Source organism: Primulina tabacum, chromosome 2 (assembly GCF_025594145.1).
Source record: "Primulina tabacum isolate GXHZ01 chromosome 2, ASM2559414v2, whole genome shotgun sequence".
Lineage (NCBI taxonomy): Eukaryota > Viridiplantae > Streptophyta > Magnoliopsida > Lamiales > Gesneriaceae > Primulina > Primulina tabacum.
The window spans coordinates 140,865-285,043 of NC_134551.1; the positions used below are offsets into that span (position 1 = coordinate 140,865).

At 35.1% G+C, this 144,179-nt stretch overlaps 8 protein-coding genes and 2 pseudogenes across 12 annotated transcripts; 2 read left to right on the top strand and 8 right to left on the bottom strand.

Moving 5' to 3' along the window:
* Window positions 1–19,806: 19,806 nt before the first annotated feature.
* Window positions 19,807–22,646, bottom strand: LOC142537192 (protein RETICULATA-RELATED 4, chloroplastic-like). The gene is made up of 8 exons (XM_075642746.1): window positions 22,000–22,646; window positions 21,358–21,426; window positions 20,997–21,128; window positions 20,871–20,924; window positions 20,748–20,792; window positions 20,501–20,640; window positions 20,278–20,403; window positions 19,807–20,190 (listed from the first exon to the last, which is right to left on the bottom strand). The coding sequence occupies exons 1-8, from the start codon at window positions 22,588–22,590 to the stop codon at window positions 20,148–20,150; spliced, it is 1,200 nt and encodes a 399-aa protein (XP_075498861.1). The 5' UTR covers window positions 22,591–22,646; the 3' UTR covers window positions 19,807–20,147.
* Window positions 22,647–56,832: 34,186 nt separating this feature from the next.
* On the top strand, window positions 56,833–58,325 carry LOC142537118 (uncharacterized). The gene is made up of 3 exons (XM_075642688.1): window positions 56,833–57,204; window positions 57,323–57,374; window positions 57,676–58,325. Exons 1-3 carry the CDS (start codon window positions 56,833–56,835, stop codon window positions 58,323–58,325), a joined length of 1,074 nt encoding a protein of 357 aa, XP_075498803.1.
* A 23,351-nt stretch (window positions 58,326–81,676) lies between these two features.
* LOC142537193 (sulfite reductase 1 [ferredoxin], chloroplastic-like) lies at window positions 81,677–83,788 on the bottom strand (annotated as a pseudogene).
* Window positions 83,789–85,107: 1,319 nt separating this feature from the next.
* Window positions 85,108–85,946, bottom strand: LOC142521864 (uncharacterized). Its single transcript, XM_075625040.1, has one exon. It carries the CDS (start codon window positions 85,915–85,917, stop codon window positions 85,309–85,311), a length of 609 nt encoding a protein of 202 aa, XP_075481155.1. The 5' UTR covers window positions 85,918–85,946; the 3' UTR covers window positions 85,108–85,308.
* A 723-nt stretch (window positions 85,947–86,669) lies between these two features.
* Window positions 86,670–89,569, bottom strand: LOC142521871 (uncharacterized). Its single transcript, XM_075625045.1, has 4 exons — window positions 89,548–89,569; window positions 88,389–88,501; window positions 87,644–87,772; window positions 86,670–87,482 (listed from the first exon to the last, which is right to left on the bottom strand). The coding sequence occupies exons 2-4, from the start codon at window positions 88,476–88,478 to the stop codon at window positions 87,018–87,020; spliced, it is 684 nt and encodes a 227-aa protein (XP_075481160.1). The 5' UTR covers window positions 88,479–88,501; window positions 89,548–89,569; the 3' UTR covers window positions 86,670–87,017.
* Window positions 89,570–96,980: 7,411 nt separating this feature from the next.
* LOC142521877 (uncharacterized) lies at window positions 96,981–99,697 on the bottom strand. Of its 3 annotated transcripts, none has more exons than XM_075625058.1 (4): window positions 99,606–99,697; window positions 98,955–99,046; window positions 98,279–98,813; window positions 96,981–97,483 (listed from the first exon to the last, which is right to left on the bottom strand). In XM_075625058.1, exons 1-4 carry the CDS (start codon window positions 99,617–99,619, stop codon window positions 97,168–97,170), a joined length of 957 nt encoding a protein of 318 aa, XP_075481173.1. In that variant the 5' UTR covers window positions 99,620–99,697; the 3' UTR covers window positions 96,981–97,167. The 3 variants fall into 3 exon arrangements, with proteins under 3 accessions (XP_075481173.1, XP_075481170.1, XP_075481167.1); XM_075625055.1 differs by having other exon boundaries at window positions 98,279–98,846; XM_075625052.1 differs by having other exon boundaries at window positions 98,279–99,046.
* Window positions 99,698–109,324: 9,627 nt separating this feature from the next.
* On the bottom strand, window positions 109,325–114,340 carry LOC142521886 (uncharacterized). Of its 3 annotated transcripts, none has more exons than XR_012814382.1 (8): window positions 113,744–114,339; window positions 112,233–112,952; window positions 111,937–112,032; window positions 111,774–111,857; window positions 111,197–111,431; window positions 111,026–111,101; window positions 109,793–110,071; window positions 109,325–109,716 (listed from the first exon to the last, which is right to left on the bottom strand). XR_012814382.1 is itself a non-coding variant. In XM_075625064.1 (8 exons), exons 1-8 carry the CDS (start codon window positions 114,116–114,118, stop codon window positions 109,663–109,665), a joined length of 2,004 nt encoding a protein of 667 aa, XP_075481179.1. In that variant the 5' UTR covers window positions 114,119–114,318; the 3' UTR covers window positions 109,325–109,662. The 3 variants fall into 3 exon arrangements, 2 of the variants coding, with proteins under 2 accessions (XP_075481179.1, XP_075481185.1); XM_075625064.1 differs by having other exon boundaries at window positions 110,941–111,101; window positions 113,744–114,318; XM_075625070.1 differs by lacking the exon at window positions 109,325–109,716 and having other exon boundaries at window positions 109,799–110,071; window positions 111,045–111,101; window positions 113,744–114,340.
* Window positions 114,341–114,604: 264 nt separating this feature from the next.
* LOC142521898 (protein DETOXIFICATION 42-like) lies at window positions 114,605–117,413 on the bottom strand (annotated as a pseudogene).
* Window positions 117,414–122,013: 4,600 nt separating this feature from the next.
* On the bottom strand, window positions 122,014–123,457 carry LOC142537194 (transcription factor MYB57-like). The gene is made up of 2 exons (XM_075642747.1): window positions 123,043–123,457; window positions 122,014–122,729 (listed from the first exon to the last, which is right to left on the bottom strand). The coding sequence occupies exons 1-2, from the start codon at window positions 123,312–123,314 to the stop codon at window positions 122,108–122,110; spliced, it is 894 nt and encodes a 297-aa protein (XP_075498862.1). The 5' UTR covers window positions 123,315–123,457; the 3' UTR covers window positions 122,014–122,107.
* Window positions 123,458–124,429: 972 nt separating this feature from the next.
* On the top strand, window positions 124,430–139,569 carry LOC142537119 (uncharacterized). The gene is made up of 7 exons (XM_075642689.1): window positions 124,430–124,474; window positions 124,576–124,662; window positions 124,876–124,964; window positions 125,190–125,339; window positions 125,439–125,597; window positions 135,969–136,204; window positions 139,319–139,569. Exons 1-7 carry the CDS (start codon window positions 124,430–124,432, stop codon window positions 139,567–139,569), a joined length of 1,017 nt encoding a protein of 338 aa, XP_075498804.1.
* Window positions 139,570–144,179: the final 4,610 nt, after the last annotated feature.

Below are 144,179 nucleotides of genomic sequence, written 5' to 3' on the forward strand. Positions count from 1 at the left end.
TCTTGAATAAGAGGTCATCACAAAAAATAAAAAATGCATAGAATTTGTGGAAAATAGATAAATAAATTGGAGACACAACTGAATTAATAATTAAAGTAAACTTTATAAAATTGCAAGAATTGTTAGAACTTTTGCGAGAAGTCGTATTCCAGTAGCTAACAATTCCAGCATAACTAATGAAATCAGCAAATCATTTTAGCATGGTCAAGTTCAGCGGCCAAGATTCAGCAGATGGAATTCAACAGCCAAAGTTCAGCATCTAGGAATTCAGAAGTCGAGGAATTCAGTGCGAGATTCCAGAAGACCACTCAACATTCACTATTGATTCTTATCCAAACTCCTAACTGAAGCATTAAACTTGAAATCATGACAGATAACTATCATTAATTGGGAGGTTAACGGTCAGATTTTTACTTAAAAATATCACATTAACATCTGAGTTGGTGTTACCCAAAAATCTACATCGTAACACATAAAATCTGAGTAAGGAGCAGCTGTAATTTCGAGCAGAAATTAGTAGCGAGGAAAGATTATATTTCAGAATTCCACCGAAACGTTTTTAGCAATTTACTGTGAGTGTGCTTTCTGTTTTAACTTTTTATTTTTGATTTAAACTGACCAACATGTATTTTATGTGTTTACAGTATGATTCTTGAAAACTGTATATTTGAAGCACTGAAAATATGAACAAGTGGTATGAATTAAGCAATTTACAAGTGTGTGATTGCCGCTAAATTAAGCAAAATCTTCCTTCATTAACAATAAATAAAAGTCAATATTTAAAAATAGTGAATTGTCTTTTAAATCTTTCATTAATTAATAAATTTTAATTAATTATTAATATTAACTCAAGAATATATAATCTATTTATTTCTATTACATATATATTAATGTAGTTTAATTAATTCAATAATATATATATAAAAAATAAATCTAATCTATATTTATATATCTTGTTGGGACCGGGAAAGAGTTTAGAGGGGGTGTGAAAGAACTCTTTCAAATTTTTGTCTTTTAAAATCTGTTTTTCAACTGTTTTGAGGCGGTTAAAAATTCTTCTCAAACTGTTAGAAATGTGAACCACTGTTAAGTGCAGAAAAATGTTCACTTTTCCAATGATAGCTTAAAACTGTTGGCAAGTTTATCAACAAAATATAGCTAGAAAAGTAAGTGCTTGCGAAAAAATAAAAAACACAAGGTTTTTTATGGATGTTCGGAGATTGAATACTCTTACGTCACCCCTTCTTCCTCTTTAGGAAGGATTCCACTAAAAAACTTTGGCTTTACAAAACTCTTTGCAATAGCCCACTCCAATCAGGACTTATCACACTGTCTTTTTAGAACTCTTAGTGATCACTTTACACTTCTGGATTTTAAGAACATTTAGTTCACCAGACACCACGACTTAATCAAATAACCAAAAGGTTACTGATGTAAATAAACAATTTGACGTAGGTAGCACCAAAATGATCATTGAATGATCGAGTATTGAAGGGAAATATTATTTCCGATTTTAATTGATATATCTTATTGATTTAAATTATTTTCCTAATATTATGTTTCTTTGTTGATCTAATTGAGTTTAATATTTAATATGATTTTGCCTTTCTTAGATAATGAGATAATCTTCAAATATATTTAGAGATATGTTATCTATTGATGATATATGATATTGTTGTTTAAAAAGAGTTTATTCATAATAAAACTCTTATTTTCCATTGTGGTATAGGTTTCATTATGGAGGTAAAACTCTAATTCTATAAATAAGGGATCAAGGACATTGGTAAAGAGCTCTCTTGAATATCAATCATACATACACGGAGTGAAGATTTTTCAGAGAAAAATAATTCCCGAAGCCGTTGCTGTTTGAAGAGTTGTGGGGACCCGGACGCAAATTCATTCCTTAATCGTCTTTAGGAATAATTCAAATAATTATAATAAACATGGTCTAAATTTTTTTTTTTAAATACAAAGCGGAAACGTAATGTAATTCAATTCAAATTACATATTAAACATAAACATACAAATCTTGTATTATCTACAAGAATTCAACTAGGTTCAACTATATATCAGTGCTGAATCCTAAGTTGCTTCGAAGCCCGGATCTCCACACTATCTAGTCCAGCCTCGTTCTCTTCTTGACCCTGATCCTATCCCACCTGTTTCCATGCACACATACAAACAAGACAACAGCCGGATAACTCCGTTGAGAATTACATTCTCAGTATAAATCATGTATACATGCAATCATAAAAACAATATAAAATTATGTAACAGATATGTCTAACATGTATTCAAATCAGAATATAAATCAATATCAAGAATAAATCCTATTCTAAACATGTACCATCGTCAGGAACATAACTCATCATGTACCATATTCAGGAACATAATCAACATAACTCAATATAAATTGTCAATTAGACTCATGATTCCACATTTAAGACTAGACTCAATCCTAGTCTAGGGATCCCGGTTTCCAGAAGTTAGCATTCCCATATCGACCAACAGTAATAGAAAAGACTCCAGTTCTATTCACGTCGATAGGGTATCGATCACCAGTAATAGAAGAAGCTCTGATTCTATCCACATCGATATAGTATCGATCACCAGTAATACAAGAAACTCCGATTCTATCCACATCGATATAATATCGATCATCAGTAATAGAAGAGTTACAATTCTATCCACAACGATACAATACTGATCACCAGTAATAGAAGAAGCCACATTTATATCCACATCGATAGCCAATCATCCGGTGACAGACTTTGGCACTATCGCCAATACACTATCTTGTGACATCGTGCAATGTGCCCGTGGCGATCCCACCACTATCAGGCACTTCTGTCACAAGATTACTCGTCTAATACCTGCTGTCTATAAATCAAGAGAACAAGTACATCAATCAAATCAATACAATAAGGTAAAGTATGTGATTTAGGGAAACTCGAGCCAAACCTCACTCGAGTTGTGCAATCACAACTCAACATTAATTTATACCTTTATCTTCTCGGTCCGACGAAGACGAAGTATCGAAGTCAACTTTGTCCATACCCAATCTGATAATAACAATCGAATAGATACAATATCAGTACATAACTCAGTTCAAAACCTGTTCTGATCAATACTCAAATCAAAACATAATCAGATCAATGCCAATCGACATACGATACCACAATACAATCTCAACCAATCCCGAATCTTATCAATATCAATTTACGGATGTTTCGACGGCATAACAGTACAGTCTCGATAACCCCGTCAATTCCAACACCACAGATATAATACCAGAACTCATAATCAATATCGGTGCAACTCATAATTTCAATAACAATATAAATCTGAGATCGAATCTCAATTAATCAATTCCAAAAATCATAACAATTACATAACCAGTCTGTTCTTTAATCTGACTTCGATTATACGATTTCCACTGTATCAGAAACACCATATATGATTCCTATTCAATTCTGACAATATCATAATTTCAAATCATATCTAAATGTAACAAAACTTACGTCTTGTAGAAGCCTGCGTCGATAGGAACACAGTACTGAAGTCGGATTCAAAATCAGACGGGCGGATTTCTCACAAATCGAATTAAACTCTTTCGAAGGACTTTAACCCTATCTTGGCCCTCCGTTTCTTTCTTTCTTCGGAAGGTTGAGGAGAGAAGCTTGTTATATATATCCCATGCATGTATAGAAACGTGGCATGATTCTTCAAGCAACACGTCTCGCGCTCGGGCGGTCATAAATTTCCGCCCGGGCGCTTGTTCGGCGCTCGGACGGTTAAAACTTACCGCTCGGGCGCGGCAGTCTCTGTCGAGATACTCAGCCGATCATCTCCAGGCGCTCGGGCGGTAATATTCTACCGCTCGGGCGCCAAACATTCTGTCCAAACTCATGGTGCATTGGCGCTCGGGTGGTTCTTTTCTACCGCTCAGGCGCGAGATGTTCGGTCCAACCTCTTGGCTTATAATGTAACGATGCCCTGCTTCTTCATTTGAGTTCCTATAACCTCAGTTCTGTCAATTAATCAACGTCTGATTACAGCAATTAAATCTCGGGCATTACATTTCTCCCCCCCCCCCTTAGATATGATTTCGTCCCCGAAATCACAGGCAATCAAATCAGATAAAGAAAGAAATGTATAATAGAATCAGTCATAACTCCTTTCAGTGTAATAACTCTGAACATCGCTACCTCATATCAGGCTCAGTCTTCCAGGTAGCCTCTTCGTTGCCCTGATGATTGTACTGTACTTCCAAACGCGGAATATTCTTCAACCGGAAATATCTTTCTTTCACGAATCTCTGATTTCAATTTGAAGAAGAATTCAAGAAGTATAATATCATCATACTACTTAAGATCATTCTGATAAAATCAATTGCAAATACTGGCTATACAACATCCGTATATAACAATCAATAGTTCCTAACAACTCAATCTCGGTCTCAAATACCAACAGTCATCGCCTGACGTTGGCATATTTCATATCAACTTCCGAGCTGCCTTCCTTTGCTCCTGAATCAGTTTCATTTTCTTTATCAGATCTTTGATCCCGTCAAATTCAATCTCAGGCATCACCGCAGTATTATCCCCATACGAAGGAAATCCGCAGTTCTTACTGTACAATACCTCGACTAAAACTATTTCGATATCCATCTAATAGCTATTAGTGTACAATAATTCATAAAGTGACAAGACATCAGGTAGCTAGTGCTAAAATCCAGCACTACAATTCCTGGATATCCTCCAGTATCTAGATAGTTCGCTCCGACTATCCGTCAATCTATAAACCATAGATAAAAATCATGCTATACATTCTGTTAAAGGTACGAAATCAACCAAAAATCACGGTATGATATAATCAACTCTAGCATTCAATACAATCTGACCCCTTTTCTGACATACCTCTCAGTCGTCTTGTCATATCTGTATGTCATCCTGTACAATATAACATATATAGAATTGAACAATCGTTTAATCATAACCACATTCCTGGTACATTCTTGGCAAGATTTCGGTAAATCTATCACAAGATCCATAGAATTGTACTCCTATTTTCATTCAGGAATCGATAATCTGTATAACCAATCTCCTGGTTTCTATCTTCCTGTCTTCATCTGTCAGCGATTTAGACATTTCAATACAAATTCCGACAAAACTGATTTCATTTGTTTACATCAAAACTGTCCGTTCGAATTATCACATATTTCCTGTTACCAGAATAGTACTGAATCTACTACTGTGTGCCTCTGACAATACCTGTCATTTCAAATTCGAAATATCTGGGACAAACAAATCAGCTAGTTATATAAACTAAAATATTACCTACCTGGTATTCTAATCGACGCACTGTTCTGACTATCGAAATCAAGTTCTGAACAGTCTGATCAAACTTCTGAACTGCTGTAATTCTCAAAATCAACTCTGAGTCGGCTTGAACTGTATATAATCTCAACGGTTCATAACAATCGGCATCAAATACGGATTCAGAATAACAGCAATATCGGATCGGATTCAAAATACCAATCATTTATACTAATATAGTAAACACATAAAACGCAATTTCTGACATTTCTGACATTTCAATTCTTTCAATTCAATCAATATCATTCTGTACAGAAGTCTAAAATGAAATTCATACATGTTATCAAATCAAGGCTGAAGTCGCTTTCCCTGATATAAGACAAACCCGGAATTTCATCTGGAACGACTATAGCAACTCTCCTGCTACTGACAAATCATTCCCAGATAGGCTCAACTTCAGTAATCAACTGAATACATAAAGAATTACTCTATTCTTTTCGATAATCATCGAATTATACATAATACGGATATAAAGGAATTCAAAATCGAGAATCCTTACCGTATATCATTCTTTCATCGGCCATTTCAGGTCCGAATCTTACTATCTCCTGGCAAGCATCTATAATAGTTCTGTACTTGTTAGCATATTAATATCAATGATGTAGTCAGAATCAGATAACACAAGTACAACACAATCTAATTCAATCTCCTGGTTGTCGACAAACATGACAACTACCCAGTACACCTCGGCATTGTTCTGTGGGATGCCTTCCTCCATAGGTTCTACAATAAACTCCGGTGTAACTCGGGCTAGAACCACTGGAGCTAGATGAACCGCTCCCTAACTTCTTGAACTGTTTCTTTCGAGCTTTCAGCAAATCTTGCTTCCCACTCGTATTGCCACTATCTAATCGGAGAGGGAATTGTTGTGTCTGGGCTTGCATTGCATACAACCTTTCTTGTTGTCTAATTAGACTCGCCTCAGCTCTTTTTGCTTTATTCAAAGTATCAGTAAAATGGTAAGGTCGCTGCATATTTATCAATGCAACTATCTCTGAATTCAATCCTTTGATGAACTGCTCAGTTACAGCTTCATCATTCCCAGCTATCTGAGGAACAAAACTCAGTAGAGTAGAGAATTTAGCAACATATTCTTCAATATTCAGTTGGCCTTGTCTCAAATTCTCAAACTCTGATCTCTTGTCCTCTCGGTACGATCCTGAGAAGAATCTTCGATAAAATTCAGCTTTAAAGACTTCCCACGTAATCACCGTACCCCGCTGTTCTAATACTCTTTTTGTTGTAATCCACCAACTCCTAGCGACCTCGTGTAACTGATTGGGCACCAGTTTAATTCTCCGTTCATTTGGATAATCAAGTGAATCAAACTGTATCTCTATGTCATCTAACCAATTCTCACAATCTTCAGACGTCTCAACACCCCTCAGAATCGGCGGCTGAAATGACTGAAACTGTTTCAACTGTGTTTCCATCGGAGTTTCTGATATATCTATCTGATCAGTCGAAGTACTACCCCTTTCCGGAATTCTTCGAGGAGGTATATCTGATTACCACAAGGGTTAGTATCACATGAGATAAATCAATCTCAGTCCTTTTCTGATCAGCTTACCTTCTGATCAAGAATTGGTTCTGATTCAATTTCAAATCAAACATATTACCAAATCAACTCAGCTACTCAGGTAACATGTATTTAAAAGCAGTAAACATAATATCATGCTAGCATACACAATGTAATTCCACATTATAAGTAAATCACATGCTAGCACTCCCATGCAGGAAGAAAAACTCAATCTACCCCGCTCACTCTCTTCTATCTCAATCTCAAGAACCTACAGTTCTAGAACCTACTGTTCTGGAATCTAATGCTCTGATACCACCTGTTGTGGGGACCCGGACGCTAATTTATTCCTTAATCGTCTTTAGGAATAATTCAAATAATTATAATAAACATGGTCTAAATTTTTTTTTAAATACAAAGCGGAAACGTAATGTAATTCAATTCAAATTACATATTAAACATAAACATACAAATATTGTATTATCTACAAGAATTCAACTAGGTTAAACTATATATCAGTGCTGAATCCTAAGTTGCTTCGAAGCCCGGATCTCCACGCTATCTAGTCCAGCCTCGTTCTCTTCTTGACCCTGATCCTATCCCACCTGTTGTCATGCACACATACAAACAAGACAACAGCCGGATAACTCAGGTGAGAATTACATTCTCAGTATAAATCATGTATACATGCAATCATAAAAACAATATAAAATCATATAACAGATATGTCTAACATGTATTCAAATCAGAATATAAATCCATATCAAGAATAAATCCTATTCTAAACATGTACCATCGTCAGGAACATAACTCATCATGTACCATATTCAGGAACATAATCAACATAACTCAATATAAATTGTCAATTAGACTCATGATTCCACATTTAAGACTAGACTCAATCCTAGTCTAGGGATCCCGGTTTCCAGAAGTTAGCATTCCCATATCGACCAACAGTAATAGAAAAGACTCCAGTTCTATTCACGTCGATAGGGTATCGATCACCAGTAATAGAAGAAGCTCTGATTCTATCCACATCGATATAGTATCGATCACCAGTAATACAAGAAACTCCGATTCTATCCACATCGATATAATATCGATCATCAGTAATAGAAGAGTTACAATTCTATCCACATCGATACAGTACTGATCACCAGTAATAGAAGAAGCCACATTTCTATCCACATCGATAGCCAATCATCCGGTGACAGACTTTGGCACTATCGCCAATACACTATCTTGTGACATCGTGCAATGTGCCCGTGGCGATCCCACCACTATCAGGCACTTCTGTCACAAGATTACTCGTCTAATACCTGCTGTCTATAAATCAAGAGAACAAGTACATCAATCAAATCAATACAATAAGGTAAAGTATGTGATTTAGGGAAACTCGAGCCAAACCTCACTCGAGTTGTGCAATCCCAACTCAACATTAATTTATACCTTTATCTTCTCGGTCCAACGAAGACGAAGTATCGAAGTCAACTTTGTCCATACCCAATCTGATAATAACAATCGAATAGATACAATATCAGTACATAACTCAGTTCAAAACCTGTTCTGATCAATACTCAAATCAAAACATAATCAGATCAATGCCAATCGACATACGATACCACAATACAATCTCAACCAATCCCGAATCTTATCAATATCAATTTACGGATGTTTCGACGGCATAACAATACAGTCTCGATAACCCTGTCAATTCCAACACCACAGATATAATACCAGAACTCATAATCAATATCGGTGCAACTCATAATTTCAATAACAATATAAATCTGATATCGAATCTCAATTAATCAATTCCAAAAATCATAACAATTACATAACCAGTCTGTTCTTTAATCTGACTTCGATTATACGATGTCCACTGTATCAGAAACACCATATATGATTCCTATTCAATTCTGACAATATCATAATTTCAAATCATATCTAAACGTAACAAAACTTACGTCATGTAGAAGCCTGCGTCGATAGGAACACAGTACTGAAGTCGGATTCAAAATCAGACGGGCGGATTTCTCACAAATCGAATTAAACTCTTTCGAAGGACTTTAACCCTATCTTGGCCCTCCGTTTCTTTCTTTCTTCGGAAGGTTGAGGAGAGAAGCTTGTTATATATATCCCATGCATGTATAGAAACGTGGCATGATTCTTCAAGCAACACGTCTCGCGCTCAGGCGGTCATGAATTTCTGCCCGGGCACTTGTTCGGCGCTCGGGCGGTTAAAACTTACCGCTCGGGCGCGGCAGCCTCTGTCGAGATACTCAGCCGATCATCTCCTGGCGCTCGGGCGGTAATATTCTACCGCTCGGGCGCCAAACATTCTGTCCAAACTCATGGTGCATTGGCGCTCGGGCGGTTCTTTTCTACCACTCAGGCGCGAGATGTTCGGTCCAACATCTTGAGATGTTCGGTCCAACATCTTGAGATGTTCGGTCCAACCTCTTGGCTTATAATATAACGATGCCCTGCTTCTTCATTTGAGTTCCTATAACCTCAATTTGTCAATTAATCAACGTCTGATTACAGCAATTAAATCTCGGGCATTACAAGAGTGGTGATCACCGTGTTGCTCTGAATGTTGCCAACATCTACAGACAATATCCGTAACGATGTTGACTGAAGATTGCATCTAATTGATCGTGCTATTCGGGATCAATTTTTTGCTTTCTTAAATTACAGTTTATTATTTTTGGTTGTTTTAGAAAGCTTTTATTTTCTCAAAGTGTTGAGAAAATTGATTTTTGTAATAATCACTAGTGATAGGTTTTTGTAAACGATTTGGTTTTCTAGTGATTAATTTTTGTCATAAGACACCGCACAAATATTTATACTTGTGCAAATTTAATCTCGTCTATTTGTTTATGTTAAGTGAATTTGTGTTACAAAATATAATATTCCGCTGCATGTTGTCCGAGATGTTGTAACATCTGGAACAACATTTAATTCTGACAAAACACAAATTCTCTGTTTTACATCATATACTGATATTTTTATTATTTGTGGTATCTGTCGCACAATACAGTTCTTACAAGTATCTTTCTGTTTTGAGCGTGCTAAATGAGAGATGAAGTATATAGACTTTGATATCGCTCTAAATATGTGGATTATGCAAGCTTTAAAAATTTCACTTCAGTGAGTTGAATAGTTTTTTCGCGTTATTGATCTGATGTGTTGCATATTATCTTCTCTATTAATATAAACGTTCTTCTCAACAGTCAGTATGAGTAACGTTAATCTGCAATGGAGGTAAGTTGTGTCACTATCAGCTGCAGCCGCAATAAATGTTCTTCAGATGAGCATTTAATGTTCTTTTTGCTAGTGAGGCCTTGAATCTCGTTGCTTGATGAATTGCTTCAGAGTTACCGTTTGTAGCATCTGTTTTTACCTACAGATTCTTGTAAGGTATAAATGATCTTTCCTTTTCTAGGGTGGTAATAAATGCATACCATTCTCGGGACTGATGCAAAAGCTAGTTAATTTTGAATCGGTGCAAACCATTAAATGTGTAGAGCCGATCAGAGAATGTCTTGTATTAAGTGAACAATAATTAGCTCTCTTAAAGATGTCTTTGAATCAGCCGGATCTTCTTTTACAATAAACGGTTGATCGCTCATTTATTGCAAACCGGTTGAGGTTAGACTCTCTATGCTTTAGCCGGTTGAGAAGTAGATTTGTTGTTTGAACAATGTGGTTGAACTGATACTTGTTACACAGATAATGTGCAGCTGTTTCCTAAAACAGTGAAGTGATGTTTTGATTTTGTCACTAACCAAAATTCTTGGGTAATAATAATTTCTTAACATATCTTTATCTTTTAATTAATTCGATAATATATATATATATATATACACACACACACACATACATATTCATTAATTAATGAACTTTAATTAATTCAATAATATATAAATATAAATATAAGTCAAATCTAAATTTATGTAATCATACATAAATATAATTTCATGTAATTCTCTTCATTAAATTAAATAATAAAATTATATATATATTTAGTTTAGTTTTTATTTTCTTTATTAATCAATAGATTTTTGTAAAGTCTCGAAAATTTGAGGGTCTACGTGAACCACGTGCATGCTATGTATTTTAATTAAATAGTTTTTATTAAATGAATTAAAAATGGTGTTCATGTTTACATATTTAAAATGTATCTTTCTACATGAATGCGTAAAACGGTGTTTTAAAATGTTATTCGATACGCGATCGAGGAACGGAGACCGGGGACCATATGGGAGAAAATATTTTATTAAATTATTATTTTTAATGGTTTAATGTGTGGTTTATTTTAAATGAAATTTTCGAAAATGAGGTGCTTTGAAGTGTTTTTACACGTCGAGTCGTATTTTTAAACGTTATTCAATTTTTACGAAAATATGAAATTTTCGAGAACTCGGCTAATATTTTCACAAATTTTCATAAAAAAATATTTTAAATATTAACTGATGGGTTTAATGGGCCTAATATACTAGGTTAATGAGCCTAAGCTTGCATCATGTGTTTTATATCAAACTTAAAGCCAACAAACCCTCACAATACACACACAACTCACGCTCACATCATACAAACACACACTAGGACTCTTCATCAGCTAAGACACATACACATCACACGATTTTTGGAGAGAAAATCACGTGGAAGTCGAAGGAATTCAGCAAGGGTCCCTTTCCGCCAACGTTCCTCGCATCGTCAATTTGTTTTCAAGCGTAATACACGCAAAGGCACGTCTTAATCTCTTTTTCTCATCTTCTAGGAGACCTAAAAGGGGCTGTATGGTGGTTCAAGAGGGGCTGCACGATGCTAGGTGTGAAGAGATGATGGCTCGAACCAAAAACGTTGGTTATGCATGTGTTAGGGTTCGGCTAGGGGGCGGCTTGCTTGCTAGGTGCATGAGCTGCTGTTAGGGGCACGTTCAAGGGTCCTAAGAGAGGCTAGTCCAGGTCCTTGGCTATCACATGGGGGCTGGAGTGAAGGCTAGGGAGGAACCGCGCATGATGAGGAGGCGCGCTTGGCTTGCAGTTGTGAGTTTGGGGGCTGGCTTTGTATGGGCTGTAGAGGCTGGTCCAGTAGGGTCATAAAGGGTTCATTCTAGGTCATAGGAGGGTTGATCATGGTCTGTTCCACTCGGTTAGGTCTAGGTTCGAAGGATTTGAGGATAGCTTGGGCTAGGGTTTGATCAACATAGGGCAGAATTTTTCAGTAGCTTACTAGGTTTGATCAAGGGTCCTAATTGGCTTGGTTTGGGTTGAATATGATTTATTTAGGTGTTATTAAGCTTTGGTTCAAGTTTGGTTAAGTTTCGAATCAGTACGAGTCAAAACCGGGATATACGTCTAAGTTAAAAAAAACGAATCGAGGAAATTATCGAAAAGCTAAATTTTAAGCCTAAAGAATATTTAAGGGAGTAGTTTTAAGGTAATAGGTTAAGTTTGGAGTGATGTGGGACGTCGTTTTGAGGTCTAGGGATAAATATGGAAAGTTATGCTTCTAGGGGTAAAACGATCATTTTACACCTAAAATTGTTAGACGTCCTGACAGTACCCTAAATTCTGTAATATATGCTAAAATGTTTATTTTAAATGTTTATGAAATTATATGATGAAACAGTTAATGCTAAAATTACACATAGATAAATTCATCGATTCACAGCTGATACGAAATTCACAATTAACGATCCGAGTTCAATAAAAGGAAAATGTATACGTATATGATGAAAGGAAAATTACTTAAGTTTATGTATGTTAATGAAAAGCTAATTTAAGTAAAAATATTTTTACTGTTGCATGTGGATGTATATGTATTACTTGTTATCATTGTTAAGGTTTGCTGAGTCAATAGACTCACTAGGTGTGATTGATGCAAGTGAGCATGATGTTGATGTTAATGAGGGACTTTGTTGGTTAATCTTACTGAACTGAAGGTGCACACAACACGAGGACCAGCGTTAGTTTTTCCGCACTTACGTTTATGACTTATGCTAAATGATTTGAGTTATTTTTAACATTTTATTACTTATGTTGATTTTGAGAGGATGATAGAGTTAAGTTAGTTTTGAAAATGTTAAAATTAGGTTTGATTGACGATTTACGATTTTATGCTTTGAGTTTATTTCTTTTGAATTTTTCAAATAATAGTTGATTGATTTATTTGAGCCTCCTTTATAGCATGTCTCAGTAAATCGAAAGTGCAGTTCATATTCCTTTCCATTGACTCTGATTTCTTTCATTTCATTTATTTTGTTCGGATCTTCCTCTTTTTTCCGGAAAAAAAGAAAGAATGGTGTCAAAAATATGTATATATGTATAGATATGTTACGGCCGAATAGTATAGAAAGGAAAAAAAATTATAGTACTAATTCAAGAATATATAATTATAAGTAAAAATTTAATCTAAATCTATATAAATATATATAATAATCAATTTATTTTTATTACTTATATATTAATGGGCTGTAATTAATTCAATAATATATATATATATATATATATATATATATATATATATAAAAGAGTCGATGTTTGAAAATTGTACATTGTCTTTTTCATCTCATTCTCTTCATTAAATTAAATAATAAAATAATATATTTTTGTTAATTTTAGATTGTATTGTCTGTATTAATTAATTATTGAATTTTAATTATTAATTCAAGAATATATAATTGTGTTGGAACATTTCATGTTCGCAATCCTGATTTTGATGTTAACAAAACTTGTTATTGTGTTTCTAATATATTTACTCAAGTGTGAAGTTATTAGCACAAAAAGGAAATTGAAACTGAGTTTAGCAAAACTGAATTTCTGACGAGTTTCGGTGTATTGATGATATTTCTCAACTAGATGATTTAAATGACAATCCGCCAACTACACCGATCAGAAAACTCAATTTGAAACAAGTCGTATTTCACGTCAGTTGGGCAAAATCGAATAGTATATAGGTCAAACCGGTTGCTGAATGACCAAAATGATTGCACGAAAACATTAATTAGTTGGGTATGAGCAGTTGCGGTATTTTTGGCCATATCTCTCGGCTCGGTTATTTAAATAAAGCGATTCAGTATGTGTTGGAAAGATAAGATGATGATCTACAAATCATCTTCAGAAGTCAAGTCTGAATCGAAACTTAAGATACTGATAAATGACGATGAAGCTACTGGTTTTGCACAATCTGATCAGTTTTCAACCGCTGAACAGTTTCAACTGCTGAACGACCAGTTTTAAGCTCTGGAAAATGTCCAGCAAGGCAAATTTGACTGTTGCAATTTCATAAATAGTACAAAAAAATTTCAAACGATCATATTCTTGTGTCTAACGTATATGTCATTGTTGGGGCTTATAAATATATCATCTTAAAGATCAAACAAGAGTTTTTGAAGGGGACTCAAAGCATGGGCAGAAATATGCTATTTGAGATGACAAGCCCTTGTGTGATGATACATTTGAGATGTACACTTTAAATGATAAATTCCACATACACAATCACTCACACATATACAAGAGAGTTGAAATTCAAAGTTTAGTTGAGTGAACTTTCACACAAAGACATTAAAGATTGTGTTTGTAGTCTTGGCTTAAAATACGTTTAGAGTATGCTAGGAGTTTCAATTAGGCAAAAGAGATAAGTTCTAAGTTGAAATGAGTTTGTACAAGGTATTGTATAAATCAAAGTCTTCTAGTGGATCTTTCCCAAGAGGAAGAAGGGGTGACGAAGGAGTTGTTAATCTCCGAACATCCATAAACAAATTTGTGTCTATTTATTTATTGTATTTATTTATCATTTCCATTTCTTTTAAAGATGCATAGTTAAAGCATTTTATGTGTTATTCAAATACCAAAATATTGCATACCAAGTGTTTGATAAAATGCTTCAACCAAAATATTTTCACTCGTTCAACTTGTATATATCTTAAATGCTTTACAAAAATGTTTAATCGGTTTCGACGAAAGATTATTTTGAGTGTCTTCCGCTTGGTTTGAAACCAAACTCGATTTAATTTATCTGTGTTCAATATTTCAAGAATAGAGCTATCATAGCTCAACGATGATCCCCCTAATCAATCGTAACAAATTATACATATAAATTACATGAATGTAGTTATATTTATTATTTATATGTATATCCATATATTTATTATATGGAGTTGAGTAAATTAATGGTGATTAGTGCCGTGAATGACACTCAAGAGTCATCAAACAATATTTAATTCATGCCTATTGAAGAATAGTATAATAAAATTCTAATATTGTATTATGTATTGTTTTCTAACTAATATTTTATATTTTATTTTATATTATATTTCAATTTATTGTATTTAATTATTGCATTCAATATTTTATTCACTTCGTGTAAGTTTTGCAAATAAATTTAAGAAAAAGACACAATTGTATACATGATTATCTTTTTTTTTTTTTAGTTTAGTTTGTATTCTTTATCAATTACTTAATGGATTTTAATTATTCTTCATTAATTAATAATGAATTTTAATTATTAATTCGAGAATCTATAATTATAAATATAAATCTAATCTAAATCTATATATAAATATAATAATCTATTTATTTTTCTTACCTATATATATATATATATATATATATATATATATATATATATATATAAAAGAGTCAATGTTTGAAAATTGTGAATTATGTTTTCATGTTATTCTCTTCATTAAAATAAATAATAAAATAATACACTTTTGTTTAGTTTAGTTTGTATATTCTTTATTAATTAATTAATTCAAGAATATATAATTATAAATATAAATAAAAATAAAAAATCTAATCTAAATCTATATAAATCTATATATATATATATATATATATATATATATATACATGAATGTTGTTGCATTTATTATTTATATGTATATTAGTATATGTATTCTATGGAGTTGAGTAAATGAATGGTGATTATTGAGGTTCATAACACCTGAGAGTCAGTCAAATAATATTTAATTTAGGCCTATCGAATAAGAATATAATTGAATAATAAATTGTCTGCCCAATTATTAGCTTTGGATGTTATTTGAATGAAATATGTTTTTAATTTTTTTCTTTCTAATTTTAGCTTATAGTTAGGTTGTTCTTAGGGATGTAAACGAACCAAATCATTTGTGAACTATTCGAAGCTCGATTCGATAAAAGCTAGTTTGAGCTCGTTTAATGAGACTCGTTAAGATAAACAAACCAAACTTAAGCTTTACAGTATTCGGCTCGTTAGCTCGTGAACATGTTCGTTGGTAAGTTCATAAGTAATCTTTTAGATGAAAAAATAATAGTTTTGATATTTGATTTATTGATTTTACATATTATTTATGAAATATATAGAAAAAATATATTAAATTTATCTCGAAATTGTCTTTTCATCTATTAATCGTGTATTTGTTTCTTAACTCTAATATTGCATTGTATAATGTTTTCTAACTAATACATGATATTATATATTATAGTAAATGTACTTTATTATATTTAATTATTGCACTCAATATTTTAATCACTACTTCATATAAGTTTGATAAATAAGTTTAAGAAAAATATATCCCAAACAAGTGTTTACATGATTATTTCCTGAAATAATTTAATCAATCTCTTTAAAAAATCAATTTAGTAGCATAAACATGACAATATAAGTGTTTAATATCCAATTTCTCCTTAAAAATTATGTCATATACAACATTTATTCACTATGTGCGCACTAGACTTGTCAAATTGGGTCAGGCCCATCAGGCTGGCCCGCCCCGCTATAAAAATTGAGCGAGTTGTGTTGATAAAATAGCAGCCCGTTTGGAGGCGGGCAAAATAGGCTGAGCCCGTTTGGAGGCGGGCAAAATAGGCTGAGCCCGTTTGGGTTGCGGGCAAGACGGGGCGAGCCTAAACGGGGCGGGCCAAAGTAGGGTAAAATTTTATATTTTTAAATTTTATATAAAAATTAGAATAAGTTTCTTGCGCCTTCATCACTCTCTTATCTTATTTCTTCCTTATTTTTTTCTTGCACCTTGCCTCCATCACTCATTCTGGTAAAATCTAAATCTATGTGCTTCTTCTTTTTTTCGAAGATGTTATGCTTTCCTCCGTTTTTTGTAATAGATATAGGCTACATGAATAAAATTTACAGATAATTTACTGAATGACAAAGTTAAATTTTGGTTTAGGAATTTATTGATAATTTACCTTTAGAACAAATATATATAAAGAAAATAAACAGGGAGAAATTTACTTCGTGTCTTTTAGATGCAGAAAATGATGAATCTACAAATATTAAAACAAAATCATCCCGAGAAGGATCCAATGTTATTGAAATTTTTGATGTAGAAACAGTGGATAAAATTATTGTAGAAGATCAAGATTATGGAATTTAATGAAAATCGACTCTATAGTATTTGTTTAATTTCTTCATATTTTGTTTAAGCACTTTACATTTTATGGATTATGTTGTTTGCTTCTTAATTTCTTATTTCAATATTTTTAAGTATTTTATGAAACTATTTAACTAAAATATATTTTTCTTTTATTTTATTGCAATACTATTTAGTATTTTTTTTAAAAAAAATAAACGGGTCGGCCCGTCTAACCCGCGGCCCAAGGTGGGTTGGGCTGGGTTGGCCATTTAGAGGACCGCCAAAATGGTAGGCTGGCCCGCCCCGTCAACCCGTTTTGACATACCTAGTGCGCACATGTTGCTTGTCTGAGTAAAATAAGGGAAAACACGTATAAACAAGTACAATAATAATAAGGGGAGAACGTAACCATATTAGATATTAATTGATGTCATAGAAGTACATACATCCAATCCTGGTTGCGCCCAAACATCACACGAGGATTCCTATTTTTGGATCAACCCCCGGGGGTAAAACTCTTGCCTTGGTCTCCATCGGCTCCTCCTTACAAAGTATCCGATGATCGCACAAATCTTCTCAGAAACACCGTTATCACGGCCCAACGGATCATACATGGCATCTTGGAGGCTTTCAGAGAAGATCATGAGAATCTTAGGTGGTTGGTAATGGGGACGATGACTCGATATTTTTGTCGATAATATAGTCGATGGATCATAGAAAGTATTATTATTTCGGGGGGCAGTCGGAGTTTGTTTTGTCGAATCATTGGTATTCTTTTAGCCAGGGATTTGGAGGTTCTGGATTTATTTTGAGTTATCCCTAGGCAAAAGTGTTGGCTGAAGATATGGAGAATTGTTTGTTGAGATATAGGTATACTTTGAAACCTGCCGCTGATCTTACTACAATGTCTTGTATTGCTGATATTGGAGTTAGCCTCACTTCCCTCAAAGGATTGCATCAGGTATATCTAAGTGGCACGACGACTCTAAAATATATAGTATCAAGTATCAACTTTAACAACGATTAAATTCATTTTAAAAGATTTTTATTGTATTCAGATAATTCAAATTCAATTATATTTTTAACTATTATATATGGTACTTAAATTGCAGATTGACATGAGCAGTGATATATCAGGTTACCTATCCTCCCACCCACAGTTCCCTTACTATCCCTGCATCATTTCGACTTTGTTGACCCATTCATTCCCTCCATGAACCGATACGAATCCACACGCCACCTCATGGCTGCAGCAGCAGCAGAAGACCAGTACCCGAATGCTGCAGCAAACAATCTGCTACCACCGTGAAAAAAGGTGGTCGTTATCTAATTCTTGGGGTTATTCTCTTAGAGCAGATGCCCTATAAGCCCCAACTGTTGGCTACGGAATTTATTGACTCAATTGTAACAAACAATCTTTATTTTAATATAATGAATTATTTCATGGTTTGTTATTTCTTTATCTGTATACTCATGTGATCAACATTGAAAAAGACCTTGATTTTACTTTAATACAAATGAATCGTGATTCGATGTTAAAACTCATTTGTAAACACTGTATAATCTAAATTAGTTCCTAGTCGATTCAGCAGCCTAAAATATAGATAAAGGTCGCTCGAGCTCGAGACTAGCATTTGTGATGTTGTGTACCGCGTTTCTTGGTAAGGGCATAGAGATGTCCAAACACGCAGATGGATAGTCATATGATGATTATACCGAACTGCCCTCCCTAGGACTTTCCAAGTGGTTATCATTCATCGAGAAGATAAGTCCATAGTTGTGATCGTACACCATTAGTCCTTACAACTTAGGATAACACTGAGACTCTATATGCTAGGGCTGTGCTTTGACTCGTTTAATGACTCTAGGAGGGTCATCAAGTGGCGAGATTGGGTACAGTTGCAACACATGTAGGAGCCAGTGCATTGTAATCGGGAATTCACCGCTCACCTACGGGTGTGGATATCATGTGTGATCTGATGAAATAATAGTGTATGGAATCTCTGGCCAGAGTATGAGATGTACATTAGGGAAGAAGTACTTCAATTGTACATGCGATGCCACTATTTATTCTCAAAGATGTGTCAGACAGTTATCGAATTCTTATGCAACCCTCGATGAACCAATGGTTGCAGATTCGATCAAGATATATGAGATGAAGGGACCTTATTGTACGTTAATCACAACCGCCTGTTTCTTGCAGACACTATCAGTGATACCTAGGGAATCATGGGGCGATGCTACTAGACGCTCTTACCATGATTCGATGGGTTTAATAAAAAATATGATTTCTGACATTCTCATGATCAATTGTTGATACGTAAAATGGGGCAAATTAGGGTAAGCCTGAATAAATGATTATGTCCTGAATCACAAAGATTTGTGAACCCACGGCTAGTTGTATCCCTGAACCATTGAGGGTCATACAAGTACTTGATTATTTTGTCTCCGTTGAGATAATAAGTAACGTAGTAGTAAGAATCTGTAGCAGTACTTTATGCTTTTAATTACTTCTACTTTATGCTTAAAGTGAGAGAGCTAACAATCAACATCAATCCAATTCTCCATATATGAACTTGGTTTTCTCATAAAAAGAAGATTACTAGACCATTATTAGCTACATAATTCAGAAACAGCGGCACAAATTACTCTATGTATTATTGTTCACAACTTGTATCTAAGAAAATCAAAGAATTGCAAGCTAATGATGCGTTTGATGAAGAGCATTGTGATTGTCGATTTTGACACACGAACCATACTCATGTGACATACTTGGTTACCAGCAAAGGACTCTTCTGATGGGACATTATATGAAGGACAAACTCACAATTAACTTTCTTAACTTTAGCATGGATTGACGATTTTATAGTTAGAATTCTGATCACTAAGCCTTTTGGCTTCCTATTAACCGAGCATAATCGACCCATCTGCACAAAAATTCGAGACTGTTTAGGAGTTTTATCGCAGTGAGGAAGGATTAGAATATGAGTGCTACAAAAAGGTTAATAACTCACAGTAATGAACCCAAGAAAGTGTTGCCTGTTCGAACAGCAAAGCAAAGAGCGCTCAACAGTAACTTGTGTTGATGAAGCATGGGATCCAATATCCGTTGTTCGATAACACCAGCCACCATCTGGTATCTAGAGTTTGACAAAATATGATGGATAAAGATTTAAAGTTATCGTTGTCATTTTGTACAAGAATATCACATCAAGAACTAAAAAATAATTTATATACCTAAGATTGCTGGATATGGCCATATAGATGCCATATCCTACACTTGTTGATATAACCGGGACATTCTCAACCTCATCCTCGGCAGAGTGCTCGACAGCCTTGCGAGCATTTATAAATGCATTTGTCACTACAGTACCAACCTATAAAGTAAAGAACCATTGTCATATTGAACTTGAAAAAGTACTAATTGGAGATATATATTTTAGGGATACTATAGAAAACGCCAGGTTTTCATTGATGAAATTACCAGAGATGAAGTGGCACCAACAGCAAACAATTTTGCTCCATTGCGCTGACCAAAAAAATCATGACAAGATGATATTGATTAATTTTTATGAAGCCAAGAAAGAGGAAAACTAGATATTCTTACCGCTATTGCTCCAACTCTCTGTAACAACGAAAATGGGGTTCCGGACAAAGCAACCTGCACATGAGATTTAATCAAAGATTTCACGCAAATCACAAATAAGAACTGGGAAATTTTAAGCAAACTCACCTGAAAGGCGTTATCAGGACAGCTGTAGAAGAACCTAGCAAGGCGTCCAGCATTTAGTGCAAGTGGAGGTCGAAGAGAAACAGTTGTAGCAGGAAGATATACAAGCATAAAGTCTGCAATTATAGCCATCACCTGGCCGCACAACAAACTTGAAGTATAAGGTCAAGATTCAAACTCTGTTTGCAAAAACTAGTGCTTATCATAACACCAGAAAATATAGCCGATGGTTAGATGCAAACGTAGGTCTAGTAATTCAGTATGTTATCATAAATAAACAATTCATAGTTGGAGATGAATAGATTCAGTATCAACTGCAAATTAATTTATAGAAAATATCCATTAGAAGAAGCTGTCATATTACCACATCAGCAAAAACAATTTCCAGCTCCTTGAAAAATTTGTCCTTCCTTTTCTGATATTCTGCAGCGGTCTAGGAAAAGAATATGCATGACAATTACTAGACCAGCCAAGAAATATTATTTGTTACCAAGCATATATATGCTTGCCACTGAAGATTGAATACAATAATATACTGGAACAAAGTTGTAAAATGAAACATGTAAAAACACTACAGCTAGCATTGTTAGTCACGCACACACAAATGTACATCAAAATATTTACACAATCCACAGACCATAGTAAAATACAAAATCTTAACTCCCCCATTCATTTCTCATGCATGCGAAAAGAATCAGGTAGACTTGTTTTCAACTCTTGTTGTGGTTTTGTTATTCTCCAGTACGTATATCCTAAAAACCTTTCAACCAAGCACAAACTTCTTTTAGCATAGAAATAAAGCGATCATATTAAATGATCAGCATCACGAGGAATTTCGAATGAGGATAGATAAGATGACACGACTAATTTAAGATGGATTTGTTGAACAGATCAAATGTATATAGAATGCACACTATATATATATATATATATATATATATATATATATATATAGACCAAGAACAAAATGTAACAGATGGAGAATTCTTTTCCTTTTTTAGTGTACCTTGGTGAATAACCCGACGCCACATTCAATGCCAACTTTAGCCAAGAAAAGATCATCAGCCAGCAGTCTCTCCTTGAATCCTCCAAACTTCATCAGCCATGAAAGAAAACCAGATTTTTCCAGATCGAAGTATCTGGAGACAATCGATCCGGGTATTCTTCCGTCTTCTATGGCCGCCTTCAAATCCTTCGGCAAGCTCTGAAGACTCCTCCCAGCCTCCGCCAACACCATTAACGCTTCTTCCCTGTTCTTATTATTATTCTTGTCGTCATTTCCTTCATTTCCACTGTTACTATCTCCTCCTCCTCCGCCGCCGCCGCCTCCGATGCCTCCGATCCCACCATTTCCATCCCCGGAAAACAAGTTGGTGTTGATTTCGCTGTCAGTAGCTGCGGCATTGATAGAGAAGTAGATGTATAGTGGACGGCGAGGAGTGGGAGTTGAAGAGAGTGAGAGGAAGGAGCTGGTTTTGAGGTTGAGCGAGGCCGGCGGAGGGGAGAAGCAGCAGTCGGAATTGGGGCGATCACGGTGGGGGATATAAAGAGAGCGCGGCGGCGAAGGAAAGGAAGTCATGGCGGCGGAGATTGACATCGCGGTGGCAGCGGTGACAATCTGAACCTTTGGAGTTTGGCCTGAGAGCGCTGAGTTTGGGTATTTATTTTGTTATTATGTAAGTGAAGATGGCTGCCAACCGTCAGTCATAGGATGTCGGGTAAGTTTGTGCCGCAAGCTATACGCTACGTACGGTCTACCTACACCTTTTTTGGTTAAAGAAATCATTTGTATTTTAATCGTATATTGGGAAATATTTATATATGTGGTTGAGGAACATTTATTTAAAATTTCAAAAATTACATTCAGATTATTCAATATTTGAATTGAAAATTTAGATGATAATAATATTCGACGCATGAGTTTTGCTAAAAATAATCAAAATTTCTTAATGTAGTTTTTAATATTACTGTGTGTTTTTGGCATTTCAAATCTCAGACCACATAAATTAATTTCAACCATAAGTCGGTAACAGATTTGGCTAAAATTTATAATTGAATTATGTACATAACAATTTAATATATATATATATAAACATTTAACAAATGAATTGAAATGGGTGCGTCGTCGGAATCCGAAGGGCGAAACAGACAATGAAACGTCACTTGGATTTATCCGCCCGCCTTCATGTCTATCAAGAATTGTGATCATTTTTTTTGCCTATACTCAAAATGTTAAAGGGATTGTCTATGGTTAATGGAAAGCTTAATTATTTTTTAAGTCTAATTATTATTGTAAAATTAAGAGAAAAAAATAATCAATATTCTAATATTTTTTCTCCGTGTTTGTGAATCAAATTATTGGTTAAGTATTGTTTTAAATATACATAGACACATAAATGTCATTCTAAATACATTATGGCAAAAACTTGTGTGAGACGATCTCACATGTCGAAAGTATTCGTGAGACGGATATCTTATTTGGGTCATCCATGAAAAAGTATTATTTTTTATGCTAAGAGTATTACTTTTTACTGAGAATATTGGTAGGGTTGACTCGTCTCACATATTAAGATCCGTGAGACGGTCTCACATGTGACCCACTCATACATTAAATTGATTTTTAACTATGATTTATGTTAGTTTCTAATCAAATAATTAGTGGGTTGGCAAACCTGTAATGATCAATGCATACAAACAAATATGGAGTCGATCAAGTGTATTTAATTAAATTGTTTATTAATTATGAAATAAGTAGCTTTGGATTGACCTCCCGCAAAGTTGGGAGGACCGTCGTTTTCGGTCATGATTTTATGCCTATTCATTCAATATCAGCAAGACTTTTGGCCTTGTTTCCAGCCAACCACCGTTGACACTGATGAGATTACTTGCCCTTCATTCCTTCATATTATTAAAGGATAAATTCAATATTTTTTAATGTGGTTATAAATGTTGTGAAAAAGTAAAAATTTATGGTAAAAAGTAAAAATCTTAAACTCTCAAAATTTACCAAACTACACACTTTATAATATTTTTCTCTCTACTCAATTGTGATTTTCTTCACAAATGAGAGATCTATTTATAGGAAATCTTTACAAATAATCCAAAAATAAAATACATCATTACCTACATCATCACACACTAATTTTCAATATTTACAACTCTAATTTTCAACATTCAAATATTCAACATTCAAATATTCAATACACACATTTTAAATATTATTTTCCAATACTCCCCCTTGTGATGATGATCATGATACGATGATGTCTTCATTACGTGTTTTTGTACTGCCTCGTTAAAAACCTTACTTGGAAAAACCCATTGGGATAAAAACCATAGTAAGGGAAAAAGAGTGCAGTCACGTAAACTCTCCCTGATGTTGACATGAACAATTCTTCACAAATTTCGTAGATTGCGCATCCCAATATTATATATGTGCTTTCTGAATATTGACGTAGGAAGTGCCTTTGTGAAGAGATCTGATGAGTTTTCACTTGATTGAATGTGACGAACATCAATACATCTATTCTTCTCAAGCTCCTTGGTGAATGCGAAGAACTTAGGAGGAATATGTTTAGTTCTGTCGCTTTTTATGTATCCTTCTTTCATTTGAGCAACACATGCAGCATTATCTTCATATAGTATCACAGGCTTCTCATCAGATGATAATCCGCATGAAATTTGGATATGTTGGGTCATTGATTTTAACCACACACATTCACGACTTGCTTCATGTAGTGCAATAATCTCGGCATGATTTGATGAAGTTGTTACGAGCGTTTGTTTCTGAGAACGCCAAGATATTGCAGTGCCTCCACGAGTAAATACATATCCAGTTTGGGAACGTGCCTTGTGTGGATCAGATAAGTATCCAGCATCAGCATAACCAATTATACTTGGATTAGCATCTTTTGAATACAAAAGTCCCAAGTCTGTCGTTCCTCGTAGATAACGGAATATATGTTTAATTCCGTTCCAGTGTCTCTTTGTTGGATATGTGCTAAATCTTGCCAACAGATTCACGGCAAAAGATATATCAGGCCTTGTACAATTTGTAAGGTACATAAGGGCACCGATGACACTTAGATATGGTACTTCTGGACCAAGAATATCTTCATCATCTTCACATGGACGGAATGGATCCTTTTCTATGTTTAATGATCTAACAACCATTGGAGTACTTAAAGGATTTGCTTTATCCATATTAAAACGTTTAAGGATCTTTTCTGTATAATTTGTCTGGTGAACAAACATTCCACATTCTTTTTGTTCAATTTGTAAACCCAGACAATACTTGGTTTTTCCAAGATCCTTCATTTCAAATTCTTCCTTCAAGTATGACACAACTTCTTGAATTTCTTTATTCGTTCCAATGATGTTTAAATCATCAACATATACAGCAATAATTACGCATCCGGATGTTGTTTTCTTAATGAAAACACAAGGGCATATTGAATTATTTACATATCCCTTTTTCATCAAGTGATCACTTAGTCGATTATACCACATTCGACCTGATTGCTTTAACCCATATAATGATCTTTGTAATTTCACAGAATAACATTCCCTGGGTTTTGAACTTTGTGCTTCAGGCATCTTAAATCCTTCAGGGATTTTCATATATATATTACTATCAAGTGATCCATATAAGTAAGCTGTAACAACATCCATAAGACGCATTTCTAAATTTTCAGATACCGCCAAGCTAATCAAATACCGAAACGTAATTGCATCCATCACAGGAGAATACGTTTCTTCATAATCAATTCCAGGCCTTTGAGAAAAACCTTGTGCAACAAGTCGAGCTTTATATCTTACTATTTCATTTTTCTCATTTCGCTTTCGAATAAAAACCCATTTGTATCCAACAGGTTTTACACCTTCAGGTGTAAGGACTATAGGTCCAAAAACATTACGTTTATTTAGCGAATTTAATTCAACCTGGATGACATCTTTCCATTTTATCCAATCCTACCGATTTTTACATTCACCAAAAGATTTTGGTTCATGATCTTCGTTATCATTTATGATGTCGATTGCCACATTATAAGAAAATATATCATCAATTTCATCTATATCTTTTCGGTTCCATATTTTTCAGTATTAATATAATTGATAGAGATTTCATGATTCTCGTCAGTTTGTAGTTCTGACAGAACATTTTCATCATCATGTGTTTCTTCAGGAACACCATTCTCTATTTTGTGATCATCATGTGTTTCTTCAGAAACGTCATTCTTTATTTTGTGATCATCGTGTTTCTCTATGAATTTTCTTTTTCGAGGATTTTTATCCTTGGAACCGACTGGCCTTCCACGCTTCAGGCGTTTAATGACATCATGAGTATCTTCCATTTGTTTCTTTGGAATTTCAATTCGAGCAGAGGCATTTGCAGCATGTATATATGATTTAGTTACCCCTTTTGTGTCAGCAAATGCATCTGGTATTTGATTTGCTATTCTTTGCAAGTGTACAATTTGTTGTACATCTTTTTCACATTGTTTTGTTCTTGGATCCAGATGTAACAATGATGATACATACCATGTAATTTCCTTTTCGGTATGTTTCTGTTCTCCCCCTAACATTGGGAAGATTTCCTCATTAAAATGACAATCAGCAAAACGTGCTGTGAACACGTCGCCTGTCTGAGGTTCAAGATATCGAATGATTGATGGACTATCATAATCGATATAAATTCCAACCTTTCTTTGAGGTCCCATTTTCTTTCGTTGCGGTGGTGCAATAGGCACATACACCATACATCCAAAAATTCTCAGATGAGAAATGTCTGGTTCTTTACCAAATGCAAGCTGCAATGGGGAGTATTTATGATATGCACTTGGTCTGATGCGAATTAATGAAGCAGCGTGTAAAATTGCATGTCCCCATATAGAAATAGGGAGCTTTGTTTTCATAATCATTGGTCTAGCAATCATTTGCAGACGTTTAATCAATGATTCAGCCAATCCATTCTGTGTATGTACATGAGCAACAGGATGCTCAACAATGATTCCCATATACATACAATAATCATTGAAAGTTTGGGAAGTAAATTCACCAGCATTATCAAGTCTAATTTTCTTGATTGTATAATCGGAAAATTGATTCCTCAATTTTATTATTTGAGCAAGTAATCTTGCAAATGCAATATTTCGAGTTGATAATAAACATACATGTGACCATCTGTTGGAGGCATCAATCAATACCATAAAGTATCTGAATGGTCCACATGGTGGATGGATTGGTCCACAAATATCACCCTGAATACGTTCAAGAAACATTGGTGATTCAGTTTGGATTTTGACTGGTGATGGTCTTATAATAAGTTTTCCAAGAGAACATGCTTTACATTGAAACTTATTATTCTGAAAGATCTTCTGGTCTTTCAGTGGATGACCATGTGTATTTTCTATAATTCTTCGCATCATTGTTGAACCAGGATGTCCCAATCGATCATGCCAATTGGTTAATATCGAAGAATTATCAACTACCATGTTTGATTCAATGAGACTTATATGTGTATAATGCAATCCAGTAGGGAGCATTGGTAGTTTTTCAATCACATATTTCTTTCCTGATTTATATGTGATAAGACACATATATTTCTCATTCCCTTCATTCATTGTTTGAGTATCATACCCATGGGAATATATATCATTAAAACTCAACAAATTTCTTTTCGATTGTGGTGAATATAAAGCATCATTGATCAAAAATTTTGTACCATTAGGTAACAAAAATTGTGCTTTACCACATCCTTTAATCAAGTCTACAGGACCTGATATTGTATTTACCGTTGTTTTTGTTGGTTTTAGTTCCAAGAAATATCTTTTATCTCGGAGGATAGTGTGCGTTGTACCACTATCGGGTATGCAAACTTCAGCTTTGCTCATAGCATTTTCCATATTTGAACTTCAAAAAAATATGCAATGAAATAAATTACTTGCAATATATATTTAAATATAACACAAAAAACATTATTCTATGAATACATGAAAAATAGATTATTGTACATTTATATTCTACCATTATATTGTTCATTTTCATAGAAATCGTTGAGAAAATCTGCAGCATCAATATTGTTCATTTCTATCCCACCAACATATTGATCATTTCCAGAGAAATCATTCATAAAATCACCAGCATCAAAATGAGTTGAATCACTCAAACGGTCACTGCGTTCAGTGAAGTTGGTCTCCTTTTCTTTCCCCTTTAATGATTCTTTATAAAGTTTACAAAGGTGCTCAGGGGCTCGACAAACTTTGGACCAATGTCCTGGAGTACCACATCTGTAACAAGAACTTTCATATCTTTTTGAGTGCTTCTCATTAACACTTGTATTCTCATGATGCCTTTTCTGTGGATGGTTTGGGACGTTCTTTTGAGATGAGTTATAAAAATAACTATCTCGATTATTTTCAAAACCACGGCCTTGACCACGATCCACGGCCAATTCCACGTCCACGTCCACGTCCACGACCTCGACCTCGACCTCGACCAAAACCTTGTCTTTGAATTTGATTTTGGATTTCCAGGTTTAAATTCATTTTTACTTACAGCATTTACTTCTGGAAATGCTGTTGATCCAGTGGGTCGGGACTGATGATTTCTCATTAATAGCTCGTTGTTTTTTTTCCGCCACAAGAAGACAGTCGATGAGTTCAGAATATCTCGCGAATCCACGTACTCTATATTGTTGCTGTAGAGTAATATTTGATGCATGAAACGTGGAAAATGTTTTTTCAAGCATCTCAGATTCTGTGACCTCATGTCCACAAAATTTTAATTGCGAGATTATTCTATACATCGCCGAATTGTAATCACTGACTTTTTTAAAGTCTTGGAATCTCAATGTATTCCATTCATCCCGGGCGGTCGGAAGTATAACTTCTCTTATATGTTCGAATCTTTCTTTTAATCCCTTCCACAAAGCCATGGGATTTTTTTCAGTCAGATATTCACATTTCAATCCATCGTCGAGATGTCGACGCAAAAATATCATGGCTCTTGCCTTTTCTTGTGACGTGCATATGCCATTTTCTTTAATGATCTCGCTTAGACCCAATGACTCAAGATGCATTTCTACATCTAGAGTCCATGGCATATAATTCTTTCCCGTGATGTCGAGCGCAACAAATTCGAGCTTTGTTAAATTTGACATGGTGGTACTAAAAAAAATTACGATGCATTTTATTAGTTAATAATTATTGCAATACAAAGTAACGGATAAACAACAAGTACAAGTATTTGTAAAAATAAAGAAAACGCACGAGGAGGATATTCTCCGATAAATACAAGACTCGTGAGTATGACAACCAAAATAATTAAAAATATCCTTGAGAAAGCCATCTTCTTTTTTCTTCGAAAAATTTGATGATGAATAATTTTTAGAGAAGAAGAGAAAGTTGGAGTGATGGAATGTGTTTGTGAGATCATATTTATAGGGCAAAAACTAGCCGTTTTTTAACATTTATGACCGTTGGGGTACAAAAAAAATAAAGGTATGTATTTGTATAATTTTATGGTAATAATATGATATATATAATATTAGACATGTTTAAATAATTATGTATATCATATCATAATATTATAATGAGTGTCATAATTTATTTTGTTTAAAAACCTTATAGGCTTTTATACTTGTCGTATCCCTTACCGGGAGTGTGGGATGTCGTCTTAACATCCTCCCAGGATTTATAACAAGTTTATGAAAAATTTATTTTTATTATTTCTAATAATAACATTATATTGTATATTAAATAAATACACAATAAATAAATAACAGTAAAATAAATATAATTATTTTTGTTACCTTTTTCTTCTGTTTGGAGCTTGGAAAAGTATGTAGGACTTTTAGAGTTTCGTGCTGATAACGTGTTGTGAAAAAGTAAAAATTTATGGTAAAAAGTAAAAATCTTAAACTCTCAAAATTTACCAAACTACACACTTTATAATATTTTTCTCTCTACTCAATTGTGATTTTCTTCACAAATGAGAGATCTATTTATAGGAAATCTTTACAAATAATCCAAAAATAAAATACATCATTACCTACATCATCACACACTAATTTTCAATATTTACAACTCTTATTTTCAATATTCAAATATTCAACATTCAAATATTCAATACACACATTTTAAATATTATTTTCCAATAATGAAAATTGACTTGTTGTATATTTTCACCTGAGTTTTTGTGAATAAAAAAAATTGTAATAACGGGTAGGAATAATAATTAGTTAACATTGTCTATGATAATTAGATGATGATATTAATTATTACATTGATATAAATTTTAATAATTTAATTATTTTTTTACTATGCATATTTTTTTTTCTCGTTCATAATGCTATCACTCTTATAAATTAGTAGGTGAATTATTTTTTATTATTCTTATAATAATAATAATAATAATAAATTTAACTCTTATTATTCATTATTTTTATTATTTTATTGTTCATGTATTTCTTGTCACGACTTATTCTTCTTCTTGCTATTGTTGCCCTTATTAGCTAGATAAATTTATTTCTTATTCGTTATTAATTTGTTTCTTATTATATAACTATTATTTTAATATAATATTATTTCATATTAATGTAATTAATATTTATTATTATTATTATTATTTATTATTGATTATTCATATCATTAATATTATCATCGTCATTATTTATTATTATTCTTTTTAATAATATTATTTGAAAATATAATTTAAAATTAAAATAATGAGTAGAAAATCCGTTAACTGGGTTCACGATTCTAATTAATCTCAAGGAATATTTTAGACCGTCTAGATACTTGAGTTGAGTTGGTAATTAAATAATTATCATATCGTGTAGTATTTTATTTAAAAATTGAGAAGATATACATAGAGCTTTCGAGGGATTAAACACTAGATTGTGTAGAATCCTAATGAGACTATAATTTAAAGTTTGAGATATTATAAATACTATTTTTCATGATTTGATAAAAACAACAACTGAATCTAGTATTCATCTCTCTCTCTGTCATTCCTAAATCTCAACCACCACCTTGTACACTGGCTCACGGCCGAGACCGCTTCAGCATCGCAGCCACCACAACCCCGTAAGAGATCTTGAATTCCGGCATTTTTCGCGCTCAAATTTTGTCAAGATTTTTATTGCAATCTTGACGAGAGACATAGTTTCTAATCGTGGACCTAGTTCGGAGAATCGAATGTCACCAAATGCATCTCAATTCCAGGTGAAGCTGTGCCGCTTGTTGATAACAAGAAGATGTAGTGAACGTTTTTTCCCAGCTGGTTTTTTGAAGTCAAATATTTCATATGAACTAATAATAATGTTTGGCTATGCACATTGCACGAGTTAGAAAATAAAGTCAATTATTTTGTCCACTAATTAAATATTGGGTAGAAGAATCAGGGCAATATTTTCTTTTACATGGGTTAAATCTTAAGAAATATACATGAAATATTAAATTAAAATTAATAAAAAGGGGTTATTTTAGTAATAAAAATATGTACATACCAACCTACTAAAAATAGTTACTATAATAGTTTCATTCTTAATATTGTGAGAAATATAGAACATTGGAAGGTGTAGAATACAATCTGAAGAAGAGGATGACTTTGTTTTGGATTATGTAGGAAAAAAGCCCAAAAATAATACATTTAGGCCGCGTTTGGTTCGGATGATTAGCCGGGATAGATTATTTTATCATACCTAGTCAGCTGTTTGGTACGCGTGATTATTTAACCAAGTCAATCCCTCATATGAATTATTAGGTTATATTAGGTAGGTTAAAATAATACCTCCTCACCCCCTAGGATTATTTATCCAACTCTTAATACCTCCTATTTTTCCAATTTTACCATTCTCTTATATTCAAACTCACCACCACTTTCCGCCACCGACCGCCGCCGCCGCCGCCACGATCGCCGCCGGCCGACCGCCGACGTACCGTCGGCCGAGCCCCGGCCGACCGTCGGCGCCGGCGCCGGACGCCGAATATTTCCGGCGCCGGTCGAAATTTCGGCCGGCCATTTCTGGCCGCCGCCTCCCGCCTGCCGTTTTCGGCCGCCGTCCGCCGCCGCCGCCGTCGCGAAGGGGAATGGCAATTTTGTCTTTTCATCAAAAAATTCAAAATTATCCTACACTTAAAAATCTTACCAAACATAATATTATTTTACACCATATATTACAATCCTACCACAATCATTTTCTTTATAATTTACATACTAATCATTAGTTTATCCTATCCTTCCAACCAAACGCAGCCTTAGATTAGGTCAATTTATACTATTATATAATAATAAATTTTTCAAAAAATTATGGGAAAAAAGGCCTAAATGAATGGACTCTTATTCCTCATAGACACGACCCTGCAAATATGGGTCGGTACGATGTAATACTGTTGAGGATCGGGTTGAGATTAGAAGGGGGGTTGAATAAACTCAATGGCCAACTTATTAAATTCTTTCGAATGATGTGCTAAAATCTTGTTAGAGATTTTAACGATTCTTGTTCAAGTATAAAGACCAGCAGATCACAAGATAATGTGCGGAAAACGATCTGTTGGTTAGTGGGTGAAAAATAATAAAGCCGAAAAGCAGTAGATAGCACAAGGTTTGTTTCTGGAAGTTCGAAGATGAATCTTCTACGTCTCCCCTTCTTCTGTTTCCAGAAGGTATCACTAAAAGACTTTGGTGAATACAGCACAACAATTGTACACTCCCACTTCAACAGGACTTACCATTCGCCTATTGAAACTCTTAGCTTTATAACTCAACTTCTTGAATGATCTTAAGTTTTGGAAAAGACTCTTTTCCAGTTACAAATTCTTCTATCAATGAAATAGTGAAGTGAATAGCTTGAGAAGATATAACGAAAAATAGCTAGCACAATATGATCTCAATGATCAAGAGTATGCAATGAAGCGTGTGCTGCTTTTTCAGTGTTTGAGTTCTTTAGATAACTGAAAGTTCTAACAATGCTCGAATGATGTTTTTCAATTCAGATTTTTGTTCAATGCTACGTGCTACTTCACGAAATCCTTCATCTCCATATATAGGCTCTATTCAACGTTCAAAAACTGAACGGTTCTTTTCTTTTTGGTGGTTCAGCTTTATTGCTTAAAATGGACCCTGCAGAATACATCAAAAGTAGTCAGTCGCAGTTCATACCAAAAATGGTATACCGTATTAAATGTTCTTGTATAGCATTTAATGGCATTTAATGAAGCAATAAATGCTGGTATTACGTTAATAGATCAACGGTAATATTTAGAGACTTTGAGATACGCAAGATTCTGTTAGTGTATATTTCGAATTTTGTATCATTCTAGTTCTGGTTTTAGCTAAGCAATTATTTAAGCAGGTTTTAGCGCGATATAAGTACTTCTGGTTTACAACATCTACTGGTTCTACTGGTTTTGAACTAATCCAACATCTACTGGTTCTACTGGTTTTGTACTTAATCCAACATCTACGGGTTTTTCCTTAGCATCTCCACAATAAATTTAATTCTAACAATTTCCTCCTTTGTGGTGATGCCAAAACCTAGATGTTCTGTGTTAGTAAAATAGAGATAAGAACGGATTAGATAATCAAAACAATTTATATCCAGAGAAAATCACACAAAGCATAAATATATAAAAAAAAAATTAGTTTGTTCCAATATCCCTGAAGATGGCTTCATCTAGATTTTGATTCCTTCCAGTTGGTCTGCTGCTACTTGCTCCAGTTCTATCGTCTTCCCCCTTTTTGGCATCATCAAGAAGGACTCTAGCAAGTAATTCATCCATTCTCCCAGATAAATTGTGAATTCTATTTGTCAGCATCTCCAGATAAGGAGTCTGATTAGAAACTCGATCATTAATAGCAGTGAGCGTTTGAGATTGAGAATCAATCTTGGCATCCATCAGGTCCATGGTGGTGGAGATTGATCGAAACATTTCATCATGCTCGGTGATCCTGGTAAATATATCAGATTGAGCAAGCGCGATCTGACTGGAACTTTTGGATATGGCTTGTCGAAAGACGATGGTCTCAGCATGCATTTTACTCAGAGATTCCGCAGTGTTCTGTATTTCCTTAGACATGCGTTCTCGGAAGAATTGAGCATCATGAAATTCGGCAGGCATTTTCATAAGATATCCGCTTGACAAAGTCTGAAAGATTTACAAGATCCCTTTGAAGAGCATCAATTTGGAATTCTAGATCAAATGGTTCCATAGCTTGGGAAGGAGTCCTTGCTTGCAATCTTTGTTTAATTTTCTCCATTTGGGCAATGCGCTCAGGAGACTGCAAAGAAGGAATAGAGAATGATACAGCTTCTGCTTGAGTCGTAACAGCTGGTTCTGGTTCAGCAGAAGGTCCTTCTGAAGCAGTAGACTGTTCTGTTGGCCCTTCGTCTGGTTGCTGCAAAACAGCAGCAGGTACAGATACAGCTTGTGGCTCAACAACGGAGGGTGAAGTATGCAATAAAATTGCCATATCAGCTTGGTGAGCTTCTGAAAAATGCTCAAGTGCTGGAAGAGACGATGAAGCAGTAGTCATAACAGTAGCACTGGCAGCAGCAATTGCAGTAGCAGTAGCAGATTCTGGAGAAGGATCAGTAGTAGTAGGAATAGCTTGAAGCAATTCATCTTGTGCTGTTTGGGTCGGCATAATCGATTCGATTACCTCATCAACCGATGCCAGATCATGAACAGAAATCAGAGAGGATGATTGAGTAGGAACTTCTTGAGGTGCAGGAGTACTAGAGACCTTGACTTCAGGAGAAGCTTTGGTCGGTTCCTCAACTGTCTGATTCTTCAAAATTGCGGAGACAGAAGTGAGACTGAACTTTGGAGGCCGAGAAAAGGCCTTTTCCTTATTAGCAGTTTGTTCAGAAAGAATTGTCAGCTGCTCCGACAAAATTTGAATGACATTCTGGTCATGAAAAGCAGTAGGACTTGCAGAGTCAAAATTTGACTTTAAGGTTTTCAGAACAGTGTCCATCTTCTGCATTTTGAATTTTTCCAGAATGTAATTGCGACGATTTATAGTTTCTATCACATTTCTTGTCCCGGCAGCATCAAAAATATTTTTCTCATTTTCTACTGTTTGAGCATAAACACCAGTAGTTTTCAAAAATGTGATTGGGTGGTAGACACGTACCTTAAGCCAATCGTCAAAAAATTTCATATCTTCTCTGGTTGAGATTTCAACTTCTTCCAGATGTAGATTTATTGTTGTTTGAATGGTTGATGTTGCCACCGGTGACTGAGACAACTCAGTAATCTTTTCTTTCCCTTTTTCAGAAGTAGCAGAGACTACTGGTTTAAAAGCAGAAGAACCAGTAGCAGATTCTCTAATGACCACACCAAAAGTTGGTCTGAAGCTTTGAGCAGGTGAGGGCCCTGATTCAATCGGTTTGGCTTTGGTGGATGAAACAACAGATGGAAAAACTTGGTGGAGAGGAACATTCTCCAGTTCAGACAGAACCGCTGTTTTCTTGATGCGGATTGTTGTGCGAGGCTTCTTCTTAGCTGGGGTGGGAGGCAGTGAAGCTTGCTGAGTGGGCGCTGCTGATTCTCCATATTATGTTTTGTCAGAATCAGACAAGACCACAACCCTTTTTCGTTTAATTTTCTTCTGCCCCTCAATTTGAGATTCTCCAATTTCCTTCTTAATGGCCACAAACTCACCAACGGTTAGCTTTGGCCTTAAAGCAAGCACGCTATCTGCATCAGTCATTGTTACCGAAGAGCCATCCTCTTCTGCTGTTCCAGGAAAACCAGCATCTTTCAACATCTTACTGATTTGCACAGCAAATCCAGTACTTTTCCTGAGAATCATATCCTTCATAATGCGAAACAGAAAACGTCCCCAATCCACTTTCTTTTCTGATGTGATGGCCACCATCACTTGAACCTTTTCTTTTGTTAGTTTGTCAAAGGTTCCAGCCTTAACTAACAAGGCTTTCGCTACTATATCAGCGAGTACCTGGTACTCAATTTTCAGTAGCTTTTTGAAGCAAGAGGGTGAAAGTTCTTCTCCAGTGGCTGAAAAATTTGTCAAGGCGATGGACATGTCTTCCTTTGAAATGTCCGAGAGCTCTGAAAGGCCAGAAATCGGTAGGAAGAAAGTGGAACCCAGAAGTGCAGCATCAATAGAAATCGATGCATCTCCCTGTGTATAGGTAATCTTGCCTTCCACAACTTCTGCTTTGGCATAGAAATCCAGAAGAACAAACTTGTAGATAACAGCAGGTGATTCCAAGAATATTCGAAGCCCAACTTTTCCAATGATTTGAACATCTTGACAAGATTCTCATCCTTAATAGTGAGAACAGAAGCAAAATTCACCTGATAAGCATTCAACGTATATGCTGCGGCCATTTCTAAATTTGAAAGAGAATAGAAGTATGTTAGCAGTAGATGCGAAAAAGCAGTAGAGACAAGGAAATAATCTGAGTTCGTAAAGCGTAGTAAAAAAAATGAACGGTTAAAGCAAAATATACAGCCGTCAGTGAACATAGGGACACGTGTCGATATGTTAGAAGAGAGAGAGACAAAAGTGTCAGTTACTCTACTCATTTTAAAATATTTTGAAAAATTGGCGGGCTGTCCGAGGCGGATGCTAAATAAACAGAAGCTGATTTGTCATTTTATGATAATATCTACTGGAAGTGGATAAGATGCTGAAACAAATGCAGCACTTTAACAACTTCTGGTAGGTATACTGTTTTATCGAAAAGACAAATCAGTTTCTAATATAAATGCCATAAAGATGTTCCCCCTCAATTAATGCAGTAGTAATGGATATTAAATACTAAACGACTCTTGGCAATCTTTCAATTTAAACCGTTGAATTTGAACAGTCGCAAGGATCCTTATCTCCTTTGAATATCACTATAAATACCTGCAAGGGTTAAACAAGGTTAAGTAAACATAAAAATCAAATGAAAGAAGAGGTAACAACTGATCCGGAAGCATAAGCAAGAATGTTCAGAAGACAGCTTGCTGCGATTTCTAAGAAGATGTTGGAAAAAGTTGTTCTGCACATAATGATCCTTGGATCATACTCCTGGAGTTGTAATATTAACAATCAAAAAGATTGTTTGCTTTCATTGAGATTGATATGTAGCATCGATCCCTTCCAGAAGCATGCTAATGCAATAAGAGAGTGCTGGTGGATCGATAATGCTAATATCATCTATAATGCCCTGTAAAGTATCTGATTATACATTAGTGCTGACAATACCCAAGCTTGCTAGATTCTTTTCGAAAAAAAAAGACTCTCCTTCTTCTGCTGAAGTACTTTGCAAGAATACTACAAGCTGCTAATATTACTGAAGACATGAGCTTGATTAGTCTAGAATTTCAGAAGACGTTTCGATTGTCTTGAGATTTCTGTAACTTTCACTTTGTTTAATGTACTGGAAAATTTCTACTGAAATTTCAGTTGAAGTACTTGATGTTCCTTTATTCCTTTCTGCAAACAACTCAATGTTAGAAGAATAAAATGAATAAATGATTAAGTTCAGAAGGAAGTAAGTCGTCTTATGATAGCTTCTACTGGAAACTGAAGAAAGCCTTGTTTTGTTAATGAGACAAAATACTTTCTGCATCTGACACAAAATTACAGAAGATCAGAATAAAGTTCTACCTAAATTAGTGCAATTATTAAATTAAAATACTTGGTAACTGAACCGATGATAGCTTGATATGGGATGTTTCATATATATATCTACTATAGTCAAGACTTTCTCGAGCTTTGGTGCCTGATTTTCATCTATAAATATGAACATGGGGTAAACCAGATAATCATTCTTTAAGAGAAATGGCAAGAGATAATAGTCTTGATTTGGCTTATGAGTTTATGAGGGAGGTGACCGCTGCAAGAAAGAAAGCAATAGAAGACAAAGTGATGAAGAAGACACTTGCTACCTGGACTAAAATCCGGGAGCTTAAGTCCTCCTTCGAGAGTGGGCGAGCATCTTCCACCAAGGAGTTGTTAATGATGAAGAAATATTATCGACGTCTCCATAGTGCTGATAGTGCAGACGTCGTCTCTGATGATGGCGTCTACCTTCTCATGCTCTTAAAGGAGCAAAAGACTCTGAAAAAGATTGCGTTTTCAGAGGAGTTTCTACGTACCTCCACCGGAGAACTGACCACTTGGTTGGCATTCTGGAGGGAGTACGTTAAAAAAGAAGTGAGAAATGTACGCCCCCGCTTCTATTATTTTTAATGAAATTTTATGTCTACTGATTATTTCTATCGTTCAGCTTTTACCTTCTGCAAAATTAAAAACTGAATAATCACAGAGGAAAAGTTAAGCCATAATATCAGATGATGATAAATAATCAAGTTAAATCTATTAATCCAAGTGTATTTCGAAAGTAAGAAAACTTATTATCAGGCAGAGGTTTTGTAAAAATGTCTGCTGCTTGCTGATCAGTAGGAATGTATTCCAGACGAATGTTCTTCTTTTGCACATGATCTCTAATAAAATGATGTCTGATATCAATGTGCTTAGTTCTGGAATGGAGTACTGGATTATGTGATATAGTAATTGCACTGGTATTGTCACAAAATATTGGTGATTCAGAGGCTTGAACTCCATAGTCTTTGAGTTGTTGCTGTATCCAAAGTATTTGAGAACAACAGCTTCCAGCAGCAAGATATTCAGCTTCTGCAGTAGACGTGGCTATGGAAGTCTACTTTTTGCTAAACCAGGAGATCAACCTATCACCAAGAAATTGACAAAAACCACTTGTGCTTTTTCTATCCAGTTTACATCCTGCATAATCAGCATCTGAGTATCCAATAAGATTAAACGACGAGTCCTTGGGATACCAGAGGCCTACATTTTGAGTACCCTTAAGATATTTTAAAATTCTTTTACCAGCAATGTAATGTGATTGTTTAGGATTTGATTGAAATCTAGCACAAATGCAAACAACAAACATGATATCTGGTCTACTGGCAGTAAGGTATAACAATGAACCAATCAAATCACGATACTGAGTTACCTCTACTGAAATTCCCCCTTCATCTTTATCAAGTTTAGTAGATGAGCTCATAGGAGTGGAAGCAGCAGCACATGCTTCCATCCCAAACTTTTTCAGTAGTTCCTTTGTATACTTAGTTTGGTTTATGAAGATTCCAGTATCAAGTTGCTTGATTTGAAGTCCTAAGAAAAATGTTAATTCTCCCATCATGCTCATCTCGAACTGGTCCTGCATTAACTTAGCAAACTTTGCACATAATTTGGGGTTAGTTGACCCAAATATGATATCATCAACATAAATCTGAACTAACAATATGTGTTTGTTTTTTGCTAAGGTAAACAAAGTCTTATCTACAGTACCAACGGTGAAACCATGATTAATGAGAAATTGTGAAAGTGTGTCGTACCAAGCCCTAGGTGCTTGTTTCAGACCATACAATGCTTTATATAATTTAAAAACATGATTTGGTAACAAATGATTAGAAAAACCTGGAGGCTCTTCAACATAGACTTCCTCTTGTAGTAGACCATTAAGAAACAGCACTCTTTACATCTATTTGATATACTTTGAAGTTTTTGAAAGCAGCAAAGGCTAAGAATATTCTGATAGCTTCGAGCCTAGCTACTGGTGCAAAGGTTTCATCATAGTCTATTCCTTCTTCTTGTCTGAATCCTTGTGCAACCAGTCTTGCTTTGTTTCTTACAACTGTTCCTTCCTCATTTAGTTTGTTTCTGAATACCCACCGAGTTCCAATGACAGCTTGGTGAGAAGGTCTAAGTACTAGAAACCAAACTTTATTCCTCTCAAATTGATTCAGCTCTTCTTGCATAGCTTCTATCCAACTGGGATCCAGAAGAGCTTCTTCAATCTTCTTTGGTTCATCTTGAGAAATAAAAGCAGCATGCATGTATTCATTTATCATCTGTCTTCTAGTCCTTAGTAGAGCTGCTGGATTTCCAATTACCAAAGATGGAGGATGAGATTTTATCCAAATAAAAGGATTTAGATTGTCTTCATATAAAGCAGTAGATTGTTTTGGAGTATCGACTGCTGGTTCTGGAATGTCAGCTGCTGGTTCTGGAGTATCAGCTGCTGGTTCTGGAGTATCAATTGCTGGTTCTGGAATGTGAATGTCTGGTTCTGGATTTTGAATATCCTTGACACTTGCTTCTGCATCATCTTCACTGTCTAATTCCAGATAAACCCTGTCTAATCTTTTACTTAAATTAGATATGTTAGTAATCTCGGGAACACTGCTGTCTTCATCAAAGACAACATGAATAGATTCTTCAACATTAAGAGTTTTATTATTGAAAATTCTAAAAGCCTTACTAACTGCTGAATATCCAATAAATAAACCAATGTCAGATTTGGAATCAAAAGCAGCTAAATGATTTTTGCCATTATTGTGCACAAAGCATCTACAACCGAAAACATGAAAGTAAGATACGTTCGGTTTACTTCCTTTCCATATTTCATACGGAGTTTGATTGTTTCTCTTGTTGATCATCGTTCTGTTTTGTGTGTAGCAAGCTGTATTAATAGCTTCTGCCCAGAAGCGCTGAGAGATGTCTGCATCTACTAGCATTGTTCTAGCAGCTTCTTTAAGTGTTCTATTTCTCCTCTCAGCTACTCCATTTTGTTGAGGCGTCCTGGCAGCTGAATATTCATGATGAATGCCATGTTCATCTAGATATATCTCAAGAATCTTGTTAGTAAATTCAGTACCTCGATCACTTCTGATTCTAATGACAGAAACTGATTTTTTATTTTGAATCTTTTTCAAAAGTTTGATCAGGAGGTTACTGGTTTGTTCTTTTCCAGCAAGAAAAATTACCCAAGTAAATCTAGAGAAATCATCAACAACAACAAGGGTGTATCTCATTCTCCTTAAGCTTATGATAGGGATTGGACCAAATAAGTCCATATGTAATAATTCTAAACATCTTGAGGATGATTTGCTGCCTTTATTTTTGAAGCTAGATCTTACTTGCTTACCAAGTTGACATGCAAAACATACATGATTCTTAATAAATTTTATGTCTGGCAATCCATCGACTAAGTTCTGCTTTTTGAGATTGTTGATAGACTTAAAATTTAGATGATTCAGTCTTTTGTGCCACAACCAGTGTTTATTACTTAGAGATGCAACTAAACATGTAGGAGCAATGATATGATCTATGTTCCATGAGATTTTATAGGTGTTGCCTTTTCTTACTCCGGTTATAACAGTAGAATCATCAGCATTTTTAACTGTGCAAGTGTGCTTCTGGAATGCTACTGAAAATCCATTATCACATAATTGACTAATACTGATCAAGTTATAACAAAGATTTTCAACTAAGAGCACATCCTTAATAGTGATGTTACCATGGATAATCTTACCCTTACCCACGGTTTTACCTTTTGAGTTATCCCCAAAGGTTATCTCTGGTCCAACACAACTTACTACTTCTGATGGCAGACTTTTCTGTCCAGTCATATGTCTTGAACATCCACTGTCCAAATACCACGTTGAGCTACTGATCTTGGTTTTCTTCACATGTTCCTGCAAGCACAAATTTTAGTATCTGGTACCCAATCTATTTGGGTCCAAGCCTTATTAGTCCATTTGGAACCCACATTTGTATAATTTTTATACTTCGGGTATCCATGGAGGTGTGTGCAACAGAGGGTCTGTTGTTTCTAACATTGTGCATCTTAGTATGTTGTTCTTCCCTTCTGTTTCTGTTGTCTAGCCTGTATCTCTTCTGAACAGGTCTAGAATTGTAGTACTGATAGTTTTTAACCTTCATAGGAGGTTGTCTTCCTGAGTTGAATCATCTTCTGATTCTAGAACTCTGGTCAACTTTTTCCTTAGGTTCAACATAACCCAGACCATAATGCATCCTTTTGTTCATCTGATTTACATTCCTTTCTACTGAAACAGTAGGTACTTCTGGTTTCTGTACCACACTGGATTTCACAAAGTGAATATACTTCCCTTTGCACATATCCAGTTTTGGCTTAGTATTCGTTTCAGAAGTGTCTTCATTATTACAAAATCCGAGACCACTCCTGTCTCCAGATTGTTTTTGTAATTCTTGCATCTTTTCCAGTGAAATAGAGGACTTGTTCCAAACATTTACCAGTAGTGATAACTTCTGATTTTCAGAAAGCATCTTCTGGTATTCTGCTTTTGCTCTTTCATTCTCCGTTTTTAATTTACTCATCTCAACTTGTAAATCATTACAGCTGTCTACTTGCAAGCAAGTTAACTTACTGTTCTGATCTTTTAAGTCCTGATTTTCGATCTTAACTTCCTCGAACGATTGAGAAAGTCTAGAATACTCTTCTACCATGTCGTGTAATGCTTTGACTAAATCATTGCGTGTAAATTCATCAGAGTCAAAGTCAAATACCTCTCCGGATGTCGAGGTTGACTAAGTATTTGCCATCAGACATTTTATCTCATCTTCATCACTTTCACTCGAATGGCTTTCAGAACCAGAAGATTCAGAACTTGAGTCTGCCCGTTTGGACTTACTTTCTTCTGCAACCATTGCCTTCTTGTCTCTTCTGGTCTTTTTATCATTGCGTTTGACACCCTTCTTCCTCTGGTCATCCTTCTTTGGTTTTGGACAATCAGCAATGAAGTGTCCAACTTTTCCACAGTTAAAGCATGCCATATCACTAGGTGATGATTCTTTTTTGAAATTGCGGTTGGGACTTTGAAATTTTCTATGATTCTTTCTCATGAATCTGGAAAACTTCTTAACAAATAATGACATTGCGTCATTGCTTATCTGTTCAGCACTTCTCTCAGAAGTGTTCTCTAAAGCAGTAGCAGAAGATGAACTTGGAGCAACTGTAGTAGTAGAGTTAACAGTAGCTGCGAGAGCTTCGGTTGGTGGATTTGCTAAGGGCTCTTCTCCACTTCGAACTTCAAGTTCAAACTCATATGCCTTTAAATCCGAGAACAAGTCGTGTAGTTCTAACTTGTTGAGATCCTTGGAAGCTCTCATTGCCATTGTTTTGACATCTCATTCTCTGGGTAGACCTCTCATTACCTTTAATGCAATTTCTCTATTGCCAAAGTCTTTCCCAAGAGCTGAGAGTTCATTGACGAGGCTGCTGAATCGTTCATCAAATTCATTCATAGTTTCTCCAGCCCTCATCTTCATATTCTCAAACTTCTGCATGGCTACAGACAGTTTGTTTTCCTTTGTTTCTTCGTTTCCTTCACATATCTGAATTAATTTTTCCCAGATTTCCTTGGCAGTATGGCACATCTTGATTTTGCTGAAGGTATTTTTGTCGAGTGTCTTGTATAAAATGTCTTTCGCAACGCTGTCAAGATTGGCTTTCTTCTTGTCCTCACTTGTCCATTCATATCTTGGTTTTTCAAGCATCTGAGATGCACCTTCGGTGATAGCAATAGCTGGATTTGGCTTTAAGATCTTTAATGGACCATCAGTGATGACATACCACATGTCATCATCTTGAGCCGCAAGATGAGCGTGCATTCTGATTTTCCAATCATCGAAATCTTCTTTTGAGAACATTAGAACTTTGCTGAAATGAGCCATGTCTATTAAATATTTTTCAGAACAAGAATAACTCTGCTCTGTTACCACTTGTTGAGGATCGGGTTGAGTTTAGAAGGGGGGTTGAATAAACTCAATGACCAACTTATTAAATTCTTTCGAATGATGTGCTAAAATCCTGTTAGAGATTTTAACGATTCTGGTTCAAGTATAAAGACCAGCAGATCACAAGATAATGTGCGGAAAACGATCTGTTGGTTAGTGGGTGAAAATAATAAAGCCGAAAAGCAGTAGATAGCACAAGGTTTGTTTCTGGAAGTTCGAAGATGAATCTTCTACGTCTCCTCTTCTTCTGTTTTCAGAAGGTATCACTAAAAGACTTTGGTGAATACAGCACAACAATTGTACACACCCACTTCAACAGGACTTACCTTTCGCCTATTGAAACTCTTAGCTTTACAACTCAACTTCTTGAATGATCTTAAGTTCTGGAAAAGACTCTTTTCCAGTTACAAATTCTTCTATCAATGAAATAGTGAAGTGAATAACTTGAGAAGATATAACGAAAAATAGCTAGCACAATATGATCTCAATGATCAAGAGTATGCAATGAAGCGTGTGCTGCTTTTTCAGTGTTTGAGCTCTTTAGATAACTGAAAGTTCTAACAATGCTCGAATGATGTTTTTCAATTCAGATTTTTGTTCAATGCTACGTGCTACTTCACGAAATCCTTCATCTCCATGTATAGGCTCTATTCAACGTTCAAAAACTGAACGGTTCTTTTCTTTTTGGTGGTTCAGCTTTATTGCTTAAAATGGACCCTGCAGAATACATCAAAAGTAATCAGTCGCAGTTCATACCAAAAATGGTATATCGTCTTAAATGTTCTTGTATAGCATTTAATGGCATTTAATGAAGCAATAAATGTTGGTATCACGTTAATAGATCAACGGTAATATTTAGAGACTTTGAGATACGCAAGATTCTGTTAGTGTATATTTCGAATTTTGTATCCTTCTAGTTCTGGTTTTAGCTAAGAAATTATTTAAGCAGGTTTTAGCGCGATATAAGTACTTCTGGTTTACAACATCTACTGGTTCTACTGGTTTTGAACTAATCCAACATCTACTGGTTCTACTGGTTTTGTACTTAATCCAATATCTACTGGTTTTTCCTTAGCATCTCCACAATAAATTTAATTCTAACAAATACATTTAGGTCATACTTGAGATAATGGTCATTCTCATATTCATAAGAATAGTAATTCCATCAATTTTTTTTAATTCAGGAAAGACTATTTATGTAAGATTTTCTTCAAAATATTATGTATTAATAAAATATTCTTTGTTTTTTCAATTATAGAAATTCGATGATTAACTATTTATAATTTTGTTGTAATATTGTGATCTAATCTTTAAGATACTAATCTCTTTTATTAGATCTTGTGTAATAACTGGATTTTGATTACTATATTTTTCTTGTAAAAGTTTAATAACTGTTTTCATAGAATAAGTTTGATTATTTAAAAAAATTATAATTACTTGTAGAAGGAATGTCTTCCATTTGATCAATTATTTGATTTTTAAAAATCTGGATTCTTAAATATTTTAGGGAATTCTAAAATATTATTAGAAGTTAAAGACACTAACACTGAGATCTTTAAACTGATAAGTTTATAAAACTCATATTTGTATTATCAGTTAAATTTTGTATACAAAGACTGTCCTTGAATACAAGCATCATACTCATCATTTTCTGAAGAAAGGGAGATAGAATAATTAGATATTATAGAATCTTCTGACTCGTAATCTTCTGAAGAATTATTTTTAGAATTACTAAAATCAAAATTTTTATCAGAGTCTATTATTATTTTAAACATAGTTTCTTTGATATCATCATTAATATCTAAATTATTAGTTTTTAGTTTTTACCCAGCATTGATTAGCATAATGACCAGATTTATTACATTTTCTACAAATATTTAATGTTTTTTACGTCTTTTAATATCTTCTCTCCGTTTTTCACGGTTTTCTTTATATTTTTTTCTTATTTCTTTGTCTTTCAAACAAATGATTTTTTCTTTTATAGAATTTATATTTTACTTTAATTTTCTTATTACCTTTATTAGGCATATACATACCAAATTTATCACAAAATTCATAAAGCTGTTTTCTCTCGGGTAAATTATATCTTTTAATTTGGTTATTTAATTTTAAGTCATTACAAGATATAAACCTTTTTAAATACAAGTATTTATTAAATTCATAAGTATAAGTATTATAAGGAATAGAAAAATTATATTTTCTTAAAACTTTTCTGATTCTTTCAGCAAAAAGTCATGGAAGCCCATCAATAAATTTAGCTTTCTATTTACTAGTATTACAATCAGGTAATTCATAATTTCTAGATATAAAAGTATTTTTATACCATCTAAAATCAGTAAGAGTTTTACATCTTAAATTACTCAAAAGAGTTCTAAGATTTCACTGCTTTCGGTAAATCTACCAATAAAATATTAAACAATAAACCACATTTTCTGTTTGAATATTATTTTCAGATTTATAGATCCTAAAATCTCATCTTTTTGAGATTGAATTAAATAATTATCCCACCAACTTTTAAGTTGACTTGTAAAACCTGCTATAAACATTTTAGAAATATTTTTATCAGTATTAACTACAGTTTTACATGCAGTCAGCAGTATTGTACATAAGCAAGCGATGAGCAAGATTATAAATATGTTTATCATGAAAATTCATCAAGATTTCATTCATAAATACTTTCAACATTATAATTATTAAAAGTAATATATTCTTGTTCTTCATTAAGAACGTCTATAAGAGTACGTATACTAAAATAATATTTTTTTTGAGTAGAATTATCTGTCTATTTTATTTTATTAATTTGTTCATTAAAATCTTTTCTTCATTTAATAAAGAAATATTGAGAGATTTAAATTTTTCTTCTAATATTTTTTCTAAGTCAGAAACAGAAGATTTGAATTTAAAATTTTTTTATTTCAGGAGGTGATTGAATAGAAGAGGGTACAATTGAAACAATATTTTTTTCATTAGCCTGTTTGTATAATGAACATATGGTTTAATTTGATTTATAGCAAGAATAATTTTTTCGACTCAATCTTTTAAAGAGGTTATTTCTTCTCCTAAGATTGTTAAATAAAGATTAGTATGATTTTATTTTTCAATTATTTGATTAATATAATATTGATTTGTAACATATCATTTCCAAAAATTCTTGAAAAAGCAATGAGTTTTAAAATTTTATCTTCTTTTTCTATTTGAAAAGATTGTTGTGACGGATAAATAGATTTCTGAATATGTCCAGAAAATTTTTTATAACTTTTTCAATAACATAGATATAATTTATAACAAATGTTTTAATAAACCAAGGAACAAAATGTATTAATCGATTTTGTTCCTCAAAGTATTTATAAAAATTTTCTACAATATATTCATATTTTTTTAAGAAAAACTTTGAAAATATCAATTTCTGAAAAGATCTCATTAGGAAATTATAGAATTAATGTTTGATCTTCTCTCTAGCACAAAAAAAAAAAAAACTCATTTATGATATAGTATCAGTTTTTTTAATGTTTTGAACATTTGTATGACCATGAACAATGTTATTTTATTAATAGTTAATTCTTCAATAAGATCATCTCTAGAAGATTCGGATCTTATATCTTCTTTTAATTGAAAAGTGGAATATCCACAATATAATCTAAATGAGAAATATAAGATCTAGTATATCTGGATTTAGAAATAGATCTGGATGATAATTTTCTTTGATTATTATCAAACTGTATTTGAACAGTTCTTTCATCTGTTTGTATGACTTGTTATAAATTATTATTAATGATAGGATTTTTAGGAACAACTTGTTCTATTATCCAATTTTCTGGGAAAATTATTTCTTCTCACTTAATAGATCTTCTTGCATAATATTAGATCTATTAAAATTTGTTTCTATTAGAATAGTTTCATTTTTTTGTTTATCAACTTTTTTACACATAAGATTTAAAGTAAATAATGGTTTAAAATATATGCGGTAATAGATACATATTACTTCTGTTCCAGGAGTATAATTATAATCACGAGTTTTAACATTTAATGTTAATGCTTAAGTATATTTTCAGATAAAGATAATCTTTAATTAGGATAAACATTAAAATAAACTGGTCCATGGGCTAAACTTGATTGAATAATTCCCAATAATGATTATTTTCAATTTAGATTTCTACCATCTCTTAAAGCTGCTATAAAGTTTTCTGGTAATCCTTCAAGAGTCAAAGCTCTAAATGCAATTTGAATTAAACCAATATATAAAAACTTATCAGATTTTTTAAAGGGTGTAAGGCCATATAATTAATTATCCGATAATTTTGTATAATTAGAATAGTTATTGAGTTGTAAATTAGAATAATTATTTATGCCAAATAAATTCAAAAAATGTATTAAAAATATGTATTTTGAATATCGGATAATTTAACGATATAAAATACATATAGAGTTTAAATAACACACGAGAGCAAAAATAAATACAACCCTTGGAGCAGCTGCGGTAAAGTTGCGATATCTCTTCCGTCCCAACTCGAAACTCAGAAATTCTTGAAGGGTTGTCTTCCTAACATCCTAAGCTTCGATTCAAGCCATAAATCGTGAATTTTGAGCAAGGATACGAGTATATCGAAGCTGTTGTTCCGGTACTTCTGTTTCTGCGCGAATTCTTCCGGCTTTTGGGTGAGAGTTTTTGTGTTGCTGAGATTTTTGTAATTTGAATTTGTAGAATGACCTAAACAAACCTTATAGTTCTTTATGTTTGCTGTTTACAACCGCTGGAGTAATGTGTTTTTTATTAGAAACAGACTTGTTATGATTTTTCTACCAAAATGTGCCAAAATCGAATTCTGCAATTGTGCTGTGTATAATACCTACTATATTTCGGGATTATGGAATATATGCAATCGGATTCTGAAATTATGATTCAAACAAAAGTTGTAGAGCTATGTGTTTTCTTCATAATGATATAAGATTCGTTAAATTCCATTAAGAATTGAGATAGTTATGCTTATTTTTCCGAAACTGCTCAATTACAGAAATTCTGCCGCGAAGTGCGTATGGAGTAGCGTCTTCTTGATAATTCTGGGATTTATCTATTAGGATTATGGAAATGATTTCTTCTAGAAAAACTTAGATATTTGAGTTCTCTTTCATTTCCAATTAGAGTATATTGATTTGGGACAAAAATGAATTAGATATGAATTTTATGGTCATAGGTGTCGAATCTTAAACTGTAACATAATTCATTTTTCTAGATTTCTGGTTGTGGATGTTTATCCATGTCAAGACGATTGAATTTCTTGTTGACATCTTCTGATGAAATATGGGTTTTTGAGTTAGGATTCCAACCATGTATAATAAGTATATTTTTGTTAAGTTTTGTCCTTAAAACTTAGCATAGGTACAAGCTGAAATTTGAAAATATTGTTATTGAATTGAAAATTTACTCGACTTGTTATATTATCTTATTTTTAGGCCGAGGAGATCAAAGTTGAGCTTGTTGTCGTTATCAGTCGGTATAGGTATGTTACAGCTCGGTAACATACGATAGTAAAACATAAATTATGTTTAATTGTCATTCTGTGTTACATTGATTTTGTTTATGACTTGTTGACTGTTGTAATTTGTTAAATGCCTTCGTTGTGATATATGTTTATTATTGTGACATATTATTGGCATTTAGCATAGGGCATACTGTTGTGACATTCATGTTGAGCTCTATCATTTTTATTAGCCTATTGTTGATATCTGTTGTTATCCGGCACTATTGTTTATCTCGGGATCATAGTGTGGATGATAGGCCTATACACATGAGACCATAGATGTGATTGAACAATCCCGTGGTTAGTGCAGCCTTTTGAGGTGAGCGCTGAGATTATGTCATCTAGTTCGTTCTAGTTGTGCCATCCTGTTATATCATATCAGCTGTATGGAGGCCGAGTCAGAGGTGTTATTCAGCACAGCTTGGCATACCTCGCATACTTGGCAGGGCAGTTTAGCTGCATGACAATGTAGCTCCCATGTTTTGTTGCTCGAGCATTATTCCAGTTGTTATTGTACAGTTTGTTGGCTCTTGTTATCCCGATTATTCGTTGAGCCTTTCATGCATTGCACATTACATTTTATTATATGATTATGCATGATTTATGATTATTGCTGTTATTGTTGAACTGTTTCATACCAGAATCCTAACATCAGTTGTTTTCTGAGGGGGCTGCTGTGGTTGCTATTGGACACCATGGTAAATCTCCCGAGTCGTTTTGCAGCATCAGGCCGAGGTTCCGCCAGTGGAGCTCGGGATTGAGGTTGGATTGCTTGGTTCTGTTTAGTGGAGTCTCCCAGTTAGTCTATATGTATGTCTTGAGTTTGTTTCAGTCTTGTATTGTAGTTTATTTGCCAGGGAGATGCCCCATGTATCTGTAGTGGTATTTGGTTGTTTGTGTGATGTCCTGAGTCGACTCTGTGATATTTATGATCTGGAGAGTATCTGGTAAGTGTTAATTTCTGCTTAGTCCTGGCCAGTGCGGCTATAGGTGTTTAACTTCAGTTTTGTTTTAATGACTCTAGTTGGAGTATATTTTGATATAAACTGCTGCTTGAGTTTTCGGGATGTCCTATTTAGGGGGAGATCATGCCGAAATTTTTCTAGGCCCTGAGGTCCGTTTTAAAGTATTTTAAACATTTTTTCGTTGCAGCTTTAAATCAAACCATTATTGTTTGATCATTAATTGTCATTAGAGTAAATGAATCTCACAAAGGGTACAATATATTTTTCATTTAATAAATATATAATCATTTCTTCATTATGAAAAGATACTGAAGATTCGTTATTTTTTATAATTTGTTTAAGACAAATTTTTTCAAATGTCCTTAATTTTTAAACCATTTTAGGTTATATTTTAGGAATAGTTCATTTATTTAGTAAATCTAAATTTTCAGGTATATCAGACTCTTCAATCATATTATTTTGAATAGTACTAGTTCTTCCATGATTATTCATTATAAACAAGTATTAGATCATAACTTTAACTATCATATGGCTATGATATCATCTCAAACCCAGGATATTTAATTTGATTTATTATGCATGGATCTTTTGCAAAACAACCAAGGATTTTATCGAGAGCTACCTCAAAAAATATAAGTTCATAAAAAAAATCCATAAAAGCCTTTAAAACGCATTCTTTGGAAAAATAGGCAAAGGGCTACAACATAAACTTATAAATTACTGTTTAAACTCGAACATGCTTGTTTTAACCAATAATAAATCATTCTGAATTTCAGATTTGATTAGAATCACACCATATTTTAGAACAATTGTGATCTAATGCAAAATATTTAGCATATCATCTAGGCTAGATGATAATATAAAAGATATATTAAAAATTAAAATCGAAATAAATACTAACAATTTTGTGTACCATAATATGAAAGCTTTATTATGTAGAGAGAGAATTTTTACAAAAGAGACACAGGATGGGGGAGGGCTGGAGCAAACTCAACAGTACACTTTCCTCTTTACAAACATGCATGTATATAGCAAATAAAATGGATTTTAAATCCGCATTTCAAAAGAAAAATATAAACAACAATTCATAATGGTGATATGTCACTTTCTTCTTTTTTAGTGATATGTCACTTTCTTCAAATAGTCCATCTGTATTCTTCAAATTGTCCACAGTAGGTCTATTGTGTCAGTATTTTGGTATTTGATATTATCTTTGAATGATTCTTTTAATATTTGAAATACATCATCAATGGAAAATTTAGGAATATCTTCGTTTGGATCTTTAGCATCTTGCATATGTATAAGCTTGGCAAACCGAGTATCACTTGTTTATGAAGCCATTAATCTGTCAGATTTTGAATCGGAACCTCTTATGTTCGTATAAAGATCCTTCTTCATTTCTTCAATATATAAATCAATAATTTTCTCTTTTGTATAAACTTTAATTAATTTTTGAGTAATGATTTTTAAATGACTGATAGAATCTTGTTTTTTTTCTTGTTCTTTTTCAAATTTTTGTTTGTATACTGCTGTCTTTTCTTCCAAATTTTGGATTGTGTCGTAATCATACAACTTTCCTGTTTGAGAATCATTTCTAAGCATTTTTTCCCAAAATTTAACAAGGCTAACTCGCCATAAACAAGGGATTCCATTTTAAGTATAACCGAAATTCTGGTTTCCATTTCTAAATCCATAAAATACCAGATTCTATAAATAATAGACGGATAGTTTTACCATCTATCCAACTTTTAGAAAAACTGTTTTGTAACGCTTTGGGAAAAAGAAATCCATTTTTTCATAAGTGTTTTGAAAAGATATGGCAAAATTGTAGCCGAAGCCCCAAATATTTTCCACCAAATAAAAACCAATTTGGAACTAGATTTTGGAAAATATTTTCACAAATTTTTAAGAATTAGTAATGTTTTATTTTTTTATTTTCATAGTATAAAGTTTTATTAAAACTTTCAATATAATCTCAATCGAGTAATTTGTTTCACTATTTTTAGTAAATCAACTGATCGGCTCGCTGAAAACTCTACTGACAAAAATCAAATTTCACTGTTACTAACCCAACCGTTCCTTAAATTTATTCATCATCCTCTAAATTTTAGCTTTGATCCTAACAAATATTGATATAAAATAAATAATTATTTAAAAAATTGAAATTAGCAACAATAGTAAAATGAATAATATGTAAAAATACTAAAAACAATAAAAATAAGGTCATATCAATAAAATTAATATAATTAGTAATAGAAACTAACAAATTAATTAATTATAATATGATTACAAAAAATAATAACAAATTAATTAATATATCTTTGTATTATTTACCTAATTTGGAATTTCTCGGGCATCACAAATAAAATTTAGGAAGAACTGGTTTTTTTATTTATGTTATTTAATGATATAATTTTTTTCAAAATATAATGATAAATAAATTTAAATATAATTTATTTTGAATTTGTTATTAGCTTAAAAATCTAAATTTTTTATTTTTTATTTTTTCCTTAAATAAATAATATTTTTATCTAGTATTGTTTCACTTTTAAAATAATATTTGGATACCACTATATAAATAAAAAAGGAGAGAAAATTTTTCTTAGATTTTAAAAACAATCAATCCATATAAAGTTATTTATTTTCATAGGGGGTGATACCCTCATAAGGATCTGAGTTGTCATTAACCCGGTTTATTACTTGGATAGTCCAGATCAGAGCCACTAGGCTGGGCACTTTCCGCAGGACCCGGGCACTTCGCCTCTTCCCGGGCAATCTTCATCACAACCCGGGCTCTCAAGCCAATAACCGGGATCTCAAGCAAACACCCGGGTACCCTACTACCCGAGCCACCTCGAGAATTGTACCACACTCGAGTGTGATTGATACAGACCGTCTAATCTGTCAGAACCACTTGGTCTTGGAGTGTCCTAGAAGCCATCAGAAGCTACAAGTATGGGCAGCCGACTTGCCATACTTAGTAGGTGGCACGAGAATCGAGGTACCTACCCCATTTTTCTACTATAAATAGAAGGTATTAATGTCATTTATAGAGGCTTAATTCTGAAATCCTTTAACTCTCAAGCACTTACATATTTTTTCTCAAATATTTCTTGTGTTCATCTTTCACCTGCTGACTTTAGCATCGGAGTGGCTACGCCGGATACTCCTCCGGCGCCCATTCACGAGTTTCTTTCTTGTTTGCAGGTGTTGTCACAGCCATTATCTTCACTCAAATTCCTAAACACTAAAAATTATTGATCTGATTCATTGGAGCTCCTTACCCGGCTCATCCATTTCAGCAAGGTCACATCATTGGCGCCGTCTGTGGGAACATTGAGACTAAGACGTTGATATGGCTCATACGCGAAGAACTAACCAGGATAATTCCCTGGTTCATGGTGATAACACACAAACTTCGGGATAAGGTGGTGGTGCTCCTCCCACATGACCCAATCTTATTACCATGACCCCGGAGGATTTGGCTAGAATGATCTCTGAAGCGGTGGATAAGGACATGGCCCGTAGAAATCATTCACGCCAGGCCACTCCTCCAAGAGAAGAGCAGGAGAATGAGTAGGAGCAGTAGCAGGAGTTGAGGGAAGAGGAGGAGATGAGGAGGGAGGACGAGGAGTCTAGTGCCGGGTCCAAATCTCCAACTGTAGCGGAAGAATTGTTGGAACTAAGGCAAAAGATTAAGGTCCTGGAAGGGCAGTTGGAGAGCCGGAGTACTTCCCGGGAAATCGCCAAAGGATGCCCATTTATTGAAGGCATTGTCCGGGAACCCCTTCCCGAGAACTTCAAATCTGCCAAAATAAAGGATTACGATGGCAATGCAGATACCGAAGAACACCTGGCCAGGTTTGAGATATGGCCATGTTACACTGTTACACTGATCGAATTAAATGTAAGGTGTTCCTGACAACATTGGTAGATTCTGCTCAGAGATGGTTTGAGGGATTGGCTCCTCAAAGTATTCATTCCTTCAAAGACTTCCAGAAGGTGTTCTCACACCATTTCAGCAGCAGCAAGAAGTACAAGAAGACTGCTTTTAGTCTTTTTGAGGTAAAACAGAGCCCGGAGGAGAGTCTAAGGACTTACATCACAAGATTCAATAGAGTGGCTCTGGATGTTCCTACTTGTGCCACTGAAACCAAAACGACTGCATTCACTCAAGGCTTGAGGGAGGGTGAATTTTTCAAATCACTGATCAAGAAAGTGCCCGGGGACTTCGAGGACTTATTATCCCGGGCAGAAAAATATATCAATATGGAGGAAGCCCAAAAACAGAAGAGGGAGGCCGTAAGGAAGGAGAGAGGGGACAGGCTGTCTAAGCCCGAGGAGAAGGGGCAGAGAAGGGGTAATCCAGGGCACTTTTCTCACCATGTGCCTCTAAAGATTGCCCGGGAGAGGGAGGTTCAAGAATGCAGTAGAGATCTGGCCCCTGATTACCAAGTATCCCGGCTTGAGAAGAGAGGATTTTGCAATCTCCACAAAGTATGTTATCACAATACTGAGGACTGCAAAACATTGAAGGGAGATTATGTCTTACCTTCTATCCCGGAGCCTAGTCAAGCCAATAAGAGACCGAGATTGCCTCCCTGGACATCTCGACAGCCAGGGTCCAGTACCCGAGGAGGAGGTACAAGAAGTAATCCGAGGAGTGAGCCCGGGAGAAGGAGAGAACCCGAGCTGGAGAGAAAGAAGAATTCGCCCCATGCCATGTGGTTTATTAAAATGATATAAAGAAGCTCCACTGATGGAGACTCCAATCGGGCGAGGAAGTCAAGGAGTAGGAGGGATTGTATGGAAGTGGAGGGGGTGATGAGAGATGAGGCGGTTATCAGTTTCGGCCCGGAAGATTTAAAGGGGGTTAATCTACCCCATAATGACTCCCTGGTTATCCAAGCCCGGGTAGCCAATTATGTTATTTTGAGAGTCTTCGTAGACTCGGGCAGCTCTGTTAATTTTATCTTTAAAGATGCCTTTGTACGGATGGATTTGCAGGGTTATCATTTGGAAGCTGTAGAGACTGTCCTTTATGATTTTGCTGGCCATGTGGTTTACCTTGAAGGGGAGATTGTGGGAGCCCGGGTACGAGAAGTCCGGGGAGATCAACCTTCTTCCCGGAAATGCTATGTGGAAGCAGTTCGGGCTGATCAGAACAAAACCAGGAGGGAAGGGAAGAAAGCGAGAGTTGATGAAGTGGGAGGAAGAGTAGTGGAGAAGGGAAAAGTACATTTTGTGGCAGAGGATGAGCAGGAGATGATAGAAGTCGGACCAGGGTAGCAAATCCGGGTGGCTCGGGACCTCAGTGCATCCACCCGGGTTAGTTTGATCAATTGTTTAAAAGCTAATATTCATATGTTTGCCTGATCCCAACAGGAGTTGACAGGGATCTCGCCCCTGATATCGGAGCATCAATTGAATATTCTCCTGGGATCACACCCGGTTAAACAGAAGAAGATGCACTTCGGTCTGGAAAAAGACAAAGTTATTGATGAACATGTGAAAGATCTGCTGAAGGCCGGTCACATTTAAGAAATTCAATTTCCTTACATGGCTTTTGAAGGTGGTGCTGGTACCTAAGTCCACCGGGAAGTGGAGAATGTGCGTAGATTTCCGCAACCTCAACAAAGCTTGCCCCAAAGACCATTACCCCCTGCCCAGGATTGAACAACTGGTGGATTCCACCTCGGGCTTTGAACTGCTGAGTTTCATGGATGCTTACCAGGGATATCATCAGATTCCCTTGGCCAAGAGTGATCCAAGATAAAGCCAGCTTCATCATCTCGGGAGGTACATTTTGCTATGTTGTAATGTCTTTCGGGTTAAAGAATGCAGGGGCTACTTACAAGCGTCTCATGAACAGAGTCTTTGAGAAGCAACTAGGCCGGAATGTGGAGGTATACGTAAATGATATCCTGGGCAAGTCTAAAGAGGTTGTAAATTTCATTGTTGATCTGGAGGAAACCTTTTCCACCCTAATTCATTACGGGATAAAGCTCAACCCTGCCAAATGCAATTTTGGTGTAAAGAGTGGCAAGTTTTTGAGTTTCATAGTGACCGACCGGGGGATTGAGGTAAATCAGGAAAAAGTCAAGTTCGTGTTGTGCATGCCATCTCCCCGATCTGTCAAAAAACTACAGAAGCTGACCGGGAGGATTGCTTCCCTGTCTCATTTTATATCCCGGTCAGCACACAGGAGTTATCCTTTCTTTCAGATCCTAAGGAAGGCCCAACAATTCGGGTGGGATGAGAAATGTGAACAAGCCTTCCAGGACTTGAATATTCATCTTGCAGAGCTCCCTGTATTGGTGAAGCCGGAGTCCGGGGAAAAGCTATTCGTTTATCTGTCTACTACGGAGTATGCTGTCAACTCGGTTCTAATAAAAAAAGAAGGCTCTAATCAAAAGCATGTCTACTATGTCAGCCATGCTCAAAGAGGCCCCGAGCTCCGTTACAATGAAATAGAGAAGATTGTTTTGGCCTTGATCATGATCGCCCGGAACCTACTACCTTACTTTCTATCACATCAAATCATTGTTCTTACCAATAGTCCTCTTGGCAGGATCATGACTCACTCAGAAGTATCCGGGCGGATGATCAAGTGGACAGTAGAGTTGGGAGAATATCACATTGAATACAAGCCCCGGGTTTCCATCAAAGCGCAAGCCTTATAAGATTTCTTATTTGAGATGGTTCAACCCGAGAAAGAAGAAGTATGAAGAGTTTTTGTGGATGGGGCGTCTTGTCCTTATAGGGTGTGGAGTAGGAGTTGTAATATTATCTCCCCCGGGAGAAAAGACTAAATTGGCACTAAGGATTGATTCCCGGGTAACCAATAATGAGGCCGAGTATGAAGTTGTCATCTCCAGTATCCGAGCTGCCCGGGAGGTTGGAGATTCTTGGATTATTCTGTACTCTGATTCACAGCTAATTACTCAACAGATAAAGGGCGTTTATGAAGCTAAGGATGACAGGATGCTCAAATATCTACAGCTCATTCAAGCCCAAGCAGAAACCTTTGTGGATTGGAGTATTGAACAAATACCCCGGGAGGAGAATGGAGAGGTTGATGCTCTGACAAAAATGGCTGCTTCTTTGACAGAGGTCAGTACTCGAGAAGTTTTGCATGTTTCCCGGTTAGTCCTATCGGCCGAGGAAGAAATAGTACCAGTACCCGAGGACTCCTGCATGACACCATTGATCAAATTCATTAAAAGTAAAGAACTGCCCGAGGACAAAGCCCAAGCTCAAAAGATCAAGAGACAAGCTCCCAGGTTTGTTCTCTTAAATAATGTTTTGTACAGGAGATCATTCCAGGGACCATTATTAAAATGCTTATCTGAGGGAGAAGTTTATTACGTCCTCCGAGAGATTCATGAAGGGTGATGCGCTGAGCACCTCGGAGGGATATCTCTAGCCCGGAAGACAATGCTTCCTGGGTTCTGGTGGCCAACTCTTAGCCAAGATTCTACCCGAATGGTCCAGGCTTGTGAAGGGTGTCAACACCACTCAAATTTTCAACATAACCCGGCCACTCTTATGAAGCATGTTTGGGCATCTTGCCTCTTTGATCAGTGAGACATGGATATCGTGGGCCCCTTCCCAATTGCTCGGGCTCAGAAAAATTCTTGCTGGTGGCTGTAGATTATTTCTCTAAGTGGGTGGAAGTTGAGCCCTTGGCCAAGATCACCGAGCAGGAAGTTTTGAAATTTCTATGGAAGAACATAGTATGCCGGTTTGGAGTACCCAGAAAACTGATCTCAGATAATGGAAGACAGTTTCAGGGCAAAGAGATTACATCATGGTGCCGGAAAATGAAGATCACTCAGTCTTTCACCTCTGTTGCCTATCATCAAGCTAATGGCCAAACAGAAGTTGTGAATAGAGTCATTGTACAAGCATTAAAAACTAGGCTGCAAGGTAAAGGAAAGGACTGGGTGGAAGAATTACCCAGTATTCTCTGGGCATATAGAACCACTCCCCCGGCACCTACTCAAGAAACTCCTTTCAACTTGGTATATGGTTTTGAAGCTATCCTTCCAATTGAGATTGGGCAAACGTCTCACCGGGTAGAATCTTACCCGGACGACAATTATCAAAGCCGGGCCATGGAGTTGGATTTAGTGGAGGAAAAAAGAGACCGAGCATTCATTCGAATGGAAGCATATCGGAGCCGGGTTATGAAATCATATAACAAGAAGGTCGGATCCGAAACTTCCAAGTAGGGGATCTAGTCATGAAGAAAGTCAACCCTGCCGGGGATGTTGGGAAGCTGGAAGCACAGTTGGGAAGGACCCTATAAGATTACCCGGAGGGTCAGTACGGGATCTTTTTATCTAGAAGATGTCCAGGGCCGTCCTCTCAAAAGGCCTTATAATGTATTTAATTTGAAAAAATATTATGTATGACAGATGTAATTATTTGAGGGAAGAAATAAATGAAAGATCTATTTTCTCAAAGAAGAGTGTTATGTATGTTTCTTTTATCTTATCCCGGGAGGTACTAGGCCCCGGTTATTTAAAAAAAAGCCCAAGAAACTACACCCTGGCTCGGAGAACCACACCTCGACCATTCCCAAGTCCCGGGACATGCTCCTCGGCTTAAGGCTCCGCACTTTGGTTCTTAAAAATCCCAGGGCACTACACCCTAGCTCGGGGAACCACACCTCGACCATTCCCAAGTCCCGGGACATGCTCCCTGGCCCAAGGCTCTTAAAAAGCCCAGGACATTACACCCTGGCTCGGGGAACCACACCTCGACCATTTCCAAGTCCCGGGACATGCTACCCGGCCCAAGGCTCCGCACTTTGTTCTTAAAAAGCCCAGAGCACTACACCCTGGCTCGGAGAACCACACCTCGACCATTCCAAAGTCCTGGGACATGCTCCCCGACCCAACGCTCCGTACCTTGGTTCTTAAAAAGCCCAGGGCACTACACCCTGGCTCGGGGAACCGCACCTCGACCATTCCCAAGTCCCGGGACATGCTCCTCGGCCCAAGGCTCCGCACCTTGGTTCTTAAAAAGCCCAGGGCACTACACCCCGGCTCAGGGAACCACACCTCGACCATTTCCAAGTCCCAGGACATGCTCCCAGGCCCAAGGCTCCGCATCTTGGTTCTTAAAAAGCCCAGGGCACTACACCCTGGCTCGGAGAACCACACCTCGACCATTCCCAAGTCCCAGGACATGCTCCCCGGCCCAAGGCTCTGCACCTTGGTTCTTATTCGAAATCATATTTCATTATTTTGATTATTTATTAAAAATTTCGGTCAGTTCTCAACACTTAGAAAATTTTCTAATACACAGTTAAAATACCCGGGTTTCTTGAAGGCTTATCATGACATTATAAAGAAACAATGGAAGGGAAGAAAGATTTTCATTAATAAAAGCCCGGAGGCAGGAATTACAGGAAATAAACAAAGAAAAAACAATCCTAATCTATATCTATATGGTCTGACCCTGGCTGTTCTTCCGGAGCCTCCTTCTCTTCTTCCCCATCCTTGGGAAGGGATGCTATAGCACGTTCGAAGTCAGGGAAGTTTCCCCTATCCTCAGTTAAAAGCCGGGCTCTTCAAATTATTCCCGGCACTTTTCAAAACCGGTCTAGAAAAAGGGATAGGCCCGGTCTTCAACGGCTTTCTTGAAATCGGGAGATTGAAGGAAGGAGACCTGCCATTTATCTTTGTTGTACTCAGCCAGGGCCAGGGCACTCTCGGCTTTCTCGGCCCGAAGTATTTGTACCTCTACCTGTTCAGAAAGGGAATGGTTCCTCGATTCCGAGACAGACAGAGTACCTCGCAGATTTTCTTCTCGAACAAGGCCTTCATTTATGTCATCTCGGGCCTTGTCCAGGTCCGAGCGCAAGCTGGCCACTTCTTCCTCATAAGCGGCTCGAGCCCGGGACAACTCCTCTTGAAGCTTGGCCTGAGTATCTTGGAATTTCCGGGCTCGGTTACCAGAAATGGTGGCAGCCGCAGCAACCTCCTCGAAGGCCGAGATCAGCAGTTGGGCAGCCTGTTCAAAAGCAAAGTTAGTGAACATAAATAATAAACAGAGCAAGAGAGATTAACGGAAAGACTTACCGCCAAAAGCTTGTTCGAGCCTTCGAAAAGTTTGGCAGAGGGCCGAGAGTTCTTCAAACAAGTCTCCTCATCAGAAGTCAGGAGATGTTTAAAGATCTTGAGCCCCCTAGCCGAGGATCCCTCCTCAAAGATGTTGACTCGGGGAGGTGAATCCTATTCTGCTTCTGGGCCCGGATCTCCACGCTAACTATAATCTCTCATCCTCTTCCTGATCCTGGTCCTGTCCCACCTGTTGTCATGCACACATACAAACAAGACAACAGCCAGATAACTCCGGTGAGAATTACATTCCCAGTATAAATCATGTATACATGCATTTCATATAAACAGATATAACAGCATGAAACAGATATTCATAACATGTACCAAAATCAGAAACATGAATCAATACAAACTCTGAATCACACTCCGTGACTTGTAGACTTTGACTCGACTCATCCTAATCTAGGGATCCCGTTCGGAATAAGAAAATACACCCACCTACACTCCCGATCGGGGTGGTGGTACGTTCTTATTCGCGGACTTTGGCTCTTTCCATATCGAACATCAGTAATAGAAGAAACTCCAAATCTATCCACTTCGATATAACCAAACGTCCGGCATCTTGGCGAATCAGCCACTAACTAGGCATATCAGCCTTGGCATATCCTGCCAAACCTCTGTGACAATGTGCAATGGGCCCAGTGACGATTCCATCACTATTAGGCACCCTTGTCACGAGATCAATCGTCTACGACTAGGCATATCCGCCTATGACTCAATACATAAATCAATAGATCAAATATATCAATTTCATTCAACTGCAAATATCAATGCAATAAGGTAAAGTATGTGATTTTGGGAAACTCAAGTCAAGTCAACTCGAGTTGTGCAATCCCGCATCCACATCAATTTATACATTTCTCTTCTCGGTCTGACGAAGTCGAAGTGTCGAAGTCAAATCTGTCCATATCCAATGTCCTGTTGTAGCTGTCGACGAGAGGAGTACAGTGCTCTGTCCGGATTCAAATTCTAATAGTCGGATCGTATCAAATCGAATTTCTAAGCCTTGAGAAGACTTGAAGCTTTTCCTTGAGATTTCCTCGGTTTTCAACTGAAGGAACGAAGGAAAATGAATCTTATATATATATCCCAACGCATATCATGAACAAGTGGCTCATTTCCATGCTGCATGCCACGCGCATATGCGCGCCCAAGCCCCGCGCATATGCGCCGGGAGTTCTATCCGAAAAATTAGCTACTGGACTGCTCGCGCATATGCGCGCACACAAGCGGCGCATATGCGCGAGACCTTCTGGTCACGCACAATTCTTACCACACAACTCGCACATATGCACGCCCAATCTTCGCGCATATGCGCGAGGTGCTCTGCCCATCTCGCGCATATGCGCGCATATGTGTCGCGCATATGCGCGAGGTATATTGTCCTCTCACATTTGTCGTGTTTTCCTCCGTCTTTTCCGGTCTGATCCTTCCCTTCTATAATCACATCAATTATCACCAATCATTTAATATTAATGTAATTAAAATCTCGGGCCTTACATTTCTCCCCCCAAGATATGATTTCGTCCCTGAAATCACAGGCAATCAATTCTGAAATCACCGGTAGATACAAGAAGGAGATATACAGATGTTAAGAAGAAAACTCACCTCAATGACACAATTCTGAAATATTTATCTCATCTCGGATTCTGTCTTCCAAATAGCTTCTTCGATATTCCAACCACTCCATTGAACTTTAACTTTCAACAGCAGAATAGTCTTCATTCTGAATTATCTTTCTTTTATTGATTCTGATTTCAATCTGGAATAATACTTCAAGAAATATAATATCATAATATAACTCGAAGTAACTCTGATAAAATCAATCTCACAATTCTGGTTATACAACATCCGTATATACCAATCAACAGCTCATAACCAATCAACATCAACAGCTGTTATCAATCTGTTTAATTCCAGTTAATTCAATATTCAGCCTTCTGCCTTAAATATCAACGATCATCTTGTGACGTTGGCATATTTAATCTGTCTATTCTGAGCTGTCTTCATTTCTTCTAAATCAACTTCACTTTTCAATCACATCTCTAATCATATCAGATTCAATCTCAGGAGCCTCAGAGATATCATCTCGATAAAGAGGGAATCTGCACTTCTTACCGTACAACGTCTCAAATGGTACCATCTTTATACTCGTTTGATAGTTGTGGTTGTACGAAAACTCACCATATGGCAATGAATCCTGCCAACTAGTGCTAAAATCAAGCACTACAACTCTAAGCATTTTCTCCAAAATCCGGATAATCTACTCTGACTGTCCGTCAGTCGGTGAATGATATGCAGTATTCAGATATAATCTTGTACCCAACTCTTGTTGTATACTCTGCCAAACGTGCAAAGTCAACCAAAATCATGGTCTGGTATAACCAACTCTCGACATTCTGTGTAATTTAATCATTTTTCTGACAGAATCTCAGTAATATAATCATATCTGTACGTCTTCATGTACGAGCTAGCACTCGCAGATTGGGTCAGTCTGTCACTCCTAACTCAATCAATGCTCAATTCCGAGAGGAATGCGGTAGCTTCATCACGATATCCCTGGAAATGTAATCACATTTCCATTCAGGAATCGATAAGCTATATAACCAATTTTCTGGTTTCATTCTTTCAGTCTTCATCTGTCGGCAATTCAGACATTTCAATACAAATTCTGCCACGACTGGTTTCATATGTTTCCCTAAAATCTGTCTTTTCAATTATCATACATTTTTCTATCATCAGAATAATTGTTGAATCAAAATTGTATATTTCTGATAATACTTGTCATTTCACATCCGAAAAAAATCTGACACAACAATTCAGTTATTCATATGCAGTACAGTGTCACATACCTGATATCTGATTGATACTCTGCTCTGATTATCGATATCAAGTTCTGCCCATTCTGATCAACTTTCTAAACTGTTTTAACTCTCAAAATCAGTTCTGGTTTGGCTTGAACGGTATCGAATCTCAACTGTATACGATCTGTATCAAATACTGCTTCAGAAAATAACAATTCTTAATAAGATTTAAACAACAGTCAGATATAATAGCCTGCTAAACTCATGTAACTATAATTTTCTGACACTAATATCAATCTCAGCCAACTGATCGCGGTCTCAACTGTGCTAGAATCAATCGGTATACTATCTTCGAATATTAACTACCCTGAATACAATCTGTCTCAGTCAAGATTCACAATTCAACAGTTTCTGTGTACCACGTTCCAGTTCTCAGACTATTCAATACAGTACTCAGATATTTAACAAAATCAATCATATTCTTCAAATATACCAGAATATCATAGATCAAAAAATCAGAAAATCATCAAAATATTCTGAACACAGAGTTTATCAACTCATAAACATAATTGAAGCATCCCAAAGAGAAACATTCACTCCGATGTAACTCTCAGGCCGTAAATCCTTTAACTGATCTTTCAATTCAATCAGTATCATTCGGTACGGTGTTCTAGAAATAATAACAGTACCTAATATCGAGTCAAGGCTGAAATCAATCTTCCTGATTAACGGTAAACCCGGAAGCTCATCTAGGACGACTTTAGCAACGCTCGTGTCACTGGAAAATCAGTCAATGATACGCTCCATCTTAGTAAATCAACTGAATATATAAGGAATCACTCTGTTCCTTTCGATAATCATCGAATCATGACATCACATATATCAAAGGTATTCTAAATCCAGAATCCTTACCGTACCATGTTCATTCTTTGGCCATTTCAGTTCCGAATCTTACCATTTCCTGGAAATATTCTTCGATAGCTCTGCCACTATATCATCAAGTGCATCATGGGTTTGCTCTTCGGTTACTACAACCACTCTGGCTTCCTGCTGACCCTGGTTGGGACTGAGTAGAGGGTGGTTGGAAAGAGCGAACAACAGAAGATGATCTATCGATCTGAGTCACTAATCCAGATGACTCTGCTCCCTGGAATCTTCGGGAACCTCTCTGTAAACAAACTCTAGCAAAGTGTCCTTGTTGTTTGCAAATGTTGCAACTACCATACACTCTTTGGCATTGCTCTGTGAGATGTCTTCCTCCACAGGTTCTACAATAGACCCCGGTATAACTCGGGCTAGAACTACTGGAGCTAGATGAACCGCTCCCTAACTTCTTGAACTGCTTCTTTCGAGCTTTCAACTGTACTTTCTTCCCAATACTACTACTACCAACCTCCAATTTCAAAGGGGATTGCAGGAATTGGACTGGAGATTGTTGCTGTTTCTGAGATTGGATCACATACAGCCTTTCTTGTTGTCGAATCAAACTTGCCTCGGCTCTCTTTACTCTATTCAAGGCGACAGAAAAAATATAGGGTCGCTCCACATTTACCAATGCAAGTATTCCAGGATTCAATCCATTAATAAACCGGTCAGTTACAACTTCATCATTTCCAGCCACGTGAGGTGCAAAACGTAGTAAAGTAGAAAATTTAGCAACATATTCTTCAATGTTTAGCTGACCCTGTTTCAAATTTTCAAACTCTGCCCTCTTGTCCTCTCGGTACGAACCTGGGAAAAACCTTTTATAGAATTCAACTTTAAAGAATTTCCACGTAATCATTGTACCATGCTGTTCTAGGGCTTCTTTGGTTGCGATCCACCAACTCTTTGCGACTTCCCGTAACTGGTGCCCAATCAGTTTAACTCTCCGTTCATCTGGGTAATCGAGTGAATCAAATAGCATCTCGATATCATCGAACCAACTCTCACAATCACTTGTCGTCTCCATACCCCTCATAATCGGCGGTTGAAATGACTGAAACCTCATCAACTGTGTTTCCATCAAAGTTTCGGACACATCCATCTGATTAGTCACCCTACTACTTCGTTCTGCAATTCTTCGAGGAGGGATATCTGATGATCACAAGAGTTAGCAATCACATGAGACAAATCCGTCTCAGTCCCTTTCTGATCAGCTTACCTCTGATCAAGAATTGATTCTGATTCATTCTCAAATAGTACACATTACCAAATCAACTCCGATATTCAGGTAACATGTATCTTCAAAAACAATAAACACATATTGCAATATTATCATATACAATGTAATTCAACATTATAATAAATCACATGCTAAAAATCACATGCAAGGAAAGAAAACTCATTCCACCCCGCTCACTACATTCTATCTCAGTCTCAAGAACCTACAGTTCTAGACCTATTGCTCTGATACCACCTGCTGTGGAGACCCGGACGCTAATTCATGTCTTAATCATTATTAATGTCAAATATAACAATTAAAAAAAATGGGACTAAAATTTTTTTATTTAAATTATAAATACGGAAACGTAATGTATTCTGTCTAATATATATGACAATATAAAGTACAAATCATGTACTACATGTCTCTATCTCAATTAGGTTCAACGACTATACATCCAGTGCTGAATCCTATTCTGCTTCTGGGCCCGGATCTCCACGCTAACTATAATCTCTCATCCTCTTCCTGATCCTGATCATGTCCCACCTGTTGTCATGCACACATACAAACAAGATAACAGCCGGATAACTCCGGTGAAAATTACATTCCCAGTATAAATCATGTATACATGCATTTCATAAAAACAGATATAACAGCATGAAACAGATATTCATAACATATATCAAAATCAGAAACATGAATCAATACAAACTCTGAATCACACTCCGTGACTCGTAGACTCTGACTCGACTCATCCTAATCTAGGGATCCCGTTCGGAATAAGAACATACACCCACCTACACTCCCGATCGGGGTGGTGGTACGTTCTTATTCGCGGACTTTGGCTCTTTCCATATCGAACATCAGTAATAGAAGAAACTCCAAATCTATCCACTTCGATATAACCAAACGTCCGGCATCTTGGCGAATCAGCCACTAACTAGGCATATCAGCCTTGGCATATCCTGCCAAACCTCTGTGACAATGTGCAATGGGCCCAGTGACGATTCCATCACTATTAGGCACCCTTGTCACGAGATCAATCGTCTACGACTAGGCATATCCGCCTATGACTCAATACATAAATCAATAGATCAAATATATCAATTTCATTCAACTGCAAATATCAATGCAATAAGGTAAAGTATGTGATTTTGGGAAACTCAAGTCAAGTCAACTTGAGTTGTGCAATCCCGCATCCACATCAATTTATACATTTCTCTTCTCGGTCTGACGAAGTCGAAGTGTCGAAGTCAAATCTGTCCATATCCAATGTCCTGTTGTAGCTGTCGACGAGAGGAGTACAGTGCTCTGTCCGGATTCAAATTCTAATAGTCGGATCGTATCAAATCGAATTTCTAAGCCTTGAGAAGACTTGAAGCTTTTCCTTGAGATTTCCTCGGTTTTCAACTGAAGGAACGAAGGAAAATGAATCTTATATATATATCCCAACGCATATCATGAACAAGTGGCTCATTTCCATGCTGCATGCCACGCGCATATGCGCGCCCAAGCCCCGCGCATATGCGCCGGGAGTTCTATCCGAAAAATTAGCTACTGGACTGCTCGCGCATATGCGCGCACACAAGCGGCGCATATGCGCGAGACCTTCTGGTCACGCACAATTCTTACCACACAACTCGCACATATGCACGCCCAATCTTCGCGCATATGCGCGAGGTGCTCTGCCCATCTCGCGCATATGCGCGCATATGTGTCGCGCATATGCGCGAGGTATATTGTCCTCTCACATTTGTCGTGTTTTCCTCCGTCTTTTCCGGTCTGATCCTTCCCTTCTATAATCACATCAATTATCACCAATCATTTCATATTAATGTAATTAAAATCTCGGGCCTTACATTTCTCCCCCCAAGATATGATTTCGTCCCTGAAATCACAGGCAATCAATTCTGAAATCACCGGTAGATACAAGAAGGAGATATACAGATGTTAAGAAGAAAACTCACCTCAATGACACAATTCTGAAATATTTATCTCATCTCGGATTCTGTCTTCCAAATAGCTTCTTCGATATTCCAACCACTCCATTGAACTTTAACTTTCAACAGCAGAATAGTCTTCATTCTGAATTATCTTTCTTTTATTGATTCTGATTTCAATCTGGAATAATACTTCAAGAAATATAATATCATAATATAACTCGAAGTAACTCTGATAAAATCAATCTCACAATTCTGGTTATACAACATCCGTATATACCAATCAACAGCTCATAACCAATCAACATCAACAGCTGTTATCAATCTGTTTAATTCCAGTTAATTCAATATTCAGCCTTCTGCCTTAAATATCAACGATCATCTTGTGACGTTGGCATATTTAATCTGTCTATTCTGAGCTGTCTTCATTTCTTCTAAATCAACTTCACTTTTCAGTCACATCTCTAATCATATCAGATTCAATCTCAGGAGCCTCAGAGATATCATCTCGATAAAGAGGGAATCTGCACTTCTTACCGTACAACGTCTCAAATGGTACCATCTTTATACTCGTTTGATAGTTGTGGTTGTACGAAAACTCACCATATGGCAATGAATCCTGCCAACTAGTGCTAAAATCAAGCACTACAACTCTAAGCATTTTCTCCAAAATCCGGATAATCTACTCTGACTGTCCGTCAGTCGGTGAATGATATGCAGTATTCAGATATAATCTTGTACCCAACTCTTGTTGTATACTCTGCCAAACGTGCAAAGTCAACCAAAATCATGGTCTGGTATAACCAACTCTCGACATTCTGTGTAATTTAATCATTTTTCTGACAGAATCTCAGTAATATAATCATATCTGTACGTCTTCATGTACGAGCTAGCACTCGCAGATTGGGTCAGTCTGTCACTCCTAACTCAATCAATGCTCAATTCCGAGAGGAATGCGGTAGCTTCATCACGATATCCCTGGAAATGTAATCACATTTCCATTCAGGAATCGATAAGCTATATAACCAATTTCCTGGTTTCATTCTTTCAGTCTTCATCTGTCGGCAATTCAGACATTTCAATACAAATTCTGCCACAACTGGTTTCATATGTTTCCCTAAAATCTGTCTTTTCAATTATCATACATTTTTCTATCATCAGAATAATTGTTGAATCAAAATTGTATATTTCTGATAATACTTGTCATTTCACATCCGAAAAAAATCTGACACAACAATTCAGTTATTCATATGCAGTACAGTGTCACATACCTGATATCTGATTGATACTCTGCTCTGATTATCGATATCAAGTTCTGCCCATTCTGATCAACTTTCTAAACTGTTTTAACTCTCAAAATCAGTTCTGGTTTGGCTTGAACGGTATCGAATCTCAACTGTATACGATCTGTATCAAATACTGCTTCAGAAAATAACAATTCTTAATAAGATTTAAACAACAGTCAGATATAATAGCCTGCTAAACTCATGTAACTATAATTTTCTGACACTAATATCAATCTCAGCCAACTGATCGCGGTCTCAACTGTGCTAGAATCAATCGGTATACTATCTTCGAATATTAACTACCCTGAATACAATCTGTCTCAGTCAAGATTCACAATTCAACAGTTTCTGTGTACCACGTTCCAGTTCTCAGACTATTCAATACAGTACTAAGATATTTAACAAAATCAATCATATTCTTCAAATATACCAGAATATCATAGATCAAAAAATCAGAAAATCATCAAAATATTCTGAACACAGAGTTTATCAACTCATAAACATAATTGAAGCATCCCAAAGAGAAACATTCACTCCGATGTAACTCTCAGGCCGTAAATCCTTTAACTGATCTTTCAATTCAATCAGTATCATTCGGTACGGTGTTCTAGAAATAATAACAGTACCTAATATCGAGTCAAGGCTGAAATCAATCTTCCTGATTAACGGTAAACCCGGAAGCTCATCTAGGACGACTTTAGCAACGCTCGTGTCACTGGAAAATCAGTCAATGATACGCTCCATCTTAGTAAATCAACTGAATATATAAGGAATCACTCTGTTCCTTTCGATAATCATCGAATCATGACATCACATATATCAAAGGTATTCTAAATCCAGAATCCTTACCGTACCATGTTCATTCTTTGGCCATTTCAGTTCCGAATCTTACCATTTCCTGGAAATATTCTTCGATAGCTCTGCCACTACATCATCAAGTGCATCATGGGTTTGCTCTTCGGTTACTACAACCACTCTGGCTTCCTGCTGACCCTGGTTGGGACTGAGTAGAGGGTGGTTGGAAAGAGCGAACAACAGAAGATGATCTATCGATCTGAGTCACTAATCCAGATGACTCTGCTCCCTGGAATCTTCGGGAACCTCTCTGTAAACAAACTCTAGCAAAGTGTCCTTGTTGTTTGCAAATGTTGCAACTACCATACACTCTTTGGCATTGCTCTGTGAGATGTCTTCCTCCACAGGTTCTACAATAGACCCCGGTATAACTCGGGCTAGAACTACTGGAGCTAGATGAACCGCTCCCTAACTTCTTGAACTGCTTCTTTCGAGCTTTCAACTGTACTTTCTTCCCAATACTACTACTACCAACCTCCAATTTCAAAGGGGATTGCAGGAATTGGACTGGAGATTGTTGCTGTTTCTGAGATTGGATCACATACAGCCTTTCTTGTTGTCGAATCAAACTTGCCTCGGCTCTCTTTACTCTATTCAAGGCGACAGAAAAAATATAGGATCGCTCCACATTTACCAATGCAAGTATTCCAGGATTCAATCCATTAATAAACCGGTCAGTTACAACTTCATCATTTCCAGCCACGTGAGGTGCAAAACGTAGTAAAGTAGAAAATTTAGCAACATATTCTTCAATGTTTAGCTGACCCTGTTTCAAATTTTCAAACTCTGCCCTCTTGTCCTCTCGGTACGAACCTGGGAAAAACCTTTTATAGAATTCAACTTTAAAGAATTTCCACGTAATCATTGTACCATGCTGTTCTAGGGCTTCTTTGGTTGCGATCCACCAACTCTTTGCGACTTCCCGTAACTGGTGCCCAATCAGTTTAACTCTCCGTTCATCTGGGTAATCGAGTGAATCAAATAGCATCTCGATATCATCGAACCAACTCTCACAATCACTTGTCGTCTCCATACCCCTCATAATCGGCGGTTGAAATGACTGAAACCTCATCAACTGTGTTTCCATCAAAGTTTCGGACACATCCATCTGATTAGTCACCCTACTACTTCGTTCTGCAATTCTTCGAGGAGGGATATCTGATGATCACAAGAGTTAGCAATCACATGAGACAAATCCGTCTCAGTCCCTTTCTGATCAGCTTACCTCTGATCAAGAATTGATTCTGATTCATTCTCAAATAGTACACATTACCAAATCAACTCCGATATTCAGGTAACATGTATCTTCAAAAACAATAAACACATATTGCAATATTATCATATACAATGTAATTCAACATTATAATAAATCACATGCTAAAAATCACATGCAAGGAAAGAAAACTCATTCCACCCCGCTCACTACATTCTATCTCAGTCTCAAGAACCTACAGTTCTAGACCTATTGCTCTGATACCACCTGCTGTGGAGACCCGGACGCTAATTCATGTCTTAATCATTATTAATGTCAAATATAACAATTAAAAAAAATGGGACTAAAATTTTTTTATTTAAATTATAAATACGGAAACGTAATGTATTCTGTCTAATATATATGACAATATAAAGTACAAATCATGTACTACATGTCTCTATCTCAATTAGGTTCAACGACTATACATCCAGTGCTGAATCCTATTCTGCTTCTGGGCCCGGATCTCCACGCTAACTATAATCTCTCATCCTCTTCCTGATCCTGATCATGTCCCACCTGTTGTCATGCACACATACAAACAAGATAACAGCCGGATAACTCCGGTGAGAATTACATTCCCAGTATAAATCATGTATACATGCATTTCATAAAAACAGATATAACAGCATGAAACAGATATTCATAACATATATCAAAATCAGAAACATGAATCAATACAAACTCTGAATCACACTTCGTGACTCGTAGACTCTGACTCGACTCATCCTAATCTAGGGATCCCGTTCGGAATAAGAACATACACCCACCTACACTCCCGATCGGGGTGGTGGTACGTTCTTATTCGCGGACTTTGGCTCTTTCCATATCGAACATCAGTAATAGAAGAAACTCCAAATCTATCCACTTCGATATAACCAAACGTCCGGCATCTTGGCGAATCAGCCACTAACTAGGCATATCAGCCTTGGCATATCCTGCCAAACCTCTGTGACAATGTGCAATGGGCCCAGTGACGATTCCATCACTATTAGGCACCCTTGTCACGAGATCAATCGTCTACGACTAGGCATATCCGCCTATGACTCAATACATAAATCAATAGATCAAATATATCAATTTCATTCAACTGCAAATATCAATGCAATAAGGTAAAGTATGTGATTTTGGGAAACTCAAGTCAAGTCAACTCGAGTTGTGCAATCCCGCATCCACATCAATTTATACATTTCTCTTCTCGGTCTGACGAAGTCGAAGTGTCGAAGTCAAATCTGTCCATATCCAATGTCCTGTTGTAGCTGTCGACGAGAGGAGTACAGTGCTCTGTCCGGATTCAAATTCTAATAGTCGGATCGTATCAAATCGAATTTCTAAGCCTTGAGAAGACTTGAAGCTTTTCCTTGAGATTTCCTCGGTTTTCAACTGAAGGAACGAAGGAAAATGAATCTTATATATATATCCCAACGCATATCATGAACAAGTGGCTCATTTCCATGCTGCATGCCACGCGCATATGCGCGCCCAAGCCCCGCGCATATGCGCCGGGAGTTCTATCCGAAAAATTAGCTACTAGACTGCTCGCGCATATGCGCGCACACAAGCCGTGCATATGCGCGAGACCTTCTGGTCACGCACAATTCTTACCACACAACTCGCGCATATGCACGCCCAATCTTCGCGCATATGCGCGAGGTGCTCTGCCCATCTCGCGCATATGTGCATATGCGCGAGGTATACTGTCCTCGCACATTTGTCGTGTTTTCCTCCGTCTTTTTCGGTCTGATCCTTCCCTTCTATAATCACATCAATTATCACCAATCATTTCAGATTACTGTAATCAAAATCTCAGGCCTTACAAAAGGTTTCTTAGAGGTGTGGGTAGTTCGACGGCGAGGCGGAGAAGGAGGAGAATCGGAGCGCAGCGCGGTGGACTCATACCCAGATGAGCCTCGTACATTGGCTCCTGAGGTAGAAGTAGTGGAGTTATACATAACGCAAGAGGAGAAAGCTTACAAGTTTTTGAAGCGAGGTTGATGAAGTAGCTGCGAGCGATGGAAGATTATCGGAGTTGACAATTTTGTGCGACGGAGAGTCAAAAAAATTTTGCAAGGGCTTCCCCAATGGTTTTAATTTGAGAGTGATTTTTGAAAAATAGGGGGGCTATTATATATAGGCGGTGAAGAGAGATCATGGCCGTTGATCTAAGTACACGTGGATGATCAAGATGCGCCTCGTAAATTGTACAGGGCATACAAAAGGACGTACACATATATCAAGATGTCAGACTTATTGAATTCTCGGAATAGGGAACGTTTTTTCGGCGGGAATTTAATGCTAAAGCATGCGTCATAATGACACCCCTTGGATTGCCCGAGAATACTAAACGACAAAATATCTAGGAGACATGAGGCCCCGGCGTCTTATTCAAAAACCCGGGCAATATGAGGCATCGGCATATTATCTTAAACCCGGGTGGTATCAGACCCCGGTATCTCATTCCATCCGTGGAATATTTGAAGCCCCGATGCTCTTACACCTTCTTAATTATATTCATTACAAATTACAAGTATGACTGATCGGGACAGCGAGCTGGACTCTAGCCCGACTATTTTAGGGATGGGTGGTGATACCCTCATAAGGATCCGGGTTGTCATTAACCCGGTTTATTACTTGGATAGTCCAGATCAAAGCCACTAGGCCGGGCACTTTCCGCAGGACCCGGGCACTTCGCCTCTTCCCGGGCAATCATCATCACAACTCGGGCTCTCAAGCCAATAACCGGAATCTCAAGCAAACACCCGGATACCCTACTACCTGGGCCACCTCGAGAATTGCACCACACTCGAGTGTGATTGATACAGACCGTCTAACCTGTCAGAACCACTTGGGCTTGGAGTGTCGTAGAAGTCATCAGAAGCTACAAGTATGGGCAGCCGACTTGCCATACTTATTAGGTGGCACGAGAATCGAGGTACCTACCCCATTTTTCTACTATAAATAGAAGGTATTAATGTCATTTATAGAGGCTGAATTCTGAAATCCTTTAACTCTAAAGCACTTACATATTTTCTCTCAAATATTGCTTGTGTTCATCTTCCACCTGCTGACTTTAGCATCGGAGTGGCTACGCCAGATACTCCTCCGACGCCCATTCACGAGTTCCTTTCTTGTTTGCAGGTGTTGTAACAGCCATTATCTTCACTCAAATTCCTAAACACTAAAAATTATTGATCTGATCCATTGGAGCTCCTTACCCAACTCATCCATTTCAGCAAGGTCACATCAGGGGTTTTATGTTTTTTTTAACAGGGTGAAAATGATATTTTCAACTACAAGAAGTGGTTTAAGGCATATTTATAAAAAATTGGTTTAAAAAAATCATAATCATCACAGTGAACACACACCCATTTATTACCTCTCTTCGTTTTATCCTGTTATACTATGTTTCCTGTTTTGACATGCTTTATCAGCAGAAAGCTGAATATGCTTCATGTGTTTTGGAAACTTGAGAGAGATAAAATTGTTCGTGTTTCAATTTATTCGAGGACAAAATGTCAACGATTCACTGAAATGTTGTTATAGGAGTCACTATTTTGACATGAGAACTTGGAGTTTACAGGGGAAGGAGGTGGGGCATATATACACAAAAAATATGATCTCACACCCCTGTCTACAAGCACTGTTTTTATGTTATTTCTATTTAGAGCTCAGTAACTGTGTGACTTAAGTATCAAACTGGATCCCGTTATTGTCAGCATTGTTGAATATCCTACATTTCTATACAAATTTGGTTCAACTTTAATAGTCGGCCTCGTTGAATTTTGGAGACATCAAAGAGATCAAAATGTATGTAGTGTATTAGTTAATAACTGAACTATGCTACTGGCCTATCCTGACCAGGATCAATTTATTCGAGTAACAAATGTTAACAAGTCCTTAGAATGTTGTGATAACAGTCTTATATATTTAGGGGGGGGGAAATGTTTGCATTGAAAAAAAATTAAGTTCATTAATAAGCGAATGAAATTTCGAAATGAAAGTGTATTAATCATGAAAGGCTTTCTGCCATTGTCTCGACTACAAGCATTGGTAGAGCTAGAAGGGGTTGGTTTCTATTGAGAAATGAAGCTCTCAGCTTCTACGAATGAAACCAAAATTTATTATGTGAAAAATGTTTTTGAAAAATTGCAATACAAAGCTCCTAGCTAGTCTATTTATACTATCCAACTTTTGGACTAAAGTTGCTATATGGTAAAGCACGTTTTAACACTCCCCCTCAAGCATAGAATAGATCAAGTATTCCAAGCTTGCACGACAGATATTGATGTTGGCTCTTGCTCAATGCTTTTGTAAACAAGTCTGCTGGTTGTTGATCTGTAGGTATATACGACGTCTCGATTAGCTTGTCTCGAATCTTCTCTCGAACAATATGGCAATCGATTTCTATATGCGTTGTTCTTTCGTGATACAATAGGTTAGCCGCAATATGTAACGCTGCCACGTTGTCACAATATATCTTTACTGGAAGCTTCAATTTCATTCCCATGTCTCTTAAAATTTCAACAATCCAAACCACTTCACAAGTTGTGTTTGCCATTGCCCTGTACTCGGCCTCTGCCGAGGATTTGAAATTGTGGATTGTTTCTTGGTTTTCCAAGATATCAGAGATTCACCCAACTTGATACAACAACCAGTCACTGATGTTCTACTCATAGGACATGTGCCCCAATAAGAATCACAAAATGCTGTCAAGGAGAGTGAACTCTGGGAAGAAAGTAGGATTCCCTGTCCTAATGCACCTTTCAAGTACCTCAAAACTCTTACAGCCGCTTCCATGTGAGATGTTTTAGGGTTATGCATGAATTGACTCAGCAACTGTACTGTAAAACATATGTCTAGACGTGTGACCGTTAGATATATCAACCTCCCAATCAATCTACGGTAAGAACCAGAATCATCGAGCAATGGATCAAGCGAACTCTTCTGTCCAATGCTGTCATCATATTCTTTTGTAGTTAGCTTCAGATTTTGCTCCATATGCGTGTTAAAGACCCTAGCACCAGCAAGCCCTGCTGCCGAGATGAGTTCCAAGGCATATTTTCTTTGATTTAAACAGATTCCATCCTTTGACCGAGAGACTTCAATTCCCAGAAAATACTTTAAGGTTCCCAAGTCTTTTATCTTTATTTTCGAATGTAAATACTCTTTTAGACTCGAGATTGAAGGCTTGTGATTCCCAGTTATAACTATATCTTCAACATAGACCAATAAAATGGTTATGAATTCATGTTCCTGTTTCACAAATAAGGAATGATCATGTGATGATTGTTTAAAACCAGCATGCCTCATATGTTGAGCAAACTTCATGTTCCATTGTCTCGAAGCTTGCTTGAGACCATATAAAGATTTTGTTAGCCGGCACACTATCTCCCCCTCACTTCGAAGGATAGTAGAATCCCCCCTTAGACTTCGAAGACCCTCAGGCAAGGACATGTAAATTTCCTCGTCGAGATCCCCTTGGAAAGCATTTGTAACGTCCATTTGATAAAGAGGCCAATTACAAATGGCAGCAACACTAAGCAAACAACGGACAGTATTAATCTTAGCCACCGGTGAAAATGTGTCATGGTAATCAATCCCATGGTGTTGGGTATAACCCTTTGCAACAAGGAGAGCTTTGAAAAGGTCAACACGTCCATCAGCATGATATTTAACCTTATAAACCCATTTGTTGCCAATAGGAAGCTTACCAGGAGGCAGCGGAACAAGATCCCATGTGTGGTTTGCATCCAATGCCTCTAATTCTTGGGAAGTAATATGTGTAGGAATGGAAGAAGAAGGAAGAGAAAGGTCCTCATCAGGAGACAAGGCTGGCAAAAAAGGAAAAATAAATGGAGGAGCACGAGTGTGAGAAAATGGAAAAATAGACTCATGGAATTTAACATCTCGAGAAACAAAGAATTTTTGAGTGGCAATATCTTGAAGTCGATGGCCCTTTTGAGTAGATGAGTAGCCAAGGAAAACGCATGCAGTTGCTCATAGATCAAATTTGTCCCCACGAGGCAACACCGAGGCATAGCACAAACAACCTAGCACCCGCAAATGAGAATAGGAAGGTGTGCTATGAAATAATGCCTCATAAGGAGAATGATTTGCAAGAAAGGAAGTAGGGATACGGTTAATGAGATACACTGCTGTGAGAACACAATCACCCCAATATTTGTGTGGGAGTGAAGCCTGAAGTTTCAAAGCACGAGCCACTTCCAGAATATGCCTGTGCTTTCGTTCCACAAGGCCATTTTGATGTGGGGTGTAAGGACAAGAGGATTGGTGAATAATGCCTAACGAATTGAGAAGGGTAGTGCATTCATCCTGGAAAAATTCAGTGGCATTGTCAGTTCGAATGAATTTGACAGTGGCAGAGAATTGATTTTGAATAAAAAGCAAAAAAAACTTTTAAAATAGGGAGCACGTCAAGCTTTGAGTGTAGGAGATAGACCCAAGTGGCTCTTGAAAAATCATTAACTATGGTGAGAAAATAACGCTCTCAATTGTACGTTGGTGTGTTATATGGCCCCCATACATCCAAGTGAAGTAACTGGAAGGTATGGCTGGACTCAAATGATCGCTTTGAAGGAAAGGGCAGTCTAGTGTGCCTAGATTGTGGACAAATACCACAATGAGACATATTAAACTCATGAGACAAAAAGGAAAGCATCTTCATTCGAGAAATAGAAATGTGGCCAAGTCTTTGGTGCCAAAGAGTTTCATTATTTTCATGACAAACATGATTGTTTACAGCTGAAAACAAAGAAAGATACAAATGTATAGAATTATTCAAAGAACAAAATGACGCTCTATATCCTTGGAATGAAAGCTTGAGTTGTCTAGATGATATAAGTCCATTCTCCTCTTTACCAGTCCCCATTGTTTTCCCATTTGAGAGGTCCTGAAACACACAAAAATTGGGATAAAAGGTGACACAGCAGTGATGGTGTTTTGTAAATTTGGAAACATATAAAAGATAATGCTTGAAATCAGGAACAAAAAGGACATGGTCGAGGGTGATGGTATTGTTTATGTCAACTGGTCCTACATGAGTGATTTTAGTGGTATGACCATTTGGCAGTTGAATGGATCACATGGCATCAGCATATGGCAAAGAATTACACAACATGGTGTGATGACCAACCATGTGATCGTTGGCCCATGTATCAATTATCCACTTAGAGCCAAAAGAGGAGCTGTTACCTGCCATGTTAGCCGAAGCCACCCCTGAATCATCTGCTGGCTGGTCCTTCTCAAGCATCTTAAGTATGGCTACATATTGAGCTGGAGTGAAGAAATTTCCAGTTCCAGTGCTAGAAGGTGTGTCAACTTGATCAACCATGGCTTGTGGATTCAATGAAATATTTGCTCTCACCATTGGTTTTCCTTTGTCATTCCAATCCTTATTGTTTTTTTGATTTATTCATCTAGTTGGACCTTTATACCGTCTATGGCCAGGAGGACATCCAACCAAATTAAAACAATTCTCTTTATTATGTCCAAGCATATTGCAATATTCACATCGAAAATTACCACGCCTCCTATCTTGTGTAGAGAAAAAACCAGAGGAAGGAACTCCCGATTGAGATGGTATGGGACTTAATATACTTATGTGGGATTCTTCTTGAGAAACAATAGCAAATGATTGAGCTACAGTGGGAAAGGGACTCATCATCAAAACTTGACTACGAATGTGTACATAGCTATCATTTAATCCCATTAGAAACTGGAGCAGTTTGTGTTGTTGGATATATTCCACATATTTCTTTGCCGCTTCACAAGAGCATGTTGGCAAGACAACTAAGGACCCGAATTCATCCCACAACTGCCTAAGCTTTGAATAGTAAACAGAGATAGAGCTGTTACCTTGCACTAATTGTCTGATCTCCCGATGTAATGTAAAAATTCTGGAACCATTCACCTTGTCGAAACGTCCCCGTATATCCTCCCAAACAGTGGCTGCATCAGTAGAGTACACAATGCCCCCAAATATTTCCTTCGATACACTGTTCATTAACCAGGATAATACGATAGCATTGCACCACTCCCACTGTAAAATAGTATTGGCTCCAAGTGCAGGTCGAGAGCAGCTACCATCAATGAAGGCTAATTTGTTTTTGGCGTGTAAGGCAATAACCATTGCTCGGCTCCAGATTCCATAATTGTCAGTGCCGATGAGCTGCTCATTGATCAAATTAAGACCAGGAGTATCAGATGGATTCACGTACAGAGGATCATATGTATCAATTGAATGGGTGTTCGATCCCCATGGTGAAGTAGAAGTAGAAGCCATTACAAAAAAATTGAGAGTTGAATCTCGAAAAAAATAGGAGAAAGAACAATCGATTCACTTCGATTGATTGGTAAAATCAAGAGAATGAAGCTCGAGCTGAAGATCTCAGAACTCGGCAGTTAGTTGCTCTGATACCATATTGAGAAATGAAGCTCTCAGCTTCTACGAATGAAACCAAAATTTATTATGTGAAAAATGTTTTTGAAAAATTACAGTACAAAGTAGGGGTGGGTACGGTACGGTATACCGTACAGAACTACGGTACCGTATACCGTACCGAAAATATCGGTATGAAATTTTTTCATACCGATACCGATTATACCGAATTTTCGGTATGGAAAAATTTCATACCGGTACCGTACCGACACCGAAAATTTTGTCGGTATACCGAAAAATATTTTCGGTATACCGACATTTTTTCGGTATACCGAACTTAAATTTAAAAAATAATAATAATAAAAAATTATTTTCGGTATACCAAAAAAAAAATATTTCATACCGATACCGATACCGAAAATTTCGGTACGGTATGATACCGTAGCGAAATGTTCGGTATACCGATTTTTTCGGTAAGTTCGATATTTTTTTCGGTACGGTTTTTCGGTATTTCGGTATTTTTTCCCACCCCTAGTACAAAGCTCCTAGCTAGTCTATTTATACTATCCAACTTTTGGACTAAAGTTGCTGTATGATAAAAAACGTTTTAACAGTTTCCTATATTTTTATTATGTTTACACAGAAATATGATTTCACACCCGAAGCATTTTGTGCTTAAAACCTTCCCTCTCTCACATAATAAAATTCTGTTGTGCCACTGGCTTAGTACTGCTTTTATGCTATTTCTATTTAGAGCTCATTAACAGTGGGGCTTAAGTATCAGACTCGATCCTTTCTTGTCAGCATTATGGATTATGGTGCATTTCTGTACAAAGTTTGGTTAAACTTTTATTGTCAGCATGTGTTGATTAAATCCAAACGCATCGTTTGACTACTTTTCAAATGTTATATTTCTGTTAAGAACAAATAAAAAAAAAATTCCTGACCATAAAGTATTTTCTGAGAATATGAATATGATATTGCAAAGAAATATGGTGCATGGCTTGATTTTGCCAATGTTATTCAACAATTTGAGCAGTTTTTAAAGTGTAATAAAAGTTATTTTATATTAAATCCGATCGTAAAGCAAATAAATTCCGGTTATCCAAATGTAAACCCGAGTATTGAGTTACTAATGCAAAAAGAAACTTTAGTCACCGAGTTGCAAGAGGCGCCAAATTTAGGCGGATTTAATTTCTGGTTCACATAATTTGATCATTTAGCAAGTAATCCAAATGATACTAATGATTAAAGTAATTTTCTATTTTATTTATTACGATATTTACATCTAATGTTTTAATCAAATAATGTGATTGTCGCATATCTATCGTTGACATCATCAAAAAGGTTAAATCATTAAACAATTTCCAAAAATAAAGTGACATCGTTATTCACCGGAGTGAAGTAGTTTTCTTCAACAATAAATGTCTAATTGGGCTTTTTTGTACTAATATTCATGACTATAACTGAATTTTACATCGAAGACAGCGATGTTGGTCAATCCACTATGTCATGAAACTAGGAATATAAATCCATGGTACAAATATGACGTCTATTGTTCCTTGTTCCTCAATTTGACAAGAATATAAATCCATTACTATGACAGTTTCTTGTTCCTCAATTTGACAAGAAATGGCCGAAGCAGCGCACTTTCCATCTTTTGAAGCCCTGTGGAATCTGTTGAAAGTTTGTGTTTGTAACAAAAAAACCTAACACCAAATATTGCAAAAGATTAATCAAGTCGAAACAGTATTCACCAACAAGAGAAGATTTATTTTGTTTCAAGTAAACAAAAAAGGTTTCGTACAAAATATTAAATTTTAAAAAAAATATCTTTGTAAACGGTAATTTGGATAGGAAAATATTAATTTTTTGATAAATTGTACGAAATATGATAGATTGGATCTTTGTGTGAAAAATTCATTCCACAAATTTAAACTGTTATTGTTCTTAAATATATTGCACAATTATGCAGTAATTATTTAAACTTAAAAAAGTTTTCTAGTTATATAACTCATAATTTGATGAACATGTTAAACTTAACAATTGTTAATCCAAGCAAATGCATTATGCGTACACATGCACTATGAAGAAAATTCTATATTTTATTTTTGGAAACACAATTTTTTCCATCGAAAATACTTCTATTTACCACATAGATAAAGTTCCCACACATGGCATCAAACAATTGAGAACATCTCAAATTTAAGATAAGAAAATGGATCAAATCTGTGAAGGAACCATTTTCCAAAATATCACATGATATTATGTCATAAGTTCCCATGGCATCATCTCATCTTGAGTGGCGCAGCCGCCAGCAAGCAGCTCCCAACCACCACTCCTCGTCGTGGGGTGGTGACTGTGAGGGCTTCGATGGAGTCTGAAAAGACGGTGAAAGAAGAGCGGAGCAGAAGTAGGAGGGACATGATGTTTGTGGTGGTGGCAGCCGCTGCATGCTCCGCTTCCAAGGCGGCCATGGCCAATGAGCCGAAGCATGGGAATTCAGAGGCTAGGAAGAAATATGCATCAGTTTGTTTCACGACGCGCACGCATTTGTCACAAGTGATCAAGGAGAGTACTACTTCTAATTTTTTTTTATTGAAAATAAATGTAAAATCTTATGTTTCTTGCGTACTTTTTTCATGATGTTTCCATTGTCGTTTAGTCACAAATGTAAATAAAGCATGATAGGTCCTCCAAAAATGTTAAAAGGCTTTAAAAGAATATAATAACGAAATATTCTCTAGGGCTTGTTAACCATATCATAACTATCATAAGCAGAAAAACTAACAGGACCAAATCCCATTCATGAAATGGAAAATGTAGTGGGAAACAATAATAACCCATCAAGATGAAAATATATTAAACATATAAGAGCGTAATACACACAAGTTCCATACTCTCCAGCTATAAGCAAAAAGATGCCCGGCCATCCTCCTAGATTCTGTGACCGACGAGTAACAGAACCACATCTATAGACACTTTAGCTAGTGAAAGAGGATGTGATTTCAACTGAAATTCACTGAAAGAAGCCACAAAACGAAGGATGATTTCTAGCCAATTGGTGAATCAAGGAGTTAAGCTTATGATGCAGTTGCTGGTATTCCTGCCCATTCTTCCACCAGTTCTACAAGTTTTTCTTTACCCTGGTCAAGAATCACAGTTGGTTTATAAATTTTTATTTTTCCAGGGCTTCTTCATGTATTTCTCAATATTCAAATTCAGAAAGATATAATTTTGTAGCCTGCTCCAAATATAAACCTACCATCCGGACCGTGAAGTCGCCAAATGATTCTTCAGAGAGCCTTTTGTGTTTCCAGTGATAAAATAAAGGCTCCAAAACATTCTCAAGATCTTGTACCTTAACCTTGTCCTTAAATGTTTTTGCCAGTGCCGTTTGGTTACGTGTTCTGCCCAACCAAATCTATAATTCAATTGTATTTAATTCAGCATGGGAAAAATTTAAAGGTTTAAAGTAAGGACAATTGGATTTCAAAGCAATCAGTAGTATTACCTGATAACTGTTTGGACCATCACCAACCAAGCCAAGCTCAGCCATGTACGGTCTAGCACAACCATTCATGCAACCAGTTACTCGTATCACCACAGATTCGTCATACTTCAGACCAACCTGAAGCATATAACTTCTTTAATGAGAACCTATATCATTTTACACGCAACACTTTTTTTTAAAGCAAAAAAAGCTAGACTGTACCTTCTCAAATATAGCTCGAACTTGTTCAAGGATGTTAGGTATTCCACGCTCAGCTTCTGTAATTGCCAGTGGGCAAAGTGGAAAAGCCGGACAGGCCATCGCTGTCAAGTTAAGAGGATCTACATCCCCTGGTTGCTGTTCAAATTATATAAAAGCATCAGAAAATTACCTACAAGTCAAATTAGATGATAAAGAATATATACTTAGCTTTAAAAAAATACAGCATTTCGTGGATATGCAGAGCAATCCAGGGATTGATATATTTGGGTGAAATTATGATAATATCATAACACTAAATTTTACAATCGCAAGAACACCATAGATTCTTGAGTAGTAACAACTCACCAGAAGACCACCCTGAGCGAGAGCTGTAGTGATGGGGCTCTTCCATGCTGGTTGAACATCACAGAAGATAATATTCTGGTTTGGTGTAATTTGAACATTCAAATTATACTTTTCAATTACTTCTCTGAAACTTCTCGCCATCAACACAAATATCATAGTAAAAGCCAAACTGAGGAGTTAAAAGTGCGGCAATATTTTCCGCAGTTTCTTGGGCGAACAAATAATCTTTCCGATAAATTGGTGCTGCCGGAGCAAGAACGTTTCTGTTCAGATCACCACAGGCACCAAGAGTAGAGCCCATGTTTCTAATTATCGAGCTCATCACTGTCTTAAGGTCTTTCTTCAAAACACCATGGAGTTGAAATGTTTGCCTAGTCGTCAACCGAAGCGTTCCAATCCCAAATTCATCAGCCAAATCATCCATGACGAGATACAGTTTGTTCCAAACCTTGCCACTGGGGTTTTTCGTACGAAGCATAAACGAGTAAGACTTAACGCCACGTTCATCTCGATTATATTGTTGATACCTATTTCATGATTAATTGTGAAGCGGCTTCATTAATATTAGAGGCATCAGTTAGTATCTCCTCGTTGAGAGGATACCTTATAAAATCACTTTGCTATTTAAAGATCTCGACTTTACTGCGTTTCGGTTCAACAGAAGCACCAGGCTTTACCGGCTGCAAATAGGTTAGATACATAGATCACCATATGAACTCGAGCATCAATAATAATTGCATACCCAATATTATCCCACGAAAGAAACGAAAAACAAAAATTGTTTTGGTAAGAAAAGATCCAATGGTTTATTTCCCCAAAGACCAATTAATTTACAAGATTGAGTATCAAATATTGTAATCAGGATTAGGTTTTTACGAGGCAAGTCTTCCTGATACAGTATAATAAAAAATTATATTTTTTATATTACAAATAATACATTAATTTTTGTATTTAATTATTTATCGGATGGATCTAACTAATCGATGGTAAAAATTTGTGTAAGACGATCTCACTGATTATATTTTGTGAGACGGATCTCTTATTTTAGTCATCCATGAAAAAATATTATTTTTTATAATAAGAGTATTAATTTTTATTGTGAATATCTATCGATAAAGTTGACATATCTCACAGATAAAGATTCGTAAAACCGTCTCACATAAGGACCTACTCCTAACCGAAATCATTAACATGCAGCCGTATTTAGGTTGTTTTAATTTATTTTTGTTACCTATTTTTAGTTTATTTTATATAAAACATTTTTATTAAATTAACAAAGTACATCGATTATTTAATTTAACATACTTTTCATTGCTGACCCACCCCACCAACCATAAATAAATTCAGAGAGCGATTTAACCAACAACCTAAAATGAGTCCACAAAAGATTCCACCTCGTTTGCATGAGAAAAGAACCATAAGCGGGCAACAAACTTAAACAAAAGGGATTTCTGTCCACAAATCCAGATAGCATAGCAAACCTTCCATTCAAATTTTACCATCTCCGTCTCTTGCATAGGGAACAAAGTAATTCTTATGGACAAAAGATTCTTACGAACAAAGAATTAGAAGAACAATTAGCGTACTAAACCTAGTTTTAGGTGAAATGGTTGTCGCTCCAATAACAACAAAACCTCCACTTAGGAACAGATCAGTCGCTCTTTCAATGACCACAATGTCTGAGTAAAATCTCCTGCGAAAATTTCACCAATCGACGAGGCAATAAAGCTTCAAAGCTGCCGAAAAGATCATAAAAACGAAGGGCTCACATAATAATAGCTGCCTGACTCCACGAATCAGTTAGCCATTGATGTATGGGTTGGTCTAGAAAGGTCCCACATAACAAAGACTTTTGTCAGAATTTTTTTAATGGGCATCAGAGAGGCAGGGATGACCACCACAGAATACAAATACAGCGCTTATAAATAAAAGCTACCGCATAGTTTAATATCACAACCTTTGACAATTAGGCAAAATACAGAGCATTGTGATATTTTGTTCCTTAGCGGGCACCTCATAACTTGATCAGGCTTTCGTCCTATATAGATTCAGCAAGAGACATCATAAATAATACACTTTTACCACAAAGTACGCCAAAAACACCATTGTTAGCCCCATACCAAGCATTTAAACCGACAAAAAACGAAAAAACCAAGGAAGAGAAACATAAACCCAAAAGTACAGGATGAATCCATCATGTTCCAAGAACATCAATTAACAATTTGCAGGAGCGAAAATGGTAAAAACATATCAACACTTGCACAAATTTTACGGTAAAACAATAAACATTTCCTTCATAGGTTCATAACATGAACAAAAACGCACATATAATAATCAAAACAATCATCAAACGACTTCCTTGGCCAGTGGCACGGGCGTCCTAATGTCATCGTCAACCACCTTAGGCTTCGTTGCAACTGCCACATAGCCAAACTTCTTCGCAGTGGTGACTTCGTCGTCGTCATCAGACGAAGAAAAATCATCAAACTCGAAATGCCCGGGAGAGAATAGGGCCCAAAGAAAGTACACAGTCGTGGCGGTGAGAGCCCCACACGCGACTCCGAACAACAGAGCCCCAACGACGCTCATGATATCCCTGGTGCGTTCGCGAATTGAATTGAAGACGGAGGAGTAAAACTTAATAGGTAAATTAGATGACGTCATCGTCGATGATGACTCCGAATCAGAATCTGACTCGAAATCCAAGGGATTGACGGAATCGAAACTCATAGAGGATAGGTGGTCCGTTAGTTGAGAAGCGGGACTGGCGGTGGTGGTGAACACGAGAGTGAGATAGCGTGGGTTCTGGAAGAGGGAATTAGGAATAGGGTTTCGAAGGAGGTAATAGCTGGTCTCAGTGGTGGCAGAGAAATAGAATATAGTTTTACAAGGGCGACCGGCGGCGGCGGCGGCGGCGAGGAGGAGGAGAAGTAGTGGAAGACTGGACATCGCCATTGTTTCACCTTTTTGGGAAGGAGGGTGGTGGTAATATCATCAGAAAATAGAAATACAGATGAAACCCCAAACTTCTTGTTTATTGAGTATAGCCCCCACAGTTTTAAGTAATGGCACTAATCCCCTATACGTATTTTTGTTGAACATGAAATCCCACAAAAGTGGCTCATTTATGAAAATTTTAAACGTTCAGGTAAACACCAAGTCCTTATTGGCCCAAACTTTTCATCCTTCCTTTATATTTTCCAAATACTTTTCTCTCTTTTTTATTTTAACCCAATCACAATAATAAACGTATAAAAGCTGAAATCGATTCTAATTTTCATGCAAATTAAACCTTAATTCTCACAATTTACAAATCTGCGAAATAGTTGAAACGAGCCAATTAGTTTTCTTTCTTTTCGGGGTTTCCTTTCTTAAAAGACTAAGATCGTTTGGATCCGATATATGCATAGTTATGATCTTAGAGTAGATCTTTGTGAGACGGTCTCACGAATAAGAGATGCATCTCACAAAATACGATCCGTGAGACCGTCTCATACAAGTTTTACCATGATCATGTATATATATACTTATTACTAGCTCTGGTGGCCTTCCGGTGTCTTGTTACTTCATTTAAATACTTTCGATCTCTTGTGATGATGAAGTACCCTTCCTTGAAGCTAAAACTCGGATATGCCTCTGTAATATACATCGGTTATAATTAAAAACAGCTAGAAAAAACATAACGATGAATGAGCCGGCCAGCTAGCTTAGAAAATTATAATTTATATATATAAAACAATTGTTAGGATTTCCCATGTACAATATATTTTGTCCAGGAACAATCTGGCACAAAAAAATATAACCATATTGATTTCAGAATCAATGTAAAAGAATTAATATATGAGACAATTTTGATGTGATTAAGATGATGTACACGCAGACAACAAATTAAAAGAAAGTCATGAGCTGAAAGGTTTGATCTTCATATCACCATCATCGTAAACATAAGTGAATAGAAATCTGGACGGTGAGATTTGAGACCATTTGAGTAACGCCGTCACGATCGGGAATCGACAGGTGAACTTTTTCGAAACCGTGATTCACTTTGGAGTTTGTTATGAAATAATGATCTGGGGTTTCGCAACGGGTTTCGACATCAGGTTCACTGTTTCTTGATCGAGAACTCCCATGACTTCAAGTTTGAAAAATGTTTGGTACTCCTTAACACCTGATTCCAGCACGTCGTCGAAGAAATCATCGTTTAAGTGGATTGAGTTGGCGGGGTTGACGTATCCAAGATAATAGAGGAACTTCTTTAACTCAATCAAGCCATTTGCATGGTCTCCCTTTCGGGTTCCATTCAAATCCTTCAGAAAGTTATGGTGTGAATGGCGGATCATAAGAATAGCAGACAAGACAAGTATGTATAAAAAAGTAATTTTGGAGGTCATGATTTTGATTTCTTGCACCAGTAGACTCTGTCCCTTTAGAAGCATCCGTATTAGATTTCTTCGCAAAACGTCCCCGGAACCCCTTTCCCTTCTCATGGCATGCAGGTGGCGGGAGTCATGGAGATACGGCTGAGAATTAACAAAGAGATCAAATCTTACCCAAGTAGATAGTGAATATTAAAAATACAGAACATACAAGTGCAAGTCAAGAAGTAAAATTCTGGAGATTTGGCATGTTTCATCATTCCATATGTTGGCATGGGAAGAGTAAAAAAGACATGGAAGAAAACCTTTCGTTCTTTTATCAGCTTCTTCTCGACCTCTGCTTTAGCACGTGACTGACGTCTCTGCATAATACCAAGGTACTGCTTCGGATTTACATAAACGATCTCTTGTGCCATCTCCAGTGGCATCCTTGCCTGAAAATGTAAACGAGTAACCTAGGTTGAAAATATACTATTCTTAGAAAATCACAAAACATCAATAAAAAAAACCGTTCACTTAAAAATAGATTTATTTATTAAAAAAAAAAAACAGAGAGAGAGAAAGCTCATATCCTCCCACTGGTACTTGGATCGACATGAAGCTGGATTAATGTAGCAAAAGTATATAATTTGAATTAACAACATAAACGGAAGACACAAACTCTGTAACAGGCCATTTCCTTCAAACAAGGTAAATCACATTTTTCTGAAGTTAGAACTTCAAAATGCAGCGTGCTTGGAACATGAATATACACTAACAAATTGGTTGTTTCCAGATATAATAAACACACACTTTTCCCAAAGCAAAAAAACAAGGAGAAGAGAAAAATCACACTAATCCAAATCATTGCCCAGTGATGCACATACGGAAAGCAGCCATCACTCCTCCATAATACGGATCATAAGGGTATGCACCAAATCCCTGAAAAAGAAGCCAATAAAATGGGAGATGGATTTCCATGTTATAAATAATGAGTTTAAATTCACTACCATGCCTCAAGATTGAGCAACAGTCAGTATCTCTGATGTTTAAGAATGGCAAAATTCTTACAAGTGAATGGCCAAGTTGCTGGAGTTGCGAGGGCTGCATGAGATTCCCATCATTGGGATGGATGGTAGGTGCAACTTGTTGGAGATTCATATCCTCCTGTCGATAATTTCTGTCTGACTTTGACAGTGATATCATTAGTTCTAACATTCAAAATGCTAAAACAAATAAAAAATTAAAACACATTATTTTCATTCTTTTTTTTTTTTTTTGATAAGAAACTTGAACACATTATTTTCATTGAGAATGCATTGATTATATTAGTTGAAACAAAATGAAATCACTCAACCAAAATCAAACCCCGCCATGAGAATATATAATTCATTTTGGTCAATCTGTTGTATTTTGAAGTCAATTAACCAACATATCTTCCATCTCATAACTAAATAGAGATTCCCTTGTACCATCCATTTCAATCTCTTGATAGAAACGGCCTTCATATTTAGTAAAATCTACATTATTAACATTAAAGTGAAAAAAAACTACTCGCAAAATTATACACATCATTACATTGTAAAAATTATCTAAAATCAATTCTATAAATTAGAAAAGGATTCTGGTTCTAGTCAAAATATTTTCAAAGTCATACAAATATCACACATATCCGTCATATGTGACTATTATGTTAGTCATTTATAATATCCCCTCACTGTAGGAAGGGGGGCTTATATCAGAACAATTTAAGTTGGACGAGCCAAAAGCCTGCTAAAAATTTGATAAAATTGCGTACACAAAAGTTGAAAAACATGAAAGAACTCTTAGCATTTTTCACGCATATAAATTTTCCAGAAATAGTATTGCAAGAAACTATCACCTCAGAAGGGGCGTAATCAACAAACCATCACATTTTTCAGAAATATGGACAACAATCGCTAAACAACTACTCATTCTTGAATAGCTGACAACCCAATCACTAGTAGGTTCACGTGGCTCCTCAAAGAAGAAAGCATACCATACATCTCATCCTCCACTGGTAAACTAATTTCTTGAAAATGGATATCCACAGACAAAAAAATAGTACAGGATTAAGACACCTATCATGCTAGCTATCACATCCACTTCATGTCAAGAACTGTTTATTGAAACATTACTGGAAATAAATATAATGCAAGAATTAAAGTGGACAATTTTTAAATAAGTCCCAAGGATAATGAAGAGGTACCAGGCTGCGAGGGTGCAGCGATTGGTGAATTTAGGATGCATTGAACAACTTAGAATTCTCAAGAGAGCACAAACTACACAGAGACCCAAAAATCTTTCTGGATCAACGCTTTGGCATCTAAATCTCAATAAAAAGAGGTTGAAGAAATCAGTGGACACCATTGCACTAATGACTAAACAGTCAAACCTATAGCCTCATTAGTGGACCAAAAAAATTTCTGCGTCAGAATTTAGCAGCAAATCAAACTAAGGTATAGTGTTCCTATTTAATTCAGTGTTGCTACAGAAATTTGTTATTCGGGCAGGTACTAAATTAACATTATTACTTCAGTAGAACTACTATCTTCATTTCAAATTATTATATCATCTTATTCGAGCTTCCATCATAATTAAAGCATTCGGCTAAAAATTCATTTTTTAAAAACTATCCAAGTTTATTAGGTTATTTTAAAAAAAAATTGACAACCGATGTTCTTTTATTAGAGTAGACAAATAAAGAATTTGATTTCATTACCAAAACTAAAAGGGAAAGACACATATAACAATCATAAAACGCAGCAAGAACAAAAACCAAGATCAGAAAATCAATAATACCCAAAGAAAAGAAGAGCGAACAGACCAAACACGATCAAAGTCACAAATACACAGAGGGAGAATTTATGCAAGATAAATAAATGAAAGCTTGAAGAAAAGACACAAAAATTACCAATCGAGAAGCAGAACGGGTTATTGTTATTCGGAGAGAATTCAAAGTCAATGTGGGTTGACGCGGGAGTGAAATATATATCTATCAACTTTCCGTGCAGAATTTAGGAGAGTATCTTCGTTTCTGTTTTCTTCGGGGAATATCCTTGAGTTGGGCCCTACCTTTCACGTGTCATTTCACTAGTTACATTGGAGCTCGAATTTTTTATTTTTTTATTTTTAAATATTCTTCTAAGTTTAAAATTAGTTTATTTTCTTTGTCCAAAAAAAAAAAATAGTTTATTTTTATATTTTTCTGTTGCTTAGGTTCCATTTAATCTACTTCGATTACTTATCAGTAAAAAATAAATAAAACTTGGGCTTCCAAACTAAGTTTAGTTGGGCTTTCAAATTAGTTCCTATTAACTAACCCACATATTATTCAGGCTACTGAGGGACATTTGATTGGGTTGAAGACTGATATTGGCACAACTATCAGTCCACTAAAGTACTTGAAAATTTGGTGAAATTGAGAAAATTTGGTGAAATCACCGTTTTCATTCTTAAGAAATTAATTACGAATCTGAAACATTGGCATATGAAATACTTGGTCGATAACATAAGACATGAGAATCTTATTGCGCAATTTTTGTTATTTTCTCGTCCTACACTAAAATGGTGTGGGCATGCGTAAGATGATATCAGACTATGTTTTAACATGTTTGATAACCCAAAAAAAAAAAAAAAAAAAAGTTGAAATTGGAAATATTGGGAGAAAAACAAAAGTGATTGACCCAAAAGCTAAAGAAAAGAGTTGAGAATAGGCAACCTCGGATTCATTTGCAACTCTACAAATCGTTTATGGAATTGGAATATTATGGTAATTGGTACACATGGATTGATTGATACTACTCTTTAATCGGCTGGGGATTAACGGTTGGCCATCAAATCAGTTTGTTATGAAGTATTACAATTGTTGTTGGGTAGGGACGAATATAATGGTCCACCATGCATCATAACGTGAAAAAAGGCCTAGGGAGAGTTGGAGTTGGAGGGGCTTCTAATGAATGCCGCTGTCCATTTACAATCATTCTAATTCTAGTAATAAAACTTATGTGTGGCACTTTTTTTTTCCTTTTTTTTTCTTATTTATCTGTGTTTTTTTTTAATAATTCCTCTATTTTATTAATCAAACTAAAAATCAATGACATTTTTTTCCTCTTTATATCACACAAATTGATTGACAAATACGTCAAACAATTTTTTTAAAAAATTGTGTAACATGCCATTAAAAGTTTCCTACTCTCATTAAACAAATTAGTGGCAAAAACATAATTATGCTCCTCATAATCACCCACTTCAGAGCACTACTACTAACATAAAATAGCTTGTTAATTATTTTATAATTAGAATTTTTAAATTCATAGTAATTTTGTCGATGTAGATAGAGTAAATGAATTTAAATCATAATACCATTAATTTATACGTAACTAGAACAATTAGAAAAAATCCAACTTTTTCATAAAGTAAAACTTATATAAATTAATAATGTTGGGACCGTGAAATTTTATTTATTGATTCAGAGAGATATTAATTAAACAATAAATTAATAATTTATTATATTAAATAGTTTTTTTTTATTCAACGAACACAAAGCTAATTACATAAAAATTCATTGTGTTTCACCAATATTGTATTATATTCTTTGTATTAATATATATAAAAAAATTCATTGTAGATCTATATATAGAAAAATAAGTAAGCGGTATTGAATGTTTTTAATAATTAAATAAATAATATTCATTGTACTGACTAATAAAATAATTAAAAAAACAAACAATAATATAATTATATTTTGCTAAATTTTTCTTATCGTGTTTGTAATTTTAGAGAATTATTAATTTATGATATTGATGAAACTATAATTTTATATTATGATTTTCGAAAAATAATTATCTTATTAATTTTTCGACATTATTAATTTAGTATACTAGCGGATTGAGAAATAGGTTTTCGTGTAAATCATATTACATACATATATATATATATTTATCGAGCATTTTCATTGGATTCCTTCGGTGATGTTGGGTGAAATCAGACATGTAGATACCCACGACCTGACAAAATTTAAAATTCTGACATAATAATTTCAGCTTTCCATATCAAAAACAGAAATCAATCTCGACAGGTTTTTTGGTTTTTTTTAAAAAATAAAGAAATATGACTCTCAACATCCCACATATATATTATTATTTAAAAATTATAAATATTATTTATATAATAATAATATATTATTTTAATAATTAGATATCTTTAATAATAATATATTCAATAATATATTATTTTAATAATTAATACTAATATTAACATTAATTATTATTATATTGTTAAATTTATAAATAAATAGTAAATAAAAAGAATATTCTAGGAATATAATTTTTAGTGTAAGATTTGAAGTAAATGGGTTGGAGATGAATGTTATATTTGGTGCAGAAACTGCACTATTTTGATGCAGAAACTGCACCAAAACAGATTTATGGGTCGGAGGGCGTGCAAAATTGATTTTTAAAAAAAAACAAAAAACGGAAAATTGATTTTAAAAAAAAAACAAAAAACGGATAATAATAATATGCCCATCGCAGATTTTTTTTTTATTATTTGAGTGAACATTATATCATGACAGTATATTTTGGAAAAGTTATTAAACCATGACCAATATTAATGTTGTCAAGTGTACAACCTAATAAAATAAATCTTCGAAAAGAACAATGTAAATTAATGAGTTTATAGTCATTGATGACAAAAATTAAAACCAAACAACACGCTTCACACTAAATCTTGAGGGGGACTCCGTAATGTTCATGAAAAAGACTGTTTTTAAAAAAAAAAAATGGCTTAATTTTGATGTAATATTTAAAAATATATATATGTTTGCATCCTAACAGCCTATTGCTATATATTTCCAGAGTGCGTGGATGCTGTCCTAATCCTCGATGGATATAAAGGAATTTGAAAGGACTTTTATTGGAAGCCTTTTTCACATGCTACTGATAGTTGAAGAAGACATTGCCTTGATGAGTTGGTATATTACCATTAATTATCAGCATTCTAAATCTGACAATGAAACAAGTGGTTGGCAAGTTATAAAAAAGAGGGGCACATCGGGGTATGTTCCGGTCTTGTGAAAACGAGTGTTCAAAGACTGAACATGGATCGTGGAATATATATAGATTTCATTTAGTAATGGTTCTGAATTTCTTGAGTACTCTCACTTAAATTTCTGAATTGAATTAATGGCTCAAATATGTAGTTGGTTTGAGTTGATAACTTGAGTTGAACAGATCTTCGTGTGATGAATTTAATCAATAATAAATATATTAAGGACCGTATCACAAGACATGATCATATAATAATCCGGCCCTAGACATTACCAAAGACTCGCACGAAACGTCAAGACTCGATCCAGTGCGAGAACCATATATATAAATTATGACAATCTGTTGCATCTGGGAAACCTTCAGCCGAATTTTAAATGAACTTTATTAAATAGATCACGTAAGCTAGCTAGGCAACATCAAACAAAGAATTATGTCTGGTTGACTTTTATAAAAAATTAAATAACCAACTATAATCATGTTCTTGAAATAAAGAACACAAAATAATTACGATACAGTTGGCTCTTTGGAATTCAAATACATTAATTAGGGGATATATATATATATATATATATATATATATATATATATTAATAAAAACACGAAGCACAAGCCCAGCTAAATTTATAATTAGCTCAAATCTGCACACAAGAAAACAATCTAAAATCAGCACACTTAAAGATAGCTGATCAATAACTACACTAAATTCTCAAGAAACCCTAGTATCACACTATCAAAATCATCAAACAAGCCTGCAAAAACTTAAATCAATCCACAAAAAACAAAGTATAGATTGCTTAATACTCCACGAGAACATATGGATTCTAATCAAGCTGAAACACCACGAAGGGCAAGATAAAAGAAGAGCTCTATGTCTGGAGGATTGAAAAACGCTATTGGAGTTCTTTGTAAAGAACAGCTGGTGATTATTCTCCTCTTCTTTGGTGCTGGAGGGCAAGTTTTTATCTCCGGAATTCGAAATCTCTCAGCTTTCGGAGTCGAGCAAGAGCTGCTACTAGACATTTCTACATCAACAACTTTCATATCCTCGGAGCCCTCGATTTTCGAGGAGTCTGCTGCAAGCGCCACCTGAGAATTAGCTGGAGAAACTGCCGATTTTTCTTGAATATCATTGGAGCTTCGAATATGTTTCTTGAAGTGGGTTCTTCTTCCTGCTGTTGATTTTCTTGTTCTTCTTCCACAAGTTGGACCCATTATTTGAGGGGATTGTTCGCAAAAGTTGGAGGCTAAGGGTCACTGATCTGAGGTTTCAACTGAAATCCTTACCAAAGGAAGCGAATTTTGAAAGTGGGTGTGAAAAGTATCGGACAGAATTGAACACTGGCCGATAACAGGATACTTGTAGGATTACTTTATGAACAGACTAATTGATTTTGACTAAAAAGCGGTGAAAGTGGTGGGACTCGGTATACTCTTTGAAACAAATACCTTTTGATCAAGAAAACATGCTGCTAAGACCTGCACTGTAGATTCAATTATTGAAGTTGAAATGTGCAGAGAACCGAGTTCAAAACACTCGAGTTGGGGCAAATTAAAAGCCCATTTGGAGAAAGAAATAGAGCCACAAAATTCAGGTAATTAAACAAGACCATTTTCAAGGAAGCGATTAGAGTGGCGGCTAATATACGATATTAGAAGAAAATCTTGTGGTAGAAATGAAGAAAAGGATGGTGTTAAAAGAGAGAAACGTTTGGAGGAACAGAGTTCATTAGTGGCCGAAAGATTTGAAAAGAAAACATGGAGAGAGACAATTGGAGATGGTGGATTTGAAATTATACTTCCTTTGCCTGTGCTTGGGTTTTATATTTGTACTAGTATTATATATACGGAAAGCGATTGATTCGGGCAGTCTGCCCGCTGCCCAAAGTTTATGATGATGATTAAGGGTCCTTAAATTAAGCAAAGTGGGTGGTGCTAAATAAGGTAAATATAATTATAAAAGAATGAAGAGTAGAAATGGAAAATATTTGAATTTTAGGTTATCCTTATTAAAGCAAAATTCGAATTGGACTCGTTGAAATTCAAATTTTTGCGAAAATTCCTTGTGCGTCCAGTGGAGGTAGAATTCTCTATTTTAAATAAAATGTAGTAAATTATTCCATATATCAAAATCAATTGGCTTGTTTCCCTTGAAAATCGACCATCTTTCCCTTTTGATTCGTTTCCATTGATAAAGGTGTCAAATGATAATAACAAATGACATACATAATTGAGGGAAATCAACATTAAATTAGACATTATTTTCAAGTGTAAATAAAGCTAGTGGCCAAAGATTCTAATTCTAGGTACCACTTACAAATTAACTTCTACTCATCCGGTAATTTTTGTAATTTAATTTTTTTTAGTGATAGCTCCAGTTGAGTTTTTGAAATGTCATGTGTGTAAACTCTTTAATTAATTATAAGTTATGCTTGAGCTAATCAGATTATAATGACACAGAACAATTTTAATGACAAAATGTAAATGAAAACGAATTTCTATAATTAAAAATAAATATTCTATGGAGTTTTACATAATTAAGGATTTAAATAATAATCACATAAAGTCATAATAGACACCTCATCTAATTAACATCCCTATTGATTGTCAGAAATTCCTACATGCAATCGTCCCAGTTTTTGTGCCCTTTGGAGGATCATATTGACAAATTTCAAATTCCAATAGGTTTAATTTTCTCAGTACCCAAGAAACATGCATTTTTATGATTTCAAAAAGATTTTTTTTTTAAAAAAAAAAAAAGAAGAGGAAGAAAAAGATGGCTTGCTCAGCTCCGATTCAAAGCATTTTTCAAATAGTTTACCCTGTCTTATCTTTTCTTGTATATAGCATATGACTTCACTTAGTATGAATGAGGAAGACAACGATAAGACGTTTATTATCCTTACGACATACATCTTTTATTTTCTCATCTCACAGTCCAAACATTGTCTTTATTTTTTAAATTAAACCAGTTTACTAGGGATACTCATCAGCTTTGGATACCACGAAAATAAGGTAAAACGAGACACGTGCATAAGTTTTTCACTGAATTTTTTGAGCTTTGGATTCTTGTGTATTTCAAAAAATATATATATATATATATATATGGAGCTTTGTGCCTTCACGTGTCGGGGATCCTCCCAATAATAACATTGAGCGTAAGAAACAGATTTTTAAAAATAGAAATGTTCTTTGATTTGCGGATCATGCAAAACTTGGTCACCTCACAAGAAACTCGTGAATGATGCGAGCAAGTCCACCAGCAGAACATATCACACAAAGGCGCGACTCAACCTCGGTCTTTGACCAATATAATGCTTGTTTGGAAACTACAACACAAGTTAAATTTATATTTCTTTAGTTTTTCTATTAAGTAATTTATCTTTTACAATATCAGACCTAAACGACTCTAGCCATTTCCAATCTCCCAAACCCTGCCCGAGCTTTGGCAAGTTAACACAGAAGCGACTCAAGTCAGAGTGTGCTGATTGTATCGAGCATAACTACACTAATCGAGATCAACTCGGTTCGTGTGAACCTATGTACTTATCAGCTTCATATAAGCATTTGAAGAATAATAAACAAAACCTGACTCAGAATTTGAAACCCACATATGCCATTGCATCATCAAGTAAAAGTGTAAAGATTCACAGTTGTGACACGGTTTTCATGATAACAAACTATAATGAGTTTTAAGCCACCACAACTTTTAGCCAAACAGAAGCACAAGGCTCCTACATTCTGCAACTCTAGCTATTCGAAGCTAGAAGGGCCAAAATTTGTTACCGTCCCCTTGAAGCTGATTCGTTCAACTCTTCGAGCGATGATTGAAACAGCTCTATATAACGACTACCTAGTGTCATCCTATCCTTAGCCAGTGCTGCTTTTGCTTCATCTGCACCAGCAAACACCACGAAAGCTTCTCCGTTGGGTCTCCCTTCAAAATTATAGGTGACATGGATTGACTCTTCTGCTAAAGTATAATCCTTAAAGAAATCGATTATATCGCCCTTGCCAGCTGAAAATGGCAAACCCCTCATCCGCAGTACTGGCGTAGGCTCCGCAGGGTCCTTCACCTCAAAGGATTTTGGTAATATCCTGATAACAATAAGTCCCGATAACTTAATCTTTTAGGAGCATCTTGCAGACACAAGTCATTTGTACAAATTCCTCACAAATTGTTTTTTAAAGATCCTCAAAACTATGAAAAGTAAGAGACAGAGATGCATATAATTAGTAGCACATTCCACCAAGAATATCCTAAAACAAAAGATATTGTATATATCAATAGCTTCCAAAATTTTGAGACCACAGATAGTCATTCACAAGATATTTGCCAGACCAAAAGTAATTTCAAACACATCTACGACAGGTTGGAATTACTATTTGGAGTCACCGGAGAGAGATAACAAAGATAAATAGAGGATAGATAACATTTCTGTAGTTACTTGAATAATTGAACTTAATATATATCTGTATCAGCAAACAAAAAAGGCATCTTGTAATTCAATTTCAAAGTGAAATAGACGGGCTTTGATGTTATTAGAATCTGAACACCAATAATATATATATAACGCAAAAAAAATGTGTGAAATTGATTTCCCAAATCATACCACATGTTGTGTCTGCCAAGTAATAAAACATGCTCATGCGAGCAATCTGAATATGACAAAGGTGGCACACAATAAGGAGGACAACAATGGTGTCCCTTATTGAAGACGTAAAGGAGGCAAAACCAAGAGAAGATATGAAACTAATTTATACCCAACAGGTAATCACACACACATTAAATAAGCTAATTGTACTAGAAAGATATATATTCAAATTAAAGAATAAAAAGTAGAAGGATTCTGAAGCCGCGGGAGGATAGAAACTGGAGTAAAAAATACTTACCGGCCCCTTGCAATTGCTTCTTCCAACTCCTCATGTGCTGCAGGGAAAAGTTCTATGTATCGATACCTCAGAGTCATCCTATCCTTAGACATTGCAGATCTCGAATCCTCAGGACTTGCAAATTCAACAAAACCTTCTCCAGCTGGCCTTCCCTCAGAATTAGCAATTATATAAATTTTATCCTCTGAAAGCACAAAATCGTTGAAAAAGTTAATGATTTCCTCCTTGGTGGCAGAGAAAGGCAAACCCCTCAACCGTAACACCCCTTTAAATTCTGACAAGTCCCATGTTTCATCAGAAGATCTTGCCCTAGGTGCACCATGACGAGGTGAGCCACCAGGAGCATCAAAAACTTCATTAGCTACAGCCTTATAGTAATCATCTTTTCTGCTTCGAAAAACCTCAACATATCTCCTACCTATGTTTTGCCTGTTCCTCTGTAGCGCGAAATCAATTTGAAGGGGATATCCTAAAACACAATAAGCTTCTCCAGTGAACTTGCCACCCTTGTGGACAAACAGGACATCAATAACATCTAAACCATGGAAGAAATCAACAATTTCAGCCTCTGCGCAATCAAAGGGAAGGCCTCGCAGTCGAACAACAGGAAAATGTGGGGGCATATAAGAATATGAGGGAGACGGTGGAGGTGGAGCATTATAAATATAACTTGTACCAGAAGCTCCATAATATGAAGACCCTTGATCCATCAGCCGCTGCCGTTTCATACCACCCATTTCACGAGCATCACCGGTGTCTGCAAATTTACTTCATAGCCATACAAGCACAAAGGCATTCACCGGGTAAGTACTACATTCATAAAGCATCAGATAATAGCTATGGACCTACGAATCCTATCCAATAATGATTCGACAGATAGCCAGTTCAATCATAAAAAGCAACCAAAAGCTCCTCTCCGGGAACAATTCTATCTCTGTCTCTTATTTTCTTAATAAAGATTCATACTTCATGCTCATTAATCAACAACAAGCTATCAAAAAGAATAATAACCAAACAACCTTCTAACTAGTGGTACAAATTCTAATATCGGAACTGGAATTTACAACAAATAAATTTTAAAAAATTAGATATTTCACTATTTAGAACTTCAATTCCATGTGCAGGTCCTATAAAAATTGCAATTTATAGGGACACGGAACAATTTAAAGGAAAAAAAAATCAAACATATCCGAGCAATTGCCGACTGAAGCAAATCGAACACCAAAATAAGAATTCAGATGGTCAAGATTCAAGGTACTTTCTACGAGCTAATCCTTACATTATTCCACACCAAACTAAAGAGAATTAAAAAATTGCTACTTCTCACCCTCGGTAGAACATTTAGCGCACTTTTGATAGAAGCTAATTCTGTGCTCAAATATTTCCCCAACTGAGAAAATCGCGTGCAAAGCTGTGGCCTGTGGAGATATAAAAAATTGTTTTTTTTTAAAATCAAATTTAAATATAACTTTATTTCATCTTTTTTTTTATTAAAAATAAAACAAAAACAAAAATATTAATATTTTATTGAGTATATTTTATTTTTACACATTAAAAATAATAATAAATATTTTCTTAAAGAGAACATAAATTTTTATAAATGTAAATTTAAAATAGATTTATTTTTTTAAATGTTAAAAATACAAAACTATTTTCACATATATATTTTTTATGAAACTATTTTCATATATATGCATTAACTCATTGTATTATACTTTTTTGATAATTTTGACAATAAAAAGATCTTGTAACAGTGAATATATTAACATCTTTGAATTGTTTAAATAAGTTCATCCAAAAAATTTAATATATTATTTTAAAAACAAGTCATCACATCTTATAAGTTCATAAAATAAATTATAAGATGCAAAGCTTATAAGTTATTTTAAATAAGTGCAGTCAAACACCTCACATACATCATCCACTAATTCGGAACATAATTTGAAATTCATATTTCGACCTGGGCATTTTCGAGATGCCGCTAATAACTAACGACGACCAAATGTTTTTTTTTTTGTGTGAATCATATTTCAATAAGAATTTGATGAGTTGATCCACCTACACGTCTTGTTTTTACTGCTATATCGGGAGTTACTCCATGTATTGTTTGACGTAAAATAGATAGTGGATTTATCTTTGTCGTAATTTTTTTCATAGCTCGATAAATAAATTGATAAGCCAATGATTTTTTCCTAGTTTTAGAATATATACGGGTGCGAATAAAATTTTGGTGAAAGTTTTTATTTTATTGATTAAATTGGATATTATCAAATTCCGGTAGCCCATGAACCCAAAAGAGATCACCAGTACTTTATTAAAAAGTTCCAAATGGCAAAGGCCGCATTGTTGCTCTTAAAATAAAAGAGCAGCCCGTTCCCATTAGCCTGCCCATACCTTTCTCTGTCTTTTAGATTGGGCCCAGAAGATATAAAATCTATTTTTTTAAGGGTAAAGCCCATCAAGGCAGCTTCTTGTCTGTCTTGCACTACTGCATGGGCTGACGCAATCTCAAGTTCAAAATTTTCGTTTTCATTTCTACAAATGCAGGGATGACTAATTGGAAACGATACAAATGAAAAATGGAGATTGAATATATTACTATTGCAGTATCAAACAAATTTATCGTTAAAGCTATGACAATACGATATTATTTTGTAATTAAAATATTCAACTTCTTGTTTTTACTTTTTACGGATAATTCTACATTACCGTTTTCGCACTCAATGCGTAAACAAAATTTAATGTTTTGACATTCAAAACATTCATTGGACTTTGTATGATTTAAATTGTTCATTGAATGCTTTACAATAGTTTACCTTTGCGTATATAATGTCGTCTTTAATCGTCTAATCAGATCGACAGTCAAAACTTGGATTCCTCGTATACATCGCACTAGAAATCTAAACGAAATTGACGTCGAGAGTTAATCGCCGGAGTTTCATAAATCCGACGAGATTGCGGCGTCGATGCGACTTTGTTGTAGAGGAAGAATGATCGGCCATGGGTTTTCTCCAAGTTGGGGTGTCCGAAATCTTTTGTGAGGGAGAACGAAGAATGTTTTCGTGTTGTCAACAAAATTTTGTGAACAAAAAATTGTGAATATAATTCATCTATTGATTACACATATATAAAAGTCTCTTATTGATCTAACCAGGACTCTTTTTTTTTTTTTTTTTTTTTATCAAGATACTGTTTTTTATTATTCAAAATCTCTCATATACGTATTTTCAATTCTTGAAAATAGCAGACATAATTAAATTATTACCAACTTTTGATAATATACTACAAAAAAAAAAAGTGGTAACGACGGTTCTAGCGACGGTTTAGAGGTCCGTAACCGGAGGTCGCGTCGCCTTCTATAGCGACGGTTTCTCAATAACCGTCTCTATAATAGCGACGGTTTTGTTAAGAACACCGTCGCTTTCTGTAGCGAAGATTTAGATACAAACTGTCGCCTAATTTAAGCGACGGTTATATAAAAACCGTCGCTAATATTAAGCGACGATTTTGTCAAATACCATCGCTATATTAAGCCACGGTTTTGTCAAAAACCGTCGCTATAATAAGCGACGTTTTTTGAAAAAACCTTAGCTTAATGAAGCGCCAGTTTGTAATCAAAATACTATATATTTCATAAATAAAATACAACGCAAAAATTAAATATTAAATTTTCTGTAAAGAAAACGTTTTAAAAATCTGACGTGCGCGAAGATATGCAGATCCACGTAACGTTGGAAGATCACACCGACGAGCAAATCTACGAAATTAATATGAAAAAATGTTAGTACAAAGTAAAAAAACCGAAACTTTGAAAAAATTGATAGATTTTCGCTACTACAAGATAAGAAAGTTGAAAATCGCTGAAGAAAATGTTCGCGAACCTCGGTATATATAGAATCATAGCGACGGTTTTTGCAAAAATCGTTGACATTAGCGACAGTTTTGTGCAAAAATATATATACATTATTACCCACTTAAATAATTAATCTATTCTAAAATATTTCATGAGAATTTTGCACTTACTAATCACTACTACATATTTATTATTTAATTCATATATTCTAAATCTACTAAATAAATAATTGTGAACTCATTACAACTTCGATTGATGACCAGACAATGCCGATGTATCGAGGGTACAAATCTCGTTTACATAATGAAAAATGAAAATTTTGACTGACTCAATTTTTGTAGCAGTTTGTTTCTTGAAATCCTTCAATAAAACAGACAGTTCTACTCTCATCACTTAATCACCAGTTAGGCTAAATTCCACAACTTTAAATAACGAAATCCACTTATTAACTCTTTTACAAGCAATTAGTTTGATCTTCATCGAATTACAGTTGCCAAATTTAACTCCTTGAATTTGAATATCTCAATGAGAACACAAAATACAATACTTGTACAACCCTCAATAGTTCAGGTATACAACCATAATCGCAGATTATTCCACTCGATAATGATGTCCAATTGAAAAGTTCAAGAGAGGGTTGTTCAGTACATCATCAAATGATCACCTGTATGTATGAATGAACATCTGCATGTCCTTACCAATGAAACATGTCGTTGACACCACATACGCTAATTTCAAGTTCGAACGACCTTTATCCTTATTCTAAGCGGTAAATTTAGAATAAACAATACACTTCTTAATGAGTTTCATAATCTTATGTTAAGAGACAGACCTCATAGTACCTATAGTATATTCAATGACTCTATCTATGCATCTTGTATGAGTATATAGATAAAATAAATGTTATAATTAGATAAAACCTTACAATATTATTAAAATAAAGATTATTTTTAAATAAAAATTAACAAAGTTAAAATCACAAATTTTTAGCAGGTTTGATAGTTAAAGTATGATCATGGTTGCAAAAAAAAGAAGAAATCAAAGTATTTTGGCCCTAGCTCCTAAATCAATTCGGAAGTAGATAGATTCTGATCACTCATTGATTCGTCTGGTATCTAAGTATATTGCTAGATCAAAATCTTATGATGTTCAAAACTGTGTAGATACAATATCACATTCAGTAAAGATTTATGATACACTTATAGTATGTACTCAATATGTTCGAGCGTGCCTCGCTGATTCATTAGAATTGATACCATGGGACGGATGTAAAAGTAAACAAATCGCTTTTGTTCCAAGGACCGAAGACTGTGTTGGTTGTAAGCAATGTGAATATGTCTGTCCGATCGATTTTTTAAGTGTTCAAGTTTATTCATAACACAGAACAACTCGTAGTATGAGTCTAGCTTATTGATACGTTCCATAAAACTTTCCTTGAATTCATTTTTTTTTAATTTAAAACTTATGTGAGACGGTCTCACAGATCATATTTTATGAGACATATATCTTATTTAAGTCATCCATGAAAAAGTATTACTTTTTATGCTTAGAATATTATTTTTTATTGTGAATATCAGTATGGTTGACCAGTCTCACAGATAATGATTCGTGATACCGTCTCACAAAATACCTACTTGATTTTTTTTCTTGAAAAAACAGCTTCGGTGGGAAAAATTGGGGCCTAATATCTAATATTATAAGCATTATTTTTTCTTGTCACAGTTATTTCCACTCTATTCAACAAATCAGCAGCTCCTACTTTCTTTCACACATTTGACAATGCATCGAACACGTTTCTGATTCTTGAGCTGCGTGGTGAATTTGAACATCCTTTTGATCCACGTACATGAATCTTTGAATCCCACCAAACCTTCCAACTTTCTTGGATACCCTTTATTTATTTCTTGTTTTTCATTGATGGGTATCTCTTATTTTCTTGTTTTTCCACTTCAAAATCCTTTCTTGGTAAATAAAAATTCAATCTTTTTCTGGGATTTCCATTTCAACAGTTTTTTTGGAGGATGGTGGAGCAGTTTCTTTTGTGGGTTCACCGGTGGTTGATTCCCACGCCAATCCTCGCTTGTTTTTGGATGCTATGTCTTCATGGAATTTGAGTGGTGGAGATTTGACTTTGCAGAGAAATTTGATTAGTAAAAAGCATGTGCCGCGTTTGTCTTCGTTGGACTTGAGTAGCTCATTTCTTGACTGTTCTTCCATTAAGGCTCTTTCGGGTGCCAAGAGTTTCAAGAAACAGAGGAAAAATAAGAATACTTTGATAGGGAATGAATTGGCCGGACAATGTGAAGACAGCTTTGAAGATGTGAAGGCCGTAAGAAAATTATTTGGTTTAATATAGATATACGATTTGTTGGAACGGTATTCTTTTGATTTATCTTGGGAAATTTTGGGATAGAAATGAGAGAACCAAATGGCTAAGAGAAAATAGTTGAGACAAGAGTTTGACTCTTTTTTCTTAAAACGATATTGCCACGTTCCCGTGCTCACGGTTGTTGGCAATTCGTTTCCCAAGATACAACGACTACGACTTTAAAATAGTAGCACTACAAATTTTAAAGCCACACGAACGTGAGATGTTTAGAACACTGTCAATATGATATGCAAATTTTCTAATTTTGAATTCTAAACGTTAAACTTAAAAATCCAATTCCAAGAGTTTAAATCTTGCGAAACTTGGATTTAAGCGCAAATGCTTTTAAAACTCAAAAATAGAAGACAATTCTCGAATTTAATTTCAAAGTTCGAATTTAAACGTAAAAGATTATAAAATCCAAACTCAAGATTTTATATCTTGAAAATTTGAACTTTAAGCGCTAGTGCTTAAAAATTCGTATACAGAACTAAATTATAGGGAAAAGAGAAGAAGAAGAAAAGATACAATGAATGCAAATGAGGGTGGACCTATTTATAGAAAATGAAAAGCTTTCACGAAGTGATGCACCACTTCATAACACCACTTCATAATTGAATCAAAATGGCCAAGTCCAAAGAGGCTCCTCACATTCATGAAATCACACGGCCTTCAATATATATATATATATATATATAATCCTTTCGATTCAATCTTTACACTCGATAAAATTTGAATTCAATTAATTTCTCATTCACCCTAATTGATAATCGAGAAGTAAAAAACTCATTTTTCTAACACGATTTTCATATATAGTTTTTGTATGACAGAATTTCTCAGAATATTTTAGTAAATATTATGTTAATTAATTCCTATGGGTAATGGGAGAGTTTCTGAGTAGTTTTATTTTGTTTGGTATGAATGAACTCGTCCTTGTGAAATGGTAAGCAAGCTAGGATTTTAGATGAAGGAACAAAAACGGCCAAAATGGAAAAAAAAAAAAAAGATAAAAAAGAAAAGAGATGTATGGCTGAGGGGAGACAGAAGACATTTATGGTTTACGATGAGGAGACACGTGAAAATATGAAGATTATGCGATAAAAATGGTTTTATGATTTTACTTTTATTTGTCTAAAACTACAAAAGGTTCTCATTGTGATTGAATCTCCTCCTAGCCCGCTTCCATCTGGAGTTAAAACAGCAAACTGACTGATCTTTCGTGCAGCAAATTCTTACATATTTCACATACAAAGCGGTGAAGACCTTCTTGATTACGGGAAGAGCTTTATTCGCAACCTTGGAAAGGTAGAATATTTGTGTATTTTGAAAAGGCTAAGAAAAACAAATACATATGAAGGTTTTTATATATATACATATATCTAATACTATTATAAATATATGAGTTTGAATTGTGCGCTTACTATTTTACCCTTTCATTTATTTTACAATTTCTTATGTTCATGAGGTTCTTTAAGTCATTTTCTATGTTAGTGTTTAATATAAACATTAATAATGTATTTAATTCCGTCAAGATAATTATTAATTTGATTTTAGTTTTGAATTACATTTAGTTTACATGTTAAATATGATTGCTAATATTACTAACATCTATTTATTTATTTACTATTATAAATATATGATTTTCATTTGTAAACTTATTATTTTACCATTTTGTTTGTTTTATAATTTGTAATGTTCACGAGGTTCTTTAAATTATTTTCTACGTTAGTTATTTAAACATTGACATCAAATTCATAGAAAATTACTATAATAATCTTATAAATTAAAAAGTTGTTAATATTCCGAATATTAAGGTAATATTAGGAATACGAATGAAGAAGAGTGATATTGAAAAAAATTAAATTATTAATCAATATTAAGATCATATAAAACATTTTTTCTCATTTAAAATAGAGATATTTTTAGACTATTTATGTATCAACATAGATATATGATTGAGATAAAATGTTTGTATGTAAGTGATTTAAATGCAAATATTTAAGCATTTAGTCAATTTCGATATATGATGCTAAAAAATATCCCTAAATAATATATTATCTATTAATAATAATAACTATTAAATATATGACTTTCATTTGTGAGCTTACTATTTTACATTTTTTTTTATAATTCGTCATATTCATGATGTTATTTAAGTCATTTTTTATGTTAGTTTAAAAAGGTCATTAATAGTGTACTTAACTCAATCAAACTATTTATTATTTTAATTTAATTTTAATTACTTAAATTTATACATTGCAGTCAAATTCATGAAAATCTCTACCATATTAATGATAGATAATAATGGGATGACAAAGGGAGATGAGACGGATGTAATAAAAATAAACTATTAATAAATATTAAGTTCATATAAAACTTATTTCTCTCATTTAGAATAGAGATATTTTCAAACTCTTTGTGTCAACTGAGATACGTGATTGAGAGAAATGTTTGAATGTAACTGACTTCAAACACTGTTTTTAAGTTATTTGGTCAATTTTTTATATATGCTGCTAAATAAATATTACTAAATAATATGCTTCATTTGATCATTTAGTGTTCTTGCAATGAGATGAGTTTTTTACCCTAGCGTTAACATGTTTTATTGTTATATGTCATTTGTGTTGATTATGTTGTATGTATGTCATATAAAATGTCAATATTTCTCAAAGAATAAAATCGTTTTTCAAAAAGAAAAAAATTGTTCATCCAGAAAAAAATACATGAAAGACAAATCGTACACAATTCTCATTCTATTTATAATGGTATGAGAAAATTTTAAAATTTTGTGGACACGATAGATCAATTTTGTAAATTTTTAGTAAATTGAGACATTGAGCCAGTTGCACTTTATTTCCTCCAATATCATCTTGATATCTCATATGCATATCTTAATTACATTATTCCTCTCTCTTCCCAAAACTTTAAAATGCAATAATTAATTTTGTATATCGTTCCACAAGATATAAATATTATGAACAAAATGTAAATTCGATAAAAAAAAATTTGTTTTGTTTCAATGAATAATATAATATTATGTTCTAGACACAACAAATGAAATTGAAATTATATTATTCTCATGATATGATGAACACAATCATTGTTCCAAAGCTTCTAAAAAATGACTAACGAGATGACTTTCCTGAATTGCGTCAAATTAAACGAGGACACAACTCTAATATATAGTAGTTTGAATAGATTTTCAAGTGTTATTTCTCACAGTGATTGAGAAATAATTGTTAAAAATTTATTAACCTTATAGCTATATGTTAATAATATTGATACTGAATATATAAAATTGATATTACAAATATCACGATGTTTGAAAAAATTATAACACCATTCATTGATTGTGTTGTTGAATGATATATAGGTTATACATATTTTTACTCACATGTAAAAACCTATCACAACTAAAAGAATTTTTTCTTATGAGTTACAGTTGATGATTGTCACAAACTGAAAAATCATTCAACAAAAAAAACAAATAGTCGAAATATAAGATTACCGGATAAAAATAATGTAGAAAACCGAAAAAATGTCGTGATAGAAAAGAAAACTACAAGCATGTCAGATCTCAGATGAGGATTCTAAATAAGATAATAAGTATTAAAGATGATCATTTATATACTTGTTGAGTATACCAAAATGGTTATACGCATATTATAAAAACTATGACAAAGAATTGTTGAGTTGTCAAAACCAACCAAAAAGCATATTAAAAAATGTGTCATGTGGATTAGATAACTTTTTCGATTCATATCCCGTCTATGGTCATGATTTTTATTTTTTTTTGTTTGATTTATTTCAATTGATAAAATGCTACTAGCCATATTTTAATTCATTTAAATATTATCAAAATTTCATTCATATATTTTCACCAGTTTCGTTGCTCACGTGCAACGCACGTACACTTTTCTAGTGTGTGTGTATATATATATATATTTTTGAGGGTCAGCTTTGTCTACTTGTGCCAATCACTAATTTGATCCCTTCCTCCAACAAATTGGCTATAACAGGAGAAACATGACCTTCTGAAAGAGTAAAGGTTACTCGGCTTCACCTAAAATGGGTGAAGGTATGAGCAATGACTCTGAGGCCTGATTGGTTCTTTGCATGTATTTTGCTCAATGATATGTTATTTGATTTCTAGAAATGTGATCACGTGGAGATGCATGAGAAGATTTCCGATCAGAATTTGCAATTGCTGCGTGAAAGGCTCGTTGAGACTGTGATCTGGCCCATGGACGACACAAGCTCGGAGGTGCTGCTTTGGTGAAAACACGATCAGTATGGTTTCTAAGTTGGTCTCTTGGCTTCCCTCAGACTACAGATTTGTACTTATTTCTTTACATTGTGCTTTGATAAGTTACACATTCATATATTTGTATTTACTTGACTACTGCACAATATTTATGCTTCAAAACCGCAAACTGTGATGCAATTAAATACAGAAATCCGATGAAACATGCAAGTTTTTACGCCACAGGTAAACAAAATGTATCTCAACTAGTACTTACCATCAAACTAAAGGTTGATTGCATGAATCTAGACATTCCATGTTGTAAGAGGAAAAGGAAACTAGATATTACACTGCTATCAATAATCAGACACTTAAAAATGAGATCCCAAAACTGAAATAACTAGTTATTCAGTTGGAAATACAAGTTACCTAGTTCACCATGATGCATTAAATCAACAAAACTTATATGGTAAAAGGAACGAAGCTAAGTCAGCCAATCTTGTCAGGTCGATTCCCGTGTGATGCCTTCAATAGTAGTATAAAATGCAAGAATGGGTTCAAATAACATAAGCAACAACTAGATACAGAATATTGATAATGGCCTCAAAGGTCTGCCAAAATATTGACATTTGACTAAGTTGCTTCCATTTCATGACCAAAAGGGGGCATCCAAACATAAAAAAATTAATTATTCACATAAAATCATGCCTATGTGATACATAGTAGCTCTCAAGTAAAATGAAAAATCTCATCCAGACACAAATATGCACAAGTAAATCGATGCTAATTTCGACGGAGGCATGCCATGTTCTTAAATGCCCCTGGCGAAGTAATACATGTTACAAAATTGGAAAAATGCAAAAGTACCTTTTTTCACATGTGCTCCTTCACTGGTGAATTTGTTGTATGATTCTACAAACTCACGTGGAAGCATCGCCAATCATTAATTGTCCAAGGACCATTCTCACTCGAAGCTGCAATTGAAAATTGTGAAGATACTTTAGTTTCAAATTAAATAACACACGCAATAACCAATATTTTGTAAGTCACCTTCACATCCAGGCAAGGGTCATTGGTCATATTCTTTAGTTTCGAAATTATGCCGGCATTTTGCAGTTCAGTAACCCGACCATGTGCACCTGGACTGCTCGGAAACGTTAGATTTACAATAGTCCAAACAGCAGCTGTTCTTAATCGGCTGTCAGTACTCTGCAAAAACTTGGTCAAAATTGATTCCGCGTCATTGCCTGCTGATGGAAAAAGTTGGTTCATTACAGCTTCTTTATGTAACTCATTCCCAGAAGCAACATTGCTGAGAGTGTACATGCCCTGGAAAACAAAACAAAATTGTCTTGACTCATGATGGGCAAGACGGAGGCAAAAAAAGAAGCTAACGAACAAGTTCTAAAATTTGAACCATTGATATAAAAGGCATGTGAACCACGATATACCAGCATAACGTCTAATTAAAATAATGTCTTATCATCTTTCTAACATAGCCTATATGATTTCATACGTATAACTAAAATGATGGTATGGGTAACAACAGCATTTTTCCTAAGCAGACAATTTGACAATAAATATCGTAAATCCACAAAAATCAACCTAATGATCTATCGTAGAATCTGGCTTTTGCATTCATTTTTTTGTTCGCACACACATTATCTGAAGGCCACTAAGTTGTAACAGATGCCACTCAGTAATTTTTCAATACAATTTTAGAACCATTGAACATGCTAGCAGCACCGAAACTTGCTTTGATACTAACTTGTGAAATGGGAATATGGAAGGAACAAAGAATGATCAATGCGGAAGAATTTTTTTTTTCTTTTTGATTGCTCGACGAGGAAGATTTTAGCTGCCATTCAAACTCATGAAACAGAGACACATTTACTATTATATTTGGTTTAAAAGTGAATTTGCTTCTTCAAATTCAAAAGGACAAAAGAAGCAAAACAGGTAAACAAAGACTAAGAAAATGACCATTCAATGTGTATATTTTATAACATGCCCATGTCCATTACCCACACACTGTCATATAGCATCATATAAATGTGATAGCTGCTCATGGTTTACGATTTAACTATCAGAACATCATTTGCTTCTTGTGCAACAAAATAGAACAGGGGTGAGATGTTACTGTCAGGCAACCACCTCCTAAAACACATAAACCTGAGCATGTAAAAAAAACACTTTACTTGAATAAGAACTTCAAACACATAAGAACTTTGCAATTGCCTTCCAATAGCATGGAGGAGAAGGCCATCTTCCCCAAACACATACTCGATGGAGTTTAAAGTACCAGCGATGAGATTGCGAATCAAAGCCCACCCTTGCTCCTGGACTGCAGTCTCTGGGTCTGCGAAGATTAACGCATCAGCAGATGGTAAAATATACTATCCTACATAATATATAGTCCCTAGGACACCAGCAGAAGTAACAAATAACAATTACCACTAATAAGGCTTGCTAGTGTGGACATCGTCAATTCCAAAAGAATTTCTTCTTTACATCTGTTGTTTGCAAGGAATGTCAGATTCTTTAGGGCGCACACAGCATTGACCCTAATGGAAGGTTCCATTGACTTTGAAAGCAAAACCAGCTGTTTCACACCTCCACATTGTGTAAATAGTGATTTATGTGCCTTAAAATCAACAACCACATTGCTGATTGCTCGCAGAGCAGCAATCTGAAAAAATTCAAATTTCAAGGAACACGTAATAGTATTTCACTAGCTTCAAAAACAAACAGTCATAAAAGGTAATATGCATTAACATGGAAATCATTAAAGGGATTATTTTTCAGACTTCTACCGAGACAGGCAAATAGAAGAAAATAGAACTACATATTTGATAGCAATGAAGCTGCTGAAAGCAGAACAAATACAACCTCCAGAAAATCCATCATTTTAATTTAATTTGAGACAAACACATGGATAAGAAGTGAGAACTTGTAAATTGTAATATAAAGACAGTGTGGTGAAAGGGGCAACAAGCCACCTATGCTCAACTAATCAAGAAACAAATTATACCTGGACTGACGTGCAGGAGTCACACAAAAGTTGAACCAAGGGAAAGGCGACAGTTTCATTCATAAAATGACCTGCACTCAAATTCTGAATAATATATTGTTATTGAATCCTACACAGGTGGGAATCATTCGGGCAACTTCACATTCAAATTTGTGCGACAAACCTTCACAGAACGAGATACATTCTTCAGGAAAAAACAAGCTGCAGCGCGCACTTCAGCACTATCATGAGCTAGTGCTTCTATTGCAAAATCTAACACCTGGACATAAGAGTAGGCATATAAATGATTGGCTAATAATAAGGTGAATCTTTTGCTAGATTTCAACAAACTATTTATGCAAAATTTCTTCCATTGAATTCTTCTGTACGACAGACTGAACAGATAGAATAGATAACTCATACCTGTATATAGGAGGAGACAGAAACAACAAAATATAATGTTCACGTGAAACAGTGTACCTTCAAATGTAGTACCCTATCCCTGCAGCATTCCAACTTTGAGCATAGATCAGCCAGTGCCACAAGTAATCCTAGCAATCGTCTGCATTGAAATGAACCTTTCTTCAAGTGTTCATGCATTTTTTCAACAGCATTGGCATCAAATGCGATTTTTTGCATATCCTCCTTTTCAGTTATCAAACTAGACAAAACAAAGGGAGATTCATCTCCAACTTGACCCGGATCATCAAGGAGATCAAGTAATATTATTACCAAACTATTTTTTATTCTCAAGTCTTGGAGATATGATGAAACAGTATTTCTTATGCTGATCAAACACATACAGGCTAACAATCTTGTTCGAGGATACTTATCCTTTGTTAGTTCAATCACAACATTCAGTGCATTTCCATAATCAGTTCCCACAAACTTGGACGAAACTTCTTGATTATCCCTAATGACAGCAGCCAGAGATTCTAAACTAGCATCTCTTTGAATTAGAGAACCTCCGAGAAGACTAACAAGCTTCTTCATAACTCCAATTTCACTCAATGCCTGCTGTTCAAGAGTTGTTTGGCATGAGTGAGCAATGATACTTGCACCAAGACCAGTAACATTCTCATTCTCGCTGTTAAGCAAAGAAAGGAGGAATTCCATGTTTTTCTCTTGAATAAAATCATACTTCGGAGCCAACTTTGACTGATAAATCAATTTAAGAGAACGAGCACCAGCATCAACAACCTGCATTGAAAATTCTAAGATAATAAGGTGATGATAAAAGATTGCAAGTCAACTCGCAAAAAATGAAGAAGAAAATATTCATTTAATAGACAGATCAAATAGGAGGCCAGTTAGTGCTTCAAATATGTGTCCAATATTTCACGATCTTAAAGTTCATGAGCACACTTTTAACACTAAATATTTCTCTCTTTAATGCATATGTTTAATTTAGCAGAAAAATAATGACAAAAAGAATAAATGATAGTTAAATTTTATTTTAGTCACTACTAAAATAATTGTGCCTGACATTTCCCTTACATTATCATGCAGTGGCAATTTAAATGTAGAGATGAGAACTGTAGAGAATTTCCTATGTCATGTTTCGATTGGAGGGGATGCAGAAGCCCAAGACAAAAGATTGCATTTCATAAAGGGCTAGAGCAAACTATGCTAATTCAAAAGTGATGCCAGCTGCAAAACTTGAAGAACGTAAACACAGATTTTGAAGAACAATAGTCAGAAGCCAAGTGATGGTACCCATTCAATTCATACATCTTTTGCTTAATACATTTATTATTTACTAAATCGGATACGATAACACACATATCACAAAGTTCAATGCCGACTACATTTTACAGCAACAGAAATTTCTATGTGAACAAAGAAATAAGAAACAGCAAAGTTATTAAAGCAGCAAAAAGAAAAAAATGCAGGGACTACACTGACAAGAATCAATAGCCCCAAAAAAGTAGTAAAATTTGTCGTGAATTCAAAATAATTAAGAGAAAAGCACACGGGAAAAGGAAGTATACCTTGTCGTTGACATGAGAAATTAGACTCAATAAAAGGGGAAAAGCCCCCACATCCAAAACAGCCTCAACTCCAGCATCTAATCCACACGAAAAGCTCCCAATTGCAGCGGCCGACTGAATCAACACGGACTCATGAAGCTCCCGAGCATCCCCACAGCTTCCTTCTGTAGCCGCCGCATCGGAGAGAATAGCGGCGACGGAGGGTACGGCGCCTAGCTTCAAGAAGGCAAGCTTCTTTGTACGATTGCCTATTATTTGGTTCTTCAAGTCCCTCAAAGCTTTCAGCTTAGATTCATACGGAGTGATGGCCGAATTCAGCCTTCCGATCAAGTCCTCCGGACGGCTGGAATGATTCGAAGGCGCAGAGGTGGGCATCGTCCCCGATGGTTATAGCGTGCAGGAATGTTATTGGTGGAAGCTTTCAAATGCAACGCAGCGAAGGGAAGTTGAGCTACGGCTGAACGGCCACGAGGAGGGGGAGATTGAGGGTGTGTGGGTATGTATGTTGTGGAGATGATCGAGGTTTCTCTGTTTGTTACTTGGCGCTATTAATGTTTTTTGGCCGAAAGTAGGGAAAATCGTGTTACGTCATTGGATTTCCGCAGGTTGTCGTGTGGAGTTGCAGATTAGCTCACCCCGGCTAAAGTATGGAACTGTAGAGCCAGTAACTGTACATAATTGCATGCGTGGAATAGGGTCGGTCAAGGCACTACCAGATGTGAGAATTGAGATTATAATTTAAATTCATTTAATACGCACGCCAAAAAAAAAATGAAGAATTGGAGGGTGAAATTTAACTTGATCGTCCAAATTCATACATACAATTAATTTTTCATCATAAATAAAATCGACCGAATGCTGCTCCACCGTCACCTTAATCCTTAATATATAGTCACTGCATTAAACATGATATATATAGTTGTATGCAACAATTAATCATCTCCTAAGAAACTTCCAAGGTCCTGTTCCCGTCCCTATTCTGCATACATAACAAATAAGAAATCGATAACCCAAAAATCCTCACATCACCTACATCAAAAGTTATTATGAGAAATTTAAATATATAGCCTTAGATAGCTCGGATAAAAAAGTAAAACATACCATTGAGTATGCAGAATATGCAAAATCAGATGCTCCAAAGTTTACACCATCGAAAACGAATGCTAATGCGTTGATCGGTTGTGCCGCTCAAACGAACGGTATTGTTTTTCGTCTATTATAATTCTACTGAATGAGTTAAATAAGATACCAACTGGGACAGTTGAATGCATACCGGGATTCCAACACCAATAAGATGGATAACATCGACATCGTCGGTGAACAATCTTGCTCCGAAATGTAGACCAATCACAAGAAATGCAGCAAGAAACAATCCAAGAACTAGTCCCAACTGCAACAATGTTTTTTAGTCACGACCGAGAAGTCAGTCGGAGACTTGGGGTTGATTAGTACCTGCAAGACTCTTGATACAGTGACGGTTGCACTAGTGTAATCCTTTCTTGCTAATGCACTTGCAAGAATTGCCTGAAAGAATCAAGATCACTTGCTCAATGTTTCTTATTTGTGCAAAACGATCTGTAACGAGCATTTCTTTAAATAAAAGTTGCAGCATCACCTGTCCAGTAACAGATAAGCCATCGGCTAGAAGAGACGTGGCTAGCCAGAGCTGGAAGCATACTTGAAACGCGGCCATTTGGGTCGATCCCAATCTTGCAGCCATTGATGCAGCCAGAGTTACGCAGAATGTAACGGCTATGACCCTTGTAAGTAACAATAATCCTATGTTGGAAATTAAGACAAGAATGTCGTAAGGACATAAAACGTGCCTTAGTACCAAGACTGAAGAATAAGAGATCACACCCTTTACCATATTTAAGAAAACGACCAAATTGAAGGTACTTGAGATTAGGTGGAATAAGATCCACTTGTTCTTTCAGTCTCCTGAAGAGTATCAATTATATTAAATACCTGAAAAAACAGTCACATTGTAAGATTATCCTTCAGTTTATAGAAAGCGAGCACCCGAATAACTGTTGTTGAGGTTGGTATGAAGGGAGAGTACTTCCTGAGATATAACATGTGAAATGGCTGCACCTCTCACGCCCAATTTAAATACAAATATGAATATAGGGTCCAATATTATATTAGTGATATCTCCTGCCACTGTGACATTATATCCGGAATTCGAGCATTATTTCAAGATCGATAAAAACAGACTCGTGATCTTATAATACATCTCTTTTATGCTTATAATATGCTTGCCTGTAGCATAAAGTGGAGTTTTTGTGTCCTTGAATCCCCGGAAAACGACTTGCATGGCCAAAGATAGTAGCACAGCAGGAGCACCTAGTGATCGTAGTTTCAAGTACTGTTGGGCAGGGTACGACATTTTTGAATCCTAAATACAAGGGAACGTGAAACGACACGAATCAAAAAGTAATTGCAGACAATTTGTGAAGTAACTTGATTTTCTTTAATATTGAATTTTGCTTACAGATTTGACTCCCATGAAGCTCAATAAAGGTTTTGCCGCAAGAATGAGAAATGCAGCTTGAATGAAACCTAGAACGCCACCAATAATCAATGCTGAAGAAGCCGAGGGTATCTGCTTCTTTTGCTGCTCTATTTTCACTGCTTCAAAGTTGTTGTTTGCTGGTTGCATCTTGTACATTGTCTCATCCAAATCTAATGCAGAAACGTGCTACAAAAAATTTATAAAATATGGGGAAACCGTGCGATTTCTAGTGTTCTAGGCTTAGTACCTTTCTGTGGTATCAGGAATTTATTTTCACCGTCAAGATTGGACGAACCCTTCTCCAATATTTCAAAATCATTGGTGTCTTGAATGGCTTTAGTTATTGTATCTTCCTCGGCTACGAAAGAAGTCGTTACACTGACAAGAGGGAAAATCGCAATTCTGGACACTTGATTGAATAAAGCAATGGAAACTCCCATAGCAGCAAGTTCAACTGGACCTGCACATAAAAGGGAAAAACTTGTTTGGTTCACTCTTCAAATCAGGCAGAAGAACGAATTATCATGTTCAAGGAGCGGGATTATATTTCATTGGAGGGATGACTCTTTCGGGACAGAAATTAAATTTTATCTTTGAAGTTACCTATTTGGCCGATGAATACTGTATCTATAAGTGATGCAATAGGATCGGCTGTCAAAGCTAGTGCTGCAGGCAGAGCGATTCTTGCTATTTCTGTACCGATATCATCCAATTTAAACATTGATCTGCTTGAAAACGAAGCGGAAAAAGATCATATTCTAATCCCACAAGTTCAACAAGAACAAATAAAAATCATTTGAATTTTCAGGAGTTCCAGGCTTTTCTGATTCCAAGATGCTGAACTATAAGAAATTAATACACATGAAACTCATCCACTCGTATGATCAGGCATGCTTAATTATGTCTGAACAAAAACTTAACGAATTAGAACTCATCATATACAAATTCATAGAACTTGAAAGATCACATGGAAGATTAAAGAACTAGTAAATACCGCGCGTCCTCGAAGAATATGAAGAGAGGTATTCTCCAATTCTTTTTGTTATACATTGCTGAACTTGATCAAACGAATCAATGGCTCCAAATACTGTAAAGTTTAAAAAACTTTAAAAAATTATTATTCAGACAGGTGAAGTTTCAGACAAGATAAAAAAAACCGAACTTTTGAAGTGCCAGTGCCACCACAGTTTAAGTTCCAACAATTTATTACTCACAATAACTTCATTCAAGAATAATCTAGAAGTGCCACCACCCCACTATTTGAAACTATCTATCTAAATTCACGAAAATTCAGCGTGAAAAATCTTACCTTTTTGCGATTCTTTTTGTCTCCTCTGAGATAAGGTAGTGACATAAAAATTTAGTTTTATGTGTTGTTCCTTCTACAATTCCATTTAGTGTGTTTGGTTGAAATTTAATAGGATTTGGAAGTAGAAATCCGATTTAGTGAATGAGATGTTAAAATAAGATTGGTATTTATTGAAATTTGGTGGGATTTAATTTAATTTAATTTAAATAAATGAAATATTTGTAAAACCCGGGATTCTGTACAAGCGTGATCATATCAGACTAATATCAGATTAATAATTTGATTGTGCTAGGATGGTGTAATCTGGGATATTAATATTTAAACCATTCAGAATATAAGATTTGTTTTGAGTTATCTAAGTCGTGTAGATAATTTTATCGTGTGCAGAATTTTGAAGCTCGAAATTAATATGGTATTATTTTCGGTACTTGAACTTTTGAGGTGATTAAATCTATCACGATCCAAGGAATTTATTAAGGAATTTCGAAGATTTAGCAGATAAAGGTCTAAGATTTAAGTGAAGATTGAGATACCAGGATAAAAGATCAAGCAAGAGATAATAAAATCCCTAGAATTCGAATTAAACAGTGTTTATATTTGCAAATTTCGAAATTGAGGGGAGATAAAAGATTTAAATTTCGAACAATATCACGGATAGATCATGATTTTAGATGAAGATTTGATTCAGAGTTCAAATGCAACTATAACTCTTGATCACGATAGCAGCCAACCCCTATAAATAGGAGGACCCTATAAGCTCAAAAATCACACCTAAATTCTCACACAAATTTCGAAATTCTCCCTCTAGTCTCCTTAAGAATTTTCGAGCACAGCGAAGCCCTGCCGCCGTCCAGCCAGTGAAGTACGAATTTCGAAGAACCCTAGCCTTTTTCACGTTTTTTCAAGATTTTAAGGTAAGTGGGCAAATTTTAAAATTCTTAAATTGTCGGTTATGTGTTTCCTTTTTAAAGAAAAATTCGGTTGAACACCGTCTACGTTGTTTTTTTTTTAAATCTTGTTGCGTTTATATGTTGGCACTGTGAGAATTCCCTGAAAATGGGTGGAATTCCAACATATGGCCCTTAACAGTGGGATATAACTGTTTTATGGCCTCGCCCCCTTAGATGATTAAAACTTAGGGACTGATATCAGTAAACCATGAGAGGTGAAAAATCGCAGTGTTACAATGATATGAATACGATTTTACGATTATGAAAAGCATACTGTAATTTTGTGTTATTTTCGATAATATTGAAAAATTTTATGTTGTGTTCGATATCTCCCACCTGCTGAGTATTCCCAAAATACTCACCCCTTACACCCTTCCCCAGATAAATCCGAAGAACAGGTCGAGGAAGAAGAATCTGAACAATTTTGGGGCTGGTGAATAAGTGTTATTTTCGAGATTGGCTAGTGTAGGATTTTCGAATTTTAGCATCTTTAAATTTTATGTTAGACGTTTCCGCAAATTTATTTTAATTCAATTGTAAAGACATTGGTTTTGAGAAATTATGATTAATAAACTGGTTTCGGTTTATACTATGATATGAGGCTGGTTGTTTTCAATTGTGTGATTGTTAAACGACGCCGGTGTCAATCCCGATTTAGTGAATGAGATGTTAAAATAAGATTGGTATTTATTGAAATTTGGTGGGATTTAATTTAATTTATATAAATGAAATATTTGTAAAATTGGAAGTATTTCATGAGATTTGGGTTACATGGACAAAATAAAAGTTTAGTCTATGTTTCAAAATTTATAAAATCTATTTGTTTTTAAAAAAATTATATAATTAATTCACACACATTTTATCATATTGTTGAAAAAGCTATTTAAAATTCTTTAAATGATTTCTTTATCTTAAGAAACTCCATTATTTTTAATAATAAAAAACTAATTTATCTCAATTTTCTTTTGATTGCTTTATTTTTTTCAATATTAAAAAAATTTATTTAATAAAAATATTTTTTTTATTTCTGTAGATATAATTTTTTATTATCATAATAAACAATATATGCATACTAAATTTTAACAATGTTACAAACAAAGAAAGGATTTTTAAAAATAAGTAAAACGATATTTTTAAATATCAATAATATTTTTGAAGTTATCAATTCAACTCTTGAAGAATATTGTAAGTTTTTTCAAAACACTAAAATCTGAATCCAAATTTTATTCAAAAAAAATCTCAGAACATAGTCCCGAAGTTTTCATTAGCCAACCAGGCCAGGGGAGTGGGTTCCACAATACATGAGAATTTTTTTACCCACTTTGCAGGTGGCAATTTTCTTGAAGTGTTGAGTGACGTAAAGTTGAATTATAAACATTTGATTCTCACAAAAATAAAACTCTTATTTATGGATCAATAAAATTATATTGACCTAATTTTAATTAAAAAAATATCACTTTTCTCGTCGCACAAGTCTTATTTCTTGATAAAACGCTTCTGACTTGGAAAATTATGTCTTACCAGCTATATAATTCATTATATTATTTTGAAAGTAAAAACAAAAATTTTAGCATTATCAAAATAAAACGGGACAAAAATGCGTGACTTATAAAAATTGAATTGGAGATGCATCGTATGAGTTTTGATGTTGCTGAAATCCGAGATGGTAGCTAAGAGGTCGGATCTTCATTTAGGAAGCTCCAATCGCACCTTCGAAATCTGATGCCTCGTGCTTACGGATGCTTATCGAGGATACATACTAGAAAATTAGTGTCTTTGTTTGTCAATTAAATATTGCATTTAAATGAATTTTTTTTAGGAAAAATATATTTATAGTAACTAATTTTGCACGCCAAACATTTTTCTCAAACGAGAAAGATCACACAATGCAACAACATGTTGGTGGCAAATGTTCCTTAATTGATACTCATCGTATTCAAATCAATAAATGATAATATCAAATAATGTTACGTTATTGCATGAAATTAAATAGCATTCATCTAATGAACCAATAATTGACGTAATTAGGAAGTCTGAGCATGCTGACTTTGTACTCTTTCTCATGATTTTGAATAATTAAGCCCATCAAATTTTAAATCGCTTGATTAATTATATGTGACATCAACATGGGTACTTTTGTACACATTGCATGTAAAATAAATTGTTTACATATATATATATATATATATATATAAATAGTTACAGAGACTAATGAAGAGAACGGGAATGGATCCCCTACTGTGGGGTGTCCACAGTAGTGAATGATGTGGCAAAAAAAATATTTTTAAAAAGTTTTTTTATAATTCTTTTAATTCTTTTTAGTTTTAATTTTTTTTTTTTGAATTTTTTGTTTTCATCTTTCTTTTACTCACTCTCAGATTTTCATTTTTAGTCTTGTTTAAAATATATTATAATTTTTTCTTTTGCCATTTTTGGACTTTTTGTTTCCTTCTTTCTTTCTTTTTTTCACATTTTGTTTATCTTGTTTGTTTTGAAAATGAAACATATTTATGTTTCAATTTTAGTTCTTTTCACACGCTTGATTCGTCCATTTTCTTTTTTTTCTCATTAGTTTTTTTAAAAAAATTACAATAATCGAAGATAGAACTTCAATATAAAAATTTCTATTTTCTTGATCATTTATATGTCCAGTTCTTTTCTAATTTTTTGAGTACCGAATTTATTTATTTTGGGAATAAAATATATAATAAATTTTTTTCCATATTGACATATTTAATCAGTTGGTACATTAGTATATAGTATATAAGCTAAGTATAAATTATAACAAAAAAAAAACAATACAATAAAAATTGACGAGATAAAAAGAGAATAGAAAATACTTTTTAAAAAATTAGAATGAATACACAAAAGGTCAAAAAGAAAACAAAAAAATTTAAAAAGAAAGTATTAATTTTAAAATATATAAAAAACAAAAAAAAAATAGAAAATTGTGATTGTGGTTGTAAAACGACATCACAGTCTCTCTTGTGAAGATGCCCACAGTAAAAACAATTTTGAAATTAATTTTTTTTGTTACAACATCCTGGGAATGATATATTAATATGTTTTACTTTTAAAACAAACGAGATAAACAAAATGTGAAAAAAAAAAAAAAGAAAGAAGGAAACAAAAAGAAAAATAGCAAAAGAAAAAATTATAACATATTTTAAATAAGATTAAAAATGAAAATTTGAGAGTGAGTAAAAGAAAGATGAAAATAAACAGCTCAAAATTAAAAAAATTAAAACTAAAAAAATAAAATAAATATAAAAAAACTTTAAAATTTTTTCTTTGACACATCATTTCCTACCGTGGGGATGCCCACAGTAGGGGATCCATTCCCGAGAAGACGATCGAGATTAATATTTATGACCATATATATATGATAAAAATAAATCCCATACACTTTGCAATTACAAATAACACTAGATTTTTCTAACATCCACATATCTGATATTCACATGATCTTAACAAGTGAACACAATTAGTCTGTATACTTTTTAAAGAAATCAGAGGTTAAAAGCAATAAGATTTTTATGAATATAGGAAAAGATATACATTTGTGTATATGGCAAAGGGAAAAAAGTTTATTAAAATTGCAAGTCAAGAAAAGCAAGGGAAGTCGAATCATCTCTCATCAATTCCTCCACTCTCAATATTTCTTCTTCTTGCCAATAAGCCTCCAACCCTCCCATCTTTTCTACTTTACTAATTTTACAACATTGGTCTGCTATGTTGTTCGCATTATTAACAAGTTGTCCATGATTATCATCATTTTCACCCCTAAATTCTTCTAAATTTTCCATTTTCAAACATTTTCTCCTATAATCTACTTTCCCTAAAGGTGGAATATCAAATAGGTAGCCAATAACTTCTCCACCAAATATCTCACATACCTTACCGATCTTGGCTTGTGTTTGTCCAAGACAAGCTTCTTCTACATCAGAGTACAACCCCTCGTTCAACATGTGATCAAGGGTAGGAAAAGTATCCATAAATGTGGTGTTCGTTGGAGCCATGGAATGTATGGTCGGCGCTGATGATGACGAATCCATGAACATGCCAACACAATGTTCTTGCATGGTCATGATGCCAGTGTTTGGGGATGTTGTAGAGTTTGAAATCTTAAGCCTTTTCTTTATCGTAGAATTCCAAAAGTTTTTTATTTCGTTATCAGTACGGCCAGGCAACCGTGATGCTATCTGAGACCATCTGTAGATGACCAACAACTAATTATTAGTACCCACTAATTATTTATGTAATGTGTGTATAAATTTATTTTTTATAAGGAAGAGTTTTTTTCTCCTAAAAAAAAGTAGGTGTTATGGACCATCTTCCAATATGTTATAACGGTATTATTGTAAATGGACTTTGACGCACGAGCTAGGCATGCATGAAAAGATATACGATCTTGAAGCTTTATTTAAGTAATCTGTATATATATATATATAATGCAGAAATGATGAATAATCTTTTGCATTTACGATCTGTGTATATATAAAATGATAAGAAGAACAAAAATAACCTGTTGCCGAGTAGAGAATGCAGTTGAATAATAAGGCCCTCCTCCTGCGGCGAGAAGGCCCCACGCTTCAAATCGGGCCTCAAATAATTGATCCAGCGGAGGCGGCAGCTCTTGCCGCAGCGCAGGAGGCCAGAGTTTCTGGCCACATCGCTCCAGCAGCCCTGCCCGCTCATCAGCATATATCTCATCAACTTTTCGTCTTCTTCAGGTGACCACAGCCCCTTCCTCAGCTTCGGTCTATTGTTATTATTCTTTTCTGCTGGTTTTCTCATTGAATTGATTTGTCTCTCAACTGTATTGATGTGAAGGATCGGAGTGATGGTGGAAATATAAAGTGAGTAAACGCGGTACAAACGGGAGATATATCATATTATGGGATGGGAGAACAGAGGCTTGATTATAAAAATGATGGTTGTGTGGGGCTGTGTTGCTTAGAAATGGGGGATTCACAGAGAAATATTTAAATTTTTGTATTGGAAATATTATAATACTAGCTAGCTATCTTTGTATATACTTACAAATTCGCAATATATATATATATATAATCGATACATGCTTGCTTAATTTTTTTTTTTAAAATAAGAGTAGACTATTTGATGACATGGTTAAGCTAGAGATATATCATTTATCACGTTGGGACATATTAATTTGAACAACGCAAGATCATATGCTATCATAATAGTTTAAACTGAACGGGAGCGATTTCCCATTTATATCCATACTAAATAAATGAAAAATCAATAATATGTATGTGTTTTGTAATAAAACACATTATTAACGGTCAAAGTAAGTATCAACACACACACGCATACAAATATATATATATATATATATATATATATATATATATATATATATATATAATTAAATGGTTGATGGGTCTATTTCACGGCTTTTTTTTACCTTAGTAGCTCAGCAATGCCTTTTGCGCATTATAATTAATATGTGTATGGAAAAAATATGCAAGAAAGCAAACAATAGGTATAGAATCTGAAGTCTAATTTAAGCAAGCGTGATTTGTTAGTAATAATAATATTAGTATTGCAAGTATTTTTTTTTTTTTGGGTGTGGAATAGTAATTAATTATACACATGCATGTTGAATATTTATCGGTTACAAGTTCACTCTCCTAAATTAATACCAATAAATAATATTAAGTCTAGAATGCTTTTCATAAATATTAATGCTTTTATCCCATTTTTATACATAACCAAAACTATTTGATGACGCTTATTTTCCCTTGCAAGATTTGTCCCTTATGGTTAGCCTCCACAATAAGCAATCTTTCGCATACAAAGGTGTGATGATTAAGAAATCTTTCGTCTCCCTCAAATGAAAATTTCTTTCATGGATTTAGGCCAGCGGGCACCAATATTGTAAAAAAGAGATGAATAAAGATGAACCTTCTACTTTGGACTTGTCAAAAGATACGGTACATAAGCAGCATCACTTTTTTTTTTCGACTTTTTGAATGTTATTTTCATATTGACATTGCTGTTATATTTACCATGAAACCAAATTACGATATTTCAGGTCAAGGATCAAACTTATTTTCTTTCTCACCTTTCTCAGTCCCAGCTTAAAGGACTCATTTTCCCTCCTCTTGGGTGTATTTCAAAGGTCGGCTGGGGACTTTAATGAATAATTTCATGTAAGAGCAAGCTGGTGCATTTTTTTTTGCCAGCAGCTGTTTATATTTCTCCATGTTTATTGGAAAATATGATGTAAGGAACAGAATTAGTGTCTATGGATCAGATTTGCCATGATTCTTTCCACTAGTTTAGTATGGATGTATATTTTGGTCTTAAAATCGTTTCAGTGTCAATTTTTCAGGAAGAAGTCTGCAGACTCGCCAAAATATTTGAATTACCCAATCAAGATAGAAAGGATTCGCACTCGCAGGGGATATGGTTTTTTGGAAAGTTTCGTTTTGCCACCACCAAGATGGCAAATTGGCAATGAATAAAGATATGTAAAGTAGCTTCAGAACTGATGGGGCTCTAAATTTTCCGAATCTTGACCATTCAACTCATCAAACTCTGACAAAAGTTCTTTCTATATTTTTATATATCAGACTTGCTGTTCTGACTCTTTTGACAGTATCTAAATTTCTGCCATCTAATTATCCATCTGTGTTTTGGTTAGAGAAAGTTTAGCGAATTTGTTGCTAGACGTATAGGAGAAGAAGAAGGTGTGATATTAGAAGCTGAGATAGGAGATTTCCTTGGTAAACACCGAGGTTTTTGGTTCGACACAATTGGCCAACGTCAAGGATTACGACTTCCCTGTGGACCTTGGTATTGTACTTACATTGTAACACAGTTCACCCTTAACATATTCCTTTCACAGGTAAAGTTAGTAGGGATATCTGAAAATTAGCTTGGTTATTTATATAGGTATGTTGAGGAGAAAGATGTAAAAAATAATGTGGTGTTTGTGTCAAGAAACTACTTTTCAGTTAACAAAAGAAGGCGCATATTTCGTGTAGGATCCTTAAGATGGTTTAGTGGTTCTCCTACAATGGAGATCGCTCAACTCATTTTGCAAGGTGCAATGTTCTGTGAGTTTTCTAAACTTCTTTATCTGCATTATGTTATCAGTCCCCTTCGTAGAACATCAAATATCAATCACGAGTGTGTCCCTGCTATATTAGCATAAGTGTTTTTTAAGAGTTAACAGAGATCATCTACAACTTTAGTTTGTATGGAACTTAGCGGACCTTGGAAACCATTTCTGGTGATGAAAATGAGTTCAATTGCAAATTAATGTAAAAGAACCTTAATATTGTATAAGCTTTTAGAAAATATATTGATCTCCCTCAAAGTCCATAAGCTGTGCATCTGGGCTCAAGGCCTAGTGAGAGTGCGAGACTCAGCCCTTGCGCCTAGACATGAGCCAACGCACTGCCTTTCGATAAACTTCTGAATTTCTGTCATGTGAGGAAATTTTCTTCAAGTATTTATATTTTAGCATATCATCCAAAAAATGTCTCATCACCTCTAATAATAACTATGGTTGAAAATAAATCTCGTGGTTTTAAAATTTACTCAAATAATTATTGTATAGGTAAGAAAAATGACACATATTTATCAAAAGAAGGAAAGACGTGTAGGAAACGGTGACGATTATTGCCTACATCTTTTGAAAAAATGTACGTACACCGCCTCAAATTTAGAAAATTAGGATGCACACGCGTCTCTTCTTTTGACAATAAGGCTTCCGCAATCACTCATTGATGATATGAGATATATATAAATACCGATGATTGAGGTCCCTAAGCACATATCTCATAAGAACAAAATACATCATCTACAGACAGTGTTTAGTGTTTAGAAGGCTTCAATCGGAGGAAATCAAAAAACTTTCAAATCATTCGATGGTCGGAAGTAATGCTCCGCTTCCGCATTTTGTTTATAAATGTGTAGAAACATGAATTTTGAGAAAAAAAAAATCTAACATTTGGTAAAGACTCGTGATATCTCTGTCTTGAAAATTTGTTTTCATTTTCTGAAAATCCGAAATCATAAAATTTTGAAAAATTTCTTTCTGAAATTTGTGTAAGAAGCTTGAAGATCGAATAATATAATTTATCCGAGAATATTTTCGGAGTATAACTGATACGAAAACATTATTCTCGATTGAAATCTTGAAAATTGTAGAAAATTTCTGAATCTGATGTATGCAGAGACATGGATAAATGTTGAAAATGAACTAATGAATTCAAAGTCGTTTTCGTAGACATAACTGATGCATTTAATGGCTTTGACAAATTGTCAAGCCATGTGAGAAGTGTCGGTCATTTGGTTTACTTTTTCCAACTTTAAATTTTTTAATTATTATAATCATTATTATTATATTATTATTATATATGATTTTGAATTGTGAATTTACATCTATGTCTTTTGATAACACCTTCGTGGTGCATCCATTTTTCAGTTCTCACATACGCACACACACCACCGCACAAATACGTTCTTGCACAAAGACATTAAACTTGTGTATGTAGTATTTGACACACAGATGTTAAACAAGTGTTGACTGAAAGGTGATGTCTTCAGTCTAGTATAGGAGTTCAGTTAGACAGTAGGTAAGTCCTAAGTTGGGTGGGTTATTGCACTTGTTGTAATTAATCAAAGTCTTCTAGTTGATCCTACCCGAGGTAGTAGAAGGGGTGACGTAGGAGCAGTTGAAGTCTTCGAACATCTATAAACATATTTTGTATATTTAATTGTTTAACTATTGTTTTCAAACTGATTTGATCAGTAAGAGCATCTGTCGGTTCAGTTTTTCACCTTAACTGAACTAATATATGTCTCAACTAATTCCTGTTATTTTCAATTATTCGGTTACATATGATATAAAATATATCAGTGTTTCTTACAAATGATTATTTCGAGTGTTTTTCGCTTGGTTTAATACCAAACTCGATCTAATTAATCGGTATAAATATTTTTAGAACACGAGATATTGTAGCTCATTGGAGAATATTGTGTTTGAAGCATCTCAAAAGTGTCCAGCACACGATCCTTAATAATCACATTTATTACAATATATAAATATAATTATCTTTTTAAATTAATATTCTATTTCATGTTTGACATGTTTTATGAGTCTTGGCCAAATGAGGAACAATAATAAATTCAAGAAAACAAATACATAAAGCGTGGGGCGAAATCATAATTACGTGGTAGCGAGATTTAAATATAAATCAATAAATTTATAGTGAATTTATCGATGTTAAGATGCATAACAAATCATATATAATAATATATAAATTTTTTGTGATGAAATTTGCCCTCCATTTATTAAAAAAATTTATATCTTTAATAAAATTCAAAATGATAACAATAATAAATATATGTTTTTTTATTTTTTTTCTTAGCTCTTAGTGAATTCTAAAATAAATTGAAACCATTTATTGGCATGAAATTTACACTCTATATTTTTTTAAAAAAAAAACTATATCTTGTTCAAAATTTTATTGTTTTCCGATTTTTTACTAGGTCTTCTGTAAGACGGTATCAATTAGATATATCTCTAAGATGAGTTGAAATTTTTTATTAATTATTGTTAATGCATTTAAAATAAATCGAAGAAAATTAGGTTTACACTTTTGTTCAAAATTTTATAGTTCTCCAATTTTTGAGTAGGTCCTCTGTGAGACGGTTTCATACATATATATCCCTGATACGGGTCGAACCAATCATTTCCAGATTGAAAAACAATATTTTTTTCATGATATAAAGCAAAACTCGTAACTAAATGATTCACTCAGCATGAAGGAATCGATTATAAGAAGACTTTTTCTAATGTATCTAAGAAATATTTTCTCCTTATCATTCTAGCATTAGTTACACATTTTGACTTAGATTTACAACAAATGGATGTAAAAACATCTTTTATCAACGGAGAACTAGATGAAGATATTTATATGAAATAACCTGAAGTATTCTTCTCTAGTAATGATGATCAATTGGCATGTAAGCTTAAGAAATATATATATGGATTGAAACAAGCTTCCCTCAATGTTATTTAAAATTTAATGATGTTATCTCTTCATTCGGATTCGTAGAGAACATTATGGATCAATGTATATACCAGAAGGTCAGTGAGAGTAGGATTTGTTTCATCATTCTATATGTGGATCATATATTACTTGTAACCAATGACGAGAGTTTTTTATATGAGGTGAAGCAATTTCTTTCTAAAAATTTGATATGAAGGAAACGAGTGATGCATCTTATGTTATTAACATTAAGATACATAGAGACCGAATTATAGGTATTCTAGGTATGTCTCAAGAAACTTATATCAACAAAGTTTTAGAGAGATATCGGATGAAAGATTGTTCACCAAGTATAGCTCTCATTGTAAAAGGATATAATTTCAGTTTAAGCCAATGCCCAAAGAATGATTTAGAGCAGGAACAAATGAAAAACATTCCTTATACTTTTCCTGTCGGAAGCTTGATGTATGATCAGGTTTGCACTAGACCTAATATTGCATTTGTTGTTGGGATGTGAGAAAGATATCAGAGTAATCCATGTTTAAACCATTGGAAAGTTGCAAAAAAAGTGACGAGGTACCTTCAAGGGACCAAAGATTATATGCTTATATTGAGACAGACTGAGAATTTGGAAGTAATTGACTACCTGATTTAGACTACGCTGGCTGCATTGATTCACGAAATCCACTTCGAGATATATTTTTACGCTAGCTGATGAAGCTGCTGTTGGGGAAAACCCATAAACCGCAGAATCCATCATGATAAATCATCAAGAATTTGACTGAAATCTTAAGCGGAAGCGTATCTGAAGCCATAATCCTGAATTCTTTAAAACGTGTCTTGATCTTCCAGATCTACGTGCTCTTTCCTTGAGAGAATCCTTTAGTTTCTCTTCAGAACTATTTTCTTAATGGGGGAGAGAATAGTGAAAGTGATAACGCGAGATCTGGGGACCATGACCCATATTTATAGATAATGTTTATCAATATCTTCTGATATTTCTGTTTTAGCCCATCATAAAAACAGAAATTACACTTATGTCTCTACACATTAAAGGCCCACAGCCCATTAGATACATTAAAGCCCAATAACCCGAAACATTAATTGATCACTTTATTTTGGGCTTAACTTAATAGACAACCCACAATACATAATTATTCACATATAAGCTCATATAAATAAATTGATCCAACAATCTCCCACTTGGGCTATATGTGCAACTTTATAATCATGTTTGTGAAAATAACCTTATGAGCTCAAAATTGTTGTCATTTCGAAATGTATCTATAACCAATCCGGTCCATCAATCACATCAACATAGGATCAAAGCAGTCTTCGCTACACTCAAGGTAACTAGACCCATCAATGGTCACATATGCCAACACACTGAATGACATGGATCGTGAAGTGGATGTGTAGCATGGAAATTTCATGCAATGTGACCGTAACATGCCTATTTCCAACTGGTCCTCCCTTTAACCTTATCGAGATCAAACTTTAAATCATAATTAGAGTGTGACTTAACTTGAAATTTATTTCTGTAGAAAATAAATTTACATAACTGTAACTGAAAATGTCTACAATTGAAAAGCATTTAAAATAACAAACTCCCACTAAAACTGGATTTCTTCAATTGACATAACACCCATACTAGGAGTATGCTCATGAAACTGTTTGGGTGGTAGTCCCTTAGTAAGCGGATCCGCAACCATGGAGTTTGTACCGATATGCTCAATAGACAACTTTCCACTCTGAATTCTTTCTTTAACAACCAGAAACTTGATGTCAATGTGTTTTGACTTCGTCGAGCTCCTGTTGTTATTGGAATACATAACTGCTGATTTATTGTCACAATGTAATCTTAGTGGCCTTTCAATGCCATCAACAATGCGCAGTCCCGTGACAAAATTTTGCAGCCATATTCCATGATTGGATGCCTCATAACACACTACAAACTCAGCTGCCATGGTGGAAGAGGCTATAAGTGACTGTTTAGCACTCTTCTAGGAAATGGCACCTCCAGCAAGGAGATAGATGTAGCCCGACGTAGATTTCATACTATCTTGGCATCCAGTAAAATCGGAGTCAGTATACCCAATGATCTCAAGCTGATCCAACCTCCGATATATGAGCATGTAATCTTTTGTTCTCTGTAGGTACCGTAAAACTCTTTTGACTGCTTTCCAATGTTCCACTCCTGGATTACTTAAATATCGTCCCAACATTCCTATCACGTACGCAATATCTGGACGTGTACAAACCTGAGCATACATCAGACTCCCCACTGCAGATGCATAGGGAACCTTTTGCATTTCTTTTTCCTCAAAATCATTCTTTGGGCATTGTTTGAGACTAAATTTGTCTCCCTTAGCCACAGGGGTATCTGTTGGTTTACAATCTTGCATCCCGTATCGCTTGAGAACTTTCTCGATATAGCCTTTCTGAGATAATCCAAGAATACCCCGAGAACGATCCCGATGTATCTGAATACCCAGTACAAAAGATGCATCACCAAGATCCTTCATCTCAAAATTCTTAGCTAGAAATCTCTTGGGTTTCATGCAACAACTCTATATCGTTGCTAGCGAGTAGAATGTCATCAACATATAAAACCAGAAAAATATGCTTACTCCCACTGAACTTATGGTACACACAATCATCGACCAAATTCATCTCAAAACCAAACGAGATGATCACTTGATGAAATTTGAAATACCATTGTCGAGATGCTTGCTTGAGCCCATAGATGGATTTCTTTAATTTGCAAACCATATTATTTGTGTCTTTGGACACAAAATTTTCTGGCTGCACCATATAAATCGTTTCATCAATGTCACCATTTAGAAACGCAGTCTTTACATCCATCTGATGAAGCTCAAGATCGAAATGCGCCACCAAAGCCATTATAATCCTTAAAGAGTCTTTCGAAGAAACCGGAGAGAAAGTCTCTTTATAATCAATGCCTTCTTTCTGTGTAAAGCCTTTAGCGACAAGACGAGCCTTATGTCTTTCCACATTGCCTTTCGAATCCCTCTTAGTTTTAAATATCCATTTGCAACCAATGGGCTTCGTACCTTTAGGCAATGGGACAAGATCTCATACGTCATTGTCCTTCATGGACTTTATCTCTTCATTCAAGGCATCATTCCACTTTTGAGAGTTAGAACTTTCCATGGCTTGACGGAAGTTAATAGGATCATCCTCCATCAATCCAATGTCTGCCTCATATTCTTGAAGAAATACAATGTAATCATCTGGCACTGCATTTCTCCGCTCTCTAGTGGATCTCCTTAATGGCATAGGTTCTGGAAGTGCTTGAGTTTGTTCATCTGGAATGAGAAGATCTCTAATATTGTCTTCCTGTATTGTGTCTTGGTCAAAGTGAGGAATATGATCCTAACCAATGTCCAAGACACCTGTGGGAATATTTACATATTCCTCTTCAAAGACAATATCCCTTACTTTATCTCCCCCCGCAAACTCAACATCCTCAAAGAACCTGGCATTTCCTGACTCAAAAATCGACTTACTCGTGGGATCATAAAACTTGTACCCCCTGGATCTTTCAGAGTATCCAATAAAATAACAACTAACCGTCCTTGAGTCCAGTTTCTTTTCATTAGGCTTGTAAGGCCTTGCCTCAGCTGGACATCCCCAAACGTGCAGATGCTTAAGACTGGGCTTTTTACCCGTCCAAAGTTCATAAGGGGTTTTGGTCGCTGCCTTAGTTGGAACCCTGTTAAGGATATATGCTGCGGTCTTTAGTGCTTCTCCCCAGAGTGATTCTGGTAAGGTAGAATGACTGATCATACTCCTCACCATGTCTTTAAGCGTTCTGTTTCGTCTTTCAGCAACACCATTCATAGTGGGCGAACCCGGCATAGTGTACTGTGGGACGATACCGCATTCCTCCAGGAATCTAGCAAAAGGTCCTGGACGTTGTTCACCTGAACCGTCATATCTACCATAGTATTCACCACCACGGTCAGATCTAACGCTTTTAATCTTTAAGCCAAGTTGATTTTCAACTTCAGCTTTATAGTTTTTGAACACATCCAATGACTGTGCCTTTTCATGAATGAGATAAATGAAGTCATATCTTGAAAAATCGTCTGTAAACGTTATAAAATACTGTTGACCATTCCAAGAAGGCGAAGGGAATGGTCCACAAATATCAGTATGTATAAGTTCTAAGACGCCTGAACACCTGTTGGCTTCAAATCTCCTTTTGTTGGTTTGTTTTCCCTTTATACAATTAACACAATTATTAAAATCTGTGTAATCTAAAGGTTCGAGAATTTCGTCTGACACGAGTCTCCTTATTCTCTTTTCAGAGATATGACCCAATCTTTTGTGCCATAACGCAGCTGAATTCTCACTGATTAATTTTCTTTTAGTGCCTCTACTTGTTTGCAGGGATTCATTAAATGAAGCAATAACATCCAAAGAATAGAGATTACCGTATCCTGATAAAGAACCAGAACCAACCAATTTTGAATCGAGAAACAAACTGAATATTCCATTTCCAAAAGAACAAGAATAACCAAATTTGTCCAATGCAGAAATGGAAATCAAATTCTGTCTAAAAGACGGCACAACAAATGTTTCATAAAGATCCAAATATATTCCAGTCTTTAACAATAATCTAAATTTTCCTATTGCCTCAACTTCAACTTTGTTGCCGTCACCAACATAGATGAATCTTTCAGCATCACTTGGTTTTCGGCAATACAGGCAACCCTGCATAGACACACTGATGTGAGTTGTTGCACCAGAATCTATCCACCACGTGTGTCTAGGCACTGAAGTTAAATTAACCTCAGAACAAACCATATTCAGAAGCATACTTTTTTTAGCACGCCAAGCGTGATAATTACTGCACCGCTTCTTCATATGCCCATCACTGCCACAGAAAAAACAACCAGAACTTTGAGAATCACTAGGATTCTTCTGTTGTTTCTTCGGAGGCTGTGTATCCGCAGCTTCCTTATACTTTCGTTTCTTTCCTTTATCCTTCGAGGTAGATGCATAATGAGCACTTTCTGTCTTGTCTTGCTTCAACCTTTCCTCTTCCTGGACACAGTGCGAGATGAGCTCATTCAGAGACCAAGTCTCTTTCTGACAGTTATAGCTCACCTTGAACTGGTTAAACTGAGGAGGAAGAGATATCAAAACCAGATGCACCAGCAAGTTCCTCAGAGAGGTCAAGCTTCAGTGCTTTCAACCTTGAAGAAAGATGAGACATTTCCATAATGTACTCCCTGATGTTGCCCTTACCCCTGTACCTCATTGAAACGAGGCTTGCCAAAAGTGTACCAATTTCAGACTTTTCACTTTTACCAATCCTCTTTTCGAGGTCTTGAAGGAAAGCCTTAGCCGTAACAATGTCGTTAGACATTGTGCCTCTGAATGTTTCTGGAATGGCCCTCTTCATGATCATCATACACATGCGATTCGATCTCTCCCACCTTCCCTCTTTTCATCAGAGGTACTCTTATCCGTAACGGCAGAAGGAGAGTCAACCCTTATCGCAAGGTCCAAATCCATGACTCCGAGAACTATCAATAAATTCTCTTGCCATGATTTAAAATTAGAGCCATTTAACATAGGAATAGAATTTATGTTGGAGTGAATATTTGCAGGAGTCAAATCTGAACAGAGAACAAAAAACCAAATATACATGCTCAACCAAATATCCAAATAAAATAATCAATAAATTCAAATAATGTAAACCCCATAAACAGAATATCGAGCACTCCATTAATGTTTCATCTTTGGACAAAAGATTAACTTGTAAGTGATATCCTGGCGCAGCAGTCAAACACTGATAGTAACTATCATGTCAAATAACAACCTTCCTTTGGGCCGATTTATTATTCACATGAAACCGAACAACTATCACATGTTTACCACCACAAGTGCATATGTAATTATATTAAATATTAACCTTCCTTTGGGCCGATCAGTATTTATATAAATCACATATACCCAAAATCCTTTTGTATTTCAAAATAAAATAAATTTCAATAAAAGAGGTCACTTTGGCGACATTTTATTTCAATTAATCAATTTTTAAAATACATATAACCTTATCATTATTTGAATTAATGAAAATTTAACTTTAACCGAATAAATCTGAAAAAAAAAATCGGAAATTCCGTACGGGTCGGGTCGGCCCGGATCCGTACGACCCGACCCGGATCCGTACGGTTCGGGTCGACCCGGGTCCGTACGACCCGACCCGACCCGAATCCGTACTTTAAAAAAAAAAATTTAATCCGAATTTTTCGATTTTCCTCTAAAATATTTTGTTGAACAAAAAATCGGAAGGAAAATCGAAATCTTATACCAAATCTTTAAAATTTTACAACTAAATCTTTTTATCAAAACCGAAACTTTAAAAGATTTGGTTTTCAACCAAAATATTTTCGAAACCATATAAAAAATTTTCAGATCTAAACCAAAATAATTTTCAGATCTGAAACCGTATCAAAATATTTTCAGATCTGAAAACATATCAATATATTTTCCAAATCTGAAGCCATATCAAAAAAAAATTTAAACAAATTTTATTTTTTTCAGATATGGATCCAAATAGTATCCAAAAACTTTAAACAAATCTCAATGATTCAAACATGAATGACTCTGATACCACTTGTTGGGGAAAACCCATAAACCGCAGAATCCATCATGATAAATCATCAAGAATTTGACTGAAATCTTAAGCGGAAGCGTACCTGAAGCCATAATCCTGAATTCTTTAAAATGTGTCTTGATCTTCCAGATCTACGTGCTCTTTCCTTGAGAGAATCATTTAGTTTCTCTTCAGAACTATTTTCTTAATGGGGGAGAGAATAGTGAAAGTGATAACGCGAGATCTGGGGACCATGACCCATATTTATAGATAATGTTTATCAATATCTTCTGATATTTCTGTTTTAGCCCATCATAAAAACAGAAATTACACTTATGTCTCTACACATTAAAGGCCCACAGCCCATTAGATACATTAAAGCCCAATAACCCGAAACATTAATTGATCACTTTATTTTGTGCTTAACTTAATAGACAACCTACAATACATAATTATTCACATATAAGCTCATATAAATAAATTGATCCAACAGCTGCATCTTGGAGGAGTGCAAAACAGACATTAACTGCTATTTTCATTATGAAAGCTGAGTTCGTAGATTGTTTTGAGGCAACCTCACATAATGTATGGTTGAAAAGTTTCATTTCTTAGCTTGAAGTTAACTGCTGTATATCTTTCACTTACACATGCAGAGTTCTGGTGAGGCACTTAGTTTGTAACGATTTATTCTTTGAAGTGACTGTTTTAATACTTGAGCTTTTTGTGACAAGCTTGGGGCTATAATTTTGAATTGATGAAATACCGTCATAATCACTGACTTTTGAGCCATTCCGGTCTAACACACGGCCCTGGTTTTTACAAATGTGATCTGGCAATAGAAATTGATGAAAATGGCCTTGAAAGTGTAGTCGTCAAATTATCTGAAGATGATCAAGGTCTGGCAGTGGCAGCTGGGCTATTCACCACCTTTTACCAAGATTCAACCTGCATCGAATCTGGTGTGATCTTGGAGTCATGGGAAGACCGAGGCTTTCTTGTTTGTGCTAGGGCCCTCGATATCTATATCTATATCTATATACCTATAAAAGTGGGATCCGGATCACCACCACTGTAGGTGATCCTATGCATGGTATTTTTTTTTAATTTTTTTCTACTTTTTTCCATCTCTTTTTTTCTTTTGTTTTCCCTCCATTTTTCTCATTTTTTTCTCTTCCACAAACATTATTCACACAGTTTTGTTTTCTTATCGACTATTTTATCTCGTTTTCTTTTGTCTATTTTCTTCTTTTTCTCATTTTTTCTCTCTCATTCAATTTTATTATTATTTTTTTATTTTTACGGAAAATACTATAACATACAAGGTTCGATTTTCTTGTTTCTTTAAATGTCTAATTCTTTTTCTAATTGTTTGGCTATCGAATTTTTTATTTGATTTTGTTGGTTTATATTTTTATGGTGTTATTGATCTGAAACTCTTATTAATTGTGTGTATTGCTTGAATTTTAGTTTTTTATATTGCATGATGGAAATGTTCTAAATTTTAATTTAAACATTAACATGTTAATAGTTTTATATTGTTAAAAATTTTGTTCATTGAAAAATAAAATTAATAATAATCATCAAATTCGAAAAAAAATGATACTGTTTTTCACATGTAAAAATTTAATATATTAATTTTTAATGGCAAAATTATTAATTTAACATAAAATAATTAAAATGTTTATAGTATTTCATATAAAATTGTTGGCTAATGTTTGTGAAAGAAGGAAAAAAATGGAAGGAAAACAAAAGAGAAAAAGAGACGGAAAAAAGTAGAAAAAAAGAAAAAAATTGTAAAAATAAAAAGAAAATGCCATGCACAGCATCACCTACAGACCACCACTGTAGGTGATCCGGATCCATAAAAGTGTTGATACTTGAAAAGTTTTCCAATTTTGAATGAATATAATTATCTATATATATATATATATATATATACACCTATAAAAGTGTTGATACTTAAAATTTTTTCCAATTGTGAATAGACATAATTACCCTTCAAATGTTTTCTATATATTTGAAAGACCATGCATAATAAGACACAAATATTCTCCTTATTAATAAAAATTCAAAAACTCAATAAGGATATATATGTAGAATTCTAACAAATTGCTAATGAATTATCACTATAATTATATTGATTGTCGTAATTTAAATCATTTCAAGAATAAAATATAACTCATAATTAATTTTCTCAAATAATTCATCTTTATATTACCTTTAAATTTTTTATCTTTGTAATTTTCTCTCTACATCATATTTTATTATTTTAATGCAAATTTGTAATTATATTTTTAGTGCATTTTCTAATTAAGTAATAAATTATAGTATCACAAGTAGAAATATGAAAAAATTAATTATATATACAATAAGTAGAATAGCATATAAGTATATAATAATACGAAGTTTAATACTAATATTTTTTTGTTTTTTATCTAAGAATTGAAAATAAAGAGTTTAATAAATTATTTAGGAGAATTTTTATCAATAATTATGAGTGTTAATATATTAATAATGCATAAATTATTAATATCTTAGAAGAATTCAAACAGTTTAGCTATAATAAGAAATTTAAAAGTTTTAGTAACATTTATTTTAAAAAAAATTATATATCAAACAAATTTATACATTTAATAAACAAAAATTTGGTAGCATTTGAAATCTACTAAGAATGTTTAAGATTTATATAATAAGAGTCTAAAGGTAAACTCGACCATATTTTCAGGAACACTGAAACCAAAATCAAAACTAATTTTTCTTGACTTCAGTTCCAAAATCAGCTATCATAATATATAAATTTAAGACATATCTGCTAAACAATTAATTTCATTTTATCACATATTATATAACTATTTTATTTAATATCTAAAAATAGATGATAATAGCAATTTTAAAAATAATAATTATATGTCAGACAAATTTATAAATTCAATACACAAAATTTGGTAGTATGCGATTTTTTATTTATAAATTTTAATATATATATATATATTTTTAATTATTTATGAAATTTTAAAAATAAAAATTAAAATATCTATAGTCAAGTAGGTGACAGAAATATTGCATATAATTTTACTATGATACAAAAGGTAAAAAGTTATGTAGGAGGTTAAATATTTTTAAATTAAATATTATGAGTTATAGTTTACTATTAATTTTATTTTTTCATTATTTTTGATAATATTTTGATGAGACGAAAGTTATTTTCTACTATAAAAATTAATATATGACATAATCCTTATAATAAATATAAATTATAGTGATCATTGATTAATATATGTCAAAGTATTAGAGCTTTTACATATGATATTTTAACATCTTTATTTATTTTGAAATCAAACTAACTAATTCAACAAATACAAAAAAATAACATTTTTTATTCAAGTTTATTTTTTTGGTTTTCAAATTTTTATGTGAAAATCATATCAGTCATTTATATTTAATAATTATTCTATAAGTTTATTATATTTTATTTGATATTTATCATATAATCTTATTTAAATGTGTATTTCATTACATATGTTAATTTATTTATTATTTTAAAATTATATTTAATAAGAAATCAATAATCATCGATGCAGCTTATAAAAGATAGATTCTGATATAAAATTAATTATCTATGATACAAAATTCTAAAAACAAAAATAAAAAAATTATGTAGGTGTTTAAATATTATTTAAATGAAATATTATGAATTATATTTTACTATCAATATTATTATTTCATTAGTTTTGATGTTGTTTTGATGAGTTAGTTACGATATTTTAAATTGATAATTATTTATCGTTAATGTGCTTAATTTATGTAAATTATGATTTATGCATTGATAAAGTACACAATATGATTGATTTTTAATTTATTATGCCTTATACATGGTGTTTAGATATATTTTAAAAAAAAATTAATTTAAGTTCATTTGGTTCTATATATTATGTTGATTATAATTTATTATATATCATAAAATTAACAATATGAATTTTAATTTTGCAAAAAAAGTTTGAATGTAAATTATATAAGTTCTTAATTAATTTATTCGTCTAATATAACAAGATATTAAACCCAAATAAATAAAAAAATGATTCAAATTATTTTTTTATAAAATCAATTTTTTTATAATTGATGCACGTACTTCGTACTAGAAATGAAAGACAAATCTAAACTTGAAAACGTGTACGTCAAGATTAAAGTGAAAGCTATAGAGAGCATAGACGAGGAATCTGAGTGGAAAGAAGGCGCCAAGCTTAGTGTAATATCACACCATGCTGAGACTGGGGTCTCCAATGAAAGCATGCTGTCTCAAAGCCCAAGAAAGTCATTATATCCTCTAAAATGGTTGCGACAGCTTCAAGACAACATTTTTTGGGCATTCAAGAAATCATCGAGTTAATTTGGTTTGAATATGACTGAAGTCGGTGCTGCTAGCAAGTGAAAACTGTCAATATGGTTGTTTATCTCGAGAAATGCAATGCACTAGAGTAAGCATGCCAACTTGGAGCAACACCTGGAGAAATATGAGATTGTTGACCCCACCCCCCGTATTAGCCGACGGAAACTCTTTGATACAATGTCAGTCACCCCTCATTTGATATGCATTGTGAAGGTTTAAGAACGGCCAGGGTATTTTTTGTTTCTCAAGCCTCGGGCCATGTCACTGGAATCAAGAAACAGTGCAGTAGGAAAAAGAAATGGAACTGTGACAAAATGATATGGCCCATCAAGGTGTTCCAGCCCATCAAGGAGAACCGGCACAATTGAGGGTGATGCGATCCTGGTGAAATGAGTGAGCAGGGTCGGGTGCTCCACCGGATCTGCTATCAAAATGATGAAGGAAATAAGAGCAATGCAGATATCTGAACCAGAAGCTTCTTCCCCGGGCGGAGAGGATTTCCTGCACTCAAGAAGGTAACCACGTGAATGGGCGCCGGAGGGGTGTCCGGCGTGGCCACTCCGATGCTTAAGTCAGTGAATGATTCAAGCCAAGAACCAATGTAACCAAGTGATGGTTGTGATATTGATGTGAATGAATGAATGTAAATGTAAAGATAGAACCTGATATTTATAGTAGGAGAAGTAATGATGACCTCGTTCTCCGTGCTACCTACTAGTTATAGTAGGACGGCTGAGCACACCCTATATTCTTTAATGTCAAATCATATACTAGTCACATCCTGCCTGTCTGATTCCGTCAACCACTTGGATCGATGTTAGAGATGAGACAGTATACTCGAGTGCGGTGCTCATATCGAGGTGGCCCGGGTAGAAAGTTCCCGGGAGTTTGAACGAGAGCCCGGGCGTCCGGTGGCCCGGGGAGGAGACGTCCCGGGCATTCACCCGCCCGGCTCCTGATGAACCCTTCCTGCCGACTTGTCCTGATTCTGGCCATCCATCCAGTATCCTGGGTCGTCCATGGCCCGGGCACAAGAATCGTCCATGACTCTGGCACAACCCGGGCTATCCCGAGAGTATCAGAGGGCCTAAGAGAAGAACTCAGCTGCCGCATGAGAACAAAACTAGCTTCTTGAAGATTTCGAGTGCCACAGCTAACGATCTTTGCAGGGAATATATCAGTGACTTAAAAGAGAGCAGAGAAAATGTTCCTTACTCTTTTTTATTTAATGATTTGTGGGCTAGCTGGAAGTCATTAAGATGTCCAGAAAGCCAAATAATGGAATTGCTTATTTTTACGTACCAATCGGATCCAAATAACGGAAATAATCCAACTTGGTATTTCCATGAGTTAGTATTGTTTGATGAAAAGAAATCAAATAAGTAATTTAACCCTAAATTTCATTCCCTCTGAAAGCCCGTCCAAATACGGTCCAACCCATTGGACGTGTCTCCGTAAGTTGGGAAATTTGCTATATGGTATTCAATTTCATAGCCCCCAATCCTAACAAAACATTGATGTGTCTTTGGCTTAAGAATTCTGGTTATAAATAGAGCTCAACTCCTTCATTTATTGTATCCCAAAATCAAAAGCTTTTCAGCTTTGATAAAAAGAGATTGCATAGAAAAAAAGAGTGTATTTTTTTTTGAGTGCGGGAATTCTCTTGTGTGAGTTAGAGAAATTATTTTTTCGGTATACTCGGGTTTGGGAGTGTGAGATATTAAGTGTATTGATGTATACACTTGTTGTAATATTTCTTCCGATTATAAAAGTTGCAGTGCTCCGTGGACGTAGCCTATATTGGGTGAACAACGTAAATCTTTGTGTTCTTGTTGGTTATTTTATTCCGCATTTTTGGGTGCTATTATCATCGTGATCGGCATCGTTTCGGGGTAATTTCCCAACAACTGGTATCAGAGCCTTGTTGTGAAAATTCTTAAAAATTCTGAGTATGCTATGTGGTTGCAGCTTTGTCTGATCTTCCACATCAAAAAAGATTTTTTAGATTTTTTGCTAAGGCTAGAGAAGCGATGGCCGGAGATGATGGATCGGGACCGGGAATCAACAAGTTCGACGGAACAGATTTTTCGTTCTGACGGTTACAGATAAGAGATTATATGTACAGTAAGAAGCTACATCAACCTCTATCAGGAAAGAAACCAGAAAAGATGGAGGATGATGATTGGGAGCTCCTTGACCGACAGGTGTTAGGTGTGATACGACTGACCCTAACGAAGAATGTGGCACATAAAGTGGCGGAGGCAAAAACCACAGAAGAGATGATGTCCATTTTATCGGACATGTACGAGAAGCCATCAGCAAACAACAAAGTACATCTCATGAAGAAGTTATTCAACTTGAAGATGGGAGAAGGTGCTTCGGTGGCAAAACACATAAATGAATTCAACACGATTGTCTCTCAGCTGACATCGGTGGACATCAAATTTGATGATGAGATTCGGGCACTTATTCTTCTGGCGTCTTTACCAGACAATTGGGAACCGATGCGGGCAGCGGTTAGCAACTCTGTTGGAAAAGGGAAACTACAACTCAATGATGTTAGAGATCAAATCCTTGCTGAAGAAGTTCGTAGAAAAGACTCGGGTGAAGCAACATCATCGAGATCTGCTCTAAATCTTGATAACAGAGGAAGAGTCATGAGTGGTGAAAGGAGTTCTAACCGATGGCGCGGTAGGTCCAAGTCAAGAAATGGAAAAGACAAAAGCAACTTTGAAAAGAATTTGAAGTGCTGGAGCTGTGGTGAAACTGGTCACTTGAAAAAGAACTGTAGATCAACAAAGAATAATGCAAATGCTGTCACTGAGGAAGTACATGATGCTCTGCTATTATCCATGGAAAGCCCTGTTGATTCTTGGGTTATGGACTCGGGAGCTTCGTTTCATACCACTGGTGATCGAGATGTATTTGACAATTACATCGCTGGCGATTACGGAAAAGTTTTCCTGGCTGATGGAAAACCATTGGAAATTGTTGGTATGGGTGATGTACGGATGAAGATGTCAAATGGATCTGTCTGGAAAATCAACAAAGTCAGACATGTACCAAAATTGACACGCAATCTGATCTCGGTAAGACAGCTCGATGATGAAGGCCACAATGTGACCTTCGGTGATGGTTCCTGGAAAGTGAACAAAGGAGCCATGATTGTTGCTCGAGGAAAGAAAACTGGAACACTGTATATGACTTCCAGTTGCAGAGACACATTAGCAGCTATGGATTCTGGAGCCAGTTCAAGTCTATGGCATTATAGACTTGGACATATGAGTGAGAAGGGAATGAAGATGTTGGTGTCAAAAGGAAAGCTACCAGAATTAAAGACTGTTGAACACCAACTATGTGAAAGCTGTATCTTTGGAAAACAGAAGAATGTGAGCTTTTCAAAAGGCGGTAGAGAACCGAAAACAGCAAAGTTGGAGCTGGTTCATACTGATGTATGGGGACCATCTCCTGTGACATCCCTTGGAGGCTCGAGATACTATGTCACATTCATTGACGATTCGAGTAGAAAAGTTTGAGTTTATTTTCTGAAAAATAAATATGATGTTTACGAGACCTTTAAAATGTGGAAAGCCATGGTGGAAAATGAGACCAACTTGAAGATGAAATGCTTACGGTCTGATAATGGTGGAGAATATGAAGATGATGAGTTCAAGAAATATTGTGCACAGAACGGGATCAAGATGGAGAAAACCATTCCTGGTACACCTCAACAGAATGGTGTAGCTGAAAGAATGAGCATGACCCTGAATGAACGAGCAAGGAGCATGAGATTGCATTCTGGATTGCCAACATCATTCTGGGCTGATGCTGTTAACACTGCAGCATATTTGATCAACAGAGGACCTTCGATACCGCTTGACTGCAAAATACCCGAAGAGGTTTGGAGCGGCAAAGAAGTAAACCTTTCTTTCTTGAAAGTGTTTGGATGTCTATCCTATGTTCATATTGATTCAGCAAGCAGAACAAAACTTGATCCGAAATCAAAGAAGTGCTTCTTTATTGATTATGGAGATAATGAGTTTGGTTATCGTTTTTGGGATGACCAAAATCGGAAGATCATTCGGAGCAGGGATGTAATCTTTAATGAGCAACTTTTCTACAAGGACAAGTCAGACATTGGAGCTGGAGATGAATGTCCTGAAGTCAAGAAGACTAATGAAGTGCCATTGACATATATTCCTGTGAATGAATCGAAAACCAGTAATCAGGAAAATGAAGAAGAAACTGCACAAGATGATGACCCACAAACTCCGGTGATTGAACTCAGGAGATCTTTGAGAACCATTAGACCACCTGAAAGATACTCCCCCGCACTTCACTATATTTTGCTGACAGGCAAAGGTGAACCGGAGACCTATGAAGAGGCAATGCAAAATGATGATTCAACCAAGTTGGAGTTGGCCATGGAAGATGAGATGGATTCACTGTCATCCAATCAGACGTGGGAGTTGACAGAACTTCCGCAAGGCAAAAAGGCGTTACATAACAAGTGGATGTACCGGTTAAAAGAAGAGCATGATGGTAGCAAGCGGTACAAGGCAAGACTTGTTGTAAAAGGCTTCCAACAACGGGAAGGAATTGATTACACC

What these genes read in the sequence shown, in the direction of transcription:
- LOC142521864 (XM_075625040.1), bottom strand. Translation starts at nt 85,917, where the DNA reads ATGGCGATGTCCAGTCTTCCACTACTTCTCCTCCTCCTCGCCGCCGCC.
- LOC142537118 (XM_075642688.1), top strand. Translation starts at nt 56,833, where the DNA reads ATGGGGCGTCTTGTCCTTATAGGGTGTGGAGTAGGAGTTGTAATATTA. An exon ending in TGGCTGCTTCTTTGACAGAG is followed by an intron (nt 57,205 to 57,322) that starts GTCAGTACTCGA and finishes TTAAAAGTAAAG; the next exon opens with AACTGCCCGAGGACAAAGCC. An exon ending in ATCAAGAGACAAGCTCCCAG is followed by an intron (nt 57,375 to 57,675) that starts GTTTGTTCTCTT and finishes CTCTTTGATCAG; the next exon opens with TGAGACATGGATATCGTGGG.
- LOC142521871 (XM_075625045.1), bottom strand. Translation starts at nt 88,478, where the DNA reads ATGAATCTCCAACAAGTTGCACCTACCATCCATCCCAATGATGGGAAT. An exon ending in AGCAACTTGGCCATTCACTT is followed by an intron (nt 87,773 to 88,388) that starts GTAAGAATTTTG and finishes TTACATTTTCAG; the next exon opens with GCAAGGATGCCACTGGAGAT. An exon ending in AGCTGATAAAAGAACGAAAG is followed by an intron (nt 87,483 to 87,643) that starts GTTTTCTTCCAT and finishes GTTAATTCTCAG; the next exon opens with CCGTATCTCCATGACTCCCG.
- LOC142521886 (XM_075625064.1), bottom strand. Translation starts at nt 114,118, where the DNA reads ATGCCCACCTCTGCGCCTTCGAATCATTCCAGCCGTCCGGAGGACTTG. An exon ending in TTTCTCATGTCAACGACAAG is followed by an intron (nt 112,953 to 113,743) that starts GTATACTTCCTT and finishes TTTTCAATGCAG; the next exon opens with GTTGTTGATGCTGGTGCTCG. An exon ending in ATAGGGTACTACATTTGAAG is followed by an intron (nt 112,033 to 112,232) that starts GTACACTGTTTC and finishes TCTTATGTCCAG; the next exon opens with GTGTTAGATTTTGCAATAGA.
- LOC142537192 (XM_075642746.1), bottom strand. Translation starts at nt 22,590, where the DNA reads ATGTCAATCTCCGCCGCCATGACTTCCTTTCCTTCGCCGCCGCGCTCT. An exon ending in GTCCTGATAACGCCTTTCAG is followed by an intron (nt 20,925 to 20,996) that starts GTGAGTTTGCTT and finishes TCTCATGTGCAG; the next exon opens with GTTGCTTTGTCCGGAACCCC. An exon ending in TTGGTGCCACTTCATCTCTG is followed by an intron (nt 20,641 to 20,747) that starts GTAATTTCATCA and finishes TTTACTTTATAG; the next exon opens with GTTGGTACTGTAGTGACAAA.
- LOC142537194 (XM_075642747.1), bottom strand. Translation starts at nt 123,314, where the DNA reads ATGAGAAAACCAGCAGAAAAGAATAATAACAATAGACCGAAGCTGAGG. An exon ending in CATTCTCTACTCGGCAACAG is followed by an intron (nt 122,730 to 123,042) that starts GTTATTTTTGTT and finishes GGTCATCTACAG; the next exon opens with ATGGTCTCAGATAGCATCAC.
- LOC142537119 (XM_075642689.1), top strand. Translation starts at nt 124,430, where the DNA reads ATGAATAAAGATGAACCTTCTACTTTGGACTTGTCAAAAGATACG. An exon ending in TGGACTTGTCAAAAGATACG is followed by an intron (nt 124,475 to 124,575) that starts GTACATAAGCAG and finishes ACGATATTTCAG; the next exon opens with GTCAAGGATCAAACTTATTT. An exon ending in CTCATTTTGCAAGGTGCAAT is followed by an intron (nt 125,598 to 135,968) that starts GTTCTGTGAGTT and finishes CTGACTTTTGAG; the next exon opens with CCATTCCGGTCTAACACACG.
- LOC142521877 (XM_075625052.1), bottom strand. An exon ending in GAAGCAATTGCAAGGGGCCG is followed by an intron (nt 97,484 to 98,278) that starts GTAAGTATTTTT and finishes TATTGTTATCAG; the next exon opens with GATATTACCAAAATCCTTTG.